This window comes from Prunus persica, chromosome G5 (assembly GCF_000346465.2).
Source record: "Prunus persica cultivar Lovell chromosome G5, Prunus_persica_NCBIv2, whole genome shotgun sequence".
NCBI classification, from domain to species: domain Eukaryota; kingdom Viridiplantae; phylum Streptophyta; class Magnoliopsida; order Rosales; family Rosaceae; genus Prunus; species Prunus persica.
Window position 1 is genome coordinate 5,888,348 of NC_034013.1, and position 144,179 is coordinate 6,032,526.

At 36.3% G+C, this 144,179-nt stretch overlaps 7 protein-coding genes and 2 pseudogenes across 9 annotated transcripts in view; 5 read left to right on the forward strand and 4 right to left on the reverse strand.

Moving 5' to 3' along the window:
• Positions 1-5,948, reverse strand: part of LOC18777393 ((S)-ureidoglycine aminohydrolase) — a 5,964-nt gene extending 16 nt beyond the window's left edge. Inside the window, exons 1-13 of one of the 2 annotated variants that reach the window (XM_007209352.2) lie at positions 5,047-5,935; positions 4,674-4,802; positions 4,169-4,256; positions 3,984-4,060; positions 3,855-3,894; positions 3,677-3,743; positions 2,653-2,738; positions 2,299-2,380; positions 1,901-1,957; positions 1,768-1,806; positions 1,063-1,133; positions 418-471; positions 1-289 (exon numbers count right to left, since the gene is read on the reverse strand). The exon at positions 1-289 is cut by the window's left edge and continues 16 nt beyond it. In XM_007209352.2, coding sequence (XP_007209414.1) covers positions 220-289; positions 418-471; positions 1,063-1,133; positions 1,768-1,806; positions 1,901-1,957; positions 2,299-2,380; positions 2,653-2,738; positions 3,677-3,743; positions 3,855-3,894; positions 3,984-4,060; positions 4,169-4,256; positions 4,674-4,802; positions 5,047-5,083 — 897 coding nt within the window. In that variant the 5' untranslated portion in view covers positions 5,084-5,935 and the 3' untranslated portion in view covers positions 1-219. Of the gene's footprint in view, positions 290-417; positions 472-1,062; positions 1,134-1,767; positions 1,807-1,900; positions 1,958-2,298; positions 2,381-2,652; positions 2,739-3,676; positions 3,744-3,854; positions 3,895-3,983; positions 4,061-4,168; positions 4,257-4,673; positions 4,803-5,046 lie in introns of both variants that reach the window. The other variant, XM_020564826.1, reaches the window with a different exon arrangement.
• On the forward strand, positions 41,434-66,237 carry LOC18775749. Its single transcript, XM_007210112.2, has 35 exons — positions 41,434-41,769; positions 42,522-42,615; positions 43,444-43,538; positions 43,654-44,159; positions 44,358-44,568; positions 44,689-44,997; positions 45,245-45,398; positions 45,538-45,675; positions 45,971-46,052; positions 47,536-47,813; positions 47,935-48,048; positions 48,659-48,918; positions 49,109-49,357; positions 49,455-49,616; positions 50,250-50,387; positions 50,484-50,723; positions 51,047-51,174; positions 51,914-52,037; positions 53,437-53,598; positions 55,329-55,476; positions 55,612-55,712; positions 56,213-56,374; positions 57,064-57,111; positions 57,456-57,563; positions 57,758-57,832; positions 60,361-60,411; positions 61,067-61,210; positions 61,309-61,439; positions 62,718-62,805; positions 63,215-63,274; positions 63,343-63,595; positions 63,887-64,038; positions 64,143-64,213; positions 64,981-65,137; positions 65,567-66,237. The coding sequence occupies exons 1-35, from the start codon at positions 41,593-41,595 to the stop codon at positions 65,729-65,731; spliced, it is 5,535 nt and encodes a 1,844-aa protein (XP_007210174.2). The 5' UTR covers positions 41,434-41,592; the 3' UTR covers positions 65,732-66,237.
• LOC18777743 (probable ribosome biogenesis protein RLP24) lies at positions 71,584-73,954 on the forward strand. Of its 2 annotated transcripts, XM_020564864.1 has the most exons (6): positions 71,584-71,752; positions 71,870-71,926; positions 72,421-72,530; positions 73,101-73,214; positions 73,335-73,471; positions 73,570-73,954. In XM_020564864.1, the coding sequence occupies exons 3-6, from the start codon at positions 72,450-72,452 to the stop codon at positions 73,742-73,744; spliced, it is 507 nt and encodes a 168-aa protein (XP_020420453.1). In that variant the 5' UTR covers positions 71,584-71,752; positions 71,870-71,926; positions 72,421-72,449; the 3' UTR covers positions 73,745-73,954. The 2 variants fall into 2 exon arrangements, with proteins under 2 accessions (XP_020420453.1, XP_007209708.1); XM_007209646.2 differs by lacking the exon at positions 71,870-71,926.
• On the reverse strand, positions 74,201-76,070 carry LOC18776546 (homeobox protein MOX-2). Its single transcript, XM_020564638.1, has 4 exons — positions 76,036-76,070; positions 75,604-75,915; positions 74,461-74,646; positions 74,201-74,345 (listed from the first exon to the last, which is right to left on the reverse strand). Exons 1-4 carry the CDS (start codon positions 76,048-76,050, stop codon positions 74,289-74,291), a joined length of 570 nt encoding a protein of 189 aa, XP_020420227.1. The 5' UTR covers positions 76,051-76,070; the 3' UTR covers positions 74,201-74,288.
• LOC109949313 lies at positions 76,820-77,734 on the reverse strand. The gene has a single exon (XM_020564707.1). It carries the CDS (start codon positions 77,732-77,734, stop codon positions 76,820-76,822), a length of 915 nt encoding a protein of 304 aa, XP_020420296.1.
• Positions 77,878-79,167, reverse strand: LOC109949314 (zinc finger MYM-type protein 1-like). Its single transcript, XM_020564708.1, has 2 exons — positions 78,954-79,167; positions 77,878-78,803 (listed from the first exon to the last, which is right to left on the reverse strand). Exons 1-2 carry the CDS (start codon positions 79,165-79,167, stop codon positions 77,878-77,880), a joined length of 1,140 nt encoding a protein of 379 aa, XP_020420297.1.
• Positions 96,609-104,317, forward strand: LOC18776962 (annotated as a pseudogene).
• Positions 121,681-122,544, forward strand: LOC18777939 (olee1-like protein). Its single transcript, XM_007209999.2, has 2 exons — positions 121,681-121,888; positions 121,991-122,544. Exons 1-2 carry the CDS (start codon positions 121,720-121,722, stop codon positions 122,350-122,352), a joined length of 531 nt encoding a protein of 176 aa, XP_007210061.1. The 5' UTR covers positions 121,681-121,719; the 3' UTR covers positions 122,353-122,544.
• Positions 130,026-138,820, forward strand: LOC18775856 (annotated as a pseudogene).

Sequence of the window (144,179 nt, forward strand, 5' to 3'; positions counted from 1 at the left end):
CGTTTTCGTCACCCCGAAATTTTTAGTGTAAGACCACAGAAAGGGTCTTCTGTATCAGGTTATCTGTTACAACTAAATGCATCTATAGACAACATCAAAATTACTAGCTAATCCATAAATGTATAAAGTTCAGAGGCTATGGAAGATTGCCATTTGCGTTCCAGTACACAAATCTGTCCTGATGAACAGTATAAATTGACATCTTAACGATATATGCGACTACAGTGGATTTCTATTCACATCTTTGTACAGCAAATATCGTGACCGGCTTTTACCCAATGCAGCATACCTGTAGAAGTTGCAAATTGCATTACAAATCTATTTGCTTTGGTTACATTACAATGTGGAAATAGAAAGAAAATAGTTCCTTGTAAATTAAATGGAAATCAATAATTATGCATTTCTTTCCTCACTCACCATTGAGGCACAAACGGTGCCATCCAAATGGCATCACCTGCTTGAACAGGGTACCTATTTACAGAATAGTCATCAAATGATGCAATGAGAATAGACTTTATTAAAGTAGTGGTAAACGTAAAGCTTCGAACAGCAGGTAGAATGCTGTCATAAGTTGAAAACCGAAAAAAATAACCACTGCAACAAGCAATTCATTTGATTGCCACACTCTAGAAGAGGAAGACATGGCTCCTCGGAAATTTTATGATTGGTAAGGGGTACAAAACTTATATGCCGTCATCTTGTTTTCAGGGACTGATTTCATGCACAAGAAGTAGAATCTATGGTTGATATTATGGGCAACTATTTTTGATGGACTGTTTACAAAAAGTGATCCACCTGGAGGGTTGACAGGTATGATTTTTAGGGATGTGCCATTTGAGGAGTATATTCTTTCATTTATTCAGCAAAAAGTGCAATTTCTGTGATGATTTTCACTTTCTTAGTTTCGTTGGTGATTCCATTTGCATTTGCGACCATGGTAACAAACTCTAATGCACATCTAGCATATGAAATGATAAATATAATAACCATACCTTATAAAATTGCCGAGCAAGTAATGAAAGTAAAATCTCATGCAGTATCAACAGTGAATGGAACGCTTACCAGCTATCACCTAATCGATAAATACCCTGTCCCTCCAGAAGCAGCAAACCATGCTGATTGTAATGGACCTCCTACAGTGTTTGACAGGAAAGCCTTTTCAAGCTGGAGACCCAAATAAATATTACAAGTACAACAAATTTCAACAAGTTTTAAACAAAGCCTTCCACAAACTAAATAGTGATTCACAAGTCAATTGAATGTTTCTTTTCAAAAACTTCAGGGCTTCCTCACTAAGTGATTGTAGGTTCAATCGTTAGTGGACAATTGTTGATTCTAGTGCTGCTCTTGATTGGTTGAGGCAAGCAACAAAATAGATATCATGCTTATTAGCTAAACATTCCAATAGTAATGGGCGGTAGAAATATGTCATCGCAAAGAACTCTTTGGATATTGAGGATAGCCTTAACAGATAATTTCAAGTCAGTTACTCAACAATAGTTATTAAGAGAGAAGTATTACTTTTTGTAAAAGAAAAAAGAAAGAAAGCCAGCACCAGAAAAGGCAAAATGAGTATGGCGTTAAGCTTCAATAACTTTTATGTTTCTTTCCAGGAGTGACCAAACCAAAGTCAAGAGGATCAGCATACCCCAACTTAAACTAATTCCAATCCAAAAGAATCAAAATTTAAAGCCCAATATAAAGTTTCTGAATGTGAATCATGGAACACAAAACAATAAACTTAACCAGCAAGGAAGAGACTAATACCTTCACATTAAGATATTCCCCAGGCTGGAAATCCATAATCTGCAGGCAAGGTCCCAAAAATGCTGAAAACTATTAGAGAGGGTGACGAGCATGAATACAAAGATTGGACACAGATAAGTAAATGATGACTTACATGGATATTGAAGTCATAGGGTATAGATGTTGGAATAAGCTTCCTTAATTGAAAGACCTAATAATGGGTAAAAAAATAAGTGAAACACAAGGCTATGAAGTCTTAAATATATCATCATCACCAAACCCAACTAAAGTTAAACAATAACAATGCATATATTAAATGTCAGTGTATCAACAAGGTACAGTTATGCATTACTTAATTCTCAAACACATGAATAATCTAATTTGCAAGAAGAAGAAAATATATCTGGTGGAGAGATTTCCTCACTAATATGTTTCAAGGATTGAATTCTAGACATCCACAACATAATTCCATAGGTTGTTCTTTCTCAGTTTATTTTAAATTGCAATGATATACAAAACCAAAACAAACCTACAGAAAAATCCAGTACTTACTTCCCCTGGAGTTTCCAGGAGTGGCTGCTGGTCTGTTGAACCTACAATCTGCTCAGTAGGTTGGTTTTCCAGAGAAGCATGCCTATATGGAAGCATCAAAGAGCACTTTAGCCACTTGAAGAGTACTATAATGGTTAATTGGAAAGTGAGGAAATGGTAATGAGATGAGTAAAATTGTGACCTCCTAAGAAAAACATTATTGGTTTCAGTAGTGTTTCATTATCAAGAAAACTGTCTAGGACAGATGAAGTTTTTCACCCCATTGAATTTTTGAAATAGCATTAGTACCATATAAGGGTGATTTTGAGTGTACTATGTGTTCATCAAGCAATCATATTGCATGGGGAGACAAACCTTCTTTCAAATACCACAAGAGTGGCAGATCCATCACACTTGAGGGAATGTTCAACATTAGGAGGCAGATAAGCATATGAATCCACCTGTGTTTCATATATGAACGAAATCAGACTTCTTTTCACCTTTAATGAAAATTCGCCAGAGCACCACCACCTCACAGATAATTAGATATGTCATTATTCTACCACAAAGGAAAAATACTTGGAACATCATTACGAAAAGCACTAGAAGCGAAGCAGCATTCTATCAGATATCTAGAGTCCTTGGTTGGTGCAATAGATGCGTACTTGTGGCATTCATATTGTCTATAAAAACCAATGTAATACATTCCTACTACTAGTAATTGGTGTTGCAGAAATTGATAAATAATGACACACTTTTATGTTCTTTTTCACACAATTCAATAATATATCAGACTTCTAGCTGCCTTCATTGTACTTATAAATCCCAATGCCAAAAATCAATTAATCAAGTGTAGAAATTAAGTGGTGTTAAGATGTTCATATATCAAGTTGGGATCAATTTCTATAATCTCCTCCTTCCTCTTTTTTCTCCCCTCTCATTTTCCGTTCTGTTCATTCTCTCTTTCATGCCCTTTAACCTTTCTCTTCATGCCCTTTAACCTTTCTCTTCATGCTTGTTGCTACCAATCAGCGTCCAAAGTTTTCTTTTTCACATGGATCCTCACTTCTCTGATCTCTTAAAAAGAATGTTATCAGACAACCCCTAGTGGGTGAGTCAAACTGAATGTACACAGGATGGTTGAAACACAACATATTATAAAAGCACATTAAGAAATAGGATAGTTGCGAAATATATATTCATGTTATAAATGGATAATATGTGTAACTTAAAAACGTGACAATAAATACGATTATGTGCAAAAATGGGTGACCCAAACATGATTTATATTTGAAAAGAAAAATAAAGGACAAATGTACTAAACTAATAACGAGTCATTCAAATTTAATATCCACCAAAACCAGCAATCACATGATGAAAATATATCAAGCTTTCTTACCGTTAATTTGTGGCTAATACCAGAGACATTAGTGAGAGTGACAGCACCCTGAACCACAAATATGAACCTAGCTAGTAGGAAATAATAAGAGAGTAATAAAGTTATGAAGTAAATCCTGAAATCTTATACTAACTATCCTATAGCAAAAATAAAAATGAGAAAAAGAAGATGCCCACACCTTTCAGCATCATATGGAGGGAGTCCAGATAGTGAGTTTTCTGCACATTGGAGAAAATAAACGTCAATTAACAAATTCCAATTCCATGTAGTAATATGAATGACACAACCATCGCACAGTGCATCCAACCTTGCATCTTCGCAAGGTACATTACAAAGTGTGAGCCCATAGCCGGTGTTATCAAATAGGCTCCCAATGTCATGGTCCTGTAGCAGTAAAGAAGAACCATTCTAACAATATATCATAACTAAGAGCAATCTGTATTACTGCAGCAGTGAAGAGGAACTTTTATCATAATGCAGAGTAGAAAGTACCACTCAGGTAAAGGACTAAAGACGTGACTTTCCGGTGTTATTAAAGCATGGTCTTGTTTGTAAACACTACGAGTGAATCCTGGCAAGTCTGTGAAGAAAGAACCCAAATAAACCTCAGCTAATATTTAAATTTCCCTTAGCTGCGTTTTGGTTATAAATAATATTAAGAAACAAAATAGAAAACGTAACACAGAATGAAGTTTAACAAGTCTCATTTTTAGCTCCCTCTGATTGCTACTTAACCCAAACATGCAATTACACAGTATCAAAGCATCCCATGAACTAATTCTTACTTTCAACAGTTTTTTTTTTATAAGCAAAATTTTGGCCAAAATTGGACTATTTTTTCTTTTCCTTTCTCTCCGCAGCAACCAAACACATGTTATGGGATTAAAGATAAATCAACCCAGCTCCATGCTTCTGATTACTCTAGAAACTAATAATCACCAATAAAATCCACTTTCACATATATTTCAAAGCAAAATACAGACTTCTATGTACTGACCTTGAAGATGAGAAGGAGAAAGTGTGGGATTGGTGACCTTCCAATACAAATGCTTTGAGTTCGAACCCGAGTCAACGATTAAAGGAGCAGAGCAAAATTCCTCTTCAGCCACTGCCATTTTGAGCAAGCCTGAAAAAGGTTGAAGATTGAGAAGCTCCATCACTAGTTTGAGAACTTAATCATCCGTTTAATGGGTTATATGATCAAATAATGGAAACCCAAGTAAGAAAAATAGTTGTACTAGGCCTATGTTCATAAGCCAGACACTATGATCAAAACAACTTATTTCAATTCTCTTATCATTACTCTACATTTTCCCGGTAACCAAACAGAACGGAGCAGATAAAAAAGAGATGTTGGGTTGGGTGGGTACTTAGAGTGGTGAAAATGATGGCAAGAGCGTGATTCATTGTGAGTCTGCGACTAGGAGGAAGTGAGGGAGATCTGGAAAACCGAGTTATGCTTGTTTGTTCAGTGTTCCTCTGCGAGTATGAGAAGTTGGGACTTTGGGCTGTACCAAAATTTGGACTTTGGGAAGAGAACTACGGCTGACAAAGCATCCATTTGTGGACGTGTTGGATCGTTGGATCGTTGGTGACTAGGATATTGGGTAAGAACAAAGGGTCCCAGACGTTTTGCAACATTTGTATTGTGGATGTAGTTTTTTCAATTTTTTTTAAATTTATTTTTTATAGGATAATTTTACTTTACTACCTTTTTTTTTTTTTTTGTTGGTCATTTGTTAGGGAGGGGGAGGATGGAGTGTAAAATATTGGATTGTCTCAATATTGTCTCCTACGTGAATCAAACCCAAGTGCACTTGCAGGGAGGGGAGAGTTTGGCCTATTTTTCAACTGTGGTGCCCCCCATATACAATTTTACTTTATTATCTTGAAGTTTACAAACTTACTTTGCAACATGAACTTTTTTTTGTCTCACTTTCGTATGTGAAATTTAATTTCCTATCACTTTCATACTTCCCGTTAATTTTTTTGTTAACAAGTTTGTTAACTGCTGATGTGCATGTGGGTCCACAAATATTTTATAAAAAAATTATAAATCTTTTTTTCGAAATAACCAAAAAAAATATTTCAAAAATTAGGAAAAACAAACTCTCGTTCTTTACCCGCTCCTCTTCCTCCGCTCTGCAGCCCCCAACCCCACCCTAAGCTAACCCATCCCCACCCACACCCCCAATCGCCTCTCCTTGAGCTTTCGCTGGAATATCGACTTGCCCATCCTCACCATAACCACCCTAAATCTAATGAGAAGACCCCATCTTACTTGCAGCTATTTTTTTTTTTTTAAAAAAAGATTTGCCCAAGTTCTAAACCCCCTTTAAGAGATAGGGCAATCGTCACTCATCAGCTTCCTCCTCATCGCCTAGAGAAGGGGGATCCTGCTCCTGATCCAGTTGTGACAGTGATGCTTGGAGGGTTAGGGAATTTTTTTTATTTTTTTGTTTTGTTTTTGTTTTTGGTTGAGGAATGTGTACCACCATTACTTGGAAATTAAGTACAAGCCTTTTGTTTTGGCTGATGAAGTAAATGAAGCTGTTAGGAATTATTGTCTAGATTTATGGATTTTCTTCATGTTCGTGTGTCGTAGATTTAGGAAACGGCTCAACAAAATGAAGAAAAACCACATTCTTTCATATTTATTGCGTCATAGATTTGTGCTCGTCGTTTTTTTATCTTAAAAATGGAGTTGGTATGAAATAGGCCAAGAGATCAAATCGTGCGAGCGTGCCACAATTAGTGCGAGAAATAGCCTAATAGAAATATGAATATATTAATAATATGCGCCTCGGATAACAAATTTCTAATCAAACCACTGTGCTATGAGAGGGGAACTAATTCAGATTGGTTATTTTCTATGCCTCAAGCAAATGAGGACTTTATTATTTTCCTAGTATAAGAATGAAATCAATGGAAAGCAAAAGAAAGCAACAAAAGGTGCCAAAAAAACAGGATTTGGTCGGAATCACGACTATCACCATTTGAGATTGCCTCATATCGTGTGGAAACTAGTCAAAACGCCTGGAAAGTTCAACTTCTTGTCGAAGAGCTTGGTGATAGCCTGTTAGAACTCGAAAATTAAGCCAAAAGATGACAAGAACTTGAGCAAGAGATGAGAACAATCACAACTGAAATGTCACGTCAAGACTACTTGGAAAGCATATTGGCCATAAATGAGACTGATGTGGGAAGCATATTGTATATGTTGTGCTTTTGGGAGAATTGATGACTTTCTTCTTCTCTTGATCCTATTTATATAGTGAATGATCCATTGGCAAGATTACTTGATGGGCAAGACTACTTGGCGTGCAAGATTTCTGATTGCATAATAATTCCTTTTTCTAGCTCATGAATATCCTTGACAAATCATATCAAATCACAATTAGTTGGCAAGTAGATAATTGCCACTTAATATTTATTTGGTTTCAAATTAAACAAATATTAGCCATATCTTGGCCATATTAGGATTATCTCATAAAACTGAGATAATATCTTCAAGAATATCTTGAGTTTTCCTATATTTGGCCGGATCACGTATTTTGACCATAAATGAGAAAAAATTACAAAATTTGGGTGCAAACAAGAAGAAGCTACACGAACATGAGGAGCATGTTGTGTTTATCGCTTCGGAGGAGGACATTGTGTCTATTGCTTCAAAGGAGGATATTGTGTATATCTCTTCAGAGGAGGATGTTGCGTCTATCGCTTCGGGGGTGGATGTTGTGTTCATCATTTTGAAGGAGGATGTTGTGTTTGTCGCTCTGGGTGAGGATGTTGTGTTTGTCGCTCCGGAGAAGGATGTTGTGTTTGTCGTTTCGAGACAAAGTTAAAGAACCCTCTTTGATTATCCATTACCTGAAAATTTAAGTCAATTTCTTAAGTTAACACAAAACAATATCCAGAAAGACATAAAAATACATCATATTAAATAACATCACAACAAAATCTAAGAATACAAGTAATCTTAAAACAAAATAGAAACCTAAACCACGGACAACAAATTGAAATGAATCAAAGTGCCTCAATTGGTAGATATTATCAAAGTGCTACATTCGACTCTTCACATCCATCAATAATGGGTGTCCAACCGACTTCTCAAAAAATCTGTCATACCTGAATTAAAACACAAAACAAAAACAAAATGTCAATAAAAGGCATATAATAAATAAATAAATAAACAAACCTAAAAAACTTAAGAAACCTCACCCTATAGTGGCACATTCATCAAACCATTTGAAAAAATCATCTATTTATGGCCACGTTGATTTCATAAGCAAATCAAAAGTGGACTTCAACATAGTTCAAAAGCCCTTTAAGTCATGCTTCTTAAAAAAACCAGAACTTTGAGGTTACCAAGATTTCTTTCTATCTCGATTATGTTGAGATCATCGCTACAAAAAACATAACTGTTCTGCCTATGAAGACCACCATGGAAAATTCACACCATTTTGACAACGACATCTCATATCTATAATGACATAGAGCCCAAAATTTATCAAAGACTCGCATCATTCTCACGGAAGTCTTGCTTGAAAAAGCAAAACAAAATGGGTATAAGATGTCTCTAGCTTTTGCACGTATCAAATTAAACACGCGCTCTGTATACTCCTCTAATGCACTAACATAAATCACCTTAACATCTCTAGCTAAACCATTTTCTCTAAAGAGAAATTAACCATCATAACTAAATCTCTCAGTGGAATAATTTGTAGTTAAGGTAAACTTCCAAATCTTGCACCCAACTACAAGATCCTGTGAACTAATTGTTTTGTACTCCGTTGTAATACATTTTATCAATTACTCTTCCTTTTCTAAAGCTGGCCATAATATTGGATAATTCAAATGTAATCTCAAACACAGCAGAGTTGATATGTTCTATATCAGACTTCACAAATCTAAGGGTTGCATTCAAAACTCAAAAGAAACAAATAAAATTGAGTTATTCAAATTACTTGCATATTTTAATTTAGGAGTCAAATATGTAAGTACCAAAGAGTTTGATTTTGATTTGTGCATTCCTACAAATATTTTTTTTTTGTTGTTGCCAAAATCACAATGTACATACACATCAAAATAATCCCAAATTAGGAACTAATCATGCCCTTATGTTATTTTACATTCTTCTCATTTTTTTTTTCTCATTAAACTATTTAATAGATGCTAAAGCTTGCATCCGAAAATACCAACATTTGACCTAATTTGACTTGGATTATTTCCCATGCTACTTTATTTATTTATCTATTGCTATCACAAATAATCATACATTCCAACCAGCTTTTCTAGGTCCACATTTGTTATAAGGTCATCATCTGATGCTAGTATAACTTTATCACGGTCATTATCTTCATATTACACAATTTTCCACCATTTAAAAGAAAATTAGGATGAGAGAACTCCCAAGTCAAATTCAAAAACCTTTAAACATGTAATTTTTTATCTAAAAAATACCAAAATTGAACGAAGGTTGTTGTGGTCAATGTCATCAATCATTCACTGAATAATTGTGGTTATAAGGTTTGTTAAACTCTCAATATCTGAAAAGAAAGCTAGAACAGAGAAAATTCATTCAAGCGATAATGTTAGCTAGTCAAACTATTCTTGTTGAAGAAAAAAAAACAGTGTTATTTCAAAGCTACCATACACACCCAAAATAAAAAAATAAAAAAATAAAAAAAAATAAAAAATAAAAAAAATTATAATTTTGAGTTGATTAAAAAACATAAAAATGTTGGAAACGATTTCCTTCACATTGGTTTAGTTCAACTTGCAGTCAAGTCTCTTACCAGATTAGGATTAAAAGCTTCTATCCTTCTCTGTCTTAGAGATGCTAGATTCACTAATTTCAGCGACAGTATGATAGGATTAATTAAGTCAAGCCTGTTTAATGGTCCAGTTCATTTTGATTGCTACCCAGACTTTACAGTCAGTCTCAGTGATCCCCATATTTTGAAAACATTAACTTTAAATATTTAGACTTCCGGGTACCAAGTCCTCCCAGGAACACAGCCATTAGCCTTAGTCTACAGAATTTATTATAAAATCACTGGAACTAATATGAATTTTCAAGCCCTTAATAAAAGTCCAAAAGATCAAACTCTGTTAATTCAAAGTAGCAAACCCGAGGCCAATATAAGAGTACCTCAAACAATCAAATGGTCAGATGTCACCCTTCCATTAGATTGGACACTCACCAATGAGAATCAGCCAACCCCAATTCAGCATAATCTAAACAATTTAGATTATATTCAACAATATTTAGATGGCACAGTTAAAATTAATTTCGGTAACCAGCCTGTACCTAAATCTACAGTCCAGTTACACCAATTGCCTACCCCTAGTCAATCCCGGAGACATATTCCTACAAGGCATTCCTTCGCAGCTTCTTCCTCAACTCTAGAATGAGACCTAGAGTTAGAAAAAGCAATGATAGATTTCAAATTAGAAACTTTAAGAAAAACTTCCCAAGTAAATCAACCCTGTTATGGCAAAATACCAGTCCAGGAAGAAAAATCTGAGTCTACTGAGTCACCCACACAAACTGATTTTGAAGAAGCCGGTTTCCAAATCGATAACCAACTAAGAACTCTTAATAGAAAGTTCACAATTAATTGGAAAATTTTGGATATTCATCTTAGAGCTCCTGAAAACCAAGAACGAAAAGATAAATATCATGAAGCCTATCCTAATGAAGAACATCGTCAGCAAATCTTTAATGAATGGAAAGATTATTTGCGCATAGCTAAGTTAGAAATTTTTTATCTTGATTTTGTAGAAAGCCGCTACATGTCTAATCAGATAAAAACTTTAAACAAAGAAAAATGAAAATTATCTGATGATACAGAAGTCGTAGCAAGTCACCCTCCAGTAGAAACAATAATAATTGAACACAGGAAAACCTAGATACCTGCTAGTCCTTTCAAAGTCCCTGAGAAAAATAATCCAGACAAAAAACTAATTGAGCAGAATAATTATGCTAACCAAAGTCTAATAGTCATAGGAAAACAGTTGGATAAAATTGAAACAAAAGTTGATAAGTTGATACCCCAGGATAACAAAACCAAAGCTAAAGTTGAAAAACCCTTAGTTCAATTCCAGGATCTTAAAACAAGTCCTACCCTTAAGATAAAGCCGACAATGAAAAAAAATAGAAGAAATGCTTGAACAATTGATACCAGTTAAACATGAGAAATCTAGTCTTAAAGTCCTAGATTCTTTTGCAAACCCTTCTGATTCCGAATCTGAATCAATAGTCAGTATGGAAACAGAAACTAGTAATATTTCAAAAATTGAAAATGCTTTTAAAAATTTGGAATTAGATAACTAGTTGAAAGTCAAATGGTTAACTAACCAAGTCAATCCTACTAGTCTAACCAAAAATTGGTATCCTAGGCCAACCCAGACATCCAGTTTGAAGAACGAAATTTTCAGAGTCAATTTTCAGTTTCTTCATATAAATTGTATGAATGGAACATTGATGGTCTGTCTGAACAAGAAATCTTTAATAAACTTCAACACATGTCCATGGTTGCTAATAGTTATATCACCAACCACAGCTTTAAGCAGTCAGAAATAGTGCCTTTACTTGTGACAGGATTTACTGGAACTCTCCAGTATTGGTGGGATCAACACTTAACCACAGAGTTGAAAAATCTCATAATTCATGCAGTCAAACTTAATGAAGATGGTCTCCCTATATTTGAAGAACAAATAGGTCAAGGTATAGAAGATGGAGTCAATACTTTATTTTACACAATAATTGAACATTTTATTGGAACCCCCCAGTAATACTACTGCTAGAATCCATGATCAACTTAGTAATCTCCGTTGTCCTAAGTTGTCTGATTTTAGATGGTAGAAAGATGTTTTCATTTCTAGAGTCATGCTAAGAGATGATAGTAATCAGCCGTTTTGGAAAGAAAAATTCATTAATGGTCTTCCAAACCTATTTGCTCATAAAATACGCACAGACCTTAGTAATGATCACGGTTTCATAGATTAGGATAGTTTAACTTATGGAAACATAATTAGCACAATTAATCAAGTTGGTATGAAAATGTGTGTTGATATGAAAATTGGTAGACAAATACAGTCTGACAGAAAATCCGCTAAGTATGAGTTAGGAAATTTTTATGAACAATACGGTCTTACCAGTATTCCTCCCTCTAGAAAAGATAAGTCTAGATACCCTAGTCACATTAGAAAAAGTCGCCATTATTCACATAGGAAACAATCTTTCCAAAATAATAATGATAATAATGAGTTTTACAGGAAAAAGAAATTTCACCCTAAGAAAAGTTGGTCAAAAGCACCGAAAAATAAAAAGAATAGTCGCTTTAAGAAAAGCTCCGACAAAAAAAAGAGTTAAATGTTATAAATGTCAAAAGTTCAGTCACTATGCTAATGAATGCAAAGTAAAAGACACAATTAAACAGTTGAAAATCACGGACAAAGACAAAGATAAGTTAATAAAAGTATTATAACTAAGGAATTCTGAGTCTAGTGAAGTTGAAACTATAGCTGTTAGCACTGTGTCAGATAGTTATCATTCTTCAGATTCCCAGCCTAGTTCGCCTAAAGTCCAGTTCGGTTGTACAGATAAATGCTGTAATAGACTAAAATCTGTTTATGTCCCCACTAAACAGGAAGAACAAGAAGAGTTGTTAATTGATTTAATCAGTAAAGTTGAAAATCCCGAATTAAAGTCTGAATATTTGAAGAAGTTAAGAAAAGTCATAAGCCAAGAAAGTTCGAGTCCAAGCCAGTATGTTCCCCAAAAAATCAGTCTAAATACAACTTTAGAAAGGTTCAATAAGAAAAAGGAAGTTACCTTACAGGATTTACAATCAGAAGTTAAAATAGTCAAAAGAGAAATAGTTGAATTAAAACAGATGAGTCATAAGTTGCAAGCCGAGAATTATGAAATTAAACAAAATTTGATAAGCTTAATGGAAAAAGAAAGGTCTGAGTCTAGAAGCCAACCCGAGAGTCCAAACAACTCAGATGAAGAACCTTCAAATAATGATCAAGCAATTAACCTAATCAAACACGTCACTTTCAGAAAATGGTATGCTAAAGTCACAATATTTATCAAAAAATTTGAGTTCAACATAGTTGCCCTATTTGACATAGGAGCCGACCTTAATTATATTCAGGAAGGTTTAATCCCACTAAATATTATCAGAAGTCTAAAGAATCGCTTAGAACTGCTTCAGGAAAATCCCTGCAATTGAATTATGAAATTCCCAAAGCCCATGTTTGTCAAAACAAAATTTGCTTCAAAACTTCATTTGTCTTAGTAAAAAATATCACTGATGAAGTCATTTTAGGATTACCTTTTATTGCCATGTTATATCCTTTCCAGGTAGAATATGATGGTGTTATCTCTACCCATTTAGGAGAAAAGGTCAAATTTGAATTCTTAACTAAGGCCGAGTTGCATAATTTGAGAGCTCTCCAAAAGAGTTCAGTTTAAAAAATAATTCAATAAATTCATAGAAAAAAATAATCAGTTGAATTTTCTTAAGGAACAAGTCAAATTCAAAAGAGTCGAACAACAACTTATTGATGAATCCTTACAGTTGCAAATCCAACAATTTGAGAATAAATTAAGGAATGAAGTATGTTCTGATTTGCCTAACGCCTTTTGGCATTGGAAACAAGTTGTTAGTCTTCCTTACGTCAAAACCTTTAGTGAGAAAAATAGCCCCACTAAAGCCAGGCCAATCCAAATGAGTCAAGAAATAATGGAGTTCTGTAAAGTTGAAATAACTGAGTTGCTCCAAAAAGGAATAATCCGAAAGAGTAAATCGCCTTGGTCTTGTCCCGCTTTCTATGTCCAGAAAAATGCTGAGTTAGAAAGAGGAGCCCCAAGATTAGTTATCAATTATAAACCCCTTAATTCAGTCTTAGAATGGATTAGGTATCCCATACCTAATAAGAGAGACTTAATCCACAGATTAGAAAAAGCAATCGTCTTTTTCAAATTTGATATGAAGAGTGGTTTCTGGCAAATCCAAATAGATGAGTCAGATAGGTATAAAACTGCATTTGTCACTCCTTTTGGTCATTATGAATGGAATGTAATGCCTTTTGATTTGAAAAATGCGCCGAGTGAGTTTCAAAATATAATGAATGAAATATTCAATCCCTTATGTCATTTTTCTATTGTTTATATCGATGATGTTCTAATCTTTTCCCAGTCGATAGAACAACATTGGAAAGATTTGTATACGTTTCTCCAAATAGTCAAGCACAATGGTCTAGTTGTCTCTGCTAAGAAAATCAAGTTGTTTCAAACTAATGTTCGATTTCTTGGATTTAATATTTGCCAGTCACAGATTAGTCCAATCGACCGAGCCATTCAATTTGCTGATAAATTCCCTGATCAAATTCTTGATAAGAGTCAGCTTCAGAGGTTTTTAGGATCTCTCCATTATGTGTCTGATTTTTATCATAATCTGAGAAAACAATGTAAGCCTTTGTTTGATAGGTTGCAGGATAACCCTCCTCCTTGGTCTTCTGTCTATACAGAAATCGTCAAATAAATGAAAATTAATGTCAGGACACTTCCTTGTCTTGGTATTCCTTCAGTTGATTCCTTCAAAATAGTTGAAATTGATGCCTCTGATATTGGTTATGGAGGTATTCTCAAACAAAGAGTCAATCCAAATCTCCCAAAACAAATCATTTGTTTTCATTCTGGCATTTGTACACAGTTGCAATTTAATTATAGTATTATCAAAAAAGAAATATTATCTATAGTACTATGCATCTCCAAATTTCAAGATGATTTGCTTAATCAAAATTTTTTAGTTATAGTTGATTGTAAGTCTGCCAAGCATGTTTTGAAAAAAGATGTTCAAAATATTGCATTCAAACAAATCTTTGCACCTTGGCAAGCTATTTTAAGTATTTTTGATTTTGATATTGAATATTTGAGAGTTAGTGAGAATTCAATTCCTGATTTTCTTACTCGAGAATTTTTGCAGAAAAAACAATGGCACCCAAAAAAGAAAAGCAAAAAGAGTCAGCCAGTCAGCCTAAGCCACCTCAGTCGCTCCGAGTCATTCCTTCTTCCATGAATCCAGTCAAACCAGAGTCGCCCTCTCAGATTGTCCCTTTCCCGGGATGCTCTCCTATTGAAGTCAGTAATCGGTTCTCCAGTCTTGGAACCACAGTTGGCCAAATTCGCCCCAATTACTAGTATGCCTTGGTCTCCAGTTATGATCCTTTCCAGATCATTCCTTCAGTTTCTCAGTCTTCCCAGTCGCCTACTCCTTCTAGAAAGTCATCTCCTTACCTCCCCAAAGATAAGTCTCACCTCTTCATAATTGAACCAGTTTATGATGGTATTCCTGACCCAATTACAATTGTCAGATCTTATTTTCCGCCCAATTGTCATTTTCTTCCTGCCTGCCCTTATAAAAATTTGCAGTACTATAGGGACATTCTTCATGAGACAGGATCAGTTGAAATTAAGCCCATTAAAGATCGTGAAAAGCCCCACATCATTCTCTACCATTCGCTCTACGTTCACAAAATTATAAGTCAAGAAGAGTTCAGTCGCCATCCTTATGAGTTGAAACACCTCCAATCCACTCATCCCTACAACTATGCTGATTACATTGAGGCATGGTACACCATATTTCTCCATCAAACTATTGACTTCAGCCACTCTTGGTTCATCAATTTTGATAGTAAATTCAAAAGTCCATTTCCTTATTGGTTCCTTCATTGGTGGGAAAAACATGGCCCAATCGCCGAAACCCTCCCCACTGAAATCCATAATTTGACCAATTATTTTTTCAGCAAATACAAATTTAATAAGCAAGAGTTGTTTTTCCCCAAATTACTCATTTTCATCACCAGGTATAAAGTTCCTTGGATTTTGAAATGGTCTTATCATGTAAATTGGGAATCCAAAATTATGTCTCGCCAATTTTCAGTCAAATGATGGGATAAATTCAAAGTTGATAGAATAGCAAAAAATGTTTATAGGGATTTTCCACAAATCACAAATCACAAATCACAAATCACCCTAAACCCCAACCACTTTCTCCAGTTGGTTCCACTCACTCTTCTCTCTCACTCGAGGGAAAATCAAAATCTGAGTTACAGGAACTAGCCAGGCAATTGATTCTCCAAGCTTCTCAAATGGATGATGATGAGGACAGTGATGCTACTCCCAAATCCCTGTCATCTGCCAGTCAACCCATTTTGCCTAGCAGCCATCAGGGCCCTTCTTGGTCAAAGCGGTGGGCCGATTATCAAGATAGTCAGGATCCGTATGACCTTGGATCTGATTAGCCACAAGCACCATTATTTGTTTCCCCGGCAAGCCTGAGTTAAAGCATTCAGTAAAAGCAATCAAAAGCTTTCGCATGCTTCTACAATCATTATTCCTCGACAAGTAAAAGTTAAAGTTAAAGTTGGCAGAGTTAAAGTATCCCGCTGAAATCTCGTGCTTCTACAGAAAGATTCTCAGCATCCTATGTTCCAAATAGTTCAGTTGTTTTCTTATTTAAGAAGGCTTAGGCCTCAGTTGTAAGCAGACTACTTTTGAAGTTATTTTTTTCAAAGTTTTTCAGTTGCAAAGTTTTCTCTGAGACTCCCTCAAAGAAAACTATCAATGTAAATAATGAGTGCTATCTATCAATAAAAGCAAGACTTTTGTAAGTATCAAAATGTCTTCTATTATGTCTTCTATTATATTTATTTTTCAGTATTTTCATTTATATTTATTTTCAGTATTTTCATTTATGCATTAATTACATTCATGCATAAGCTCCGCATATTTTATTATCTAAGTGCTTATACTTATTTCTTTTTATTTTCTATCTCGTCCTGGTTCTAGTCCCCTTTTGGTAAAAAAATTTGACGACGTAAAAAAAAGCAACCTCATCGTCTTTGCTCCCTAGAAACAATACTAAGATGACAATGTAGTTGCGTAAATACATATAGATGTAAAAATGAAGAAGTCAAACATCATGTTAAAATAGAGAACATTATGTTAAAAATGGAGTTGGTATGATCCATCTTGGGTATCCAACTATTAAAAAATGACAAATACAACTTTAACTAGCAAAATGTTATGTCCTAGTACAAATCCGATTCACAAAATAGTACATCCTCATCTAATCAAAAAAACAATACTTAAACCTATCATTGAAGGATAAGTTGGCTTACGATTAAGGAATGTGAGAAGAAGGTAGATAGAACTTTTAATTTAACCTCACGTGTATCTCACCAAGGTGTTTTATGCCCATGGATGCTATTTTTATGCAAGCAAATTGCTTGTTTGAATTTGAGTAATAGTATTGATATTGAAGGTGGTACTTGGATAGTCTGATTATACTCTATCGACTTTTATGTAGGAACAAAAATTTGAATAAGAACAAGACTATAATCAAGAGTCAGAGAGGTTGTCTCATTCCTTATTTGAGGAATACTATTCGTTAAGTTTTTTTTAATTATTTGTTTTATTCTTTCGTTTTAACTAGGACTAACTTATGTTGTTTGTTATTTGTTAGGCAACTATTAGAGGCGATTTCTACAACTCATGGGGCATGAATTTTTCATAGCGGTTTTCATAAGAGAACAAGTTACATGAACATGAGGAGGATATTGTTTTCTATCGCTACAGAGGAGGATGTTGCTTCTATTGCTCTGGAGGTGGATGTTGTGTCTATCGTTCTAAAGGAGGATGTTGTATTTATCTCTCTGGAGAAGGATGTTGTGCTTACTGCTATGGAGAAGGTTGTGTTTGCCGTTCCGAAACAAAGTTAAAGAACCCTAAATATGAAGTCAATTTCTCATGTTAACATAAAACAAAATCCATAAACCACAAGGTGTGGTGCGGTTGATAAATTACCACCTCCCGATGGCGAGCTACCTGGTGCCTCAATAGCAGGGGTTCAAAACTCGTTGGAAGATCTCGAGCAGGGATTAATACACCACCCATACTCCTATCATCATTAACAATTTCATAATATCACAACATTCATTGATAGAAACTTATCAATAACAATTCTTACAAGCAAAATGTGACAAAAATAAATTCAAATACTTAAGGACAAATAACACATTCTCGCTTAATCTATCATAACATAGAGTCCAAAATTCAGCAAAGGCTTGCTAAAACAAAGACTTGCATCATTCTCACGGAAGTCTTGCTTGAAAAAGCAAAAACAAAATGGATATAAGATGTCTCCAACTTTCGCATGTATCAAGTTAAACATGTGCTCTATATACTCCTCTAATGCTCTAACATAAATCACCTTAACATCTCTAGTTAAACCATTTTTTCTAAAGGGAATTTGACCATCATAACCAAATCTCTCAGTGGAATAATTTGTAGTCAAGGTAAACTTTCAAATCTTGCACTGAACTACAAGATTCTGTGAACTAATTATTTTGTATTCTATTGTAATACATTTCATAAATTCCTCTTCCTTTTCTAAAGCTGACCATAATATTGGATAATTCAAATGTAATATCAAACACAACAGAGTTAATAAGGCTATTAACTGCTAATGTGCAGTTATTAGTTTGGCAACTGCTAGAGGGAATTTCTGCTATTCATGGAACAAGTCTTTTACATGGCGGTTTGCATAAGAGAAGAAACCACACATATGATAGTGTTAAAGACAATCTCACCAAATCGACAATTAATTGATGAGTATATATGCAATTTATTGAAGTGCAACCATAGTCTACAATATCAATAATATCGACGAAATATTGAGCGGGGATTAATCCCACCCTTAGGGTGTGGGGACACCTCGTGGTATTTACCAAAAAAAAAAAACAGCATAACAAAATCTAAGAATACATTCTTATAGATTTATTGCATATCGGATTTGTACTCATCCTATTTTGAATTTACAAATGGAGTTGGTTTGATCTAACAAATTTTTTTTATTACTGTAGGTTATCCAACTAGCAAATAGCGATGAGTACAAATTTGATACGCAAAATGATAAGTCCTAATACAAATACAATATGCAAAATAGTACATCCATATCTACTCAAAAAACCTAAAGTTAAACCAATCATAACACACCACCCATACCCCCATCATCATTAATAATTTCATAATATCACAACATTCGTTAATTGAAACTTGTCAATAGCAATTCTTACAAGCAAAATGTAACAAAAATAAATTCAAATACTTAAGGACAAATAACACATTCTCGCTTAATCTATCGTAACATAGAGCCCAAAATTCATCAAAGGCTTGCTGAAACAAAGACTTGCATTATTCTCAAGGAAGTCTTGCTTGAAAAAGCAAAAACAAAATGGGTATAAGATGTCTCCAGCTTTCGCACGTATCAAGTTAAACACTACTCTATATACTCCTCAAATGAACTAACATAAATCAACTTAACATCTCTAGCTAAACCATTTTCTCTAAAGGGAACTTGACCATCATAACCAAATCTCTCAGTGGAATAATTTGCAGTCAAGGTAAACTTCCAAATCTTGCACTCAACTACAAGATTCTGTGAACTAATTGTTTTGTATTCTGTTGTAATACATTTCATAAATTCCTCTTCATTTTCTAAAGCTTGCCATAATATTGGAAAATTCAAATATACTCTCAAACACAACATAGTTAATTGGGCTATTAATTGCTGATGTGCAGTTATTTGTTTGGCAACTGTTAGAGGCAATTTCTACTATTCACAGAACATGTCTTTTTCATTACGGTTTGTATAAGAGAAGAAACCACACGTATGATACTGTTAAAGGCAATCTCACCAAATCTACAATTGATTGATGAGTATATGCAATTGATTGAGGTGCAACCATAGTCTACAATATCAATAATATCGACGAAATATCGAGTAGAGATTAATCCCACCCTTAGGGTGTGGCGACACCTTGTGGTATTTTCAAAAAAAATAACAGCATAACAAAATCTAAGAATACATTGTTATAGACTTATTGCATATCAGATTTATACTCATCGTATTTTGAATTTACAAATGGAGTTGGTTTGATCCAGTAGTTTTTTTATTTTTTATTTTTACTGTAGGTTATCCAACTAGCAAATAGCGATGAGTACAAATTTGATACGCAAAATGATAAGTCCTAGTACAAATACAATATACAAAATGGTACATCCACATCTAATCAAAAAACCTAAAGTTAAACCTGTCATAACACACCATCCATACCCCCATCATCATTAACAATTTCATAATATCACAACATTCGTTGATAGAAACTTGTCAATAACAATTTTTACAAGCAAAATGTAACAAAAATAAATTCAAATAGTTAAGGACAAATAACACATTCTCACTAAATCTATCATAACATAGAGCCCAAAATTCATCAAAAGCTCGTAGAAACAAAGGCTTGCATCATTTTCAAGGAAGTCTTGTTTGAAAAGCAAAAACAAAATGGGTATAAGATGTCTCCAGCTTTCGCACGTATCAAGTTAAACACGTGCTCTGTAAACTCCTCTAATGCTTTAACATAAATCACCTTAACATCTCTAGCTAAACCATTTTCTCTAAAGGAAACTTGACCATCAGAACCAGTGGCGGATCCAGGATTATGTAGCCAAGGGGGCTTAGTGTAAAAGTTCTGAAACTTTTCTACAAAGAAAATAATGCTAAAAAGATAGAAAGATAGTACTTACATTCATAATTCATAACAAAACCAATAATACAAGTTACAATTGTCCACGACGAGTTTTCATATTTTGAAAACGTTGTATTATAATTTCATTATCAATACAAGCAAAACCATATCTCTCAATGTAAACAATCAAGCTATCATTCAACCATTGATCTCCCATTCTGTTGCGAAGTGGATTTTTACTAATATTCATGGCGGAAAATGCCCTCTCCACTGATGCATTTGCAACCGGTAAAACCAAAGTCAATGTAAGAAGCAAATACACAAAAGGAAATATTTCATGCATTCCTTTCTCCACCATTTTTTCCGCAAGACTACTAATCCCTTCCAATTGAGAAAAATCACCACTCGAACGCATATGATGAACATAAACACCAAGTTGATCTTTAAGTATCAATAAGTCTCTATCCGAAAAATCATAAGGATAAACTTGAGCAAGACGAACTAGCTTTCTTTTGTCAAAAGCTACAAAGTTATTTTCGGACTCAAGCATGCCAAACAAGTAAGTAACTCAGTACTTACCTCGTTGAAGCGATCGTTTAATTCCGCAAGTTGCCCATCAATTACATGAATAAAGATCTCCACACGATAACGATGATAATTTGTCTTCATTGGAGCATTACGCCGTGATCACCCTGGAATTACATATTCCTCATCCATGGTAGGAACTGTAATATCATGTTTGTAACAAGACGAGGATGCTTGCTCAACCAATTCTTCAAACTCATTATCCCTCATCAACTGTAGGTTTTCCTTGCATGTTTTCACTAAACTCATTGCACTCACAATGTCTTTATCTTTCTTTTGCAATGCTAGAGACAGTGTTTGTTATTCCCAATATAGCTTTCATTACAAATAAGTGAAACACAAACTCAAAAGATTGTATTTCTCTCCATTACTTATAGGCTTCACCCGAACTATCATTAGGATTATCATCAACAATCATTTGAAGCACATTCACCACAGATGGGAACATAGAAATGATACTAATCAACGTACCGTAATGTGAGTTCCATCGTGTATCGCCGGCACGTTTGAGAGTAGTTTCTTGATTTAAGCTCCGCCCCGTTATAAGACAATCATCTTCAAAAGCTCTCACAAGCTCTTCTTGGTATGGTGCTCTAAGTGCATCGCGACGCTTGCAAGATGCTCCAACAACATTAACCCCACTATTAGCTGTTGTGAAAAAAGAGTTGACATCAATGTTTTTCTTTGTTACCGCAACAAGAGCTAGTTGAAATTGATGAGCAAAGCAATGAACATAAAATGCACAAATTTATTCTCTCAAAATCTTTGTCTTAAGGCCATTGAACTCACCTATCATATTACTAGCTCCATCATAACCTTGTCCTTGTAGCTTGGAAAAGCTCAAATTCGTGGAAGAAAAGAATTCATCAATGGCTTCCTTTAGTGCACTTGAAGTAGTGTCGGTTACATGTTGAACCCCCACAAACCTTTCAATTATTTGTCCTTTGTCATTCACATAACGCAACATCATCGCCATTTGCTCCTTTATTGAAACATCACGTGCTTTATCCACCATTATTGAAAAATATCTATCTTTTACATCACTCAAGATAAGATCAATGGTTTCTTTAGCACAAGAATTGACAAGATCTTTTTGAATTGAAGGAGCTATTAACTTTAAATTTTTCGGAGCATTTTCCAACACAACGGCCTTAACTTTTTTATCATGATCCGTAAGATATTGCAAGAGCTCTAAATAATTCCCTTTATTACTTGATTGTGCACTTTCATCATGACCACAAAAAGAAAGCCTTGCCGCAACAAATACCTAGTGCACTTAAGTGATGCATTCAAGCAAGTGCGATAAGCCGTGCGAGCTTGGCTTGTTTGCTTGATCACAATTGTTTCAATGTGTGTAGTTTGATGCATCAAATTGTAAGCAACTTCTCTAGCTTGGTTGTGAACACTACCAACCGGTCCAACATGAAGGTTAAATCTTTCTTTCGCCTTCTTCCAATTATTGAAGCCTACCCCAGTGAATGCATCACCACCTACTTGATCAAAATTAGATTTGAAGAGATAACAATGAAGACAAAACGCAGCATCTTTAGCAATACTATATTCCAACCAATCATGATCATCAAACCAAGGAGCAATGAAGCGTCTATTAATTCCTGATTGATTAGTTTGTGGGAATTTATAACTTCTAGGTTGACAAGGTCCCTATTGTAGATATGCTCTTCGGATCTCATCCCGAATATTAGGACTATGATCCGCCATTCAAGTTCTTAGTCCAGGGTCTGCTTGAAGATTAGCTAAGATCTCATCTACTTCAATTGGTCTTGCATTTGAACTACCCGGATTAGACGGAGAAGAACTATCCGTAGATAATTTTCTTTTAAAGAATTGTTCCATAAATCTACAAATCAATTAATTCAATCAATAATTAATTTTTATCCAAATTATCATATGAATATGAAAATTTCAATAACCCACTCTCAATATTCAATATACTCCCTAAACCATATCAATCAATATTCAAATATACCAAATTATCATATCAAATAGCAATCAATATTCAATATACTCAATCAATTCATATTATCAATCAAGCATAAACTCAATCAATCTACATTAATATGATTATCATTATGATTCATATCCATAAAATTCAAGCATAAACTCAATCAAGCATAAACTCAATCAATCAATATGATTCATATCCATAAATTTCATTACATAAAAAAAATATCAATATCAACAATATATATTATCACTATAATTATTAATATAAAATTTTCCATGCTTACTTGTAGTTGAAAAAATGGGCGGCAGAAGGCGGTAAAAGGTGGTGGTGATTGGCACTGGGCCACCAGCGAAGAGTTGATGGAGGTTGTCTAAGGTTGGGAGAGGTTAGGGTTTGAGAGGGTGGGAAGATGAGCTGTGGAATTGAGAATGAAGGGTTTGGAGGCAGAGTCGAATGAATCTGTGCTGTGCTATGTTATGTATTTTTTTTCTATAAAAAAAAAATTTTAAAACCTGGCCCAAAATGACGTCTTTTTGAGGCCAGGTCAATTAAAAAAAATTTGACTGAGCCTTGGACCAAACGACGTCGTTTGGCAAGGCTTGTTTAAAAAAAAAAAGGATGCGCAAGGCGCAGCAGACTTCACAAATGGTTTGGGACTTTCGTCGAGCACTTGGTGTGCATACAAGGGGGCTATCATGGAGTCCCTTGCCAAATTTCCAGCCTTCCAAGGGGTCGTCCGACCCCTCTTGTCTCAACGTGCGTCCGCCTCTGATCAGAACCAAATCTTTCAGTGGAAGAATTTGAAGTCAAGGTAAACTTTCAAATCTTGCACTCAACTACAAGATCCTGTGAACTAATTGTTTTGTATTCTGTTGTAATACATTTCATAAATTCCTTTTCCTTTTCTAAAGCTGGCCATAATATTGGATAATTCAAATGTAATCTCAAATACAACAGAGTTCATAGGGCTATTAACTGCTGTGTGCAGTTATTTGTTTGTTAGAGGCAATTTCTACTATTCACAGAACATGTCTTTTTCTTGGCGGTTTGTATAAGAGAAGAAACCACACGTATGATACTGTTAAAGGAAATCTCAATAAATCTACAATTGATTGATGAGTATATGCAATTGATTGAGGTGCAACCATAGTCTAAAATATCGATAATATCGACGAAATATCGAGCGGGGATCAATCCTACCCTTTGGATGTGGGGACACCTCGTGGTATTTACCAAAAAAATAATAGCATAACAAAATTTAAGAATACATTCTTATAGATTTATTGCATATTGGATTTGTACTCATCGTATTTTGAATTTACAAATGGAGTTGGTTTGATCCAACAGTTTTTTTTTACCGTAGATTGGTTATCCAACTAGCAAATAGTGATGAGTACAAATTTGATACGCAAAATGATAAATCCTAGTACAAATAAAATATGCAAAATGGTACATCCACATCTAATGAAAAAACCTAAAGTTAAACCAATTATAACACACCACCCATACCCCCATCATCATTAACAATTTCATAGTATCACAACATTCGTTGATAGAAACTTGTCAATAGCAATTCTTACAAGCAAAATGTAACAAAAATAAATTTAAATACTTAAGGACAAATAACACATTCTCGCTTAATCTATCATAACATAGACCCCAAAATTCATCATCATTCTCACGGAAGTCTTACTTGAAAAATGAAAAACAAAATGGGTATAAGATGTCTCCAGCTTTTGCATGTATCATGTTAAACGCGTGCTCTATATACTCCTCTAGTGCTCTAACATAAATCACCTTAACATCTCTAGCTAAACCATTTTCTCTAAAGGGAACTTGACCATCATAACTAAATCTCTCAGTGGAATAATTTGTAGTCAAGGTAAACTTCCAAATCTTGCACTCAACTACAAGATCTTGTGAACAATTGCACCGCAATGTCTCATTATAAGCTTCTTTACATCTTTGCTGCCATTTATTTTCATTTTTTAATTCATGACTTGGTGGTGCAGGTCAGATGGATTACGTAGTTTGGTAAACAATTGGTAAAAGAGTTGAAGTTGCAACAAGATGGATAATATGCTTGTTGTTGAAGGTTCCACCAGAAGAGCAGAAGCTTACAGTCAGTCAACTGTGATGAATCATATTTTTATATTTTTGGATCTATTGACATATCTAGGTTGGGTTGCAGAGTCATCTAGGTTTGTTTTTGCGAGATATGTATGTCTAGACTTGGATTTGAATTTGTTCGAACTTGGATATCTTGTGAGTTTGGTGGAAGAATGTTGATATTTTTTTAATGCAATGACTTATTTTATACTATTTCTTTATTATCAAAATTGTTTCCACAACACCATGTATGAAAAAGAATTAGATGTTATTTCATATATTGGTACACAACAAAGAACAGGGAAAATAAATCAATTAGTTACGAATTTTTCAAATACATTAGTGACCAACTAAGTAGGTTAGTAATTTAGTCACGTGACCCATTTTTAGTGACCAAAATACATGTTTTAGTGACCAAATTGTAAGCCTTTTAGTGACCAAATTGTAAGCCTTTTAGTGATCAAAGTTGTAGTCACTAATGGCTTTTTCGTTAGTGACCAAATAGAGGAAATCACTAATTCTTTGGGTTATAGTGACCAATACTTGTAGTTGGCTACTAAATAGAATTTGTGACGAGCTTCTAGTGACCACCAATATTTAGACACTAGTTGTATTCAGTGACCAAAATCGATACTTTTTCTGACCAATTTGCTGGCCACTAATAAACATTTTTCTTGTAGTGACATTTTCATCACTGAGCTCTCTTTTAGCATTAAGGAATTTGGCATTTTCATGCTCCATTTTGTAAAGTGACTAAAAGCATCACAAAAATGCATTAATTACAATCAAAACCAGTATTCCACTATTGAAATAAAGATACATATATCATTAGGAAGAAAATAAATTAGAGGCTCTGTCCAACATAGATAAAGCATACGTATAAGATGCAAAATCAACATCTAACCCTTTAGACCCAGAAAGAAATATAGAAAAGTAAAACTACCTTAAGCTAGGCCACATAACTTTTACATGATGCTCGGATTGAAGCAGTTATGCTGCTGAACCACAATATGTTTGAAACGCTTGTTGTGAATAATTTTTAATGCCTTGTTGTGATATTAAGGCCCTTAAAAACTGTGGCAAAATGTTAGGATAGATACCATAGAATAGAAGGTAACAAGATCTTGACGTAGATCAAACCAAAATAGTGAAATGTGAAATAACGAAACAATCCAAAGAGATTCATACCTCTTCATGAATTTCTGGCCCAGAGAGTGGAAGGTCAATAAACATTCTTCCCTCCCGAGCAAAACTAGGAAGAGGAGTTAAATTTGTCTGAGTAGAATCCCGATCCTTTAAGTGTTGTCCACTGGTAGATCATTTAAATTAATACTCATCACTGCTTAAAATGAACATATATAAGACAAGATTTTAAGTTTATTCAGTAGAGAAACCAATGTTGTTACAACTAAAATAGTAATGTACAAAGTCAGCATATATTATTGCATTTTGAATAAATATGAGACAATTTTTTAACAATTTCTATAAAAGGAAAGAGTGTCTAATTACCTTTGGATCAGACTTACCTGCAACTACTGAACCTGCAGCTAAAACTATGAATCATAAAAAAGAAAAAGGGCATCCACCACAAAACAATCTGAACATTGTGCATTGGTCGATCCAATTGAAGAAAAATGGCATCCAACAAAAAATAATCAGATCAGAACATGTCTTTGGAGTTCCTCTTCATTGATGAATATACATCATCCAGTTTCTTACAAATATATTAAGATTGTGCAAAATACACTCCCCATAAACAAAATCAGATTCAAGGCATGCATGCCATTTACATTGACCTAAAACCTAATCAAAAGAAAATATCCCATAAAACAATGCAATAACATCATAACTTAGAAAACCACTGAACGACATTAGTTGCATGTAATTTTCTGCAAATGCATGCCTCAAAATTAAGAATGTACATACTCCCTTTGGTCATAATGATGAGAACATTGTCAAACATGCAGAGTGTCCCTTTTACCTTGTCAAGGACAGTCCTATGAAAAGTCCTGGTTGATGAGCATGAAGCATGCTCTTTTCTGTAAGACTTCAATCAAATTGCTCAAACCCTGTACAACAAGCAACATCAAACACATATCAATCCTTAAACCCCAAGAATCAGATTCTAACTAATAAATTGATATTTGAAAAACCGGTACAACTCCTTCATTTAAATTATTAGAATTTAAGTAACTTGATGATGGTTGTTATGATGCCAGGCCACACTAAAATTTGTCTACTAAGTAATGAACCCCTCGAAAAAAATTCAAGAAGACAGGAGAAGGAACATCTGGAAAGCAAGTATACAATATGCCAAATAAAGCAGTGGTTTTTCTAATTAGGAGCAATATCATTCATCCCTCTGAAAGTAAATTAAAAGAAGCATAAGCAACTTTTATGCATACCATTTTAATTGCTGAAGATCTGACTTCTCGAGATTTTGCTGCTAGGTCAAATTGTATGAAAAACTGAAGTAATAACAAAGAGAAATGTTTAAGAAACTATATCCTAGGAGACACATAATACATACATCCAAGAAACAAAGGCATATAAGGCATATCATATACTTGGATGAGAGAAGTACCATATTTGTCTTAAAGATCCTTTCCAAAACAGTAACCAATGTGCTTTCTAGACCAGATAATATCATAAGAAACAAATTGACATCACATTTACCAATGACAAGCATATGCAAAATCCCGCATGTCATGAACACCAGGCCAGTTTCCTCCAATTTTTATGCAAATCTGAATCCAAATGTCAACTAGAAAATTTCACTTAAATTCAATGTAAAAAATCTACAATCCAGCAAGACTTCTACTACAGATAAACGAATTAACCATAGTTGCTTCTTTTCTCTCCAATTTTCCCAAATTTTCCATATCTCTGTTTTTAAAACCCTAAATCATTGCTCCGTTGCTCAGTTTAAGAAAGATGTGTTCAAACATGAAATCAAAATTAGATTCTAATACAAATCATAAATAAAAGCAAAATAATAAGAGAATACAACAAATCTGAACCCCATAGTAACAATCCTTTTCATGCGGTAAAACTAATCGAACACCAAAATCGAAATTGAACCTATAATCAAGCTCTACCTGAGTAACAAACGAAAACCTAGCTCGCTCTGGTCTTGTGTTCCGGTTTGAAGCTCTGATCTCGCTCGCTCTGATTTTGCTCTAGTCTTGCTCCGTCTTTTTTTTCTTCCCCCATATTTGATGCAGTATCCTCCGTGTTTTGAAAAAAAAAATCAAGTTTAAAAAAGGGGACGTCACTGATGTATCAAATAAAGAGAAGGAAGGCTACCTTAGTATATGCATTCGTCACTAATAACATAATTTAAGTTGTTTTCAATGACTAATTTACATACTGGTCAGAAAATTTAGTCATTAAAATTAAAAATTAGATGCCAATCATTTTAGTGACCATATAGTATTATTAGTCATTAAATTTATTGTATTTGTAACCAGTATTAATTTGATCACAAGGAAATTGGTCACTACAGACCTTTTTTCTTGTAATGTGTTTTGTATTCTATTGTAATACATTTCATAAATTCCTCTTCCTTTTCTAAAGCTGGCCATAATACTAGATAATTCAAATGTAATCTCAAGCACAACAGAGTTAGTAGGGCTATTAACTTCTGATGTGCAGTTATTTATTTGGCAACTATTAGAGGCAATGTTGAACAAGTTTTAACAAATGTATTAGTTGACTCTTATATCAGAGTAGAAAATGTATTAGCAAAATTTTATCTAGTTGGATTTAATTCTTTGCGAATGAAGTTATCATAACTAATTAAAATTGAATCTAGTTTTAGCAAATGTATTAGCTGACTTTAAAATTAGAGTAGAAAAATTTCAACATTAATATCTGCCTCTTAGCACAGGTATTTTTCCTCCACTTTTTCTATTAATTTTACAATCTAACACCTGCCATTTTCAAAAATTTCTTCCTTTATATATGCGTATGTATGTCTTGATTACCTAATTTGTTATCATGGTAAAAACATATTCAATAAAGAATCGCAATTTTGTTTTTTCGTTTTACGCTTTGTGGTGAAAGTTTGAAGCTTATTAATTTTTTCTTGATGCTCAACGAGTGCATGAAACACATTACACAACTTGAAACAATACTACATAAGTCGAGTTCTACACCTTGTACATTATATTTAAAACAAATATGCCAATGCATTAAGTCTATGCTGTTGCGCTGTTTTATATTGCTTTCTTTCTTTTTCACCAAATTTCTTTTTCTGTTATCTGATGATGATACTTTATACACATGCTCATGCTTCTCTTATATTTGTATTTTGTTGCTTTCAAGTATAATTTGTTTCTTATTAACTTTTTTCTTCTTCTTTTTTCAAACATGTAGATAGATGCGATACAAGTCAGTGTCGAAGAGATTGACTATGATTTGGTTGGTGGAAAGATAAAACATGGCTATATTTTTGAGATAACACACTTTTATTCCGGCTGCAGTAAAACATCACATAGAGTTGTTCCACATGCTGCACATTTGTTTTTCATTGCAAGAACAATTTTCACTAGGCGTTCACCCACAGATTCCATGACATCGGTTTTATTTTCTTGATTATGCTCAATTGTTCTCTCGCATAGACAGAAATGACATCCTCACAGGTGATACTCTACATATTCTTCAAAAATATGCATTTATGTATAATATGTATTTATCAACAATTTTTATGCATTTCAATAAACTTATAATGCTACTTTGTCAAATTGCAAGATGTTTTCAGACACATTACTGCTATACAGCCTTTAGAAGAAAAAATGGTTGGCAACGGAAGACTTGAAAGCAAATATGAAGTTTACATTCAAAATATCAGGTATAAGTGTTAACAAAATGTTTATAAATTTTCAAACTATTATACTTCTTACTAAAATATTTTTTTCTTTCACATCTGATCATCTAGAAAAGAGGATGTTACAATAACACTATGGGGAGACACTGCAAGAACGTTTGATTTCCAAGCTTTAAACCAGTTGGCACCACCAATAATTTCGATTTTTACAAGCCTCAAAGTCAAACAATTCCAAGGTATCCAACTTATTTTTCCTTCTTTCCATTATTCACGCTTCATCTCAAATAAAATAAAATCTAATTTGTCATTTATAAACGCGCAGAAAAAACTGTTCTAAAAGTAGCGTGTCGACATTTATTTTTATCAATCCGAATATACAAGAATTGGACACATACAAAGTGATGTATAATTTTTAATCCTTTTTATGCTAACATACATATTTGTTTCTCCTTTAACCGAAACTAACAACCTCTTTTTATAAAAATAAAATAAAAAATAAACACAGCTTTGGTGATTCTACACACGCTATTAAAATAGTGCCTCCTTCTGCAATTCAACCGATTAGACTTCAAGAATTAGAAACTGCTAAAAAGCTATCTATACAAGAGTTGAATGTTCTTGATATTAATGCACTAATTTCCATCTCCACTTCAGCATGTTTCTTTGAATGTGAGTAATAGGATTGATATTGGGGTTGGTACGTGGATATTATGTTTTCGGAAGTTTGATTATACTCTCCCAACTTTCATGAAGAAGAAAAATTTATATAAGGACAAGACAATAATCAAGAAAAACCACATTCGTTCAGACTTGTTGCATATCGGATTTGTCCTCATCGTTTTTTTATTTTCAAATGAAGTTACAATCCACTGTTGGTATCCAATTATCAAAAAGCGATGAGCACAAATTCAACTCGCAAAATAGTATGTCCCCATACAAATCTGATACACGAAATGGTACATCCTCATCCAATCAAAAAGAGTAGATTTAAACCTATAATTAAAGGATAGGTTGGCATACGTTTAAGCAATATGAGAAGAAGGCAAATACATCTTTTAATTTAACCTCACGTGTATGTCACCATGTTGTTTTACGCTCCAAAAGCCATTTTATTGCAAAGAGAAGGGTTCTTTGAATATGAGTAATAGTATTGATATTGGGGCTGATCCTTGGATAATGTATTTTCAAAAGTTTGATTATACTCTCCCAACTTTCATGAGGAACAAAAATTTGGATAAGAACAAGACTATAATCAAGAGTGAGAGAGGGTGTCTCGTGCCTTACTAGAGGAATACTGTTTGGGCCTAATTTGGCACACCCAGCACAAGGAAACAAAAGCCCATGTCAATTTTGGGCATCCACCAGCGTTCCTTTAAAAATTGGGCCAAGACACACACTCAGCCCGACAGATTGGAGGCCCAGAAAGGACGAGGCAAAATCAGACCCAGGCAGTATGGACTTAAATTATAATCGAGGGCCCAAATCCAAAGAAGCCTAGCCTGGGACCTACCAAACCACGAGGATAACTTGGACTTCGAAGAAACCCAAATTAGGCATGGCACGGTGAAGTGAAAAAAGATAAAACAAAAAATCAGAGGCAGACCCACGTGACTATCTAAAAAAAACTTTGAAAAGTCAATATTTTCAACTGGGTTGATAAAGAGTTGACAAGAGCAGGCGTAAAAGAAAAGGGACATCTCTGAATCTCTGCCATCAAAAAATCAAAACCTCTTTATATATTCAGAGATATTGCTTCTGCTGCAAAAAAGGCACCATCTTTCAATGGATACGTAAGCTATGCTCTCAAAAAAAGATAAGTAGGAAACAGGGAGTTGTTCAAACTAGAAAATCAAACTAACCATCACAGTTTGAGCTCTTGTAGAGGGCAATTAAATTGGAAAAAGGGTTAGGTTTTCTTTCAAGAAATACAGAGAAGTGATTGACCTTGGAGCTGACTATTGAGAGCTTATCTGCCAGAATCCCCTTTTCTTTGCATTTTTAATGAAAGATCTTATGAGAAATTCTTGCGCCCATTATTAAAAGAATTAGAAACCCTACTCCAGCATTTCCTATAAATATAAGAGAGGGTGAATAGAGCAAAAAAAACTCAACTCAACAATCAATCAAACAACCAAAAAATCAACCAAAGACAAAAACTCAAAATGATCACTTGATCTCTGAGAACCTTCAAACAAAACGGAGCAACCAAAAACTCATTTTAGCCACAAAAGAAGCCAGCTGTAGACCAAAACTTCCAAGTTCAGACTTAGAGAAATAAGTCATTCAAAACGAGACTTCTCTCATTACAAATTTGGTTCAGCAAAAGCTAAGACGAGCAGAGTTTGAGTTTTTTACAAACATGAAAACCTCAACAAATTTATGGAGAGCCCTGATCAAGCAGAACAAGTACTACAGTGCAGTTTCAGCTCATTAAATCCTCAAATCCAGCCACTTCTGCCCCTTTCAGACTGAAGAGGACGCAATTCTGTCCTTTCAAAAAGCCTTCCAGGGCTTGAAATAGATTAAGCTCTGCCAAACTTGAACTTTTGTATCGATTCACAGCAAAAGCCAAGCAGTTGAAGTTATTGACAATCCAGTCCAGCACAGACATACACAGTCCAATCCAGATCGGAAGCTTCTGTCCAGGCAGAAATGGAATTCCAGCTATCTTTTGTCTTTCTAGAGTTGATTTTTCCCTTTCTAGTTTTGTAGAAGGCAGTTCTGCCTAAAACAGTCCACTTTATTATCATTTATTTTGGCTAGAACTACCAATTTTGTACTGTGATAAATTGTGAAGTCCTCACCAGTCTGAGGCAGGAAAAGAACTTACGTAGGAAATATTCCTCAACCAAATTCACAATCGCTTGTTTAGAAATCAGTAACTTGGGGCGCAAGTTATCTGTTTTTAAGAAGTCTGCTAGAATTTTTATTGCTAGCAGTGGCACGCTCGCATACTAAAGAAAGTTGACTTGTTGACCAGTTAATGGTTCTCAAGGCAATGAGAAACTTTACCCTTCCATCACAGGAGCAAACACAAAACGGGTAAGCAAATACTCTTTGGTAAGTTTTTATAATTATTTGTTTTTTTGTTCTTTTTTTTTTGGCAAACAATAAGAGAGATTTTATTGATATCGAATAGTAAGGTTTACATCTTTAGCTAAAGTATCAAATAGCTGATCGGTGCGTACCTTATCTCACCGGTGAGTACCCCTTACTCAAGATACAAAGGATGCAACCAAGTGTGCTGCATCATTGCATTGTAGTGGCCCGAAAGTAAACTCTACTAAACCAAAAGAACTACATAAGTACCTAATATCATGAATTAACCCTTCTAAGGTAATATCAAGTGTGTCCTTGTCTTGTAACATTTTAATAAGCTGTTGACAATCAGTTTCTACCATAACTTTGTCGACCCCTACATCCATCACCGCCATCATTGCTTCGAGAACTGTTTCAACTTCCATCACGAGAGCAAATTCACATAGGATGTTACTAGATCCTCCTGTCATGAGTAGGAAGCCTAAGGAAGAATGAACCACCCGTCCAACTTCACTGCACATAGTCTGCTGCTGTCAGGCTCCGTCGCAATTAATTTTAATCAAGCTAGACTTGGGTTTTTGCAAGATAGAGATTGTGTTTGCACCTGGTTAGGTGGCCTGGGCTGTTTATTGGCTAGCGCCACATGTTTGTGCTGTGACTCATGATGGACTTGTGCTTGCTAAAGCTTTATAACTTCAATTGGACATACCTCATTTCCTTCAAAGATAGCCGCATTGTGATTAATTTCGTCCAGTAGTCATTAAAAGTAGCACTCCTAAGCTTTCTTGGCCCCTTCACTACCACAATAGCCACATACATCATCTTTATGAACATGCTTCTGCCCTAAGTTTTGTGGACGACCTCTTCTCCCTTACAAACGCGCCAAATGAAGGACTTGATTTTTGGGGACATATTCAGTTTCCAGATACTATTCCAAAGAGATGTGTGAGCCTCCGTGCTGCTCGATTCCCCGGCCGCTTTATTGCCCAACTTCGTAAGCCACCTTTTTTTACTGGATTAATAAACCCTTTAACCATTAATGGCAGCTCAGGGTTCTAAGATTGTGTCTTTAAGGAATACGGTGTCGGCAGCCAAAGATCTTCCCTAACTCTCACGTGCTAATTCTCTAACGTACTCCTACCTCTAATACTCTTCACCCCTGCAAAATTCATTTCCATCCCCACGATGAACCACATACAGCTTCTGCCACCATAAACACCTTTCCCTCAAAATATTTTTCCTGTAACAATTGCACTAAGAGTGAACCTGAGTTTTTTAGTATCAACCAAGCTTGCTTTGCAAGCATAGCTAGATTAAAATTTACCAGATCACGGAAACCCATGCTTCCATGTTTCTTTAACCTCTTCATTGTTTTCCAAGCAACCCAATGAATCCTTTTAATGTCTTCGTTTTCTTTCCACCAATAATTTGCAATCTGTCTTTTAAGCTCGTTGCACAAACCAAACGGTAGCTTCAAGCATGAAAAGGCATGATTTGGCAATGCCATGGCCATGGCCACGACTTTGAGCAGAATTTCCTTCCCTGCCATAGATAAATATTGTTATGCTTAACCTGTCAATTTTGTGGTAACCTTGTGTTCACCCATTTTCGTGTTTATTCCTGAGGTGGAAGGGCAAAGTTCCCCACTGGCTTGGAGACCATTTGTTGGTCGACAAGTCAGCTTTCTTTGGTGTGTGAGCGTGCCACTGCTAGCAATGTAAATTCTAGCAGACTTCTTTTAGAGTGGATAACTTGCGCCCCAAGTTACTGACTTCTAAAACAAATGATTGTGAATTTGGGTGAGGAATATCTCCCAAGTAAGTTCTTTTCTTGCCTCAGACTGGTGAGGACTTTCATAATTTATCTCAGTATAAAAGTGGTAGTTGTGGCCAGAATAGAAAATAATAAAGTGGACTGTTTTTAGGCAGAACTGTCTTTTACAAAAATAAGAAGGGAGAAATCAACTCTAAAAAGTCAAAAAGATGGCTGGGATCCCACTTCTGCCTGGGTAGAAACTTCTGATCCAGGCTGGACTGAGTGTGTCTGTGCTGGACTGAGCTGTCAACAACTTCAACTGCTTAGTTTCAGCTGCAAATCGATACCAAAGTTCAATTTTGGCAGAGCTTTAATCTACTTCAAGCCTTGGGAGACTTTTGAGCGGGCAGAACTGCGGCTTCTTCAGTCTGAAGGAGCAGGAGTGGCTAGACTTGAGGACTTGATAAGCTGGAATTGTACTGTAAAATTTGTTGAGGTTTTCATATTTGTGAAAACTCAAACTCTGCTGGCCTTGGTTTTTGCTGAACTAAATTTGTAACGAGAGAGATCTCGTCTTAGAAGACTTATTTTCTAAATCTGAACTTTGGATTTCTGATCTAAAGCTGGTTTTTCTTAGAATCCAAGTGAGCTTTTGGTTGTTTTTCTGGTTGTTGGTTTTTTTGATTGATTGATGAATTGAGTGTCCTTTGTCTCCTTGCCTACTTTCGTTTTTATAAGAGACCCTCTTGGGGAGGTGATTTTAATCCTAAAATATGGGCGGCAAAAAGATCTCTTGTAATGTAAAGTAAAGATTCTTGTCAATCATGGCAGATAGGCTCTGAGCAGTCACCTCCTAAAGCAGTCCCTTCCCTGGTTTCCTGGGTGGCAGCCCTCTAATTCAACCAACGCCACCGTCTGTGTGGGCTTTTTATGGCGGTTTGGCCCTTTTCTTTCGTATCTTCTGAACAGTTCCCTGTTTTCCGTTCTAATTAGAAAGCGTGATCCGTGAATTCTTTGGAAGATGGTGCATTGATTTGGAGCAAAATCTCGAATACATATGGGTTTTTGATCTTCTGTTGGCAGTGTTTCAGAGATGTCCCTCTCATATTTTAAACTTAGTTGGAATTGCTGACTTTTCAAAGTTGAGGCAATCACGTGGGTGTGTTTCAATCCCTTGGGTTTGAACCCAACAAAAATTACGGGCTGATCTTTTGAAGCCCAAATGAGAGTTTGGTCTTTCTTGGGCCGGGGGCTTCGTTTTTGACATCCTGGCGTGAAGCCCAATCTGTTTTGATTTAAATTTGTTATCCTCAAACTTTTTGGGCTGGGCAGGTAATGGGCTTGTCTTTTGATCTTGGCGTGTTGAATTTAGGCCCAAACACCTTGTTGCATACTTCTTCAAATACGTTCTTCTTGGATGCACCAAAATATGCAATTATCCTCAGATACTTCCCAAATTCTTCCTTTTGCCTTACTTGTAATATTTCTTCCCGCTTAATACCTATCAAACAGTTATTACTAAAAAATAAAGAACTCTTTGATGGATTAATAGTTTGTCCAGATCCCAATTCATATTGCTTTAGCAACTGACGGATTCGTACTGCCTCCTGCTCATTTGCCCTACAAAATAAAATAGAATCATCTACAAAGTTTATATGAGAGATACTCATACCATCGGGCGTGAGCTGGAATCCATGTCACGTCTGCATCTCCTCATGCTTTTTAATCAATGCTAAAAAACCTTCAACGCAAAGTAAAAACAAAAAGGGTGATAATGGGTCTCCTTGTCAAATCCCCACTGGTAGGCTGAATATATCCAAAGGGTTCCCCATTTATAAAGACACTATAGGATATTGATGAAACACAAGCCATCATCCATTGACAAAAGATATTAGCAAAGCCCAAGCTCTTCATCATTGCTTCTAAAAAAGACCATTCCACTCGATCGTATGCCTTCACCATATCTAACTTGAGAGCCATCTCAATATTTCCTTCCCCTTCCACCTCTTCATAGAATGTAAAATTTCATGCACTACAAAGATATTCTCAGTGATCTGTCGGTTAGCCACAAAAGCATATTGATTGATGCTAATAACCTTGTTTACCACCCTTTCCAACCGATATGTTAAAACTTTGGAAATGATCTTGTAAGCCACATTACACAGAGAGATAGGACGCCACTGAGTTATATTCTGTGGACTAGCAATTTTTGGGATAAGTACAAATTGAGTGTGATTAAGTTTCTGCATCAGCTTCCCTTAGTGAAAGAAACTCTTATTCGTACCAATAAGATCATATCCAAGCTCATGCTAGTGATGTTGATAAAAACTACCTATAAATCCGTTTAGTCTTGGGGACTTCGTGAGGTGAAACTGCTTCATTGCCCAAACCACCTCATTCGCATCCAAAGGCTGTGTCCAAAGAAGATTGTCTTGTGCAGATATCCTCTCTTGAACACACCTCATTATCTCTGCAATTCTTGTAGGGTGGCTAGTAGTAAAGAGCTCTTTAAAGTAAGATACTGCAATGTGTTTAATATAAGCAAGACCTTCATGCCATGATCCGCTTGGGTCTTCCAATCCCCTTAATTTATTCCATCGTCTCCATGCCACCATCTTGGCATGAAAGAACTTTTTATTCATATACTCTTCATTAAGTCATTGTACCATCGACTTAAGTTTCCAGTAAGCCTTTTCATCTTTTAATGCTCATTTAAGCTCTTTCTATTTCCGACAGACCTGTTCCACATTAAAGGATGGAGACTAGTAATCCTCGTGTAATTCTTTTGTAAGAGTTTCTATCTGAGTTCATGAATTAGCCCCATTTTTGCATCGCCATTAAAGAAGGCCTAGGTGCACCCATCGAATTTTCTCAAAAACTTGTGCTCCTCTAGAACCTGTGAATGATTTATGCAATCTTTTTTTTACCACTTCTCTACACTTAGCACCATTCCCTTATCTGGGATCATAAATAAATTTCTTTTTCTCGTATTGTACCACTGAGTTTGTTTGTAGAATAAGCATGCTTGATCGGACCCTACTACTAGTTGGTGAAGTAACTTCGCACTCGGGTAAAAATGAGACCATGTGTCGATACATAGGCCCATGTTCAGTCTTTCCTAAATAAACCTGCCTTCCTTGCGATTCTGCCAAGTAAAAAGATACCAACATAGCCCAAATCCAACAAATTACTAACAACCACGAATGATCAAAAACCATGCAGGCTACTAATTGTCAGTTCATTCCCTCCATCTTTTTCCTTAATAGCCAGGGTATCATTAAAATCTGTCATCAGTAAACATGGTTCACTATACTTACTAATACACTCCTACAAGATGCACCATTGATTCCTCCGGATACGAGTATCAGTACTAGCATAAATAGTTAAAAAAAACCTCCAAGTGCAATTAGATTCCATATTTTGAACCACCACTTCAATAAAGAAATTTGAATACTTGACCAATACTACATTGTGACTCTCCTTCTAGAGGAAGAAAATGTAACCACTTAACCCCCTTGGTTCCACCACATGCATAAATTCCATGCCAAGTTGTCTTTTGAGAAAAGTATAGTGATGCCCCCTATTTTTTGTCTCAAGAAGCACCGCCAACTTAGGAGTATGGAGCTAAACTTGCTCCTTAAGGCTTGAAACTGTCAGGTTACCTTCTATACCCTGACAGTTCTATACGATGACAGTCATGGCTCCCGTGAAGACCCGTTTAGGCCGGTCTCCACTACCTGAGTCAAAGAGTCACAAGTATATTGTCTCTGTTTGTCCACTGTTGCATCATCCTCACCACTCCCCATCCTTATTGTACCCCTACTCTGCTTGTCACCCTCACACGTGCCATCCATTCATCCCCGCTTAAGGCCTTGTTTCCTTGTGCCCCCAGGGCTCTAGTTTTATATGCCCAATGTAATTGACCCCAAGTTAAATGGGTCAGAGTCTTGAGTCAAGTTTCTCAGTCCCTCTTCTCCCATGGTTATAGTAAGCAACTCAAGTTGACCGTTGTCAATCTGAATATTCGTATCCCCATCCAACTTTATCACCATATTCATGTTGATAGCATTCCAATCCTCCTCAGAAATTTTTAAGGATCTACGTGCCACCCTTGTATCGTCAATAGTGTCTGGCTTAGCCGAAGAAGAGGCAGTACATGATGTGATAGTCTAGGAGCCATCAACCCCCTCACCTTTACCCTTCCGACCAAGTTCCCAAGCTTATTCTTGCATCAACCACTAGCGTTCCTCCTTTTCTCACTGCTTTTGTATCCACTTCACAAGGCCTGAAGAGTTGGGCACTGATTTACAAGGTGAAGTTGCAGTGTCCTCCAATTCCGCACCTTGCAATTTCTAACGTTATTTTCTAACAGAACCCTCCATTCCTCAAGGGCGCCATATTTCCTCTTCCTTTGCTTTACCTTTCCTCCTTTGACCACTGTTACTACACTCCCCATCGGTGTCGTCAGAGTTACAACTGTATTGTGGTCGTCTTCCTCCCGCTTTCAACGCCCAGCCTTAGAGGTTCGTCAAAGCCTCCAGACCTACAAACACTTTTTTTTCCTCCCTTAATGATTCCATATTTCTCCTGGTGTCGTCCCCAGCTGCGTATGCTCGACATTGGATGCCCCAAACACCCACAATGAGAACAATACTCCAAAAGATATTCGTATCGAAAATCCACCCATTTGGCCCCTTCCTCCAGAAATCCCATGAATATCCCTCGCATGAGCGGTAGCGATACATCCATCCTTATCTTGACCCATAAGAATCTTCCAATACAATCCCTCCCCCCAGATTGATCAACCTTTAGAACTTGCCCTGTCAGAGATTTGATTTTTCTAGCCACCATCACCTTCATATTAAAGGGCGGGATGCCATGTATTTGCACTCAGAAAACCCTCATGGTCATGGGGACAATACGGGCATCAACATCATGGCGCACTTCAGCTAGCAAGACTAGAGTCACGATAGGTCCATGGCTCCATGTCCAACACGCGATATTTATCCTTCTAATTCACAAAATGGACAAAAAAAAAGAAGTCATTTCACTATCTCCTTGATGGAGACTCCATCAGTTCCACTCCACAGCCGAGTAAAAACCCCTAAAAAGCCTTCTCGATTCACAATCCTCGTGTTGAGGATGCTTGCAACCATCGTATAAGGAGATCCCAACAACAAATCATCAATTTCATCCTCCTTGAGGGTAACCTCAATTCAATCCTTTTCAAACAGATTGAGATGAGCCCCAAATCGTTTTTCTAGTTCCTCTATGCGTCGTTGAAAAGTCTGTTGTATCAGGCTTGGCTCAATACTCTCTGCATGCCCTCAGAAGATCTTGCGCCATTGCCGTCACAGTCAAGAAAACCTAGAAAAAAAGCTCTAGAAAACCCTAGAAGACATCCTTTTTCTCCTCGCGAGAAACCCTAGAAGACACATTAACTAGGACTAACTTATGTTGTTTGTTATTTGTTAGTCAACTATTAGAGACAATTTCTAAAATACCCTTTAATTATTAACTCAAGCAAATTCTCTTTACTAATCGTACATGATAGAACCAACCTAGTACGCAAATTACTAAGATTATGAATATGATCATGTTTACGAACCTCAAAATTATACATAAAACTATGTAAACCATATATTCTAAGATTAACTATTGCATTCGGAACACCAGAGAAGCTATGTGAATTGCCATTAATTGACCATAAGGACCCCACAATCATGTTAACTAAGAATGCATAAATGACAGTGGTCTCATGTCAAAGGTTCAGAAAAATGCCCAAATGGGAAATGGAAGTGCTTGGAAGCGTGCATCAAAATGCAAATCAAACTAAGTGCCCGTTTGGTATTGCTTATTTGGGGTCATAAGTGATTTTTTTTAAAATTTTGGGAAGCCTAGCCCGTTTGGTAAACTATGAGAAAATCACTTATTGTTAAAAATTCTTGTGAGAGAAAGCTTTAAGGGAAAGCAGCTAATGAGGTACTTTCATTTTCTGATTATACAAGAATCAGTTTCGAAGAAGCGCTAGGTTTAATGATTATGCGGGAATCATTTTCTGATTATGCAGGAATTAGTACCAACAACACTTTTAACAGAAAGTTTACCAAACGCCAAACTACTTTCTTTCACAGCTGATTTCTCTTACAACAAATTTGATAGTGATTATTTTCACAGCACTGTAATGCCATACTGAATCTAACTCAGTATGCCTAGCATATAATCTGATTTGACGAAGAAAAAAAAAAAGAATTCCATCTTTGGGACAGAGCATGCACACAAATCGATTTATTTACTCGGTTTGAATCAAAAGTCAATCCTCCAAAATCTCAAGTCAACGGCTTCATTTGTGATCAAATATGAAAAATCCCAATCACCAATCATCAATGCTAAAAAATTCAAGCACTCAGCAGTCACTCAGAGTACTAGAAAAACCAAGAAATAAAAAAAAAACTTAAAAAAAAAAGGGGAAATTACTCTGGGGATGAGGAGTCCTTAAGCCCTTTTATTTATTTATTTTGTCAAATGGTAAAATAGGTGGGTTAAGTTGAGGTTTTTTCTTGTCTTAGAAATCATTTTACAAAAGGTAAATTTGTTAAAAATTTTGAAAATAAAATGGGTGTGAAAATTGAAGGGAGACTTTGGAAAAGCCCAAAGGAGAGAGAAACTTTTTAAAAGAAGCCAAAATAGACAAAATTGCCCTTATTTATTTTTTGATTTCCTAAAGAATCCTTTACATTTGCATGTCTTTGGTTTGAAAGTTGAGAAGTTTTTCTGTCTTTTTTGAAAAAGCTTTGGCTTTTTTCAAAAGTGAAAAAATTTTTATGGGTAAAACTTAAATTTACTAAAATTGAATAAGGGCGTGGGAATACCCGCACTTGTTCTAATGTCTCTCCACCAACAAGGCTCATAAAAATTGAACCCAAAAAAAAAAAACAAGAAGTTCTGTGTAGAAATTTCCCGGTTTAATTATTCTAAACCCTAGGGTTTATCAGAACCACTTCAATTGAACTCTTTCTGAAAGAAATGTCTACAAGAGAAACAGGCTCTATGGCCGCTCTTATCGATTCACTGTCCACTAGCTTCAATCAAGTACCTCAAGCCGCTGTTCCAGCCGTCTTGGATTGCATTTTGTCTTCTTCTGGCTTATCTCCCTCCTCACTTTTTGACTCACTTCTTGATACTTTTCCCAAGCTCTCTGAGGTATGATTAATTTACTTAATCAAATACTCAGTTTCTGAAATGCTGCATTGCTATGTTGGCTTGTGGAGGAAATGCCAATTGAGTTAGATAAAGTCACTCTTTTGGGTTATAACGGAATGCTGTTCGTTTGAATTGGGAAAAATACCAGTTTCTAGAATGATTATTTGGGTTAGTTGAGGTGGGTTTTTGGTTATTTGTAAGTTAAGTGACATAATGCTTGAGTTTTTCGTAGTAAAATGCTGCATTACTATGTTTGTGGTACAGACAGAGCACTCTTTGTTTTCCTATCTTGAATAGTCAAGAAAATAATGTCGAATAACCAAGAAAGCACGTAAGAAATTTAGACAAGTTGGGTGACTTCATGGAATTTGGCACACATTTTTGTAAATGATAATCTGATGATAGCCTTTCCACTTCATAAATACACTCACAGTAAATGCCACAAAAAGTTGGAAGACTCCAATAAAATATATAACCTACCTAGCTTTCTTGTTGAAAATTGCCAAGTTAAATATGTAAGGGGCTTCTTTTGTATTTAATGGGCTGATATGTCTGCAATTTGAGTAATACCGAGTTGCTAGAATGATTAATTTGGATTAGTTGAGGTGGGCTTTTGGTTTAAATACATGAGATGAAAATCATGAATGATTTCTTGAACTTCGTTGTTTATTTATTGTCCAGCTTGCTATTTTACTGAACTAGCGTGGTTGAATTTGAGCTAATGGTTAGTCAGGTTTGTTTATTTTGTATAGGATCTTAAGATACATGATGGGATGTTGGATTCCAATCACTGTAACTATCTGGCATCATTGGTTAGTGCACTTTGCCATCTATTAAAGAAATTCGGTAAGTCATGTCCCTAATTCCATCTCAGAAATGTTTTTATTTTCTTATACAATGGTTGGAGTTTTATATCAAATGGTTGTGAAAGGTGGCTTTAATGTCAGTTGGATTTTCACTATTGTTTATCTTTGGACCTATCCTAATCCTAACCCATTTCCCTACCCTTCCTCACCACTTAGGCTAATCCCAAGGGATTTTATTGTTTTTTGATGCAATTAAATTTGAGTTTGGTACAGTGATGTTCTGATTGGTTTCCAACGTGTTGTGTGATAATGGAAATATATATAATCTTCTGATAAATTGTAGTACGGATCTTTGAAGTGCTTATTTGCTTGACCAAGTTTGATATTTGAAATACAAAACTTCATCCTGTGTGTTTCTTCTAGATAGGTTTTAAAAAAAAAAAAATTATACTCTTAAAATTTCTGACTACACGTAAACCTATTTTAATTGATACTGGTTAAGTATATTAACAAGCAAAGAGTAAACTACTTTCAATCCAGTAGTACGTTCAATTTCAACTAACCCACAAGTGGCCCCTTATTCTTGAACTGCATGCAACTAAACCTAAAGTGTGCACTTTTTCATTGGAGATTAGGCAAGCGGGTGCCAGAATATTGTCTTAATGCTCTGATCTTTCTGTTTCCCGATGTAATTTCTATTTGATGGTTTCATTGCCAGTCCTTAATCATAATTTAATTTCTACTCAGTCGTCATTCTTGTTGCTAAGATATAGTGGGAGAGGCTCTTTACTGTTTATTTCAAAGTGTATAAGTATTGTGTTGTGGCTAAATATTCTATTCAATACTGTTGAATATATTTTCTCTGTAGGTTCTAATCATGATGCTTTGCAATCATTTATTTGGAGAAGTTTTCTTCCATTGATGAAGATAGCGCATATATTTGACCGCAAAATGCTTAACCAGGTATACTTTTTAAAGCTTCTTGTTGTCAATTTGCTGTCCTTACGAAATTTCATCTTGTAACAAGCTGTTGCTTGCTGTGCATGCTGGTGTTGGTTTTGTGCAATTCTGGTACTAGGTTACAGAATCATTTATATGTGTTGTGATCGAGACAAACACCTGGGTAGTTGTGGAGGCAACCCTGGTGCCTTATTTTCTAAGAGTAGTTGCTAGTTCTATGGGTATGCTTCAAAATGAGGTACCAGATATCTTTCAGTGGGTGGTGGGATCTATTGACCTTGTAACTCATTTGGAGATGAGCGAAAAACACAGCCCGTCGCAATCTGGGTCACTTTCGCTGCAAATTTCATGCCACATTCTAACCTTAATCCTTGATGCTGCCCTTCATAGCATGAAAACAGCCGCATCCTCAGAATCAATGATTCCAAATGGGTGTTTTGATGCTCAAAATGTTGCTGGTAAATTGACTTGGGGTCTTTGTAGCTTGACTGAACGATTGCTTTTACAAAGTTTGGAACACCGGTCCTGTGCTACTGGCTTTCTCCTCCCAATAATTTTCAAAGCATTTTCTTCTTATTGCTCTTTTGAAATCTCAATACATGGGCAGACCCTTATACTTTCAAGGTAGTTACAAAAATTTCTTCCAACTGCATTAGTCTTTATTTGTCTTCCTAATTTCACCTGCATTCTAGATATATTGTTTTGTATATGCATATATGTTTTTTTTTTATACGTATACATATTTTCTTTTATATATACATGTGCATACTCTTTTATGTATGTATATATCGTTTCAGCTGAATGTATGTGATTGTCTTCCAGGAACAGTTTCTTTAACAAAATTTGGAAGTGCTGTGGGCTGCTGTTTTCTCTTGGAACTGTGGAGAGAAGAGATGCTTATAGTGTACTGTCCCTGTATTTGTCTTTTTGCTCTTGTACAGAAGAATGCGGAGATGCTGACACAAGTGATAAAGTGGAAGAATTTGATATAAGAGCTCAAAAAGAATTTTGGGACGAAATTAAAAAAGGCTTGGTATTTGCATTATCACTTTTTTCGATTATTATTTAGAATTCATTGATAAGCTCATTAATCTAGCAGTTCAAAATCATAATAATCTTTAATTATTTTTATTTTCTGTGTTTCACTGTTCAGGTTGATAAGGAGAGTTTAGTGAGGAAGCAGTCATTGCATATGTTCAAGACAGCACTACGGATAAATGAAGCAGGTCAATCGTCCCCTGTTTCAGAGGAGATGATATTACCTGAAATTCATTCAATGCCTCACGGCATGACAAAGAGGGAACAGTGGGCTGATAAGGAAGCAAAGTCACTAGGTGTGGGGAAAATATGCAGCCAAGTTGGGTCTTGTCTGAACAGCCAGAAGTGGGAGGCATTTGTACTGCTATATGAAATGCTTGAAGAGTTTGGCACTCACTTGGTTGAAGCAGTGTGGAATTCCCAGGTGTGTTTAGATGGTTATCATGCTCTTCATGTCACCATGTACCTATCATGCTCTTCATGTCACCATGTACCTATTCTAACTTTCTCCAGATGAGATATGGTTATAACAGACTATATCAAATGTCTGTATGAGTATAACTTACTACTTATTTGGAAAAGTAAAATAATGGTTTGGCATTGATGAGGTCAGGTTACAATCTTATCAACATTTTGGATTACCCCATCTTATAACTAATTTTGTTTTTCAGGTATCTCTGTTGCTTCAATACTCCACCACACATCGTAATATTACAACCTCTGTCACTGGAGCAGTTCATCAAAGCCATATTGAAACCCCAGGCGAAATCTTTAACTGGTTAGCTATTTTGTGGGAACGGGGTTTTCGTCATGACAATCCTCAAGGTAATAGTGACTGGAATGCTCAACCATATAATCATTTTTAGTTTAATAGGAATGTTAGTTTACTCTAAATAACTTTTTCTGGTTTATTTGTAGAAACAAATTAATCTAGATATAATTCCCTTTTTTGTGTATGACGCAGTTAGGTGCTTGATCATGCAGTCATTTTTGGGCATTGATTGGAAGAATTATGGAACTCATACAAAATCAGTGCCTGTATCTTTTGTTCTGGGTCCATTGATGGAAGGGATAAATGACCCTGTGCACCACAAAGAATTTGGTTTGTTATCTTTTTGAGTTTGCATTTACAACTTAACTCAGCATATTTGACTTTTGTATCATATTATAGGTCACTTCTTAGTCTTATAAGGTAATGGTTCATTATTTTATAGGTCATGCTTCTATGTTCAAATATCATACTTTTTGCAACGATTACTAATCTTTTATATCATGGTGGTGGATACATTATTATCTCATTTTGCATTCTTCCTGATATAATCCTTTAAGCAATGATATTGATTAAGAGTGTTATAATCCCACTAGGTTGACTTACAACTCTGTTGTTTCACTTATAGGTGTAAAAGGAATATACTCCTCAATGACAATTGAAGGTGCAGCTAGGTTTCTACACCAATATACAAGTTGCTTGAATGCGGGGTATGCTACAATCTGCTTAATGATTTTTCATCAATGAATATAGTGATAATAGAGAGCTACAGAAGAAGAGGTTTCTCATATGAAATCTAATTAGATTTTAGTTTGAGTTTTCTGGAATGTGTTCACTTGAACATCTGAAGTAGGTTTCTTTGGGTAATTGCATTGTAATGTCAACCTTATTCTCTGGTTTAATTGGCAGTGTTACATAGACAATTGAGTTTTTATATGCTAATATTTCCTCAACTGTGGTGCAAGTAAATAACATGATATGCAGGTTGTTTGTACTCACTTTAGGATGTAATATATGCATGCATACCTACATAGTCACAGAGTCGTATATATGTGTATATATATATATATATATATATATATATATATAATAGCGATTTATTTTCTCGTGAAAAATTGAAGGCCCCTTTGGGGGGAAGGAAGGCAAAAGTGATGTGGAACTGTGTTGTGGTAGCCATATTTTGCGTCATTTGGATGGAGTCTGGGTCATATGGGGGATGACGTGAAGGTGGTGTGGGAGGAAGTTCGATTCTGGTTGTCATCACAGGCTGCGGGACACCTGCTTTTAGGGATTTATCTTTCCTTTTCATAGGGTTAGATTGGAGAGCTGCTGCAAGATAGGATTGGGGTCTGTGACAATGGCTCTTTTCATTTCTTTAGAGCTGTGCTATGTTCTGTTCGGTTGGAGTGGTGGGATTTTGTTGTATTGCAGTGAAGTGGACATCTGGTCCACTGTTTTATTTAGTTGGGGTGGTGGAATTCTGTTCATCAGATTTGAACAAAAAGTTTCTTTAGAAATCAAAAAGTTTCATGCTGCAAATTTAGTGCCTTTTCTGTGGAAGTCTCTGTTGCTTTTTAATTGATTTCTGCTAATCTTGTTTGGGCTTACTACTTTTAAACATGTGTATGGTATTCCTGATTGAACGTGTTTTTATATGTTTTGGTTTGTTACGTTTGATTCATATGTTGTAATAGTTCCTGCTTTTGTTAGGTGTTGCACTCTTATCATTTGTTTGTTTTTTTTCTTTTAAATTTTAGGCAAGTGGATTACGAGATCTTCCTTGGCACTGTCAGAATGTGATAATTAGTGTCCTTAATCCGTTGGAACAAAAATGTTTCGGAATATTTACATTTTCCTTATTGTTGTGTCTACCTTGTGCCGCCTTTCTTTTTTCTTGTTTGGATGACTTATTTATTCTGCAGCTGCTAGGTTGTACACTTCAGTTCTTCTGGTTTTTCTCTTGTACACTTTCCATGTACTGGGGTTTCACCTTTTAAAAGATTTTATTTTATTTTTATCAAAAGTTACTTTGCACATCATTGTTGGGGCTGGAAATTAATCGCATCATTCATTTATTACTTTTACAACTTGCATGACAGTGTTTTGCTCAGTTCAATTGCTGTCCTCTGAGAAATTTCTGTTGGGCTTGATGAGGTTGATATATGCTTTACTCTTTGTTACTTATGGTTGCAGGATGTGCGTTGCATTTTTGATCAATTTAGCATCTACTGCTAAGGTGCAATCATTTGGTAGAGCTGGATTGGTGTGCCTTGCTGAATGCATTTCTTCAACTGCTTGTCAAGTTCGAGCAGATGATAATGAAAGTGAAGCACAGTGGTCTGAAGATGCAATTCCTGGCATGATCCAAGTGGGAAATTCCCCTCGCAATGACAAAGTTGTTTTGCTTGATGCTTTGAGATTTGTTATTGAGAGCAGCAAACAACATTTCAATCCTAATTATCGTCTTCGAGGTCTCTAATCACTAATCTGGTTAGATTATAATATATTGTCTTTTATATTGAATATCTGCATTGCAATGGTTATTTGTTAAAAGGCCAGAGCATAACTGATCGGACATCTTCATGGCTCCAGTTTGTGAAAAAGTCCTGGATTCTGCTGCTTCAGTGGTGTGTGCATGTGATGTGCCTCTTGATATACTTATGCACTTCATTTCAACATTTCCATGGGAATTCACTGGCTTTGGTGGTATGCTTTATTGTGCTCACTTTTTATTCCAGCTTATTTTCTATTTATCTGTGAAATAGTGAAATTACATATGCATTTTATGCATGTGTGTCAGACACATACACAATTACATGTATGTGCGAGTAAATGCCATATTCTTACTTATTATACATATGTATATACATGGCAATGTTCTCGTTCCAGACTGTGTGGCAACATCTGTGTTCTGGACCATTGATCAATTTGATTCTTGTCCAGATTCAGTCTGATAACGTAAGCATTTTTCCAGCAAGACAAGTCTAGTAAGAGAACATTACCCTGTACATATATTATATTCATACATCATAGATGAGTACATGAAGATACATATACTGGCATGCATTCAAGATCCGTGTGGTCCTTAATATATATTTTGTTGGTACTGAATATGTGATACTGATCCATAAACTTTGCTACATTAATTAATAAGAAAGAAAGAAAGTGTGAGTAGTCATAAAGTTACCATCAATGGATATTGAGACTTGATGTATGCAATCTTGTGAGACGTTTACTCTCTCTCTCTCTCTCTCTCTCTCTCTCTCTCTCTCTCCCCCCCCCCCCCCTTCTCCCCCCCTCCCCCCAAAATTTCTAGGTTCCTTAAGAGTGAAACTACAAGAATGGCTTATGGGGTGTGGGAAGAAGCATTGTAGTGCCAACTGCTTCAGTACTGAAATGAAGCTTCTTAAGAGTATTCATGACTTCCCCAATAGGTTTACAAGTCGTCACATGGTTGATGATTCAATCACTTTTGATGATGAAGACTTGGATGCATGGGAATTTGAAGCGAAACGGTGGGCAAGAGTGCTTTTTCTTGCATGCAAGGAGGAATATCAATTGATACCTATACTGATGGTAAGACTTTTTCTGTGTTCAAATTGTGATTTGCTGTATGTTCATCCTTTGTCTTCCAGTTTTGGTCAGTATATTTTGACAAACCAAATTTGGTACATTTATCCTACTGTCAGGTATTGCTGTGGAAGTACTCTTTTATGATTTTTCCCAGGATGAGGTTTTGACTTTATGTTTTTTCTGATGCATTCAGTTTATTCAAAATCATGGTCATGAGCTCTGCCAAGAAAACAATAAGTTGGACCAAATAACTGTGAAGTTTCTCATCCTCACCTTGAGCTTGGTTCTGGAGCTCCAGATGATGCAAGAAAGAGTTGCTGAGTATAGTTCTAAAGTTAGAGGCAAATCAGAATTTCATGTGCTTGAATCAATCGATCAGTTTGGTCATGCAGATGCTCTTAATTTATGTCAAAAGTTTACCAACGTTTTTATTTTTATAATGGTATGGAGACCAAATTGCACCAAGCTTATAATTTTTTTTCCTTTATAATGTGCTTCCCCTTTAACTTGTCACTGTTTTCTGTTTGTCTTTGTTGCAGGAAGAGTTGGTCTCTTTTGCAAACTTGTCTTGTTCCATATTCTCATATACTGATACCACTAAGATGGCAGATGCGATCCTTCCTGGTTCTGTGAGAGGAAAACTTGGAGGTCCTAGTCAACGCCGGTTATCATCTTCTACCACCACTCCGGTGTTGCAAGCAGTATGATTCTGTGTCCTACTACTTACCTTTGGTTTACTTAAAAATTTGAAATGCAGTGGATCATCTGCAAACAAAGGCACATTGTGTGCATTCTATTTTCATTTAAAATGCCTAATTGTTGTGTACTTCTTCATCTGAAAAGGTGGGTACAGTTCTGTGTTAGTACGACTAGACTAGTTAATATTTTTATAGGTTCCTGCATGGTGGAGTTAAAGAATGATCCTCTTTTCCCCCTCGCTTATCATCTTTATCTCAATACTGGTGACTTCAAGTGTTTACAGTTTATCTTAGTCAACAATGTTTTGTTGTTCATGCACCTTCTGATGCATCTTTTTGTAGTAATTATTCTTGTGTATTCCATTTTTCATGCTTTTGTTTCTGCTCTTGCATCTTTTTTGGTGATTAATTTACCCTTCATGGGAGTTTCACATTTTAGATTATAATATCAAAGAAATATTTATTACTTTGTTTTTCCTGTTCACCAAAGCATTCACGCATTGTTTTGAATATGTGCATTTTTATCTTGTGATCTTTCACTAACCATTAAGTTGCCTTCTCATTAATGATAGTGGTTTTACCGAAGCACATCTTATTGTTGCTGATTTTTCTTTTCCTGTCTTCCTTCTGTTATAGATAATGTCCATCAAGGCTCTTGCAACTATCTCATCATGGTGTGCACAATTTAAAAGCCACGGATCACTTGACCTTGCCTATAATTTTTTGTGGGAATTCTATTGGAAAACTGTTTCCTCTCCAGCCTGTAATTCAGAGGTATGTTGTAGATTGTGTTATATGAAGAATCAGTTTTAAAGACTTTCAGTTTTTCATGAGCTAATTTTAGTGGCTTATCTGTATGCTCCAAAGCAGACTGGAGCTGAAATATGTCTTGCAGCATATGAAGCATTAGCTCCTGCCCTCACAGCACTAGCGTCTGTTTTTTCTCCTCAAGCTTTGGGTCTGGTCAAGAAATATGACAGCTTGTTGTTATCATCAATTGGAAAACCTCTGTTAGATTCCTTGGTTCTTTCTTTTCTTCAGAACATAAATAATCTCCTTGCAGTTGGAGTATTTGTACGGACTCGACGTGCAGTTTTAATGAACTGGAAGGTGAGGAATCTAGCAACACATTGTCAAAGATTTTGATAAGATTTTTGTCTTATTAGTGCATTTCATACCATATGGAACATTGAAATTTTGTAAATAATACAGCCAAATGTGGCCTTGTTATTTTCTAATAAGTCGCTGAGTCTTTTATTATTTCTGTTTCTCTGCTCTAAACTTCTAATACATCAAATATCATTTTCCATCATTCCTAATTTTCTCTTGCATTTCAGTGCTGGTACTTGTCATTTGTGTAAAGGTGAATTTATTCTGTCTATGGATATTTAACTCAATACAAGATTTTAACTGGTTCGCTGTGACTGATGCAGTGGATGTGCCTAGAATCCCTACTTTCAATTCCTAGCTATGCTTTTAAAAATGGGCTTCATCTGGAGGACAATAGCTTTTTCTTCTCGGGTGCTGCTCTCAGATGGATTTTTACTGATCTTCTTGAGAGGTACGAAATGAGAAGAGTTCAATGGTACCGATTTCGTTATGGTTTCTTCCCATTAGAGATCTAATTTTTGTTGGGTTTTCTTTTGGTGGTTGGGAAGAGGGCTGTTATCTAGCATCTGTCTTGTACAAACAAAGTCAGCAGTTTGTGCATAAATCGTTTGATTTATTTTATTAATAATTAGTGTTTATATTAATGCAATGAGGCAATATATTATTCTAGAACAGGTGGATAGCTCAAGATCTCTTTGAATCACTTTTCTCATTTATATATATATATATATATATATATTTATAAGAAACAAATTTCACTAAACAGCTAAAATCCGCAATACAAAACTGAGTGAACCAGAGTGAGCTCCACCAACGAAATAATACAGCCATCATAACAAAGCAAACACATTCTCCTACAATGTAATACACCTCTATCCAACCACTGCTCCCCAATCTAATAAATTTACAAAAAAAAGAAAGATCCCTAAAGGCTGGAGAAAGAGTAGCCCATAAGCATGCCCAAACATTTGCTGTTGCCTGGTGTCTAAATGTTGTTTTGTAGTAGTAAAATTAAAGGAACAGAAAGATCTCTCTTTGCATCGCTTCTCTGAATACTGGAGAAATATACTTTAGATACTCTCTTGTGTGCTGTCCGAATATGGTTTTGTTGTAACAATAATGGCTATTGCTGATGGAGATTTTATGTATTCCTTTTTGACCCACCACCTTTCTTCTGTATAAATTTGCAGCCTTGAGAATGCTGGGGAAGGTTCTGTTTTACCAATGCTCAGATCAGTCCGATTAGTTTTGGGCCTATTTGCCGAGGGAAAGTCTGGTTTACTTGTCTCCTTATGTGATGGGGTGGATGCCCAGGTTTGTTTCCAAACTCTTAGAATTGTGCTTGTGGATGCTCTGTGTCATGGTAGGGTAGCATGTGGTTGTGATGCCAGCTGAATGACAGCCTGGATATATTTCTGTGGAATTTCACTCGTCAATTACCATTTAACTATTAATACTTTCCAGTCCCATTGTGAACCACTTTCCCTTTTTGGCATCCTAATTTAGGTGCTGATCCTTTTACATATTGTGTATAAAACTTTTGTAGGCCATATTGTGGCTTATGAGATAGCTCATTAATTTGGAAGGGATTTTCTGAGGGGGAAGAAATGTTTAGAGTGTTTCTGTTTAGACATATGTCTAAGAACACCCAGCTAACTTCTTTTATCATGGAACGTCAAATTTACCCTTTAATTTTTATTTTTATTTTAAAACTTACAAGAAAACAAAAAAGAACATAGAATCCCAGCAGCTCCTTCCTCCTCCTCCCCCCACCGCCGGAAACTCCACCACCACTGCGAACCTCTCTCTCTTTCTCTCTCTCTCCTCTCTTCTCCACTTTCTCATTCTCTTTCTCGTTTCCGAGAGAGAGAGAGAGAGAGAGAGAGAGAGAGAGAGAGAGAGAGAGAGAGAGAGAGAGAGCAGTTAGGCAGTGGTGGTGGGAGAGGAAGGAGGATTTGGGCTAGGTTTGTCTAAACTTTTTATATATAAAGTTTTTGCTGGGACTGTGTACTAAGTTTCATTAAGGATAATACTGGGGTTTATGGTGTTAAAAATATTGCGGGGGGAGGTTCAAATACAAACCTCAATGTTTAAATTTGTTTTTGTATGTTGCTTTTTAGTTTTCAACTGATTTTGGAAAACTACTTGGGCTTTGAAAGTTACACCTTTATGAGAAAAGAATTGCATAAAAATTACTTCATGCCTGCTGTATCTCTTGGAGTGGTATAATTGCATATATATTCCAGTCATTTAATGTCCTTGTAACTTTGTTGGTACTTAATTCAGTGTAAATGTCACTGTGAAGGGAATTCTTGATGGGGGTACTGGGGGAATCTTAGATTGAGATTTGACCCGTTAATTTAGTTCTATTAACCTGGGGACAAAGATAAGCTTTCAAGCCTAGGGCATAAGCTAATCATGTGTGAAGCGGATATTTTTGTTCCATTGGTGTCAAATGGTAGAACGAGTCCCTGGAGGACTGAGGGTGGTTAAATTGTTTGTCTGTGTTCTTGCTTTCTTTGTGTTGAAATGCCCTTTATCTCTCTCTCTCTCTCTCTCTCTCTCTCTCTCTCCAAGGCAAAGATGATCCTCTTAAGAGATTATGAAGTAATTGAATGTTTATGTCACCAGTACCATTTTATAGCATTTTCTTTAGATTATGTTTTGTTGAAGTGAAATAGCTAAACTTTCATTTGACTCTTGGTTAATTCAGATGATGTGGCAGTTGGTTCAGTCTTCTTGGATATTGCACGTCAGTTGCAACAAGCGGAAGGTTGCACCTATTGCAGCCCTTTTGTCTTCTGTTCTGCATTCCTCCCTATTTAGTGATGAGAGCATGCATATAACTGACGGTGCACCTGGGCCTCTGAAGTGGGTGTGTGCTCTCTCTCTCTCTCTCTCTCTCTCTCTCTCTCTCTCTCTTTCTCTCTCTGTGTCTATCTATCTATCTATCTATCTGTCTGTCTATCTATCTATGTATATATCTATCTATATATCTATCTATCTATCTATCTATCCATCCAACTATGTACATATATTGTTAGATAGATATATATGTACGTGTTTACATATATGAACCATTCTCTAATGAGGTGTTTAAATAAGTGTGTTAAACTAAAACTTAATTTTTAATCCCAAATAATATATCGATAGGGTTGAAGATGAATCTGGCACAGCTTTTTCACACAGCTTTTTGGCCCTTAGATGTTTTATCATCTAAAGGTTGAAAGTGCATCTGACACAAAACAAAAATTTCTTTATTATTATTCTATTGGTAACATTAAACACACTGCCTGAAGCGTGTTTAATTTTCTTCAGGTAATTTGTGCAGTCACCTTCTCCTTTGTAGTTAATCCTTTCTCTCTCCCCGTCTCTCACCATGTTTTTCTTTCACCTTCCTCCCTGTTAAAAATCTGGCATCTTCTTTGTCTACTATAGATAAGAATCAATACCAGGAACCTATTCTGACTAGTAGGATGATCTGATTTTTTAAATGAAGAGTTGGAGAGTGCACTGGGGGAACTTTTAAATGAAAAGAAAATGTGCAGGTGGCAAGAAAAGACACCCACACACCGGCATCTCTCAGTGTGTCTGTCTCAGTCTTTCTCGCTTTGGTCTAAGCCCTTCCGGCCACCACCAAATTCAATTATGTGCTCGCTAACCATATGTCCCCTCTCTGACATTTCTTATCAAATAGAAATATCTTGTAATTTCCTTTAAATCTGACATCAAACTTAAGCTTTGCAGATATGGAAACTTTAAAATTTTAGAAACCCATTTTTTTTCCTTTCTAGAAACTGTATGACACTCCTTATCAAATTATGTTTAATTCTTTTAGAAACCCATTCTTTAATTTCCTTTCTTCTCTTTTCCAGAAACAAATGCTTCCTTTCTTTTACATCTTAGTCCAGAACAAGTATCCCTAAATTACACTTGTCCAAATGACTGTGACCGCAAATGAGAAAAACGAAGAAAAATCAATTAATTAAGAACCATGGGAAGACAGAGAAGATAGAGGGAGAATTGAAGTGAAATTTGAAATCTTTTGTTTTGATTGGCCTGTACATAATGTTGATCAATGAGATTTGATAGCCATATCTAATGAGTTTCGGTGAGGAAGAAAGTGAAGGAACTGAGAAGCTTATAGGTAGGAAGAAAATAGTATGAGAGAGAGAAGAGGGCTAAGTGAAGGAACTAAACACATCTTGTACAGTTTGTCTAGTGTTCCAAATATAATAATAAAGAAAATTTATGTTTTGTGTCAAATGCATTTTCAACTCTTAGATGATAAAACGTATATGGTTTAAGAATGTTTCTAAAACTGTGTCGAAAACTGTCCCTTGAACATGACCCTACACATGAAAATGTACTCTTGCCAAATTGTGAATCTGGTCCGGATTTACAGTTTGGCAAGGGAAAATTCCCCTATGATGGCTGTATATTTATGTATCGTGTGTGTGCATGTTGAGTCACACTTATGTTGTTTCTGTTGATTACGAGTGTACAAGGTTATTGATCCTGTCTTGATAAGTATAATGTTTTGAGCATCATCTTTTTTTTTTTGGTCATAAGAGCATCATCTTTTAACATCTTTTTTTCTGACAGTTTGTTGAGAAAATTCTTGAGGAAGGCACAAAAAGTCCCCGTACAATTCGTCTTTCTGCATTACACTTAACAGGGCTGTGTCTATCATATCCTAGGATTATAAAGTACTATGTGAAGGAGCTGAAGCTGCTGTCACTACATGGTTCTGGTGAGTTACACCTCATATAAACTTCTCTTTGTCAAAAAAAAAACGTTACACATCTCATATGATAAGGTGTGTTGATATTTATATTGTTTTCCATTGTCATAGAATATGATTTGTAAAATGATTTTTTTTCCCCAGTTGCATTTGATGAGGACTTTGAAGGTGAATTAGCTGACAATCATGACACAAGGACTGAAGTTTCTTTATTGGCAAAAGGCCCTGATACTGAGCTGACCAAAGTAGGCTACATAGTAATTGAATTTAATGTTGGTAATATATTGTGGCAATGAAGACGTATCATCTAACTTTGACAAGGGAATAACTTCATTGATATTCATATGTAGCTTTGGGGCATTTTCAATAGTAGAAGCTAGTTTTGGTTATCATAGAATTTTTAGCTTCTCATAACTAGGAAACTTCAATATAAGTCGGCTTTCCATTTAGAAGCAACTTGCTTGTCGTAGGTAGTTTGTTTTAATATTCTTTTTTAACTGGGTCCTGGGTCATGTTGTTGACCTGGACCTTTGAAGGAAATCATATACAAGTATGATAAGTCTGCATGAGATATTGTTCTATTTGCTTGGACCTTACTTGAACTTCATTTTTTTTTTTTTTAATCACAACATAAAGAGACCTTATTCTGGTTCAGATTGATTTCAGGCATTTTTAATCTCTCCAGGTAACCTTTTAGGGAGTTTTGAAGTTTGTAGTCTAAATATTTTCTGGAATCTATTCTCAGGAATTTATCAACACAGAATTGTATGCACGTGCCTCTGTTGCTGTTCTGTTTTCCAAGCTAGCAGACTTGTCCGATTTGGTGGGATCACCAAATGAAAATGAAGATTGCCATGCAGCTTTGGAATCTGGAAAAATATTTTTGCTTGAGCTTCTAGATTCTGCGGTATTCATTTTGTTAATATGTTTTCCATGTCTTCTAATAATATTTTCTTGCAGTTGCAGCCTTCAGTTTTTTTTTTTTACCTGTAAAGGCATCTGCTTTTTTTTTGTCTTAAATACCTTTTGGATGCATTCAGTGCTTATCATGTGTTTTCTGTTTCGCTTCTTATCCTTTCCTGTGTCCTAAAAGATACAGCAGGTTGACCTACTAGCATAGTTGGACTCTTATCTTCCCAAAAAATTTAATTGCTTGCTCAACTGAGTCTACTCTGTTACACTTTTGCTGTCACAGTTTGTTAATTTGATTATTTAAGCTTGCCTACTATTTGGTTTCGCTTGTAAGGGTTGCGGTTAGGTATGGTTTCCCGTGTACTTTAATTCCCAAATAACCCTCCCACATATTTATTAGGACCTTGAGTTGCTGGACCCACACAATTTCCACATAAAATGATTTGACACTGGAATCCTCTCTCTCTCTCTCTCTCTCTCTCTCAACTCCTATGATTAAATATATCATTCAGTCAATCATGTCGTTGTTGCTAGCTTGTATGATTTTTATTGTTACAGACTTCCAGTTACATTACATGCAGTGCATTCTCCAAAAAAAAAGTTTAGGTGCATATTACTTTTGTTTAACAGAATGGCTAAAGATTGTAAAAATGGTGTGCTGATGTTGATCATTTGCAAATGTAGGTAAACGACAAGGATCTTGCAAAGGAGCTGTATAAGAAGTACAGTGCAGTGAGTATCCTTTCCCTTTAAATTGTTGAGAATAGGGACCTCAGCTGAAACTACTAAGCCAGGGCAATTGTTTTAAGTTGAAGATAGATTTAGAATGGGATTTCTGTGAATGACTAGTGAAAGATGTCATTGAGAAAATAATAATGTGAACACAATCTGCAACTGTTTGTTTTGTGTAAAATCTTCTAAACCTACTGTAGAAGATGCTTGAATGAATAATTAGACATGTCAACATTGTGCTTATTCAATAAGAATATAGGTTATGGATGGTTGGATGGTGTATATAACCTCTCTGTTTGTTATGTTTCCTTATTCTTTTTCTTTATTTTTGTTTATCTTAACAGATCCACAGGCGTAAGGTACGTGCGTGGCAAATGATATGTATTTTGTCACGTTTCGTCTGTCAAGATATAGTTTCGGAAGTTGCACACTGTTTGCACTTATCCCTCTATGTAAGTAAACGTTGTCTCGTATCATTGCTCTGTGATAGGGATTACAAAATTATAATCGTTTTTGTAATGGTTGTCCCCTCAAGTGGAGAGGGTTTCCTCTGTGATAGTGTTCACTTTTATTGCTTCTATAATTGTACAGTTATGATGGTACACATCTGTTATTTTTAAATTAATTACTTGTAAATTTAATGCAGAGGAACAACTTACCTGCAGTTCGTCAATACTTGGAAACATTCGCAATTAATATGTACTTGAAGTTCCCACCATTGGTAAGGCTTTCTTTAGTGGTTTTACATTGCAAAAACAACCTCTTTCACTTTCATAATAATTGTGAAGGAGAGGGAGCGGAGTATGTGTGTTTAGTTTTGTTAATCAAGGGCTTTAAGGATGTTTATTTCCACATGCAATGTGACTTGTTGTTTCTCGGATAGCAAAATGGTTTTCTATAAATTGACGTGTAACTGAAAGTGGACTTTGCAAGCTACATGCACAAGGCTGTAAAGAAACTGAAAGCGGACTTTACAAGCTACATGCACAAGCCTGTAGAGGAAAAGGCTTCTGCATTAAGCAAATACTTACTTATTTGGTTCAGCTCAGGTCATAGTTATGTGTTGACTGTTAATAACAGTGCAAGAGAAAAAGGATTAACAATCGGCTTAGGATGGTTTATCTGATGCTCTTGCTGTCTCGATTTTACTTGGTATGGTGCTTAAGTTTATTGCTCTATTCTGAAGGGGACTTGTACACCTTTTTTTTCCTTGTCATTTAAGACACATCTTCTGTGCCACTTGGTTTTTATTACAGTATATTTTCCCTTGGGTTTTTAATAAAATATTAGCACTTGTGGACTCTATGCTCTTTTTATATTTTCTACTATATATATATATATATATATATATATATATATATATATACAGTCCGGCTCACATAAGGAAAAATGAGGCCCTGTAAGGTCCCCTTTAATAAAAGCCCTTAGATTAATCTAACTGCATATATAGTTAATAATCTTAACCCTCACTAATGCTCCTCTTTTTACTCAAACAAACCCTTCCCAGCAATCTTCTCCTCCTCATCCTCTTTTCAGCCTCATTGAACATAGGTAGGCATAACCAACCTTTTCAAAGGCAACTTCTTGCTGTTGCTTAACTTGATTTCAAATTGGTTCTTTGAAAAAAAAAATTTCAGAAAATTTTGTCTCTTGAATATCCAATGGGTTGATTTCGATTGAATCCATCTTTGAGTTTCGCATCCGAAAGGTTCATATAGCCGTGGTTCTTAATGAATATGGTGGAACCACAAGGGTATGCCCTTCATTCATCTTGAATTTAATTCCTGATTCTTAAACACTAAGGGGGGCACACCCTTATGCATCCAAATTTTTTGCATTAGAAAGCTACACAATCAAAGAAAGAACATCCAAATTGTTTTCTGATGACTAATACCAATTTTCTGAAGAAGAAAAAAATTCAAAGAACAAATTTGAAATCAAATTAATCAACAGACTCAGGAAGAAGTTGCCTGTGAAAAGCTTGGTTCAACGAGACTGAAAAAGAGGGTCAAACCCTAAAAAGAGCGAGAGAGAAGAGGATGAGGAGGAGAAGATTGGTGGGGAGGAAGGAGACAAAAGCATTGAACATGTATTCCTTTTTCATTTTCTTTTTCTTTTTGCAAATTAAAAGAGATTGTTTAAATAAAAAGAGGAGCATGAGTGAGGGTTAAGATTATTAAGTATATGTACCCTTAGATTAATTTTAGGGCTTTTATTAAAGAGGACCTCACATGACCTCATTTTTATGTCCTTAGGTGAGCGGGACTGTATATACATATGTATCTTATCAGTTGCCATCATGATAATACCATAACATGTTTTTCCTAGCTATCTTGGAGCTCACATATTGGAGGTCTGATGTTTAGAGTAAAAAACAATATGGTTAATGGGAATCTTGGTGGTCTATGCACCTATTTTAGGTGTAGGAGCAAAACAATAATTAGGCTAATTATTTGCTACAGCAGGGTTTAATTATTTTCATTAGTTACTTGTACTTGTGGGATTTTTGTTTACCTTATAACCAAAAAAAAAAAAAAATGATTGCTGAGATATGGAGGCTACCCATTGTAATTGAACCTTAGTTGTGCCTGTTGATATTGGAATATGAGAATGAACTTAAAAGTTGTCTTGACCTTTTTTCTTTGTTTGTGGTCGTCAAGTTGTCTTGAGTTTTTGCTTTCAGTTTCCTACTTTTTTCTCCATGTCCAGTATTAATGCTTGGTTAAAGATTGCTTTTCTGATGATAATATGAAATGAAAACCTAGGTCAACATATGCCAAGGTTTTGACAATGATTTATTTTGGCATATGTTGGGCAGTTCAGATTTCACACCCACACTATACATGGGTGGTGTACAGCTGGAACGAGAAAAATGGAATGTGTACGTTTGTACCTAATTTGCTGAAAAAGTCACAGTTTACTGAAAAGTAAACAGTCCAAAGTAACCAGGCTTGGGTTTGCGATAAGCAGGTAGTTAATTAACTGGTTAATCATGTGGTTAGACTTGGATTGGCTTTTTCTTTTGAATGGTGTTGTCCAAAATGCAGCCTGGAAGTCATGAATTGATAATGTTAAGCGTGAGTACTATGTTTGTGGAGTTAGGATCCAGAACCTTAACTCAAGGATGAGGTCTTTCAAGGCTGTTGGGATTCTTGATTTTTGTCTTCCATAAGTTTTTGAACAAGCTTTTGGGATTTAAAAAATCAAAGATCCACACTTATTAATTCCTACATTATTGCTGGATTGCAGGTTGGGGAGCAACTAGTTCCTGTGTTAAGAAATTATGAGATGCGGCCTCAGGTATATATTCTTTTGGAGTCGTTATGAGTTTATGACCTTTCTTCTCAATCTCTTTTTCTTGCGGTTTTCTGATATTCTTAATGGTTGAAAAGTGCTACCTTTAGTTCCTCTTGGAATCTTAATATTTAGGAGCAGGAGATATATTATAAGGGAACACTATTTCTTAAGAACTACATTTTTCATGATACCTACTGAAGAGCTTCTCGGGATTGCAGTTGCCTGTCGACCACATACACATAATGTTTCTTGTAGACATAATTTAGAATCTCCCTTTTATGCAAATTCAAGTTGTTGAAAATTATAGAATATTTGCTCTAAGCTAGGACAAAAGACATCTAGACTGAAAATAAAGAAAAGAAATATCATAAACTCATAAATTGAGCAGAAATTCATAGCTCATGGGCTCTCATTCCACTTGATCGTTGTTAGTGCACGTATCCAATTCTTACTAAGAAGAGTTAACTTTTCTTTAATTCCTTGTATTTGGGTACATATAGATAGAACATTACATTTCCATTGACATGACATTGGTTCTATTAGCAGTTTATAGCTTTATTTTGAGAATTTTACTTTTTACATATACTCTCCCCTTAGGGTAATATCCTTTGATGTATGGTAGATCTCTATTCTACTAATTATTAGACATTAAATGCAGGCGCTCTCTTCTTATGTATTTATAGCAGCCAATGTCATACTCCATGCATCTCAAGCTGTTCAATTCAAGCATTTGAATGAATTACTTCCTCCCATAGTTCCACTTTTAACCTCACATCACCACAGCTTGCGTGGTTTTGCCCAGGTTGGCTGATTCAAAGTTGATGAATACTGAATCCTTTCTATTCTTTCTATTCTGTGTGTAATGCCTTTTCATTTATTGTGAGTTGATTCACTTTGCAGTTACTGGTTTACCAAGTTCTTTGCAAATTTTTTCCTCCATTAGACTCTAAAGCCTCTGAAACTATGACTTTAGAGAAGAGGTGCTTTGAAGATTTGAAATCCTACCTGGAAAAGAACTCTGATTGTATGCGGTACGACATCTCAACATGATTTTCCGCACTAAAGTGTACTTCACCTTCTTTCTTATTATTTCATTGGGATAAAACAGGCAGTACAAATAATCTATTCCAAACATTTTATCTAGTAAAAAAGTTGAAACATCTATCTCCTAAGCTAGCTTTTCTCAATAATTGATGCTAGTCTGTAGTTATGTCTGATGTGCAATTTCATCAATTAACCTGGCAGTGGTGGCAGTGACGGCAGTGGCTGCTGTTATGTGCCTACGTTATATGTTAGGGGCAATGTTTGGAATGATTAAACGTGTTGAAAATAGGGTATCAAATAAACCTTGTCAAGTTTTGTTTCCTTGTCATTACAAAAACTTCAAATAAACTATTGGTCCAAGTGTGCTTACTCAAAACATAACTTGTTAATTGATTATAAATCTGGGATACTCATGGGGAGTTTGTGGGTCCAATACTTGTTTTCGGGGTATAATGACATTGAATTTGCTGCGAGATTGTTTTTTGTTGATAATAGTAATTTGTTAAAAAGAGAACAGAAAATTCCAGTTATACAAAAAATATACAATGCTAATCATGAAGAGAAATAATCTATAAAATCCAGAAAATAGGTGAAAGAAAAACTGAAGAACTATGCATCCATGCAAGCAAAAACCTAAAAAATGATGCCTTGATCTCCATAACGGAATTGTCCATACCTTCAAAAGTACGTGTCTTTCCCTCCGAATATACCACAGGAAGCCTAAAGGGGCAGCCTTCCAAAGAGCACCTTCACTTTTTTTCACCAATTTACCATTACAAGAATTCAAAACGTCAATTATTCCAAATATGATATTTAGATCTTTTCATATTACTTCATTAAATTGGAAGAATAATCCTGTTTAAAATTTTTATCTGTTTTCTCTTTTGTTGTTTTGGTCAGTAAAAGCCAGCAATGCTGTTTGAGTGTAACTTTGATCGGTCATTAAAAGACAAACTGTTTTTTAAGAAATAATTTTTTCAAATGCAAATGTAATGAAATATGTAAATTCAATACACAATCCTAGTCCCATTCCTCTATGAACTTAAATCATATTCAACAGCTATTTTTATTTGAACGCCACGTACACACTTAGCAACTAAAAATAGTAGACAAGGTAGTCAATCAACTTCAATGCAAAACATATGTACAAATGTATGTGTTTTGCTTGCAATCAAGCATAACTTAAATAAACAGACTTTTGTTTGTGCCTCTTATACATATGATTATGGTGAGATCTGACATTAATTTGATCTGTTTCATTTCAGCTTACGAGCATCAATGGGAGGATATCTTGATGCCTACAGTCCGAATAGCTCTGCCACTCCTGCGGGGATTTTTGTTAACCGGGTTGAGGTGGGTCTTTGGTTGGTGATAGTTAAGTTATAGTATGTATGGCATTAAGTAATCCTTTTAGCATAGCAGTTCTTATCAACTTCCCTTTACTTTTGCATTTCTATCTTTTCCTCTTTTAAAAGTATTTTTCAATTGAAATAAGTAACAGTGAAACCTTCTGGGAAGAGAAACACGAATCTAAAGCATAATCAAATATGAGATATCGACTCAAAATATGAAGCAAGAAGAGAACACATATCTTCTTTCCATATAGAATAAGATGCTTTCATTTTCATGTAGAAAACAACACAAGCTGTCTCCTCACAGTTATTGTCAGTTCAAGCTGTGTGTATAATCGTTATGTTTACTAGTCAGTATTTGTTTCTGCTTGAGGGGTATCTGAATCAAATCTTCTTTTGTTGTATTAAAGGAACTCGAGTTTGAATGTGTACCAATGTCCTTTATGGAGCAAGTGCTCAACTTTTTAAATGTAAGTATATTTTCATTATCTCGTGAAGTTTTCTTCTATGTTCGGTAACTCAGATTCCAGTATTGCAGGATGCTAGAGAAGAACTTCGGAGTTCAATGGCAAAAGATGCCGTGACTATTAAGAATGAAAGCCTAAGATCTGATGAAGATGAAAACTGTACAAAAATACTGTCTAATGCCAATGAAGGAAAATTGCATACCCAGCTGCCTAAAGATATTTCACTGGATTTTCAAAAAAAGATTACCCTCTCTAAACATGAGAAGCAAGACAAGGCTGTTAATTCCTTCTTGGGCGACCAGGAAACTTACAAACAACTCGTGGGTATGTACAAACTTGGACGGATAGCTTATAAGGTGCTAATTGTTTTGTGAAAAGTCAAAATTTTAATGGAAAATGCCTACTTATCTCAACTTTTTCTCCCGATCCACATGGCACATGTTATAACCACATCACATAATTATACTAAGAAAGGGACAATGCTAGAGAACCCAATGTGAAGATGGCATATAGGTTGGGAAACTGTACAGATATTGTGTTCCATAGCACTGTCCATCTTAAAAGGCTTTGCTAGAAAAAATTTAAATTAATGTAATCTCATGTGCAATACAACAGAAATCGAGAAGGACGATAAGCTTCTTGCTCAGGTGCTGCAGTCTAGAAGTCTGGCAGCGGAGGGAGAGAGAGCAAGCAGACAGCATCTTATCCTTGTAGCATCTCTGCTTGATCGCATACCTAACCTTGCTGGCCTGGCACGAACTTGTGAGGTGTGTGATGGGGACTAAAAAGGCCATTTTCCCACTCTTCTGCTTGTTGTATTATGTGTAGAGTTTTTCAGATCAGTTTCTCATACATCAATGTTCCTTGCCAGGTATTCAAGGCATCAAGTTTGGTCGTTGCAGATTCTAACATAGTACATGACAAACAGTTCCAACTCATCAGGTTTGTTGATAATTCAGTACCATCCATTTGTAACTTACATTATATATATATATATATATATATATATATATATATATACCTATACACATACGGAGTCTTCGTGTTTTTATTTTTTGGTTTTTTGGTGTTTTGGTGATCTCTGGAGTTTAAAATGTCTTGAAATCTAGTCTGGTACTGTAAACTGGAAAATGGTATGTTTGGTAAACTCAGGGTTTAGTAACACCTGAGATGTGGAGCATGATCCTTCATCAGTAACCCCCCAAAAAATTCCAAAATAATGTTAATTGTTCGCTAAAGTTCTCCTTCTAACCTGGAGGTTCCCAATGGTGGTACATCTGTACTGTCCCCCACATTACTTTGCAAAACAAAATTTTCCACTCTGGTGGTCCACTTGGTGGCACAATATATGGATTTCTGGTGGGCAATAAACTAGATGTTTCTTGAAACTTTGGTTTATTTTTAAGTAAGATTACGGTCGCTGACCAATCTTGAGATATGGGGCTCATATAGAGATGTTGTCCAATAATTGGAACCTTCTAGATCCTCATTTAAGAATTATCCACTATCTAATATATATATTATATAAATGTATATCTTGCCAATTAGGTTCTGTTTGTCTACTATTTTTGTTATGAGACACAAACTGATCTCCCTCTCATCTGATACAGTATGGTATATTTTGGTTATTTGTTTACCCAATAAAACTTTTGTGTTCTATTTTTCAAATGAATGTCTTCGTAAATTAATTCCTCAATTTTTTTCCCCAGTGTGACCGCAGAAAAGTGGGTTCCTATGATCGAAGTCCCAGTGGATAGTTTGAAGGTTTTCCTTGAGAGAAAGAAACGAGAAGGCTTCTCAATTTTGGGACTAGAGCAAACTGCAAATAGCATACCTCTGGACCAGCATATCTTTCCTAAAAAGACGGTGTGTTACTCTGTGAACCCAGTCCTTCATTTTAATTTGCTGACTATCATTGCATTGCATTTGGGAAAGTCCAGTTCACCATATTGCAATGCATGATATATATAATCTTTTTCTTTTTTTTCTTCTGTGTATATACAATATCATTGTGGTGCTTGTATACCTTTAACCTGAAAAAAAATTTGTAGAGAACATAGTTGCCGCATTCTGGATGTTACAAGTAACCATAGTGTCTATAATTGGATATTACAAGTAACCATAGTGTATATAATTTCCCAAAAGCTATTTGTTCTTTCTATTGTTATTCTTTTCTTCTCAGTTGCATTGTAATATCGAGGGTCGTGGCAGCTATTTATTCAATGGAATTTGTAAAAGGTGTTTCGTTTCCATTATGAGACATTGTTGCATTACTCATTTGCATCCATTGGACAGGTACTGGTCCTTGGGCGTGAAAAGGAAGGTATACCGGTGGATATCATACATGTTCTGGATGCTTGCCTTGAGATTCCACAGTTGGGAGTTGTTAGATCTCTTAACGTTCATGTCAGCGGCGCCATTGCTCTGTGGGAGTATACTAGACAGCAGAGATCCCAATAGGTTTTTGTTTCTAAAAGCCATACGTGTTCTGTTTGGTTATACACAAGGAAAACCTGTTCAACCCAAGACGTGAGCAGCTTTTAACAGTCAATTTTGCAACACAGAATTCAGAGGCAGTTGTCTCATTGTCAACAAAAAAATGTTGTTCATGGGAAGAAAAAAGGAATTCAAAGACCGGATGTAAAGGGGGGACAAATTAGCATGGAAAATGGTCAAGACCTGCTTATATTTTGAGTGGTTAAGAATGGGAGGAATGTGGTGTGTTAAAACGCATGAATCTGTAGCTCTTCGGCTGCTCACTCATTGTACCAAATTTTTCTGCCATGGAGGATTCCATGAGGTTCTTTACACCCATAAGTAAACCCTGAAAAATCATTACTTAGTTTATTGTGAATTCTTATATCCTCTAAATTGTTGTATGATATTCGGAACTTGGGATTCCGTCACAGCTTCTCGTCCTAATTTTACTTTGTCATAATGAAAAAAAAGGATAATATTCTTGTTAAGGAAAGAGCGATGAGCCAAAAAGCCGATTCACTGGCTTGTTTACAAGAAAAAATGGTCTTTGTAAAAATAAATAAATTACATGGGTTGTTAACTTAAAGTTTCACTTTCGTTTTGTAGATGAGTACATCTTGGAAAAAACTCCTCGTTGCTTTTGCACCTGAAAGGATTTGAGTTTAGATTGAATTTTCAAACTAATTAGCAAATGTGACTCTTATAACAACATAAATAATGATCTAAAAACCAAATAAATATAATTAAAGTTTTCAATTACCTTCAAGCTTTTTCTAACAGCTTTTATTTTGTTACTGGTAGTAGAGCCAGTACGCTTCTTTCTTGTCTTCCTGTCTTTCTTAGCTTGTGAACTTGTTAAAAATCCAAACATGTCTGGGATTTTCCAGTTGCCAAAGCAGATTGGAGCTTTTGAAATCTTATTTGGCTTTCTTCTGACAGCAACAATCTAACTACAACAACTTTACCAGTCAATCTGTAAAGACTATAACATAAAGTAACCTTTTCTTAATAAACTTCTTAATAGTCATTGCTGATCATGGCCTCTCTCTAATTCACATCTAAGCCCAAGTTCTTTTGATAAGCTAAGTGCATGTTTGGTAACTCTATTTTAGGGTAATTTGTTGAATTGCCTTTGAATTTGTACATAACTCTCAATTTATCTCATAACCTTTTTTTAGCTAATTAAGGGCCCGAATTAAATTTTATTATCAATGTTCCTCCCACCATCAAAATTCGAACATTTCATCAATTAATCTGTCATTTGACTCACGTTGACTCTCTTTTGAAGGTTATTTTGGTCATTCAACGCGGGTTCTTCATTGTCAACCGCACCAGGCTTTTCGACCATTGGGTCTTCATCGATTTGGCAGCCTCAGCCTTGCAGAGACCACCACCATAGCAACTTGCCAGTAACAACAGATTCTGTCAAAACTCACCAAGATGAGTTTGCTAATGAGAATATCAATTCAAACATAAACATATTCACAAACCAGATGGGGCTTCCTCAGCATAAAAGTATAAAGCAAGTTACGGTGGAGATGGTGGGTCCTACTTTGCTTGGTCTCCGTCTGAGCTTCCCATGCTTCGTGAAGGTAACATTGGCGCTGCCATGCTTGCTCTTGAGAAGAATGGGTTTGCTTTTTTTTTTTTTTTCTTTCTGTTTTGTTTTGTTATTGCGATTTTTATTGGTCGGCGAGGCTGCTTTCCTGCTTCATCTATCCTTTAGCAATAACCACAACTTGTGCAGTAGGTACTATATTCCAGCAACAAAAGCTAGCTCAGGCAGGAAGTGGCGTCAGCCGTTGCGGTTTGAATTTTTTTTACCAACGTTTAAAAAAATTGAATGCTAGCTCTATAGTAGCCACTAACGCAAAGCTCGAGAATTTCCAGGAATGATTGGTAGCATCGACTGCATGCACTGGCAATGGAAGAATTGCCCAACTGCTTGGCAATGAGATTATGGAAATAGGAAAGGGCAGAAAAATATCATCCTTGAAGCCGTTGCTGGATTTGATACAAGAGTTTGGCACACCTTCTTCGGAGTTGCCGGATCTCAAAACGACTTGAACGTCCTGGGTCAATCCCCAGTATTCAATGATGTTTTGAGAGGTGAAGCCCCGAATATCACCTATGAAATCAACAATACCGTCTACCATAATGGGTATTATCTAGCTGACAGCATCTACCCGAGGTGGACCACATTTGTGAAATTAATTCCACATCCCCGATCCCAAAAGCAAAAATTATTTGCTACCTATCAAGAGGGTTACAGAAAAGATGTGTAGAGGTGCTTTGGTATCCTCCAAGCCCAGTGGGCTATTATTAGGGGCGCGGCGCGTCTGTTTGATGAGGAGGTGCTGAGGAGCATAATGATGACATGCATTATCCTCCATAACATGATAGTGGAGGATGAGTATGATTACGATGCTGCAGACGTGTACGAACCGGATCCCATGAACACGGCCTTGACACGAATTTAGGAAAAACCCATACGACTAAATGGAGAACCAGTGCAGCAAGAAACGTTGGTTAGGGACGGTAGTTTCATGCCCCGTATGATTGATCGATACATGGAGATGCAATCGTAGTATATTCATGAATGACGTCAAGTTGACTTCATTGAGCATTTATGGGCGGTGAAAGGTAATGAAAGTGAATGAAGTGAAGTGAAGATGTTTTATTTATTTATTATGTTTATGTTGTATTTTTAGTTATACTTTGTTTTTTTTTAATGCTTTGGTTGTGTTTTGTTTATTTTTTATGCTTTGGTTGTGATTTGCTTTTTATGTATGGAATGTTTTGAATAAAAAGGTTTTTATTGAATGTTTTCTTTATTCACTAAAAGAAAATCAATACAGCTAATAAAATAAAAAACATGAATTACAAATAATTTTTTAGGTAGATAGAGATGATACGTGGCGCAATTTTAGAGGGCGAAAATCTTATCTGAAATTTGAAATTCATCTTAAATTTGAAATTTATTTGAAATTTGAAACCGAAAATCTTATCCAAATGACCAAAATAACACTCAAAAGGGTGTTGAATGACCAAAATAACCCTAAAAAGAGAGTCAACATGAGTCAAATGGACATATTATGGATGAAATGTTCGAATTTTGACAGTGGGGGAACATTGATAATAAAATTTCATTCGAGCCCTTAATTCCCTAAAAAAAAAAGGTCATGAGGTAAATTAAGAGTTATGTACAAGTTTAGGGGGCAATTCAACAGATTAACCTTTGTTTTATCTTTTATAATGTTTTTATAATATATTAAATTAAATGAGGTTAGAAGGAAAAGGGAGATAGAGAGCTATATGTAACATCCCGACCCAACTTTCAACAATTAATTTAATTTAATTAATTACAAAATTACAATTTTGCCTCTTGGGGGTAGGGTTATTTTGATCACTTTTAATCCGATAGGAATTTTGGGGAATGAATGACACCATTGCGTAGAGCACGTCGATACGAATTCTAAACACGTAGTGGGCTCAAATCGGAGTTTTAACGAAGAAGTTAAGATTAACAGAAGTGCATCATCCTCTCAATGAGCTCTAGCTATCTATTCAGGTGATTTGGATCAATTTTGGCTTTTTGAAGCTCGATCCACTAGTTGTCCTGATCATGTAGGTATAGGTATTGATAGGTGTTTTGAGAAATTTCATGTCTCCGGAATTTTCTCAAGACACTTCCGCGCTGCAGGAGCGTGCGCCATATTTGGGTCCAGATCAGAGAACCCCAGGCATGGAATGTTGGTCGAGGCACGACAGTATGCTCGGATTCTAATCTGGATATCGTTTGACGATCAGTCGGATTTACGCATATTAGGCGTTATCCGGGTTCGATATGTTCGGACCCTCAAATCGACTCCACTTACAAAGATATTGATCTATGTACCTCTAGGATTGTGTAGGAATTCAAGGATCGAGAATCAGGGTCCCGGATTCTCCGAATCACTGATTCAAGATTATGTAAAACCGTGACTGTCCTATCGTGCGATCGCGAGTGATCCGACAGTTTGTTATGGACTAAACTTGCAAGACGTGTTTAGTGAACTTTGTTGAACCCGTAGGAATTGTCGAGTAAGAAATCGGAGGTCGCAGGCGCAGTTGAAAAAAAAAGAAGAGAAGTTTGACCAACTGTTGACCACGGGTCTTTTGGGACCGTCTCATCCTTTGTGAAGGTACTAGAATGGTTGTAGGACCTTTCCAAGGTTGTGTGTACACGTTAAATTTTCAAGAATTATGGGTTTGGGTGTATGTTTTACTTGTGGCCTTACAGCACCGGATAGTATTACTGGAGTTGTTTGCCAATGATAAATATGTGGGATTTGAATGGTGTTTATGGCGTATTGTTGAAAACTTGGATTTGTTTTGATGCTGTGATATTGGGTGTAGTAGTGATATTGGTGGGAAATTGATTTGTTTGGTAATGGATAATTGGTTAATGAGGTTATAAAAGTGCCCGTATCAAGTCATGAACTCCGAGCCCGAGCTTGGTAGGGGAAACTTCTACTTATTTCTATTCCGTTGAACTTCCTTTTTGTTTGTAACTAAATTTCGTAGATATGCTATGTTATCGCCCATTGTTAGGGTTGATGGTAAGGCCGGATGCCTGTTATATAAATTGCATGATATTACCTTGTGCATGCTGCTGGTTGAGTTTATAAATGTGTTTCTTATAGGTTGATGTTTTTGAAAATGTTCATTTTTCATGGGAGACTTTGCCTTAATTTCGGCATAAAGTGTCGTCAATTTTAGTAAGTAGGTCCGTCATCAGTATGATGTTGGATAATCTACAAGATTCGTTGCAGCTTCCAAAGAATTTAGGGTAGGTCCTGTCACTATAAATTAAAAGAAAGAAAATATCTAGAATGATTTTTTGAAATAAAAACTAAAAGTTTTTTAATTATGCCAGACGAAGACCCCAAATTATGAGTTTCTTACTTTAAACTTGATACACTTTTGTAAAGGGCAGCAAACTCCTTTGAACCAAACAACTTTTTATTTTATTTTATATACAAGTGATATAGGAGGAAGAGGAACCGAACAATCTATTTGTCCTGAAAATAAAAGCTAGTGTAAAAATTGATAGCAAATTTTCCTACTTTCTTTTTAATTTTCTCTAGTTTTTTTTTTAAAAAAATTAAATGGGCTGACTTGCTTTTGCAAACCTATTGACTTTTACTCTTTATTAATGTTTTTACTTATTTTTAAGATTATAATAACTCGTTTATTTGGCACATCGGGGTAAATGAAATTTAAGCAAAAATGTCAAATTGCTAATCAAATACAATTTTGATGTTTTTATATCAGGAGACGCTGGTTGGATATTGCCAATATTTAAATAGAAAAGAATGATGTTTGTTAATCCAACGACTCAACCACCAATACAATACAAGATTATGCCACTTGTTTTTTTCTCTTTTATTATTAATTAAATGAAAATAATATGATAAATTTATACTGTTTTATATTAATAAAATTAAAATTAAAAGAAAAATCAGATAATGAAACTTTTTTTTTATGAAATACAATAACTCATTATCTTTTTTTAATTTTAAAATAAATTTAAATTAAAAAAAAAACCTCTTGCAAGCGAAGAAGCGCGTGTAGAGAAAAGCAAGTATTTTAAGAAAAAAAAAACACAGAAACCTCCTGAACCGAGTTGGACCAGTTTTAATTTTCCCCAAACCGGCAACCAATCTTAATATTTTAATAATATTGTTAAAAAATCATTAGTACACGTGTCAGCAGATGATTCGTTAATTTTATGCTATTTCTAGTCCTTGCCACACTCGATCCGGCGAAACCCTTTACATTTGAGGGGCTTCAATTTTTTTTGTCATTCCGCCTCTGCCTCTCTCGCTCGGTCTCTCTCACTCTCAACCTCCTCTCCCCAAATCCGCCGCCAACTTCTTCCAGATTTCTCTGTCGCTCTCTCTCAGCCGCTCTCTAGCTCTCCCATATTTGCAAAACCTGGTTGTATGACCTTCTGTTTAAGTATGCTCTTCATCAATTCATGGGTCTTTCTTGATTTTTAGATTTCTGCATATTTGTCTTTTGGTTTTGATGTGTTATGCTCTTTCTCAACCTGTTTCTTTTGCTCTGAGCTCTAAGCTCTAAGCTCTCTCTCCCTCTATCTCTCGTTGTTCTAGCTCTGAAATACAGCCCTAGGTAAGAAGGAAAAACCATCTCAGCAACCCTTGTTCTTTTATTCCTATTTTTGTTGTATTCTTTAGAACTAATAAGCTTATATAATCCCTTTTGTTCTTGGTATTCTCTATGGAGAACCAACAAGTCTCAAAGCTAGATTGTGTTCCAATTCTGTGCTCACTACACATTGGTTTATCTTTTGGGTTTTTTTCCCCACTTTTGTTCTGTTTAATTCAAGCCACTTAAGCTCATCTTGTATTCTTCTCGAGTGTTAGGGTAACTTGGTGTAGTTGTGGGACTGTAGGAGCATAATCGTAGAGCATTCTATATTTTTTTAATATTATTGTGTTGCTTCTAGGAGAATCCTTACAAATTTTTTTGTCATAACCTTTGAATTTAATTAATTGCAAGCAGGACCATTGTGGGCTGTGAATTCTTTCTGTTTGTAATTTCTTTTTGGGTAACAATTTCAATGACCGAGTGTAATTCCTTTCTGTTTCTAATTTGTTTCGTAGAAAATAGTGCTGTATAATCGAAGGGCCCTATGAGGTTGGAGAAATGCTGGTTCTGTTCCTCCACCGTGTATCCTGGACATGGGATTCAGTTCGTTCGTAATGATGCAAAGGTAGGAACTACTCTGTCCATGTAATTTCCATGCACTTGTGATTTATCATCTAAATGTTATTCTAAGTAACATATATTACCTGCAGATGTATGGTCCTGTTTATCAAATTTAAATGTTAATTTGACAACATAGTTTTCAGAGTCTGAAAATGTTAGTATTCATTGCATTCCCGACTGTTCGGGGGTTGGGTTGATATAGGGAAGTATTAGGGAGCTTAGAGTGGTTTGCATGGTTACATAGGGATGCAATTTTATATGAAGCTCCACAAATGAGATTGACACTGAGGATGAATCAATTTCTTTGGCAGTCAGGTTGTGTGGTCGTTTCTTTACTCCTTGTGGTTTGAATGTGTCCTGAATGATGTCTTCTAATTATGTTCATATGTATGGGATTTTCTAGTTCACCAATGTCAAAAGAAATTATCTAACACTTCATTTTGATACTGATTGTGAAATTGCATTGCTGTGTCGGAAGAAGAAGTGCCATTTAGGACTAAGCCTGCTTTACATTATGTCTGTTTAAGGAAACATCGTGTGCAGCTCAATTCCCTGACAACCATTTCTTTTCTAGATTTTTCGATTTTGTAGATCCAAATGCCACAAGAACTTTAAAATGAAGAGGAATCCTCGCAAGGTAAAATGGACTAAGGCCTATAGGCGGTTGCGTGGGAAGGATATGACACAGGTGAACAAACTTACTTTTTCTTAATCTAATCGTGCTCATATTACTATTTAATATTGGATCTTTGGAAGGCTTAGGGTTTATTCTGTTAGCCTTATATCACCCTTTGTGTTCTTTTTGTAGGACTCGACCTTTGAGTTTGAGAGAAAGCGAAATAGGCCTGAGAGATATGACAGGAATCTTACAGCAAACACTCTGAAGGCCATTAAGAAGATCGATAAAGTTAGAGTTGATAGGGAGGCCAGACACCATGAGAAGAGGTACTTTCCTCTGCTTCATTGTTATCTACAGGAGAGAACAGTAATAGGTGTTTTTGGTTTTCATATATTAAGACATTTTTGTTGAAAAACTTGGGCAGGATGAAGGGCAAGAAGGCCAAGGAGCACAGGGAGGCAGCAAAAGAGTTGGAACAGAGCATCAGCTTGGTCAAAGCTCCAAGTGTGCTACAACAAGATCCATCGTTCAACTTACCGATCAAGGTCAAGGTTTCTCAACAGCAGCCCGACAAAAGCCTCGCCATGATGGAGGAGTAATTTTATTGTTGGATGTTCGTTTTCTATGTTTCATTATTTTAGTGTGCTTCAGATTGTTGTATTCGAGCTTTTTTCCCAAAGTTTCATTAACTGTAATTTTGACTTATATTGGAGACATCATGAACTTTATAGATTTATGTTTAACAAGTGATTGTGGAAAAAAGAGATTGCGACGGCATCTTTTTGGAAATATAAAATTTATCATGGCAAGTATGATTCACATTCATATCCTAGTCATCTTCATTTTAAATTTTAAATTCGTGCGCTGGATCAATATCTTGCCATAAAAAATGCATTGACAAAATAAAAATCCATGTAGGGGTTAGTTTAAATAATGAAAGGAAATTACTAGGCTTATCACATTTTTATATCATGTTGTGTATCACATTTCTAATAGAAGTTTCTCGTTGTAATCTTACTTAATATAATGAAAAAAATTCTTGTTAAGGAAAGAGCGATGAGCCAAAAAGCCGATTCACTGGCTTGTTTACAAGAAAAAATGGTCTTTGTAAAAAAAAATTACATAGGTTGTTAACTTAAAGTTTCACTTTCGCTTTGTAGATGAGAACATCTTGGAAAAGACTCCCCGTTGCTTTTGCACCTGAAAAGGATTTGAGTTTAGATTGAATTTTCAAACTAATTAGCAAATTTGACTCTTATAACAACATAAATAATGATCTAAAAACCAAATAAATATAATTAAAGTTTTCAATTACCTTCAAGCTTTTTATAACAGCTTTTATTTTGTTGCTGGTGGTAGAGCCAGTACGCTTTGTTCTTGTCTTCCTGTCTTTCTTAGCTTGTGAACTTGTAAAAAATCCAAACATGCCCGGGATTTTCCAGTTGCCAAAGCAGATTGGTGCTTTCGAAATCTTATTTGGCTTTCTTCGGACAGCAACAATCTAACTACTACAACTTTATCAGTCAATCTCTAAAGACTATAACATAAAGTAACATTTCCTTAATAAACTTTTTAATAGTCATTGCTGATCATGGCCTTTCTCCAATTCGCATCTAAGCCCAAGTTCCTTTGATAAGCTAAGTGCATGTTTGGCAACCCTATTTTTGCTTTTGTTTGATCTTTTATAATGCTGTTTTATATAATAATAAAAAATTAAACGAGGTTAGAAGGGAAATGGAGATAGAGAGCTATAAATTAGAAGAAAGAAAATATCTAGAATGATTTTTTGAAATACAAACTAGAAGTTTTTAAATTATGCGCCGGACAAAGACCACAAATTATGAATTTCTTACTTTAAACTTGCTACACTTTTGGAAAGGGCAGCAAACTCCTTTGAACCAAACAACTTTTTGTTTTACAAGTGATATTAGGGAAAGAGGAACCGAAGAACCTATTTGTCCGAGAAAGTTAAAGTTGGTGTAAAAATGAATAGCAAATTTGCCTACTATCTTTTTAATTTTCTCTAGTTTTTTTATTAAATGGGCTCACTTGCTTTTGCAAATCTGTTGACTTTTACTCTTTATTAATGTTTTTACCTATTTTTAAGATTATAATAACTCATTTATTTAGCACATCGTGGGAAATGAAATTTAAGCGAAAATGTCAAATTGCTAATTAACTATAATAGCCACCAAATACAATTTTGATGTTTTTCAGTTGACATTTGAGGAGACGCTAGTTGGATATTGCCAATATTTAAATAGAAAAGAATGATGTTAGCAGACGAATCCTAAACTTCTGATCAATCATTCAGCTATAGATGAGATTATGAAGTCAATTTTCTCTGTTTCTAAACCCTAAATTACATCCAAGAAACTTGTCTACTGTAAAAAAGTACTAGTTGTGACACCAAAAAAAAAAAAAAAAAAAAAACAAAAGATAAAGATAAGGAAGGTACCTGGGCATGAGATTGTTGACTATTGGTATGGTTAGGCCTTGGATTTAAGGCTGTGGAAGCAGCTGGTGCTGATCTAGCAGATTGCCGAAGGTGTTGAGAGTACTGAAGGAGCTCAGCTCTCCTACTAATGTACCCTCTTCCATCAGCACCACGCCTGTAATGAACAACCTCTCTCTTGATGGTGTGATGAATATGATGATGGTTATTGTGATGGTGGTGATGGTGATGGTGACGGTGATTTGAGAACGTCCTCCTCTTCGGTTTCTCCACGTACACGCTCACCAACACCCCTTTCTCCTTGCAGCATGTTCCCTGAAATTCAAGTGATCACTTGAATATGTATTTCTCTTTTTCTTCGAAGAATATAAAATCTCATACCGTCGAGTTTACTTCCAAAAAAAAAAAAAAGTGCCAAAGCGTATAAACTCTTACCATTTTGGTCGGCATGGAGAGAGAGAGAGAAGGAGAGAAAGAGAGAGAGAGGTTTGTTGCTTGATGGTTAAGAGATTTACAGCATTGTTATGCGTGTGTAATATGTGGTATTGGTTCTGTTGGCATGGAACATGTGAGGCCAAATAGAGAGGGCCAAAATGATTTCTTATATTCCTTTGGTTGAAACGAAACCTGTTTCATTGTATATATTATCCAAAGGTCCAATACAAACCCGGCCATGATGAATTTTATAGAAATTAATTAAACCAAACCAATGTCGACAATAACAGTGAAATGCATATTTCGATAAATTATTGTGTGTAATGGAAAAGTCTCTTTTACATGCCACTGCCGTCCAAATTTACATGTACATATTGTCCGTACCTTAAACCGAGAGAGAGAGAGAGAGAGAGAGAGAGAGAGAGAGAGTTTTAGATCATTACCTTGTTAGGCTTGGTTACTCTGCAAATTTTACATGTGATTAACAATCAGGCCCTAGGGCATGTGAGATACAATCGAATGGAAGTGACAAGACAGAGAATTCTAGAACCCCATTGCCAAGGATCACTTTGGGTCCTTAAAATCTCAGAATCGGCCCTAATTATTAGTTGTACCTTCTATAATGGAGCCAACCAAGCTGTCTTCTTAAGCAGGGACGGACCCAGGAATTTTATGTCGTAGGGTCATAGTGTAAAAGTTCAATTTTTTTTAAAGATTAAAATAACATTGAAAATAAAACTACAGTACATTCATTCATAATTCATGTAAAAAATAACATTACAAATTACAATTGACCACGACGAGGTTTCATATTTTGAAAACGTAGATTTATAGCTTCATTTTCAATACAATCAAAAACATCCTTCTCAACATAAACAAGCAAGCTATCACTCAACCATTGATCTCCTATTTTGTTCCGAAGTGGACCTTTGATAATATTCATGACGGAGAATGCCCTTTCGACTGAAGCAGTAGCAACCGGTAAAACTAGAGCCAATGTAATAAGCAAATACACATAATTGAATGCTCGATGCATCCTTGTCTCCACTATTTTTTTTGCAAGATCACCAATCCCTTGCAAGTCAGAGAAATCACTACTCGAACTCACATAATGAATATAAAGCTCAAGTTGATCATCAGATGCCAAAAGATCCCCATCCGAAAAGTCTTGAGGATAAAATTGAGCAAGAAGAAGTAGCTTTTGTTTATCAAAAGCTACAAATGAATCATTCGGACTCAAACATGCCAAACAAATAAGCAACTCAGTATTTACCTCATTAAAATGATCATCTAATTCCGTGAGTTGCTCATCAATGACATAAATAAAGAGCTCCACACGATAATGATGACGATTTGTCTTTATTGGAGCATTGTGCCTTGACCTCCTTGGAAGTACGAAGGCCTCATCCATGTTAGGAACATCAATATGATGTTTGTCACAAAATGAAGACACCTCTTCAACCAATGCATCAAACCCATTATTCCTCATCCAATGTAGCTTTTTCTTGCATGATTTCACCAAAGCCATTGCATTCACAATTTCTTGATCTTTCTTTTGCAATGCTTGTGACACATCATTTGTGAGTCCCAATATAGCCTTCATTAAGAATAGGTGAAACACAAACTGAAAAGTAAGCATTTCCCTTTGAATCTTATTTGCTTCACCGGCACTATCATTGGGATTATCATCAATAATCATTTGAAGCACATGAATCACAGATGAAAACATAGAAATGATGCTAATAATGGTATCGTAATGTGAGCTCCATCGTGTGTCACGTTTGAGACTTGTTTCTTGATGCAAACCTCGCCCCGTTATAAGACAATCATTTTCAAAAGCTATCACAAGTTCTTCTTGGAGTTGTGCTCTAAGTGCATACGCCGCTTACACGATGCTCCAACATGGTTAACCACACTATTAGTGGTTGTGAAGAAAGAGGCAATATCAATATTGTTCTTTGCTACGGCAACAAGTGCTAGTTGAAGTTGATGAGCAAAGCAATGAACATAGTATGCACAAGGTTGTTCTCTCAAAATCTTTGTTTTAAGGCCATTCAACTCACCTCTCATATTGCTAGCTCCATCATAACCTTGTCCTCGTAACTTGGAAAAGCTCAAACCATTGGAAGAAAAGAATATGTCAATGGCATCCTTTAGTGAACTTGAAGTGGTGTCGGTAACATGTTGAACCCCTACAAACCTTTCAATTACATGCCCTTTGTCGTCCACATAACGCAACATCATAGCCATTTGCTCTTTCACAGAAATATCACGTGCTTCATCCACTAATATAGAAAAGAATCTATCTTTTAAACCACTCATGATAACATCAAGTGTTTCCCCGGCACATGCATTGACAATATCTTTTTGAATCTTTGGAGCTACTAACTTGAGATTCCCCGGAGCATTTTGCAACACAACTTCTTTAACTTTCTCATCATTGTCTGCAAGGAATTGCAATAGCTCCAAGTAATTTCCCCTATTGCTTGAAGTGGCACTTTCATCATTTTCACGAAAAGAAAGACCTTGTCTCAATAGAAACTTAGTGCACTTGATTGATGCAATTAAGCATCTTCGATATGCCATACGAGCTTGTTCAGAGTGTTTGCTCAGAGCCGTTTCAATATGTGTATTTTGATTCATCAAATTTGTAGCGGCTTCTCTAGCTTTATTATGAACACTACCAACCGGTCCAACATGCACCTTCATTCTTTCTCTCCATTTCTTCCAATTCTTAAACCCTGCTCTAGTGAAGGCTTCACTACCCACTTGTTCAAAATTGGATTTAAAGAGATAGCAATAAAGACAAAATGCAGCATCTTTAGATACACTATACTCCAACCAATCAAATTCATCAAATCATTGGGGAATGAAGTGTCGATTAATTCCTGAGATATTACTTTGTGGGAAAGAATGACCTTTAGGTTGACAAGGTCCTTTTTGTAGATATGCTCTTCGAACCTCATCTGTAATATTAGTATCATACTCAATCATACGAATTCTTAGTCCCGGGTCTGCCTGAAGATTAACCAAAACCTCATCTAACTCACTTTGTCTTGAACTTGAAGTTCTTGAACTACCCACACTATCCGAACTACCCAATGATGACTTTCTCTTAAAAAATCTTTCCATAATTCTACATAAATTAATCAAAATAATAACTAAAATCAATTAAAGAGAACACCAAATTTATACCAATTAACCACAAAAAATTCATAAATGAAACATCCAATAAATCAAAACAATATAATGCAATCATAAATTCAATTTCAATTCAAGTAATTTAGGTTTAGAGTTAGAATTTACCTTGAATTGTGAGGTGGTGGAAGCGGAGGCAAGCTTTTGGAAGTGGCGGAGCTGCTGGCAGTAGTGACAATGGAGGATTTGGGGCTTAAAGGCTTGGTGGGGGTTGGAGATTGGGGATTTAGGTTTGAGGGTTTAGAAAATAGGTATTTTGGAGATGAAAACTCGGGAGAAAGGTCTGTGCAGCAGATATAATCTGTTATGTTTTTTTTTTAAAAGACCTGGACCAAAACCACGTCGTTTTGGCCAGGTCTTTAAAAAAATTCGTTACTGCTGGTCCAAAACGACGACGTTTTGGCCAGCGAGTTTTTTTAAAAAAATTCGCTGCTGGTCCAAAACGACGCCGTTTTGGCCAGCGCATTTTTAAAAAAAATACGCTGGGCTGGTCCAAAACGATGCCGTTTTGGCCAGCGTGTTTTAAAAAAAAATACGCTGGGCTGGTCCAAAACGACGCCGTTTTGACCAGCTTCTTTAAAACAAAAAAACAGATTTCCTATTCAGCTTCTTCTTCCTCAGTGTCTGCAACTCCTCCCTTCAGCCATTAATGGGGTCACACCCCAATTCAAAGGGACCTTCTATCTTATTTTCATGGAGTCCATAGGGTCGTTTGACCCCATTGACCCCACTGTGAGTCCGTCCCTATTCTTAAGGATTGGCAAGAGTTTCGTAAATGTTTGAGTAGCATATTATACGTAGTATCATTATCATGGTGGCAGTTTATTAACTGCTGTTCGAAGCACTACAAAGAGCTTATTACAAGTAGAAAACCGGATCATTGTGAAAACATGAGGCACAAAGGTACACAAAACCAGGCTATGGATTATCTACTTGTACTAACAATTTTTTTTTAATGTTTATTTTGAGCAATATACAAATCCAAGAACATTTGAATTCTAGTAGTGGTAAAAAAATAAACCATACATATGGATATGGTACTTCCATTTTTAATGTACGGCTCAAAATCAAAAGTCAAGTAATGTTAAAATAAGCAAATCCATAAAACCCTTCCCGCAATGTCAGTTTTTTTTTCTTTTTTAATATCAGTAATATTGGGGAGGGGGGAATCAAACCTAGAACATCTGTGTTATGAGTAAATATTCTTAACCACTTGAGCTATAAGTCCCTTTGCTCCAACTATATGTTGGTATGAATAAAACAGCTGGGTCATTTTTTGGAGGGTTTTGCTATCATTGACATAAATATAATAGGTAACTTGTTATCGGAACAAAATACTAGTGAACAAAACAAAAGTACAACCAAGTTTGTTCGTATTTGTTACCTTGTAAAGTAGAGAAACCTATGTATTTAATCCCATAATTTTGTATAAATGGAAAGCATATTACACCGTTGACAATGAAATAAAAAGATGTCAAAGCTTTCAATAATACAATAGGCTTATAAACCCTAGAATCTATCAAAATCCTAGATTTAAAATACTAATAATAATAAAAATTCTATATGTATAGATATTTTGGGAGGATAGGAGAATGGAGGTGAACATTTTTCAAACTATATATAACTGAAGAAATGTCTCTTCAAGAAAGGAAAAAAGCGTCCCTTCCTATTTTGAAAGTTTATAATTAGACACAATTATTTCAATTATTTGTTTAAAATCTAATTGCATTTCATTTACTTCACAAGAATTCAATTATTTGGCTGGACCAAGAGTTGAATGTGTGAAATTATTGTATATTGTTGATTTAGACTTGAATTTATGAAAATTTTCGCAAATGTTGAGCATCCTCGAATGGACCTTCTTTGTCTACCTAGATGGTCTGCACAACTCCACGAACAAGTTATCAAAGAGGTACTAGTGTGGTACTAGCCAAACCCTCTCCAATGCCAAAGTCAGAAGTAGAACGAACTAGTCAGAAGTAGAACAAATTATGAAATAAATAAATAACAAACCACACAATCATGTTTTGATTCTAATATGCTGACAAGTATGTACGTTTTTGGGAAAATTTATGTTAGGGAGATGATATTATTGTACCACGTTATGAACCACTCCTCCAATAGATATGAGACCTACTTGTATTGGTGGTTCATATCTTTATTAAAGAGGTACGTAGTACATAGTACGATACAATAATGTAGTTTCTCTAACATTACTCTTATCTTTAATCAACATGTAGAACTGTTTCGAACTTGGAATTGCTTTCAACATTGGGCTACGTGGGCAGGAATTCTAGGCTTGGCTTACAATTCTCTCATTCTCCAACCTCACTACTACAAAAAAGCAAAAAGACGACGGTAAATCACCGTCGTGTATTCGGTTTTTCAATGGTCGTGGAATCCACCGTCATCTTTTCCCTCATAAACCACGACGCTAAATCATCGTCGTTGTTACAATATACAACGTCATCAACAAATACAAAACGACGTCTGTGTACTGCAAAAAGATCTAAAAAAGCAGTCGAGGATGAGAATAGACGACCAACTCTCTAAACAAACCGTCGTTAAAAAGGAAAAATATGACACATATTAACAGAACATGGCACATACAACGACGAAAATTAAAATATGACGCCGTTAAATATCATTTTCACGACAATAAAAAATATGTCGTCTTTAAATACATTAGAAGACGACGTTATTGATACCTACTACGTCGCCTATATAAAAATAACCGTCGTAAAATATATTTTTCACTTCAATTTTTCTATAAAAGATGACGTGGAAATAGTTGTCAGTGTCATTAGTTATGACGTATGTATTTATAGAGTAGACGTTGAACAACGAAACAACGTCGGTTACAAATATATGAGAGTCGTATTACAAAATTTATACGTCCTATTTTCTGAACAAACAACGACGATAAATATTAGACGTTGTTAAATAAAACAACGTCGAAAACAAATAAAAACAGACGTGTTTAGTCTGCTAAAGTTCTAAAAAATAGTCGAGGATGAGAATAGACGACCAACTCAAACAAATCACCGTCGTTAAAAAGGAAAAATATGACACATATTAAAAGAACAAGGCCGCAAGATAGACATACAACGACGACAACTAAAACACTACGCCGTCAAATATAATTTTCACGACAAGAAAAAATATGACGTCTTTAAATACATGAGAAGACAACGTTATTGAAATATACTACGTCTCTTATTTACAAACAACCGTCGTGAAATAAATTTTCCACTTCGATTTTTCTAAAAAAGATGACGTGGAAATAGTTGTCAGTGTCATTATTTACGACGTATGTATTTATATAGTTGACGTTGAAATGCGATGAGAGAGCCGTATTACAAATAACGTCGTTTAATTGATATTAGACGGCGGTTATAATGAATTACCGTCGGAATTCATTTCGTTCCTCTTCGTTTATAAAAGAACTTGCGACGTGGAAAATGTATGATGACGTCGTATTTTTTAACGTTCAGATTATATATCTCGTTTTTTAGACGTCGGTATTATGGGATTGGAGTCGTGTTATTTTGAATTACATGGCGGTTCTTAATCCTTCCCCGACGTGATATCCTGAAAAATTGCTTCACAATAGCGTCGTGGTTCTTCATTGTTACGTTGCTTTAAGACGTCGGTAAATATGCTGAATAACTGGTTCACAATAACGTCGTGTTTTATTTGAACGTAGAAAGTGAAGAAATCACATTACAATATATTACAAAATTAATGTCATACACTGCCAATTACATAAGCATCATTCAATCCATATATCTTCACACCCATCTCGAATATTTTGACCGCCTAACTCACCCACCAGTTCATCAAATGTGTCAACATTTGGCATCCCTCTAGTAAATGGCTCACACTCAATTATCACATCACCTAAGACTTCATCACCAATAACATCATTATATTCTCTATTAGGCATTGATAACACTACCGACCAACCACGATGCATCGGGTCGTCAACAAAAAATATTTGTTTGACTTGAGAAGCCAAAACAAATTGGTCATTCCTATGTCCAATTTTACTCAAATCTACAAGGGTAAATCCAAGTTCGTCGACTACAAGACCAAAACTATCTATCCAATCACACCTAAAGACTGGGATTGTAAACTTTTGGTAGTCAAGGTCCCAAATTTCTTGAATGACACCATAGAAACCCATATTTGAGAGAATTGGGTTTTTATCCTTGGCACTAGCAACTTGCATGGTATGTGCAAGTAAATAAACTCCACTATTTTGAGTTGTCCGCACATCATCTTGTGCCTTGATATTAAATTTAATACCTTTAATAAGATAGCTCCTATATAATGGCACTGACATGTTTGGACCAGCTGCTAGCCACCTTAAATTTTCTGATACGCCATGATTGTCTTCCTCAAGTTCACTTTGAACCTGCAAATTAATCATATCTTAATTCAATCTAACATATAAATAAGAAGAAAATTAAAAGAGAAATATGTTATTCAACAATATATACCTTGAAGCGTAGCCATTGAATGAAAGTGCTATTGTGCTTATCCTGCAGCCACTTTGTTCTCTTTCTGAATTTTGGATAAGCAGTCTTGATGTGAATCATATGTTGCCTACATGACACGAAAAATTCAAGCATTACGGTCCTAAATATAGAAGATAAACATAAGAAATAATTTAAAATGGAAACTTAAAGAATAAAGCTCATACGTACTCGATATAAGGTAGGACTTCCTCCGTATTCTCCAAGACATATAGATGTGCTTGATTCAACAGGTCCTGATCAACTACGCTCACTGTGCAACCTGATAATGGCTTTGAAAGTCCCATCTTTTGGCTTGAAGGCACTCCAACTGTACTAACATCAGATAAATGCTGAGTACAAAACTCTACCGCTTCTTCAGCTATATACCGCTCAGCAATGCAACCTTCGGGACGAGTACGATTCTGAACATACCCCTTCAGCACTTTCATATATCTTTCAAACGGATACATCCACCTAAAATATACTGGCCCACATAGACGAACTTCTCTAACAAGATGTACTACTAGATGAACCATGATATGAAAGAATGAAGGGGGAAAGTACTTCTCAAGCAAACACAGAGTAACTACTACATCTTCTTCCAACTTATCTAGCTTGGAAACATCAACAGTCTTTGCACATATAGCATTGAAGAAGAAGCACAAACGAGTTATTGCATACCTTGCAGGCTTCTCCAAAACAGAACGAATTGCCACAGGGAGCAATTGTTGCATTAAGATATGACAATCATGTGATTTAAGGCCAAGAAGTCTTGAATCTTGTAAAGATACAAGATTTTTAATATTTGAAGAATAACCTTCAGGGACCTTCATACCATAGAAAGAATTACAAACCTCTCTCTTCTCTGCTCTTGACAAATTCCAAGGCCCAGGAGGCAAACGAGTACGTCTTTCTCCATACTCGGGTTGCAAATCAGTTTTGACCCCCATGTTCAATAAATCTAATCGAGCAGCAATCCCATCTTTATTTTTTCCAGGGATCTCCAGCAATGTACCAATAATACTATCGCAAACATTCTTCTCAATGTGCATAACATCTAGGGCATGCCTCACAGGAAGGTATTTCCAATACTCGAGATCAAAGAATATTGATTTCTTCTTCCAACAATCTCTGTCACCATTTTCAACCATATGCAGCACTTCTTCTCCGGTTAATGGCTCGGGAGGTATGCCATATTCAGGTTTCCCATTAAAAGCTGCACGTTGCCTTCTATATGGATGATTGATTGGTAACCATTTCTATGCCCAATGTAACAAATTTTGTGGCCATTTTTCAACCTGTGACTAGGTGTATCATCGCCGCATATTGGACAAGCTTTATATCCTTTAACAACACAACCAGATAAGTTTCCATAGGCGGGGAAATCATTAATTGTCCACATTAATGCAGCTCTGAGTGTAAAGTATTCTCCATTATGTGCATCATACACTCCTCTAATCCCATCCCACAAAGATTTTAAATCATCAATCAAAGGCTCCAAGTAGACGTCTATATCATTTCCGGGTTGTTTAGGACCGGAAATCAATAAGGTTAACATCATGAACTTTCGTTTCATGCACAGCCATGGAGGGAGATTATATGTAACTAAGATAACCGGCCAACAACTATATCTGCTACTTAGAGAACTGTGGGGATTGAATCCATCAGATGAAAGAGCCAATCTCAAGTTTCTCGGCTCATTACCAAACTCAGGCCATTTATCATCAAGAAGTTTCCAAGACGGGGAATCCGCCGGATGAGACATCTGACCGTCAATTGATTTTCTGGCAGCATGCCAAGTCAAACTCTTAGCTGTCTCATGTGATTGAAACATCCTTTTAAACCTTGGAATTGGAGGAAAATACCACACCACCTTCGCTGGCACACCCTCTTTCAAGATTGAATCTTCGCCTTCCTTCCACCTTGAGATACCACAAGTAGGACAATTAGTTGAATCCTCATACTCCTTCCTATACAAGATGCAATCATTGGGGCATGCGTGCAGTTTCTCATAACTCAGCCCCAATGCACACAAAGTCTTTTTAGCCTCATACATAGAGGTTGGTATTGTATTTCCTTCTGGAAGCAAATCGCCTTGAAGTATCAATAATTCTGTAAAACAGACATCACTCATCCCATGTTTTGCCTTCAAATTATACAACTTCACTAATGCCGATAACTTCGTGTACTTTCTACAACCAGGGTACAGTGGTTGATCTCCATCCCCAATCACATTGGCAAACTCATACGGATCAGAACCAAAATCATTATCATCCATATCAATTTCTTCAGACACAAAACTGTACCTACTATGGCCATCATCTTCTTCAACATTTCTACTAGCATTAGTAGTTGCTTCCCAAGGTTCTCCGTGAAATATCCAATTCTTATAGCTTTGGTCAATTCCATTAAAGTATAAGTGATCCCTTATAATTCCAACCCCAAACAACTTCAAATTAACACATTTAACACATGGACAACGGATATGTGTTGTAGTTAGAAGATTTTCTACAGCAAAGTTCAAAAATGCTTCCACCCCAAACTCATATGCCTTCGATCTTCTATCCGAGTGCATCCATGACTTATCCATCTCCGACACTATAACCTATTATCTATAATAAAGTGAAAATACAGGCAATGACCATCACTATAGCAGATTATACAAAGATCTAATAGCAAGTAATATACAACAGAGACGACGGGTTTTAAACAAAAACAGACGTATTTGGCATATATAGACGATGGATTTTCAACAGACGTCGTCTAATATAAGTAATACAAACGAAGGTTTATGAAACCAAGTATGAAAACAATAAATCCATTCCCAATTCAACATAACATAGGGTGATTAAAAGATCCGACAAAATTAAATCCATTCCCAATTCAACATAACAGATAATGTAATCCATGAACCCATTAAACAGAAAATCCATGAACCCATACTTATAAGCACATTATTAACAGATCGCAAAGCATATACCTAAAACCCTTTAACAAAACAACCTAATATCATTCAATGAATTTACAAGGGGAAGATAGGGTTTGTACTTACAGGTTGGACGAGCTCACAGATTCGACGGAGCAGAAGTGACAGAGCCACTTTTAATTAGAGCAACTTTTAATTAGAGCAGAAGTGAGAGAGCGAAATGTTATGTTGCACGAAATCTGAAAATTTTAGGGTTCAGGGTTAGAAGAATAAGAATAAGAGCCAAATATAAAAAAATTTAGGACGCGCGAAAATTGTTAGAGCGCGCGCTCTTTAAAACGTCGAAAGAAAAACCATGGCGAAAGTTCTACAAGAACCGACGTAAATGTAATATTCCACGACGGAAACACTGAACGTAACGCCGTTTATTTTGACGCTTCATTTTTCGGATTAATTTTAAATTTATTTTCAATATTTTGATATAAAGACGACTGAAAAACCACGTCGGGGTTAAGAAATTGAAAACGTTGTAAATAATAATACACGACTTACATATTAAAATGACGTCGTTTAATGCAGAAACCATGTCGGATAATTTACTGGACGACGTAACATATGTATTCCACGACTCAACCACCGTCGTTAACAATTAATACCCTAAACCCTTAAAACTAAATTATATAATTTTAAAAATTAAGTTTATAAAAGGATTTTTGGTTTTATAGCCTAATATATACCCTAGACTACCCAAAAATTATACTTTAAAAATAAACCCCAATAAATAACAACCCTAATCTCTAAACCCTAGACTCTAAACCCTAAACCATAAAACTAGAAGTGATTTTATGACTCATCAAAATAATTTTGTTTTGGATGTTCATTTTAAATTTTTGTTATTCAAAATGAATTTTTTCAAGCTTTAGGGGGAAGAAAATATATCAATGACTTCATAGGAGTTGACTTTGCATTTTTCTGATTTATTTTAAATTTATTTTGAATATTTTGATATAAAAATAATAAAATATTCTTATCACAACAACAAACCACGTCGGTGTTAATAAATTGTAGACGTTGTAAATTGTAAGAGACGACTAAGTTGTTAAAATGACGTCGTTTAAATGAGAAACGATGGCGGATATTTAACTATCCGACGTAAAATATATATTCCTCGACTTAACCGCTGTCGTTACAAAGTACTACCCTGAACCCTTAAGAAATTGAAGACGTTGTAAACCATAAATGACTCCATTGTTCAAAGAACGTCGTCTAAATATCCTTTTACGTCGGATTTGTTTAAAACGAAACCACAAAAAATGACGGCTTTTGACTTTATTTCGTCGTTGGAAAATTATTACACGTCGGTAACGCATTTTGTATGTTTGTTTTTGTTTTTACTTTAAGAAAACCTCAACAAATTTTTACATTATATATTATAGACAAAATTTGTACATTATACATAAATATCAAGTGTTCAATAATTCCCCTATTTAAGTTGAAGGCAAACAAACTCTGCCCATTCATTCCGGACTTCATCAATTGCTTCTTGGGGTTATGGCTCTTCCTGTTTTCCCTTCGCATACTGCATAAAAACAATGACTATTAGGGTTTATAAATAAAAGGAAATTCAATCACAGACGACCATAACCGACGTAGTATATCTATTCAACGACGGTAATTTTACATGACCGTCGTTGATAATACCAAAAACGACGTAAAATGTTTGAAGGTTATTTCTTCTTACCTTCTTCTCAAACCCCAAGGAAGGATCCATGATGATGTCTTTCATGAAGCGCATCACGTAATACCCGCATTCGACATTGCTGGGTTGCTTTGGTGTGCCTGACAGAGTTTTCCAAATGACTGCCTTACGGCCTGATCTGGCTATGTGGGAATTATAAATTTTTATGGAACTGTTCACGATGTTTTTGGCCTCTTCATCGACCACACGATATCCTGGCAGAGGATCCAGAAAATAGACTGTTTCCCTCTTTGCTCTTACAATCAGCAAGATCCAATGACGGCTGCACAAAATTAATATAAAAACGACGGTTATTTACAAAAACGACGTATTATAATATTTCACACGACGAAATAAAGTAGCAATCGACGACATTATATATTTATCACGACGATAAATAACTACCGACGTGGTTAGTCGTTTCAAACGACTCAATAAAATAAAACACCGACGTGGTTAGTTTATACGCTGTCATTTATTGAAAATCATAAAAACAAAATCCTGTTAAGGAGACTAACCCTGGATTGTAAGGCATCAGGAAAATCTGTTCACCGTCAGTCTTCTGAAGTCGTGATGCTACCATTCGTGATCTGTCAGCTATTGTGCCAGAGCTGGCACTAACTGTAGCAGGGTCGATAAAGCCAACCATTGTGCACATATTTGCTTGTTTTAAAACATCGTATAAGTACCTAAATATATAAAATAATATAAACAAGTCAGCGCAAAAAAAACACACGACGGTTATGTATAACAAAACGACGTATTATAAGGTTCACACGACGTACTGAAATAGACAACGACGTTATAATAAATTTATCACGACGGTACATACTAACGACGTGGTTAGATAGTTAAGACGACGCAATAAATAAACCAACGACGTATTATTTTAGAATGACAAACCTCATATATACAGCAATGACTGTAGCTCCTATTTCCTCCATGCCTGCAAATTGTGTAATATCTTCAGGCAGGAGGAAGGTATCGCGCTCTAGACCAAAGACCTCCTTATCAATTGTAAAGTGCAGGGTCTTATCCTGAGGTACGAGTGTCGTTTCCACATAACGACAAAGGGTTTGTAAAGAAGATGGCGCCTCCATATTTGAATAATCAACAACTTTAGTAACCTGTTTAAAGAAATAAAAAAAATGACGTGGTAATTCAATAAAAACGACGGTTTAAGGAATAAAACGTCGTCTGAAAACAATTTAAACGACGGTGAAACAACCGTCGTGGTGAATTATTTATTACGTCTTAGAAAACAATTCCGCCGTCTAAGTTGTAAACAAACGACGGTTTAAAGAAAAATATCGACGTCTGGAATTTTGAAAAACAAATAAAAAAGGCAAAGTTATGTGAACATACCTGGTCGTCATCTTCTTTCTGCTTTTCATCTTGTTTTTCTTCTTTATTCTCTTCATCTATGACGTCGGGAATGATTAACTCCGTCGTCTAAAAACCACAAAGTTTTAAAAATAACGACGTTTAATGGCGTGTAAAACAAGTAAACTAAATACGACGTGGTATTGAAATACAAACGACGGTTTATGTTTAAAATCGTCGTGGTATGTATTTCAAACGACGGTTTTATTAATAATAACGACGTCTAATGGTTTTTAAAAAAACAGACAATTCAAAGTTCAGATATGTTACCTTTTCTTCCTGATGTTTCCCATTTTTGGCAGTATCATCCTCAAAATGCTGGGATCTCACATCACCTCCAGAGCAGCTTGCTTTGTCAGACATTGGATTTTTGGGACTTTGGCTAATTCTGGGTTTAAGCATGCTTGGATCAAAATTGGGAATTAATTGGGAAAGCTGACTCAGGAAATGCTCCCTCTCAGCCTCTACCAATTGTTTCGTTCTAGCCTCCATCCTTAAAGCCTCTTCCCTTGCCTTAGCCTCCATCTTTCTAGTCTCTTCTTGAAGGAGAACTCTTAAACTGTCCTTCAAACGGTCGTCAAAGCTCACTCTCTGTGGTTTGGGTAAATTGAAATATTGCTTTGGTGAGATCCCAGCACCTACTCCTCTGACTCTGCCTGGATGCTCGGGGCCCAAAGCCATGGTCAGCACATCATTGCTGCCAGAGACGGTGACTTTGCCTTCCGAGACTTGTTTTTGCAAATCATCCTGAAACAAAGATATATAAAAAAGTAAGAACAAAAACACACGACGGTTATTTATATACAAACGACGTATTATATAATTTCACACGACGCAATAACATATAAATCGACGTTATTATAATTTATCACGACGGTAGTTATACCGACGTGGTTAGATTTTTAAAACGACGAAATTAATAAACCACCGACGTCTTATGTAACAGAGGGATGATTCAATACTCACACCTTTAACGACGTTGTTTAAAACATTTCGACGTAGTAATTTAATACAGACGACGCGAAATTGAACCACCGACATCTTATGCTATAATTACAGAAAACAGAGTTGTGATTCCTATTTAGACCTTTAACGACGTGTTTTAAAAAATGTCGACGTGGTAATATCATTCACACGACGCAAAATATAACATAAGACGTAATAAGAATTATTCACAGTTTAATAAAAATTTAAAACAGAGTGAGTAGGCTTACAATTAATTTTGCTTTCTCTGCCACCTTTGGATCAGGGATGTTACCATGTTTGTCCTGTCTAGCTCTCTTCCATAAGGTAGATCGATCAATTTCTACCCCAGGCATGGTTTCCTCTAATTGATCCTCCAAACCAGCATATCCTTTTCGAGACAATCGATGATTGTACTCGAGTTTCTCCCTAATCTGTGCATGTTGAGAATGCACAGACTCAAAATCTTTGGATAGCCTTGAAGCTACAAAGGCATCCCATTGTGCTTTCTCTATGAATTTATATGTTTCAGGGGGTTGGCTTAATCTCTCCCTGTCATTGGTGTATGGAAGGATATAATGCCTCGTTAGTGTAGACTTGAAATCCTTCCATTTCTTGGCAGCAGAAGCTAAGACAGAGTTCTTGCCCCCTTGACCTACTACAAAAGCAATGTCAACTGCTTCCCAAATCTACTCCTTTATATCCTTGGGGATTTGAGCCCATTTCAAGTCCACAAGTGGGACTCTGGAGCGTGCCAACACACCAATATAGGACTGCATCTCACTGTGTGCTTGGCCAATTCCTTTCCCCCTTTTATTGTACTCAACAATTGGCCTCAGTTTCTGAAGTTTTCTCTTCACAACACGAGGCATTGTGCTCATACCTCGACCAGCCTTTGAATCATCAGAGATTGTTGTCGCGCTGGTTGGTTCTGTATCAGCAGATGATGAAGCAAACTTCATCTTCTTCGAAGACTTCATTATCTTCGAAGACTTCTCTTGAGGAGGTACTTGCTCCTTACCTCCATTTTTGTTGGAGCCAGAATCCTTACTTTGGTCTTGGTGAGAAACCATTTTTACAGACAAAACTGCAAGTGAAAATATTTCAAGAAAAGATTAAGAACACAAACGACGGTTATTAATAAAAGACGACGTATGATATGATTTTAAACGACGCAATGAAATAATATCAGACGTAATAAATGTTTAAAACCAAGGTAATTAAACAACGACGAAATAATTGACAACAAACGACGTAATAATTAACTATAAACGACGGAATATTTATATAACGTCGTGGTATTGATGTTCACACGACGTCAGTAGTAATATACCGTCGTCTATATAAGGATCCAAAACCCTTCTTTCTTTCTCTGTGAATGTTTGATTGCAGATTTGATTTTTCTGAACCATGGTTTTTGTTTTCTAATTTGATAAAATACAAGGCCAAGAAAGAAAGTTTTGGAATCTTATATAGACGACGGTATTTTAATATGACGTCGTGGTATTAACATTCACACGACGTAAAACAATAAGATACTGTCGTCTATATTAGATACCAACCCTAATTTCTTTTTCTTTATATTTTATCAAATTAGGGAAAAACAAAAACCATTGTTCAGAGAAATCAAACCTGCAATTAAACAAGCAAATAAAAAAAAGACTATAATTTTAAAAACAACTTTGTCAATTTTCAGACGACGCTAGAACGACTGACGAACCGTCGTGGTCTACATATTTAACCACGTAAATAAGAAGCTACCGTCGTCTTATTTAGTTGAGGTAGTTGTCTTCAAAGTTGGAAACTTTCCCTCTTTGTCTGTATATTTTTTCGAACTTGGAAAGAAGTAAAATGATTTTGGCCAGAAAAAAGGTAAAAAGATTTTTCAAACAAAAAACGTATGAGCATGCAAAACAGCAACCAAAATAGTGAAAATGAAAGCTTACCTTTTACGTGCAATGAAAGCAAGAGGAAGACGATCGATGTTTAAGTTCAGAGACGACGAAGAAGACGAGAGGAAGACGATGAGATACTCTGAAAGTGTTCTGACAAGGAAAAAAGTCTAAAAGTTTTCTCTGGGAGATTGAAATTTTTAATCGGGTTTGGAAACAGTGCATGTGTAAGACAGGTACACGAAAAGTTGCTTACATATAAAACCATTTCAAAAAATAATACGGCGGTTACATATAACTACGACGTATAAATTACAAAATACGACAGTACGTTTAACTTCGGACGTGGTAAATAAGTACGACAGTAGTGTTGTAGGTACCGTCGTAGTAAACTCAAAAATTAAAGTACATAAGTAATAACTCGCGTCATGGTAGATCATTTAACACGTCGGTTTTATTAATGTACCGACGTGGATTTATGTAATATACGTCGGTCATAACGACGTTGATTTTAAAATTTAAACGGCGGTTTTTTTGTAAGGACCGCCGTTGGTTTTAAAAATTTATTCTATAAATTTGCCGCTTTCATTCATTTTCGGTTTACATTTAGGGTTCCAAGTTCTTCCTCTCTCAAAGACACTGTCTCTCACATCTCAAAGACAGTAATTTGGATGTCTTTCTCAAAGAGAAATTGAGCTTACTCGCATCAAATCTATGTGCACAAGAAGAAGCTTGTCAACTAGCCTTCTCACTTCCTTGATCAAGCCTGATAGGACATTTAGTGCTTCTGAATACTCCTTGCTTTCCATCAAAAGAGATGCAAGCCTGGCCTCCACTCGCTGTCGAAGGAAAGTTCGCTTCTCAGGGAAATCTAAAGATCAGATGTGCCTGATCCTCTGCTTGATTTTCTTGGCTAAGAAGATCCGTCAGATTTGTGATAGCCTCTTCCTTTATCCGTAGAGCTTCAGAAGAAGAAGATGGGTTTCAAGAATGCGATAAAGAATAGAAATGGCTTCATGAATGCGATAAAGCATGAGCAATCGAATCAGTGCTTTGAACTATACTCTGAACTATACAAGTCAATGCTTTGAACTATACAAGTCCTGCAGAAAGATAAATGACCAAACTGTTAAAGAAACTGAAACTATTAAAGAAATCATAAACTAACACGACGCAATATTTGTTTTGCGACGTGGAATCTTTTCATTTAACGTCGTTAGGTTTAATATAACCGACGTGGATTTGAATTGTTAAATTATGAATAGAAATTTTTTTCCCGTGACCTTTCAGTTTATTTTTCAATTACAGTGCGTTATAAATAGAGTTTTTTTTCCGGAGGAAATTTAAAATGAAGGAAATTAATGTTCTGGATTATGTTAAGTTTCTTTTTTGGATGACAGATTTCAATTCTTGTCATTAAGTAGATCTACCGACGTAGGATAAGAAAATAAAGGAAAAAATTGTTAACAAAAATTCTTATTAAGACGACGGTTTAAATTAAAGGTACGACGTATAAAATTAATAAATACGACGTTAAATTTTATAGTACGATTTAAAGATAACGTCGTAGAACTATACGAGAATAACGTCGATATATTTATATTTTTCGTCGTTGTAAATTAATTTAATACGGCGATATTTTGTATTTTTAAGCCGTCGATTTGTTTGTAATTATACGGCGTCTTATACGAAAATTTCGTCGTGTTATTTTATGAGTAAAAACGGCGGCTTTTATTGAAATCGTCGTCTTTACTTTCTACGTCGGTCGATTCATAACTTATGCCGTTCTTTGTTGGCTTTGATTTTACACTGCGGAAATCTGTTTCAAATAGACGTCGGTTTTTTAATTAGGTACGTCGTTGTTTTTGAACAGCCATTTGAATCTCCATTTTTAGTTGTCTAAGGTGGTATTACACGACGGTGTTTTTAGAACCGTCGTCTTTTTAAAAACCACGACTGTTTTCACTTTGACCGTCGTTGTTTTCTGGTTGTCTTTTTCACTTTTTGTAGTAGTGTCTTTTGGCCCTTTCAGGGCTAGGGCCCCATTCTTCCAAGAAAATGACATTTAGGATTTGGATTTTGGGGAATGCTATGGTGTTAGCATTTTCACCTCTATGACGATGATAATTGTAGTAGTGAGGGGGTGAGTAATTGTCTCAATTCCACATTTAAACAAACAAAGGCTCACAAAACTCTCCAAAATATACGCATTAATTCTTTGCTTCTTTTCCCTTTATAAGAAGCAGAAAGCCCTGTCTAATTCATCATCAGCAATACATAGAATAGAACCAACACTAGCAAACTCAACATCAACAATGTCGACACAGACTACCGTCCTTGTCTTTGCCTTTTGTTTCTTGTCCCTCCTCAGTTTCACTTACTCCAACACCACCGACGACAAAATCTACCTCACCGGCCTGGTCTACTGTGACAACTGCTAATTGAAGTCTATGACCGAGATGAGTAAGATGATTCCAGGTACGTAACGTTAATAAGTAGGTAACAAACTACCTAAATGTCGATTATAAGATTTGAATATAAGATTTATGCATGCATGCATGCACATTGCCCATTGATCAGGTGCAAGGGTGCGATTGGAGTGTAGGGAGGGGGGGAACATAAAATCCAGCTAAGAGGCCGAAACCAACCAGCTTGGACTGTACGTGTTTAAGTTGGACAAATCTAAGGAGCCTGTGGATGATTGTCAAGTGACACTGCTACACAGCCCTGACCCTGAATGCAAGATTTCCCACGAAGTCGACCCTAACAACAAATCAAAAACTGCACCGGTGGCCACCCGGAAGCTCAACCTATTGGAAGGAGACAGCGTCGATGTCATCGCACCAAGCCACCGCGTTGCCTACCCTTTTGGTTTGGTTGTTGAGAAAGCTCATCCCGAGTGCGAGCAGTTCGCCAAAGCACGCAAGCATTTTCAGAACTAATTTAAGGAATTGAAGACGAAAACCATCTGAAATTAAATCAATCTCCAATTTCAGTGAATTTTTCTTTTTGATTGCAAAGAGAGATGAATTTTTCTTTCTGATATTCACAGTTATGTTTCGTGAATTCACAACTAGTATAAACAAAGAAGTGTAATTAGAAGTGGACTCAAGTATTATATCCGTGAAGATATTGCCATGTCGATTAATCTACTCTTTTTATTTTTTACTTTATTAATTCTTAATTAAGATTCAATTTAGGACCTATTTAAAGAGAAGTAAAATACGATTTAAAATCTATCTTATAACCTAATAATCTCCTAATCAAAATACTAAACTTTTAACATGTCACCTATCAATTTAGCCCTTAATTATACTAAGCTTAAATTCCATGGTCCATACTAGTTTGATTTTTATTTTTTATTTTGGTGTGAAAATTTGGTATTTTCTTTAAAATAATGTGCTAGATAGCGTGAAAGTAGCAAATAAATAATGATGTGTGCAAATTGGATTTGACACACATCACAACCCATATCATCATTAATGCCCTAAAAATTGAATCATTCAGTGCCCGGTTAATACGTTAAGTAGTTTATGAAATGATTAAGATCGAAGAGAATCCATGACTTGTAATGGATCACTTGTTCATTTTCTTAAAATAATAAAAAAATAAAGTCGCAATACTGACTCCATTCGTAATTCCATCAATTACTCGTCTATCAAAAAAATGAGTTAGTTCAGCTAATCTTCTTATACCGTTAGTAAAGGATAATGTGAAATTAGGAAATAAATAATGATTAACGGCCCCAGAACATTGAATTATTGTGTGCCTAAGTCAGAAATTCTTCAAGGGCACGTAGACAGGTCCCCATCTAGTATACTATGAGGAAAAGGACAGCCCACAACAAGTTTATGTCTATAAAATCCCAGATGCTCATTGAATGTCTTGTGCCTATGAAAGATTAAATATATTTTCATAGAATACGTATCAATTGTGCTTATTTACTTTTTACCATGGCTCTCACAAATCAAGACCAGTACCTCTGCTTAGCTTTTCCTTTCATTTTGGCCATTTGCTCCTCTCAAGCATCGTCTCGCCAAATTTATTATGTGAAAAAACCATGTTGGCGAGACATGAAGACTGGATGGCTCAATTTGGGCCAGTTTTTTTTTATAAGGATGCTGAGGAGAAAGAGAGGCTATTCGTGATATTCAAGGCCAACTTGGAGTTCATTAAGGCTTTTAACAAACACATGAGCCAGAACTACTTCACTCTAAGCTTAAATGAATTTGCAGACCTAACCAATGAGGAGTTTCAGGAAATTCGTAATGGTTACACGAAACGATCCTCCAAATCGATCATGTCCAATTCCACGAAAGCTACATGTTTTAGATATTGAAATGTCACTGATGTGCCTCCTTCAGTGGAATGGAGAGAAAAGGGTGCAGTGACGCCTATCAAGGACCAAGGCAAATGTTGTAAGTATTAAACAAGTTGTTAAATGATGACGCATTCACTGTTTCACAACATAACATGTTATTGAATGATGAGGCATGTTATTTCAATTTTATAGGGTGTTGTTGGGCATTCTCAGCAGTGGCAGCTACAAAAGGGGATAACAAGCTCAAAACCAGAAACTTAATCTCACTATCAGAGCAAGAGCTTGTGGATTATGACACGACAGGTCAAGATCATGGCTGTGAAGGTGGTCTAATGGATGACGCTTTTCAATTCATCCAACGGAACAAAGGTTGACAACTGAAGCTAATCACTCCTACCAGGGTTACAACACTCAGAAGGCTGCATCCCAAACAGTGTCCATAAACGGGTACGAGGATGTGCCTAAAAACAACCAAAATGCTATGTTGCAAGCCGTCGCTAACCAACCAATTTCTTTTGGAATTCAGACTATGATCTGAATTATAACTTGCATTCTACAAATGCTACTAAATGAGTAAAGGTTTCGGAGAGATTTTCAGAATGAGAGAGAGCTTGAGGAAAGAGCAAAAAGATGAATTCTATTCTTCTTCTCACACACACACTGTGCACTAATAACAGTTGGAACAGGAAATTCGCAAATTACATCATTCAAATCTAGCCATCCATTCTTCTATTCTAAGATTACATCTTAGCTGTCCACTTGGACTGTAATCCAAGGGCTCACATTTAAATCTGTAAATTTAAACTAAATACAACATCATATCAGCTAAAACAGTTATATTTCAACACTCCCTTCTAAGTGTTTAGCTGAGATTACTCCAAGCTTTCTTCTCAGGTATTCAAACCAATCTCTTGCGAGAGCCTTAATAAAGATGTCTGCAGTTTACTCTTCAATTTTGCAATATAGTAAATCAATCTCTCCATTTTGCAAAGCATCTCGAATGAAGTGAAACCTCCTGTTTATATGCCTTGTCTTATGATGATGCACATGATTCTTGGTTATGGCAATAGCAGAGGTATTATCACATAGAATTGTAGTAGCACCCACATGTTCTTCACCAATGTCTAAGAGAACGAAGCGCAACCAGATTGCTTGTGCAGTAGCTTCTGCTGCACTAACATACTCTGCTTCTACTGTAGACAGAGCTACACTACTTTGCTTGACTGAAGCCTAGGAAAACACACCTGATCCAAGATTAAATGCATATCCAGAGGTGCTTCTCATGTCATCCTCGCTCCCTGACCAATCACTGTCACAGTAGCCAATGAGCCTTGCTTCTTTTCCTTTCTCATATGCTATGGCATAATCAAATGTGCCTTGAATGTACCTCAGTACCCTTTTGGCAGTTCCCATATGTTTTCTAGTAGGCCCATGCATAAATCTAGCGAAAAGACTTGCTGCAACCATGATGTCCGGCCTTGTTGCAATCAAGTACAACAGACTTCCAACTATCTGCCTATAAACCACTTCATCAACTTGTTCACTCCCATCTTCCTTGGATAGCTTCTCATTCATTGCAAGAGGAGTAGCCACTGCTTTACAGTCCTTGAAGCCAAATTTGTCTAGCAATATCTTAGCATATTTCTTCTGGTGCAAGAAAATGTAAGACTCAGTTTGTATCACTCCTAACCCCAAGAAATGGTGAAGCAAACCAAGATCAGTCATTTCATATTGCATCATCATTTCGGTTTTGAACTCCATCATGAAGGCTTTTGAGCTTCCAGTGTAGATAATATCATCTACATATAAAGAAACAATAATAATACTACTTTCTGCAGCCTTTACATATAGTGTTGCCTCACTAGGACTTCTCTGGAAACTTGCCTTGATGAAGTAAGAATTGATTCTTCATACCAAGCTCTTGGAGCTTGTTTAAGTCCATATAATGCCTTCTTGAGCCTATACACTCTGTCCTCTTTGTTCTTAATCATAAAACCAGGAGGTTGATCCACATACACCTCTTCACGCAACACTCCATTCAAGAATGCAGACTTCACATCTAACTGAAACAGTTTCCACCCCTTTTGTGCAGGCAATGCCACTAATTTTCTAATGGTATCCAGCCTAGCAACAGGTGCAAAAGTTTCATTGAAATCTATCCCTGGCTTTTGAGAATAGCCCTTTGCCACTAGTCGAGCCTTGTCTTTTTGAACTGTACCATCTAAATTCAGCTTGGTTTTATAAATCCATTTGACACCAATTACTGGTTTATCAGTTAGTCTATCAACCAACTCCCAAGTTTTGTTCTTCTCTATAATTTCTACCTCATTCTCCATTGCTTTCTACCATGCTTCATCCTTAACAGCCTCTTCAAAGGTCTCAGGCTCGATAATACACAAGTTACATCTTGCATACACTTCTACAATACTCTTGTATTTCAGAGGTGTGTGATCAACATCCAGTGATATTGAGTCAGGATCAACATGCCCCTATTCTGAAATCTCTTCTTGACTCAGGCTAGAATCATTAGATTCCTCTTCTCTCTCAGTGAGTGTCTCATTAAGAGGTGTTGAGATATCACATTCCTTTTGTGCATTCCAATCCCAAACAGATGCCGCATTGAATATCACATCCCTGGAAATAATCATTTTTTTTCAGATGCAATGTTATATAGTCTGTAGCCTTTTTCATAGTTGCCATACCCAAGAAATATACATCTTGTGCATAGCACAAAGAACCAAACACTCTTAAATGCTTAACTCCTAGCTTTCTACCACTATAAGCTTCAAATGGAGTTTTCTTGTCTAAGGCCTTAGTTGGACATCTATTCTGAACATACACTGTAGTGTTTACTGCCTCAGCCCAAAATTCTAGAGGCATCTTCTTCTCAATCATCATGCATTTAGCCATCTCCATAATTGTTCTGTTCTTTTGTTCTGCTATTCCGTTTTGCTATGGTGAATATGCCACAGTTAGCTGCCTTTCCATTCCCATGTCTTCACAAAATTTGTTGAATTCATTGGAAGTATATTCTCCCCCCTGTCACTTCTTATTTTTTTCAATTTATATCCACTTTGTAGCTCAACAGTGGCTTTAAATTTTTTTAAAGACATTAAGGACTTCTGATTTGTATCTCAAGAAATAGATCCAACACATATGAGTACAATCGTCTATGAAGGTAAGAAAATACCTATTTCCAGCTTTTGTAACAGTCTGCATTGGTCCACAAACATTTTTGTGTACCAACTCGAGTAGGATTGTGGCTCTGCTTGTTGCTTCTTTTGGAAAGGAATCTCTGCAATGTTTTTCAAAAGTACACCCCTCAACAACTTCAGTGACAAGCTTAATTTCTGGCAATCCAAGTACCATTCCCTGATCTTACAGCAACTTCAAACTGGTGAAGTTTAAATGCCCCATTCTTCTATGCCAAACTAAAGTTGATGACTCTACATTTGCTCTTAATGCAACCTGTAAAGTTGTGTGAAGCTTCAAAGGAAAACTTCTGTTGCCTTTCATTTGCACCTTAGCAACTAGATTTGATAAAGAACAATCATCATAAATTTCAACCTTATTGGCTCCAAAAATCAGAACATATCCATGCTTCATCATTTTCCCTACACTGAGCAAATTCTCCTTGAGACCAGTGACTAACAGTGCTCCTTTGACATACCTTCTTCCCATCTTAGTGTCAACAACAAGATTTCCTTTTCCAACAACATCAACCAATTGTCCTGTCCCCATTGCAACTTTTGCAGTTATATTCCTATCAACATCAACTAATACATCTTCCCCACCAGTCATATGGTTGCTGCATCTGCTATCCAAATACCATACTGTTCACCCGTTTTGTGTTTGTTCCTGTGATGGTAGGGCAAAGTTCCCTATTGCCTTGAAAACCATTTACTGGTCAACAAGTCAACTTTCTTTACTGTGCGAGCGTGCCACTGCTAGCAATGAGAAATCCTAGAAGACTTTAAAAATAGATAACTTGCACCCCAAGTTACTGATTTCTAACCAAACGGTTGTGAATTTGGGTGAGGAATATCTCCCAAGTAAGTTCTTTTCTTGCCTCAGACTGGTAAGTACTTCATAATTTTTCATAGTATAAAACTGGTAGTTCTAGCCAGAATAAATGATGAGAAAATGAACTATTTTTAGGTAGAATTGCCTTTTACAAAACTCAAAAGGGAAAAGCCAACTCTAGAAAGACAAAAAGAAGGCTGGACTTCCATTTCTGCCTGGATAGATGCTTCTGATCCGGGCTGGACTGGGTATGCCTGTGCTGGACTGGACTGTCAGCAACTTCAATTTCAAGTTTCAGCTCTAAATCGATACAAACGTTTGAGTTTGGCAGAGCTTTAATTTATTTCAAGCCCTGGAAGGCTTTTTGAACGGACATAATTACGGCCTCTTTAGTCTGAAGGGGGCAGAAGTGGCTGGACTCAAGGATTACTGAGTTGGAACTGCACTGTGATACTTGTTTTGCTTGATCAGGGCTCTCCATAAATTTGTTGAGGTTTTCATATTTGTGAAAACCTAGTCTCTGCTTGTTTTGGCTTTTGCTGAACCAAATTTGTAACAAGAGAAATCTCGTTTTAAATTGCTTTTGGATGCTTCAGTTTGTTTGAAGGTTCTTTGAGATCAAGTGATCATTTTGAGTTTTTGTCTTTTGACTGATTTTTTGGTTGTTTGATTGATTGTCTGATCTTTTGCTCTGTTCACCCTCTCCTATATTTATAAGAGATGCTTTGGAGTGGTGCTTCTAATTCTTTTAATAATGGGCGGCAAAATTTCTCAAAAGATCTTTCATTTTTAAATGCAAAGAAAAAGAGTTTTTATCAATTTTGGTAGATAAGCTTTCTATAGTCAGTTCCTAAGGCAGTTACTTCCCTGTATTTCTTGAAAAAGAAACCTAACCCTTCTTCCAATTTAACTGCTCTTTGTGAGAGTTCAAACTGTGATGGTTTAGTTTTGATCTTCCAGATGAACAACTCCCTGCTTCCCACTTATCTTTTTAGAAAATATGGCCTGCTTATCCCGTGGAAATGATGTCTAACGAATTTTTTTGGATATAGAAAAGGATTCTGATCTTTTAGCCCCAAAGTTTCAGGGAAGTCTCTCTGCTAATGACCTGCTTTCATTAATTACCAATCAACTCTCTTGTGATAGTTGAAATTGTTGACTTTTCAAAGTCATGTATTCACTTGGGCTCTGAGAATAGACTTTCCAAAAATCTGCTGATCTTATACTCCGTGTTTTGAGATAAATGGTGAGTATTTAGATGCTGGGCCCAATCCAATTCTTTTTTATGTACTCTAGTGATCAATTGCCACTTAATTTGGCATTTTTTTTTACAACTTTGCCATTTCGTAAAAGACGTGGGCCTTTCTTCTTTTTTAATTATGCCAAGCCCAGTTTGAGTTGAGCTATGGGCTGATTTCTTTCTTTTCTTCTTTTTCGAAGCCCAAGTTTATTGTCGTGGTTTCGACAGATCACTGGCTGGGCTTTTTTGAATTTTGGGCCCTCGATTCCTGTTTATTTTGCAAAGCCCAGACTGCTTGGGCCCTTTGGCGTTATTCTGGGCTCTTTAGTGTTGGGCTAGGTGCACAGGATTTTGGCCCCAACACATACATCATCACATCCTTTTACACTAGCAGAACCTTTATTACTAGCATAAAACATGGTTGGTGTGGATTCGGTCTGAGTAGCATAGTTGAGCTGTTGTGCTGGTTTCTTGCTATAGCAATCTTTTGCAATATGACCAAATTTGTCACAGTTGTAACATTTTGGTTTTCCCTTAAACCGAAAATCACCAAAATGTAGTTCGCCACAATGTTTGCAGGGGTTTCTGGCTCCATCAGTTGATATATTATCCCACTTTTTGCCTTTTGTCCTCCAATTCCTTTGATCCCTAAAACCACTTTGACTTCCACTGTAATTTTTTGATTGGGATTCACACAAAGACTAGCAAATGCTTTCTCAGTCTTATCTCCAAAGTGCCTATCTAGCCATAATTCAAAACTCTTCAAAGAGGTTACCACTTCTTGTACCTCAATTTCATCCAAATCCTTAGAATGCTCAATAACAGAACAGATTGAATCATAAGCTGATGGCAAACTGATTAGTAATTTTTGTAACAATCCTTGCTCTAGCTAAATCCTCTCCATAGCTCCTCATTTGGTTTATCAGATCAAACAGTTTGGTAAGATAAGCAGAAAGGGACTCATCATCTCTCATTCTCGTATATTCAAATTCTCTAAGTAGACCTTGCAATTTAACACTTCTAACCTGTTTATCACCATGGAATTCCTTCATCAAGATATCCCAGGCTCCCTCAGAGGTTTCTTCATGAGAGAATCGAGGGAAGATCTCATCAGACACTGCTCCTTGAATAAGACCCAGCGCTATAGCATCCTTCATGAGTAGCTCGGTGAGAGTCATCTTCCCAGCACCACTCGATTCTTCCTTTTCTTTCTTCTTTGCATCAGATTCGTCAGCTCCCTTCGAATTTGAGCACTCTATTCCCTTCTCAACTAATTCCCAAAGCCCATGAGATTTGAAAATGGTTTTCATTCCTATGCTCCAGTTTTCATAGTTATCACCGCCAAAGATCGGCACTCTCAGCTCACCACCTCCATACCCTGCCATGTTAGACACAGATCGCGAAACCACTTTTCCAAATTTCAGTTCGTTTTCTTCACAGATTTAATCGACCAAAGTTAACAATCGAACCTGGCTCTAAGGCCATGTTAGAATTCAAACTATGGTCTGAATTATAACTTGCATTCTACAAATGCTACTGAATGAGTAAAGGTTTCAGAGAGATTTTCAGAATGAGAGAGAGCTTGAGGAAGGAGCAAAAAGATGAATTCTGTTCTTCTTCTCACGCACACAGTGTGCACTAATAACCTGGAACAGAAAATTCCCAAATTACATCATCCAAATCTAGCCATCCATTCTTCTATTCTAAGATTACATCTTAGTTGTCCACTTGGATTGTAATCCAAGCGCTCACATTTAAATCTGTAAATTTAAACTAAATACAACATCATATCAGCTAAAACACTTATATTTCAACATTTCGGTTGCCATTGACGCAAGTGGCTGTACATTCCAGTTTTATTCAAGTGGTGTGTTCACTGTGGTATAAACTTAGATCATGGTGTTACCGCAGTTGGATACGGGACTAGGACTAGTAGTGATGGGACTAAATACTGGCTGGTGAAGAATTTTTAGGGCACATGGTTGGGGGAGGATGGATATGTGACGATGCAAAGGGGCATTCCTGCCAAGGAAGGACTCTGTGGCATTGCTATGGAAGCTTCTTATCCAACCGCATGATTAATTAAAATGCATATATGTCATAATATAGTGTGGTGTATAAAATATGTATAATTGAATAATATAGAAAGACGCTAGCTATGAGCTGCTATCCTTCCACTTTGAAATCCATGCCTCAAAACATAGAAACAATTAACCCATGACGTGGATTTGCTCTTAAAATCTCACTCAATGAATTAGCAGCTATAGCTATGAGGTTGACATGTTTTCATTACCATTGCAAGGTTAAATCAAGTTAGATTAAGGGTGCATATTTTTGCTCACCATCATTCTTAATATTTGACATGTGTCTATGGGTATAACCATATAGTTCTATAAATATATAACTATGATTATGTCAATGAACACGTGTCAAGTGTTAAAATGGGTAGTGAGAGTACACATTTGGTTAAAGTGGTGAGTAAATATATTCCCTTAGAGTAATCACATGATCATGTCACTGATCCTACAAGGTAAAACTGTGAAACGACGTCATTACACTTGTTCGGAGGTGGCATGGATTGGAAACACGTAATTAACCATATATATAACATCAATTTACAACTTAATTATACTTATTCTTAAAGCCATTTCTGATCGGACATTTTTGGAGAAATTAATTTCTCAGGCAAGTAAATGGCAGCAGAAGAGGACCGGAAAATTTAGGTGCCAGTAGAAGAGAAAAACTCTCTCGCACGTACCTGGTTTATGGAAGTTTGCTGTAACAGGAGAGCTAGATAAAACTTAATTTGAAAAATTCTAGGATACGTAACTAGAGCTTACAAGGTGGTGTTGTTGACTGGCTACAACTTCAAATACAAACCGTTGAGCTAGCTTGCTGTGCGCAGTATATAAAGATTATTTAGGACTAGCTAGGCTCATAATTAATATATACATATATATATAATTACTTTATATTTTTAAAGAGGGGGAAGTACAATATTATGATGAAGAGATGAGTCTTTTTGCCAATTAAAATGCACCATTTATATATTCTGTATCCAGATTACCTTTTGCATGATCTTGCCATGAACATCCAAAAATGCACCAATCTAGTTAAAATTCAAAACAAATTTAAAGATTTTTACATCGTAGTTAAAGGAAATTCATTGTTCCTATAACTTGTGCTTCCTATACACACACAAATTCCATGAATCAATTGACAATGTGATATTAATATTACCATATAACATTTTCAACATTTTCATCTCGTCCTAGCATTCAAGTAAAGAAAAGAATACACGTATACTTGGATTGTTGATGTCTAACTTTGACTCAACGGATTAAGATCGTAAAAACGACACATTCACATCATGACACACACTCAAGTCAGGCTACGTCCATAATATACAATTAGTGAACTGAATTACATGAATCTACAAGTACGGGATATAAAAGCTACAAGCCCTACATGCTACAATATCTGTCCTATTTTTGGGTCAACTGTTCCTTATTCTCTTTGATAGTACAATCGAGTTTACATGTTAGGATCCTAACGGGGATATTAAATGCTGAAAAGGAAATAATCAATTCCCAATAAGCCCTTAAGATCGTCTAACCAAGATACAAGCCTCATATATATCTTAACAAATCTTTCTAGTTCTTAAAGGTTATAGCATCCATATATATATATATATATATATTTCTCTCTCTCTTTCTCTCTCTCTCTCTCTCTCTCTCTCTCTCTCTATATATATATATATATATATATCCTCTCATATAAGTCCAAATTATCATGATATTTACCCATCGCATTATGATATTTGTCTTTAAAGAATTAATTAACATACATATCACCGCGCAGAAAATTGATTTATGTCTTCAAGACGTCTATAGAGCATTATTAAACTAACCCTAAAATAAATATATTTTTATTCTTAGTGTAATGTGGAAATATCTATAGAATATTTCACCAATATAGAAGAGCGGCTATACTCAACAAATAGAATTTTCAATAGTCTAGCCGAGTGGCTGTACTTTATAAATAGAAATTTTTTAACAGTACAACCGCATGCCTATAATCTTTAAATAGAAATTTCAAAATTATAGCCGCCCGGCGATACTAGTTAAATAGAATTTTTCCAACAGTATAGTCGCACGGATATACAAAATTGCTTTTCTCATTCAACGAAGTAGTTTTTCATTTTTATTTTTTCTATAACGAGGCGGATCAGGGAACCAGTTCCTCAATGAAGGCTGGTATGGGCCAATGGCGGATTGAAGACCGACATATTCTGAATATGGGCACCAATATACCGGTCGACTAGTTCTCCTAGCCAGTGGCAGTGGTTGCGGTTGATTTCCCCCATGATCACCTATTGTACAACCTTTGCCTTTTCTGTGTCTTGGTGTTTCACCATTTTGGCCAACCATAGTCTCCAGTTCCTCGGCCATACTTAATTCCAGTCACCTTAAATGTAACCCAAAATACTTGGTCGAACTCATTCATTTTGGCCCGCTTTAGGTGGCGTTTGGCAGTGCTTAATTTTTTTTTAAAGCAACTTTAATAAAAATTTGGCATGAGTTGGGTGTTTGGTAAACCCAAAAAAACACGCTTATTTTAAAAACACCCATCATAAAAAGCAAGTCAGGTATATGGAGCTTTCAAAAGTTGCTTAAAAAAAGAGCCGGTTTTCTTGTTAATGAAAGTTTCATTATCCCTATAATACCCCTCAGTATTTCACAAAATGACAACATTTGACCCTATCACAAAATAGATCTCGCGACCTTCACACTCTCTGACCTTTACTCTCAGACTGCTCTTCTCACTATTCTTCTTCTTCCTCCCCCTGCATCTCAAAACTCCATCTCAATCAAGGACGTTAATTGCCAACAACAATCAGCTACTTATCAGTGAGTTCATCTTCCCATTACATTTATGATTTTTGGGTTTATATATGTTATGAAATTAGGTTTTTCATTTGGTTCTATGCAATTGGGGGCTTTGTGTTCTTGAGGCTTTAAGGGGAAAATACGGGAGAGACAGAGAGAGAGTTTTGCTGCAAGTTTTGTACTGGGTTTGTCTCTCCTTGCTCTTTGGCAAGGAGAGATTTCTCCCTTGCTTGGTTCAATTGGCCTTTGGGTCAGATACTTCTCTCTCTGCTTCTGTTTCTCTGAAACATGTCTGTCCTTGATGCTTTGTTTCTCTAGATTACACAACCATCATTGTTCATAGATTTACTCATTGTATAGTTTGGTACAGTTCCAAAATATCAAGAACAAAACCCGCTAGGCAAATCTGGTTCTTTATAGACATAAATCTATATATATATATATATATATGATTGCAACCCAAGTCCCCATGTAATGACCCAAACCTAAAATTCATTTATAATTAGTAATTTATTATGAGGAAAGACAATTTTGTTCTTGGAATAAATTATGAACGCAAAGTTGACTTTTTGACCGAAAAGGAATTTGACAATTTCACTTACACCGTTGCATAGAGCACGACAAAATGAGTTCGTAGACACGAAGTGGGCTCGAATTGGAACTTTAACGAAGAAAATACTATTAAAATATCACGAAGGGCAAAACGGTAATTAGAAAAAATCAGATTTTTTTATATAACCTCAGTTTCTCTCTCTCTCTCTCTCTCTCTCTCTCTCTCTCTCTCTCTCTCTCTCTCTCTCTCTCTCTCTCTCTCTCTCTCCCTCCCTCCCGTCGCAAACCCCCCCCAACAGTTGGTTTTGTTCGATCACCGTCGCCGCCACAGAGCACCGCCGGCGACGAGACCGGTCCCGTTTGAACCGTCGCCACCTCCTCTTCCCTTTCCGACCACTCTCCGCCCGTGGAACTGCCGATGCTGGCCGAAAACTGAAGAAAACCGATCAGTTTTGACAGAAATTTCAACCCATTCTTTCTCCTTCAATTCTCCTCCAAATTTGTCGAGTAAGGTATGGATTTCTACCTATTTTCCATGCTCTAGCTGATGGTTGGGTAGGTTTGCATCGATTTTGACCGTAGCTAGCTCAGTTTGTAATTTGGAATTCGGTCGATTTTCGGCCTCCGTGTTTGGCCACTTCCGGTCAGTTTTTGGGGTTGGTCCAAGAACAAAAGTGGTTCCAAAAATGGTGTTATACGTAGGATAGGAGTTTGGAACCTTGGTTTTGAGATTTTCCGGCGATGCGTAATCGCTTTGGACACCCATCGCTGCCGGCGCGTGCGGCGGTGCGTGAGAAAGTGTAGTGCAGTGGTACAGTGTTCTGATGTGATCCTTAGGTTGTCACGAGCGCATAGGAATTCACGGATCTCAATTTGGATACCGTTTGAGCGTCGAACGGATTTTCCATATTGTGCGATTATCGGGTTCAATACTGTTGACCGTTGGATCGTAACCAGGTTCAGATATGTTATTCTAGATAATTTTAGAAACGTGTAGGATTCGACGGATAGTGAATCAGAGTCCCGGATACTTCGAAAACGCGAACCCTAGGGCTAGGGTTTAAAAATTATGCGATTACACGATCGTGATTAATCCAACCGTCCGATTGACATCAATACCCTCGGGACATGTGTCCTAAATATATTGGACCTTCGAGCGGCTTCCGGATCATATTGTGAGGTCATGGACCCGTGGGGTTCCGGATTGATTTTTTGGGCTTTAGCGCTTTTTGAGTCCCAAGATACCGCTAAACTATCCCACGTGGAAGGAAAGCTTTTATGGGCATAGGGATAACTTTAAATTGACGCACGTATCTTTAGGAGTTGGGGGTAGGGTTTTTAATTTAATACTATATTGTATTAATAGAATATTATGGTCATTGAATCAGGCACCCGGGCACCAGTTGACCCGCAGGAGGGACCTTCAAGAGGTCCAGCGAGCTCGGACTATCAGTGAGTGGACTCTTTGTTTTAATAAATGAATTTAAGCAGTTCAGTTTCAGTTATAAGCTGTTTATTCTGTTAAATATTTTATGTTGCATGCTGTCGAGTGAAATCTCCTTTAAAGAATATAGAAAAAGATATTATCGTTAATTATCAGATAAATGGCAGCAGAATTTTAAAAGTTACAGAAAGTTAATTATTCAACAGTTTTGTTTCAAAAACTTTATATTTTCTTCAACCACCTTGTACCCAGATATTAAGTGTTGCCTTCGGATTATATTTGTTGCCTTCGGTTTAGTCGGCATGCTTGACAGTTGCCCCACGAGTTCCTTGGTACTCGAACTCGTGTGGAGCGAGTAATGCGGATCAGGTGAACTACGGTCCCCTGAATCCTGCGAGTTGCGGCTTGGATTGACTTCGTGTGATTGAGACCTGCGAGTATGTGTCACCCATGGTGATGCAAGGAATTGACAGAAATAAGGGTACACCTAGGTGATAGTTTTAAACTGTTTTCAAATGTATATAATTATATACATTCATTGATTTCATAAATAAAGAAAATAAGCTAGTTTATATAACTATGTTTACAGTGGGGTTAGTATGTTCTTATACTATTTTCGAAACTTTGTTTTTGGGTCCACTCACCTTTATTGTTGTTTTGCGCCCCTAGGGAGTAGACGTGTACAGGAATCCACTACCGGGCCACTTCCCATCTTCTGCGCCTTTCTTTGATGTAGGATTTTTGTTTTGTAAAAAGATTCACTCCTTTCTAAATTCTTAGTAGTCGCTCTGATATTTTGCCCTAGACTATGAATTGAACTGTTGGAATGTATATATACGTATGCTGGCAGTTGGGTGTATATATGTATACTTGTTTGGCAGGTGAAAATACTTTGTATTGAGCCAGTTACAAGGGAAACTCTGCCGGTTTTTCGGTAGATGTTAACTTTATTATTTTATCGGGTTTTGTATAGAAGGGCAAATAGGTCATTCGACATTTGCCAGGTGTCGGATACGCACAGGGTCTGGTTCAGATTCCAAAGCGGAATTTAGATCGAGTCCTGTCAACTTGGTATCAGAGCGTTAGGTTTAATTTCCTGTAGACTTTGCACCTTGTGCATCCTCGTTTTCCTGAAAATCTGTTTCTTGTGACAGTAAGATGGGCCCTAAACTTGGTGGTGTCCGTAGAGGGACTAGACAGTCGTCCCGACAAAGGGGACAGGATCCCCTGCTCGGGCATGAGGAAGTTCATGTTCCTGTACCGGTACCTGAACTGGTAGAGCCGTCTGTAGTTGGAGGCCCGTCAGGAGCCGTACTTGCTATGCAGGGAGATCCCAACTTCCAGCAGACTTTGGAGTTGCTGACTCAGGCTTTAGCCAGGACTGGGCAGCCCAGAGATCTCTCCCTGGGATATGCTGATCAAGCAAAGAGGATTGGGGCCACTGATTTTGATGGTGATGGTACCCCAGCAGTAGCTGAGGAATGGATTGAACAGATGGAGCGGATTATGGAGGTCATGGCTGTTCCACAGAACAGTAGGGTTACTCTGGCCACCTTCTTCTTGATCAGAAATGCCAGACATTGGTAGGATTCAGTCAAGAGGAGATATAGGGATCCTTTAGCCATTACGTGGCAAGTTTTCAGAGCTGCCTTTGACAGTAGTATTACCCACAAGCATACCAGAATGTGAAGATGCAAGAGTTTTTACAGCTGGAACAGGGGATGATGACTGTATTAGAGTACGAGAAGAAGTTTCATGATCTGTCTAAGTATTGTCTCCCACTGGTGGAGGATGAAAGTAAGAAGTGTTAACTATTCACTATGGGGTTAAAGGCCTCCATCTGAGATATTGTGATCAGTCAGCGGTTGACCCTTCATCCTAGATATTGTGATCAGTCAGCGGTTGACCAATTTTAGTGATGTGGTGATGTCTGCCTTGCTAATTGAAAGTAGCCAGATGATAGCCAGACCACGGGGTGAACTCCGTAGGCAGCAGTTTGAAATAGGAGGTCCTAGTCAGGGATCATCTAAGAGAGGCAGTTACAGTTCGGGATCATCTAGTGGTTGCAGCTATGGAGGTTACCGACCTGGATTCAGCTCCAGCGGAGGTTCCAACCAAAGTAGCAGTTCTGGAAACCGCTCTGGGGGTAGTGCAGGTAAAGGTGCTGGAAGACAGTTGCTGTCAGGATCTGGCGGGTGGAGTCACTCCCAATATGCCAGATGTGGTAGGTACCATTCTGGGCCTTGCCAGCAGGGCACTACTGGATGTTATTACTGTGGACAACTTGGACATTTTCAGAAGGATTGCCCACTGTTCCTTCAGACTAGAGAGACCACAGATGCGTCAACTCCAGGGACAGTTATGCAGGGTAGAGCACAGGAGAGACCACCGTTTGTAGAGGCTTCGTCTAGTGGGGGTGCCCAGACCAATGTTGCCAGTTGAGGCAGTAGTCAGCAGAGGGGACGTGGTGGACGTTCCAGAGCCACAGGCAGGGTGTATAACATGTCCCAGCAAGAAGCACATGCATCATCTGACCTAATTACAGGTATTTTACCGGTCTTTGGCATTCCTGCTAGAGTTTTGATTGACCCTAGGGCTACGCACTCGTTTGTCACACCTAGTTTTGCTCATAATGCCAATGTTAGACTTTCGGCTCTGCAGACTGAACTGGCGATCTCAGTACCTACAAGAGAGATTTTTAGGGTAGGTACAATGTATCGCGATAGTACAGTGATGGTGGGAAATGTATTTTTAGAGGTAGATTTAATTCCCTTGGGCATGGTTGACTTGGATGTCATCTTAGGGATGGATTGGTTAGCCAGACGTCGTGCCTCAGTAGATTGCTTCAGGAAAGAAGTTGTATTCCTAGTCCCGGACAACCTGAAGTAACTTTTTATGGCGAACGTAGAGTGCTTCCATCTTGCCTCATTTCAGCTATGACGGCAAAACGATTGCTGAGAATAGGGTGCTCAGGATATATAGCACATGTCATTGATACCAGAGATAATAGGCTGTGATTGGAAGATATTCCAGTCGTACAGGAATTTCCAGATGTCTTTCCTGAGGATCTTCCTGGATTACCTCCTCATCGGGAGATCGAGTTCATTATTGAGCTTGCTCTAGGAACAAATCCTATTTCTCAAGCACCATACAGAATGGCACCAGCAGAGTTGAGGGAATTAAAAATGCAGTTACAGGAGCTGATAGATAAGGGTTTCATTGTACCCAGTTTTTCTCCTTGGGGTGCTCCAGTATTGTTTGTTAAGAAAAAGGATGGCACCATGAGGTTATGCGTTGACTACAGACAGCTGAACAAGATCAAAGTGCAGAATAGATATCCATTGCCCCGCATTGATGATTTGTTTGATTAGCTAAAGAGTGCCAAGGTATTTTCCAAAATTGACCCGAGGTCTGGATATCATCAGTTACGGGTTAGAGAAGAGGATGTGCCTAAAACCGCATTTTGAACGAGGTATGGGCACTATGAGTTCCTAGTTGCCAATTGACGAATGCACCAGCTGCATTTATGGGCCTCATGAACAGAGTGTTTCGACGTTACTTAGATCGCTTCGTGATTGTGTTCATAGATGACATTCTGGTGTATTCTAAGAGTCAGAAGGCACATATGAAGCATTTAAACATCGTGTTGAGGACCCTGAGAAGGAGGCACCTTTATGCCAAATTCAACAAGTGTCAATTTTGGTTGGATAGAGTGAGTTTCTTGGGACACGTGATCTCTGCTGAGGGCATTTTGTTGATCCTCAAAAGATTGAAGCAGTAGTAAATTGGCTACGACCAACTAGTGTTACTGAGATACGAAGTTTTCTGGGGTTAGCCGAGTATTACCGTCGCTTCGTGGAAGGGTTCTCTACCATAGCGGCACCTCTCACCTATTTGACAAGAAAAGGAGTTAAATTTGTGTGGTCAGATAAGTGTGAGGAAAGTTTCATCGAACTCAAGACCAGGCTAACCACTGCTCCGGTTTTAGCACTTCCGAATGATAGTGGAAACTTCGTAATCTACAGTGATGCGTCTCAACAAGGACTTGAGTGTGTGCTGATGCATCATGGTAGGGTGATCGCTTATGCTTCTAGACAACTGAAGAAGCATGAGCTGAATTATCCTGTTCATGATTTGAAACTTGCTGCAGTAGTTTTTGCCTTAAAGATTTGGCGGCATTACCTTTATGGGGAAACATGCCAGATCTTTACAGACCACAAAAGTTTAAAGTATTTATTCACCCAGAAGGAATTAAATTTGAGGCAAAGAAGATGGTTAGAGCTGATAAAAGATTAAGACTGTACCATCGAGCATCACCCAGAAAAAGCTAATGTTGTGGCAGATGCACTCAGTAGGAAATCTTCAGGATCTGTAGCTTATCTTCGAGGAAGATATTTGCCATTAATGGTAGAAATGAGGAAGCTCAGAGTTGGGCTAGATGTGGATAATCGAGGAGCACTGTTAGCTACCCTCCATGTGAGACCAGTGCTAGTAGAACGAATACTCGCAGCTCAATCTCAGGATCCTTTAATTTGTACGTTGCGAGTGGAGGTTGCAAATGGCGACAGAACTGATTGTTCTGTAAGAAATGATGGAGCATTAATGGTAGGTAACAGGTTATATGTCCCTGATGATGAAAGTCTAAAAAGGGAGATTCTTGAGGAAGCCCATGAATCAGCGTTTGCAATGCACCCTGGAAGCACAAAAAATGTATCATACTCTGAGAGAGCACTATTGGTGGCCTTTTATGACGAAAGAAATAGCAGAGTATGTCAGAAGGTGCTTAATTTGTCAGCAAGTGAAAGCTGAGCGACAGAAACCATCAGGGCTATTGCAACCACTTCCAATTCCTGAGTGGAAGTGGGAGCGGATTACGATGGATTTTGTGTTCAAGCTTCCCCGAACACAGAGTAAGCATGATGGAGTATGGGTAATTGTGGATCGACTCACCAAGTCCGCTCATTTTCTGCCGGTGAGAGCAAATTATAGTTTGAACAAACTGGCTAAGATTTTCATAGATGAGATCGTGAGACTTCATGGAGTACCACTATCCATTGTTTCAGATCGAGACCCACGGTTTACATCCCGTTTTTAGACAAAGTTAAATGAAGCTTTTGGAACCCAATTGCAGTTTAGTACTACATTTCACTCCCAGACAGATGGTCAATCTGAGAGGAAAATTTAGACACTAGAAGATATGTTGAGAGCCTGTGCACTTCAATTTCAGGGTGATTGGGATGAGAAGTTACCACATATGGAGTTTGCATATAATAACAGTTATCCAGTGAGTATCGGAATGTCTCCATTTGATGCCTTGTATGGGAGACAATGTAGAACTCCATTCTATTGGGATAAAGTGGGTGAACACAGATTGGTCGTATCTGAGGATGTTGAATTGACCAAGAAACAAGTGCAAATCATTAGAGAACGACTCAAAACAGCCCAAGACCGACAAAAGAGCTATGCGGACAATAGAAGAAAAGATCTTTAGTTTGAAGTTGGAGACTGGGTATTTTTGAAATTATCACCTTGGAAAGGTGTAGTGCGATTTGGGAAGCGGGGGAAACTAAGTCCTTGCTATATCAGACCCTATGAGATTATAGAGCGTGTGGGTCCAGTAGCTTACAGGCTTGTTTTGCCTTCAGATCTAGCTTGATTGCATGATGTTTTCCACGTCTTCATACTCCGAAAGTATATTTCGAACCCTTCCCATGTGTTAGAGGAGCAACCAGTGGAGTTGAAGGCTGATTTCACTTATGTGGAGCAACCAGTTCAGATTTTGGATTGGAAGACGCAAGTGTTACGATCGAGAGAGATTCCACTTGTGAAGGTTTTATGGAGAAGTCATACTGTAAAAGAGGCTACATGGGAACCCGAAGACCAAATGCGGGGAGCAGTACCTTCACCTCTTCGAGTGTCAGGTGCGTAAATTTCGAGGACGAAATTTGTATAAGAGGAGGTAGGTTGTAATGACCCAAACCTAAAATTCATTTATAATTAGTAATTTATTATGAGGAAAGACAATTTTGCCCTTGGAATAAATTATGAATGTAAAGTTGACTTTTTGACCGAAAAGGAATTTGACAATTTTACTAACACCGTTGCGTAGAGCATGGCAAAATGAGTTCGTTGACACGAAGTGGGCTCGAATTGGAGCTTTAACGAAGAAAATACGATTAAAATATCACGTAGGGCAAAACGGTAATTAGGAAAAATCAGATTTTTTTTTATATAACCTCAGTTTCTCTCTCTCTCTCTCTCTCTCTCTTTTTCTCTCTCCCTCCCGTCGCAAACCCCCCCCCCCCCCCCCGACAGTTGGTTTTGTTCGATCACCGTTGCCGCCACAGAGCACCGCCGGCGACGAGACCGGTCTCGTTTGAACCGTCGCCACCTCCTCTTCCCTTTTCAACCACTCTCCGCCCGTGGAACCGCCGGCCCTGGCCGGAAATTGAAGAAAACCGATCGATTTTGACAGAAATTTCAACCCGTTCGTTCTCCTTCAATTCTCCTCCAAATTTATCGAGTAAGGTATGGATTTCTACCTATTTTCCATGCTCTAGCTGATGGTTGGGTAGGTTTGCATCGATTTTGACCGTAGCTAGCTCAGTTTGTAATTTGGAATTCGGTCGGTTTTCAGCCTCCGTGTTCGGCCACTTCCGGTCAGTTTTTGGGGTTGGTCCAAGAACAAAAGTGGTTCCAAATATGGTGTTATACCTAGGATAGGAGTTTGGAACCTTGGTTTTGAGATTTTCCGGCGATGCGTAATCGCTTTGGACACCCATCGCTGCCGGCGCGTGCGGCGGTGCGTGGACGAGTGTAGTGCAGTGGCACAGTGTTCTGATGCGATCCTTAGGTTGTCACGAGCGCATATGAATTCGCGGATCTCTATTTGGATACCGTTTGAGCCTCGAACGGATTTTCCATATCGTACGATTATCGGGTTCAATACTGTTGAGCCGTTGGATTGTAACCAGGTTCAGATATGTTACTCTAGATAATTTTAGAAACGTGTAGGATTCGACGGATCGTGAATCGGAGTCCCGGATACTCTGAAAACACGAACCCTAGGGCTAGGGTTTAAAAATTATGCGATTACAAGATCGTGATTAATCCGACCGTCCGATTGACACCAATACCCTCGGGAATGTGTCCTAAATATATTGGACCTTCTGGCGGCTTCCGAATCATATTGTGAGGTCATGGACCCATGGGGTTCCGGATTGACTTTTTGGACTTTAGCGCTTTTTGAGTCCCAAGATACCGCTAAACTATTCCACGTGGAAGGAAAGCTTTTATGGGCATAGGGATAACTTTAAATTGACGCACGTACCTTTAGGAGCCGGCGGTAGTGTTTTTAATTTAATACTATATTGTATTAATAGAATATTATGCTCATTGAATCAGGCACCTGGGCACCAGTTGACCCGCAGGAGGGACCTTCAAGAGGTCCAGCGAGCTCGGACTATCAGTGAGTGGACTCCTTGTTTTAATAAATGAATTTAAGTAGTTCAGTTTCAGTTATAAGCTGTTTATTCTGTTAAATATTTTATGTTGCATGCTGCCGAGTGAAATCTCCTTTAAAGAATATAGAAAAAGATATTCTCGTTAATTATCAGATAAATGGCAGCAGAATTTTAAAAGTTACAGAAAGTTAATTATTCAACAGTTTTGCTTCAAAAACTTTATATTTTCTTCAACCACCTTGTACCTAGATATTAAATGTTGCCTTCGGATTATATTTGTTGCCTTCGGTTTAGTCAGCATGCTTGGTGGTTGCCCCACGAGGTCCTTGGTACTCGAACTCGTGTGGAGCGAGTAATGCGGATCAGGTGAACTACGGTCCCCTGAATCCTGCGAGTTGCAGCTCGGATTGACTTCGTGTCACTGAGATCTGTGAGTATGTGTCACCCATGGTGATGCAAGGAATTGACAGATATAAGGAATTGAAGGAAATAAGGGTACACCTAGGTGATAGTTTTAAACTGTTTTCAAATGTATATAATTATATACATGCATTGATTTCAGAAATAAAGAAAATAAGCTAGTTTATATAACTGTTTTTACAGTGGGGTTACTATGTTCTTATACTATTTTCTAAACTTTGTTTTTGGGTCCACTCACCTTTATTGTTGTTTTGCGGCCCCAGGCAGTAGACGTGCACAGGAATTCACCACCGGGCCACTTCCCACCTTCCGCGCCTTTCTTTGATGTAGGATTTTTGTTTTGTAAAAAGATTCACTCCTTTGTAAATTCTTAGTAGTCGCTCTGATATTTTGCCATAGACTGTGAATTGAACTGTTAGAATGTATATATACATATGCTGGCAGTTGGGTGTATATATGTATACTTGTTTGGCAGGTGAAAATATTTTGGTATTGAGCCAGTTAAAAGGGAAACTCTGCCGGTTTTTCGGTAGATGTTAACCTTATTATTTTATCAGATTTTGTATAGAAGGGCAAATAGGTCATTTGTGCCCGACATTTGCCAGGTGTCGGACATGCACAGGGTCTGGTTCGGATTCCAAAGCGGAATTTGGATCTGGTCCTGTCACCCCAAGTCAGGTCCGTGTTGATTTTTTCATTGTCCTAACCTTGTTGTCTTCAAGCTCAAACATAATTCCTTTGGACTTTAGTTTTAGTTCTCTTTTAGTTAGAAGACAAGAAAAGAGTGAAGAAGCCATTAGCTCCAGATCTGGGGGCTTCTCTTTTCTCAAGAATGAAAAAAAAAAGAAAAAAAGATCCTATTCTGTGAAACTGCTGTTCCATCTAAGTTGTCGTCCATTATTGTGTTAGAAGATTTTTGGTGAACAAAGCTTTTATTTTTTAGTGGTCATAGTTTCAAGTTCTTCCTTATTATTATTTTTTTAGTGTCGGTGGACTTTATTATTGTGTTAGAAGATTTTTGATTGGGTAATGGTTTGAAGTTCTTCCTTCTATTTATATTTTTTTTGTGTTTGTGGGCTTTATCAAAAGTGATTGTAGCATGCTGGTCACTGTGGTGGGGAACTCAAAAACTGACATATGGTTGAAATATAAAATTTTTGTAAATTGGTATGAAATTGCATTCTCAGTAAATTATGGGAATGCAATATCATCTTGCCTTAGAACATATGATAGAAACAAAACATTTTAACCACAACACAGACTTAAGAGATTCAATAAACTGTTCCCTAGTAGGCTGGAAATATTGGCTAAGACTTTATGTTATCTTTGTCTCCTCTTGGCAGAATAGGCTTGCTAGTTCCTCAAGTAATATATGTTAAAGATTAGGAAAATTATATAGTTCTTGTTCTTAGGTCAATTGTGAAGGTGATCAGTTTATTTTCATGTGTGGATTCTTTTTGTTCATGGTTTTCTTTCATGAATCATTAGGAATACTCTATGCTTGGACTCCTTGTCCCTTGTTGAGATTGAGAAGTGGGTTTAAGGAAGTTTTGTTGGGAGCCGTCATCATTTTTAAACATATAGCATATAGTGGATAATATAGATGAATATTCATACCTGTGGGAAAATGAAAGTTTGCTATTTTTATGCTTTTAGTATAATGTATATTGGGACAATTGTTTGCTATTATCTATTTCTCATACTCAACACATATTGCTTTAGTAAGGATGGGAAAGAATGTGAAAAGTTCATCAAAAGCCCCAGCGACATGGAATAACCATAATATATCCATATTCTGTGATTTGTGCATCAAGGAGATATGCCTAATTATCTATTCAACAAGCAAGTGAAGATAGTCATTGCTACAATGACACTTCATAATTATATAAGGAGGCATGCCCAACGTGATAGACATTTTGATGCTTCAAATGATATCTTAAGTGAAGAGATAGGTGAGGATGTTGATGTACAACAAGAAGTTCATAGTCTTAATGACAATGGAACACAAGAGATGGAAGCATTGAGAAATAGCATCGCTACAAGTTTCATGAATGCATCTAATTAGCTTCTTTTATATTGTAGTGATCTATTTTGGCATGTTAAAATTGAACAATTTTTGTATATTTGTTATGCTAACCCTCTCCAAAGCCCTCAAAACACATTGTTATTATTAATATAACAATATTTAGAACTACTTTTGTTACAGTATTAATTTATAATTTATGGTAATATATGTGTGCTAATTGTAGATTACAAATTTTGAAAAATTAAAAAATGTGCAAATTAAAAAAGAAAACAAATTTATGTAGTGAAGTTTGTTTTTTTTTTAAGTAGAAAAAGAATGAAGAAAAAAACAAACCGTTTCATCATCATGTCCTTTTCGGTCATTATACATACTTAAAGCACTTCTGATAAAAAATTACCAAACACTTTGACTATTCACAGCAGTTTTTCATATACAGGTTACCAAACGCCTAGCTGCTTTTTTTCACAGCTGATTATTTTCGCAGCACAGCAAAAACAGTTTTTTTTTAAAAGCACAACAATGCCAAACTAGCCCTTAGTAACAAACTACCTAAATGTCGATTATAAGATTTGAATATGAGATTTATGCATGCATGCATGCACATTGCCCATTGATCAGGTGCAACGGTGCGATTGGAGTGTAGGGAGGGGGGGAACATAAAATCTAGCCAAGAGGCCAAAAGCAACCAGCTTGGACCGTACGTGTTTAAGTTGGACAAATCTAAGGAGCCTGTGGCTGATTGTCAAGTGACACTGCTACACAGGCCTGACCCTGAATGCAAGATTTCCCACGAAGTCGACCCTAACAACAAATCGAAAACTGCACCGGTGGCCACCCGGAAGCTCAACCTATTGGAAGGAGACAACGTCGATGTCATCGCACCAAGCCACCGCGTTGCCTACCCTCTTGGTTTGGTTGTTGAGAAAGCTCATCCCGAGTGTGAGCAGTTCGCCAAAGCGCGCAAGCATTTTTCAGAACTAATTTATGGAATTGAAGATGAAATGTAGACGAAAATCGTCTGATATTAAATCAATTTCCAATTTCAGTGAATTTTTCTTTTTGATTGCAAAGATAGATAAATTGTGGTTTAAGAAATCAACAGTTACGATTATGATATATGCGCGGTTATGATTCGTGAATTCACAACTAGTATAAACAAGGAAGTGTAATTAGAAGTGCACTCAAGTATTATATCCGTGAAGATATTGCCATGTCGATTAATCTAGTCTTTTTAATTTTTTACTTTACTAATTCTTAATTAAGATTCAATTTAGGACCTATTTAAAGAGAAGAAAAATACGATTTAAAATCTATCGTATAACCTAATAATCTCCTAATCAAAATACTGAACTTTTAACATGTCACCTATCAATTTAGCCCTTAATTATTCTAAGCATAAATTCCATGGTCCATACTAGTTTGATTTTTATTTTTTATTTTGGTGTGAAAATTTGATATTTTCTTTAAAATAATGTGCTAGATAGCGTGAAAGAAGCAAATAAATAATGAGGTGTTCAACTTGGATTTGACACATATCACAACCCATATCATCATTAAGGCCCCAAAAATTGAATCATTATGTGCCTGGTTAATACGTTAAGTAGTTTATGAAGTGATTAAGATCGAAGAGGATCCATGACTTGTAATGGATCACTTGTTCATTTCTTTAAAATAAAAATAAAAATAAACTCACAACACCAACTCCATTCGTAATTCCAACAATTACTCGTCTATAAAAAAAAAAAAAAAAAGTTAGTTCAGCTAGTCTTCTTATATCGTTATAAATAATGATTAACGGCCCCAAAACATTGAATTATTGTGTGCCTAAGTCAGAAATTCTTCGAAGGCACGTAGACAAGTCCCCATCTAGTATACTATGAGGAAAAGCAGCTCACAACAAGTTTATGTCTATAAAATCCCAGATGCTCATTGAATGTCTTGTGCCCATCAAAGATTAAATATATTTCCATAGAATACGTACCATTTGTGCTTATTTACTATTTACCATGGCTCTCACAAATCGAGGCCAATACCTCTATGCTTAGCTTTTCTTTTCATTTTGGCCAGGTTTTTATAAGGACGCAGAGGAGAAAGAGAGGCGATTCGTGATATTTAAGGCCAACTTGGAGTTCATTGAGGCTTTTAACAAAACACATGGGTCAGAACTACTTCACTCTAGACTAAGCTTAAATGAATTTGCAGACCTAACCAATGAGGAGTTTCGGGAAATTCGTAATGGTTACATGAAATGATCCTCCAAATTGATCATGTCCAATTCCACGAAAGATACAAGTTTTAGATATTGAAATGTCACTGATGTGCCACCTTCAGTGGATTGGAGAGAAAAGGGTGCAGTGACGCCTATCAAGGACCAAGGCAAATGTGGTAAGTATTAAACAAGATCATAGGGTGCACCCAGTTAATTCTAGATTCGTTTAACCACACTCTATTGTTGATCAACTGTTGCAGTCAAGTTATTCTCCTGAACTCAAGTCCCATCAAGAATGGGTCAAGGAGGTGAGTAATTGTCTCAATTCCACATGTAAACAAACAAAGGCCTCACAAAATTCTCCAAAGAATACGCATTCTTTGCTTCTTTTCCCTTTATAAGAAGAAGAAAGCCCTGTCTAATTCATCATCAGCAATACATAGAATAGAACCAACACAAGCAAACTCAAAATCAACAATGTCGACAAAGTCTAGCACTACTGTCCTTGCCTTTGCCTTTTGTTTCTTGTCCCTCCTCAGTTTCGCTTACTCCAACACCACCGACGACAAAATCTACCTCACCGGCCTGGTCTACTGTGACAACTGCCAATTGAAGTCTATGACCGAGATCAGTAAGATGATTCCAGGTACATTACGTTAATAAGTAGGTAACAAACTACATAAATGTGGATTATAAGATTTGAATATGAGATTTATGCATGCATGCATGCACATTGCCCATTGATCAGGTGCAAGGGTGCGATTGGAGTGTAGGGAGGGGGAGAACATAAAATCCAGACGAGAGGGCGAAACCAACCCGCTTGGAATGTATGTGTTTGTGTTGGAAAAATCTAAGGAGCCTTTGGATGATTGTCAAGTGACAGTGCTACACAGCCCTGACCCTGAATGCAAGATTTCCCACGAGGTCGACCCTAACAACAAATCGAAAACTGCGCCGGTGGCCACTCGGAAGCTCAACCTTTTGGAAGGAGACAGTGTCGTTTTCATCGGACCAAGCCACCGCGTTTCCTACCCTCTTGGTTTGGTCGTTGAGAAAGCTCGTCCTGAGTGCGAGCAGTTCGACAAAGCACGCAAGCATTTTCAGAACTAATTTAAGGAATTGAAGACGAAATGAAGGCGAAAACCATCTGGTATTAAATCAATTTCCAATTTCAGTGAATTTTTCTTTTTGATTGCAAAGCTAGATAAATTGTGGTTTAAGAAATCAACAGTTACGATTATGACATATGCTCGGTTATGATTCGTGAATTCACAACTAGTATAAACAAGGAAGTGTAATTAGAAGTGCACGCAAGTATTATATCCGTGAAGATATTGCCATGTCGATTAATCTAGTGTTTTTATTTTTTACTTTATTAATTCTTAATTAAGATTCAATTTAGGACCTGTTTAAAGAGAAGAAAAATATGATTTAAAATCTATCTTATGACTTGTAATGGATCACTTGTTCATTTCCTTAAAAAAATAATTAAATAAATAAACTCGCAATACCGACTCCATTCGTAATTCCATCAATTACTCGTCTATCAAAAAAATGAGTTAGTTCAGCTAATCTTCTTATACTGTTAGTAAAGGATAATGTGAAATTAGCAAAAGAATAATGATTAACGGCCCAAAACATTGAATTATTGTGTGCCTAAGTCAGAAAATCTTCCCCATCTAGTATACTATGAGGAAAAGGACGGCTCACAACAAGTTTATGTCTATAAAATCCCAGATGCTCATTGAATGTCTTGTGCCCATCAAAGATTAAATATATTTCCATAGAATACGTACCAAATCAAGGCCAATACCTCTGCTTAGCTTTTCTTTTCATTTTCACCATTTGCTCCTCTCAAGCATCATCTCGCCAAATTCATGATGAGAAAACCATGCACTACTACAAAAAGTAAAAAAGACGACCAGAAAACAACGACGGTCTAAGTGAAAACCGTCGTGATTTTTAAAAAGACGACGGTTCTAAAAACACCGTCGTGTAATACAACCTTAGACAACTAAAAAATGGAGATTCAAATGCCTGTTCAAAAACAACGACGTACATAATTAAACAACCGACGTCTATTTGAAACAGATTTTCGCAGTGTAAAATCAATGCCAACAAAGAACGGCAGAAGTTATGAATCGACCGACGTAGAAAGTAAAGACGACGATTTCAATAAAAACCGCCGTTTTTACTCATAAAATAACACAACGAGGTTTTCGTATAAGACGCCGTATAATTACAAACAAATCCACGGCTTTAAAATACAAAATATCGCCGTATTAAATTAATGTACAACGACGGAAAATATAAATATATGGACGTCATTCTCGTATAGTTCTACGACGTTATCTTTAAATCGTACAATAAAATTTAACGTCGTATTTATTCATTTTATACGTCGTACCTTTAATTTTAACCGTCGTCTTAATAAGAATTTTTGTTAACAATTTTTTTCTTTGATTTTCTTATCTACGTCGGTAGATCTACTTAATGACAAGAATTGAAATAACCACGACGGTTTATATATAGAAAACCGCCGACATAATCAGATTTGTCTGAGATCCCAAGGGTTACGAAATCTTACCAGATGGAACTCTGTTCCACATCATAATCTTAACAGATGACACAGATTTGCAATCAGAGAGACAATTTTTTGGAAGTTGATGATGTGTGTGCGTTTGTGTATCTACAAATATTATACCTAACGTCGTTGCAAATTTGCAATCAGAGAGACAATTTTCAACGACGGTTATATTATACCTAACGACGTTTAAAAAACAAATCAACGTCACTAAACAAATATATTACGTCGTCTTAGTCTTACTTAAGACGACGAAAAACGACGACAGTAATAAAAAAACAATCGTTGTTTTTATATTCTTATTTTATTTAAATCTGTCCTCCAAAAAAGAAACTTTACATATTCCAGAACATTAATTTCCTTCATTTTAAATTTCCTCCGGAAAAAAAAAACTCTATTTATAACGCACTGTAATTGAAAAATAAACTGAAAGGTCACGGGAAAAAAAATTCTATTCATAATTTAAAAATTCAAATCCACGTCGGTTATATTAAACATAACGACGTTAAATGAAAAGATTCCACGTCGCAAAACAAATATTGCGTCGTGTTAGTTTAGGGTTTCTTTAACAGTTTCAGTTTCTTTAACAGTTTGGTCCTTTATCTTTCTGCAGGACTTGTATAGTTCAAAGCATTGACTTGTATAGTTCAAAGTATAGTTCAAAGCACTGATTCGATTGCTCATGCTTTAGAGGCCATCTGAAGCCATTTCTATTCTTTATCGCATTCTTGAAACCCATCTTCTTAATTGAAAACTAAAACTGAAAGAATTCGGGAAAAAAAACTCTATTTATAATTTAAAAATAAAATCCACGTCGGTTGTAGTACACTTAACGACGTTTAACAAAATAATCTACGTCGGTAATTATAAATCTACCGCCATCTTACCTTAATATAGACGACGAGAAAAGACGACGGTAGAACAGAAAACCGCCGTTGTTTCAGTTTCTTTAACAGTTTGGTCCTTTATCTTTCTGCAGGACTTTTATAGTTCAAAGCATTGACAATGTCTTCATCATATCTCCCAGCAACTACTGATTCGATTGCTCATGCTTTAGAGGCCATCTGAAGCCATTTCTATTCTTTATCGCATTCTTGAAACCCATCTTCTTCTTCTGAAGCTCTACGGATAAAGGAAGAGGCTATCACAAATCTGACGGATCTTCTTAGCCAAGAAAATCAAGCAGATTTCCCTGAGAAGCGAACTTTCCTTCGACAGCGAGTGGAGGCCAGGCTTGCATCTCTTTTGATGGAAAGCAAGGAGTATTCAGAAGCACTAAGTGTCCTATCAGGCTTGATCAAGGAAGTGAGAAGGCTAGTTGACAAGCTTCTTCTTGTGGACATATATTTGATGCGAGTAAGCTCAATTTCTCTTTGAGAAAGACATCCAAATTATTGTCTTTGAGACGTGAGAGACTGAGAGAGGAAGAACTTGGAACCCTAAATGTAAACCGAAAATGAATGAAAGCGACAAATTTATAGAATAAATTTTTAAAACCAACGGCGGTCCTTACAAAAAAACCGCCGTTTAAATTGTAAAATCAACGTCGATATGACCGACGTATATTACAGAAATCCACGTCGGTACATTAATAAAAACGACGTGTTAAATAATCTACCATGACGCGAGTTATTACTTATGTACTTTAATTTTTGAGTTTACTACGACGGTACCTACAACACTACTGTCGTATTTATTTACCACGTCCGAAGTTAAATGTACCGTCGTATTTTGTAATTTATACGTCGTAGTTATATGTAACCGCCGTATTATTTTTTTGAAATGGTTTTATATGTAAGCAACTTTTCGTCTACTTGACTTACACATTCGTTGTTTTTATATTCTTATTTTATTTAAATCTGTCATCCAAAAAAGAAACTTTACATATTGCAGAATATTAATTTCCTTCGTTTTAAATTTCCTCCGGAAAAAAAACTCTATTTATAACGCACTGTAATTGAAAAATAAACTGAAAGGTCACGGGAAAAAAAATTCTATTCATAATTTAAAAATTAAAATCCACGTCGGTTATATTAAACCTAACGACGTTAAATGAAATGATTCCACGTCGAACGAAAAATATTGCGTCGTGTTAGTTAAAAACGACGTAGTTAAATGTAACCGCCGTATTATTTTTTTGAAATGGTTTTATATGTAAGCAACTTTTCGTCTACCTGACATACACATGCGCTGTTTCCAAACCCGATTAAAAATTTCAATCTCCCAGAGAAAACTTTTAGACTTTTTTCCTTGTCAGAGCACTGTCAGAGTATCTCATCGTCTTCCTCTCGTCTTCTTCGTCGTCTCTGAACTTAAACATAATCTTCCTCTTGCTTTCATTGCACGCAAAAGGTAAGCTTTCATTTTCACTATTTTGGTTGCTGTTTTGCATGCTCATACGTTTTTTGTTTGAAAAATCGTTTTACCTTTTTTCTGGCCAAAATCATTTTACTTCTTTCCAAGTTCGATAAAATATACAGACAAAGAGGGAAAGTTTCCAACTTTGAAGACAACTACCTCAACTAAATAAGACGACGGTAGCTTTTTATTTACGTGGTTAAATATGTAGACCACGACGGTTCGTCAGTCGTTCTAGCGTCGTCTGAAAATTGACAAAGTTGTTTTTAAAATTATAGTCTTTTTCTTATTTGCTTGTTTAATTGCAGGTTTGATTTCTCTGAACAATGCTTTTTGTTTTTCCCTAATTTGATAAAATATAAAGAAAAAGAAAATAGGGTTGGTATCTAATATAGACGACAGTATCTTATTGTTTTACGTCGTGTGAATGTTAATACCACGACGTCATATTAAAATACCGTCGTCTATATAAGATTCCAAAACTTTCTTTCTTGGCCTTGTATTTTATCAAATTAGAAAACAAAAACCATGGTTCAGAAAAATCAAATCTGCAATCAAACATTCACAGAGAAAGAAAGAAGGGTTTTGGATCCTTATATAGACGACGGTATATTACTACTGACGTCGTGTGAACATCAATACCACGACGTTATATAAATATTTTTAGTTAATTATCACATCGTTTATAGTTAATTATTTCGTCGTTGTTTAATTACCTTGGTTTTAAACATTTATTACGTCTGAGATTATTTCATTGCGTCGTTTAAAATCATATCATACGTCGTATTTTATTAATAACCGTCGTTTGTGTTCTTAATCTTTTCCTGAAATATTTTCACTTGCAGTTTTGTCTGTAAAAATGGTTTCTCACCAAGACCAAAGTAAGGATTCTGGCTCCAAGAAAAATGGAGGTAAGGAGCTTGGAATGGTACCTCCTCAAGTGAAGCCTTCGAAGAAGATGAAGTTTGCTTCATCATCTGTCTCACGACAACAATCTCTGATGATTCAAAGTCTGGTCGAGGTATGAGCACAATGCCTCGTGTTGTGAAGAGAAAACTTCAGAAACTGAGGCCAATTGTTGAGTACAATAAAAGGGGGAAAGGAATTGGCCAAGCACATAGTGAGATGCAGTCCTACATTGGTGTGTTGGCACGCTCCAGAGTTCCACTTGTGGACATGAAATGGGCTCAAATCTCCAAGGATATAAAGGAGCAGATTTGGGAAGCAGTTGACATTGCTTTTGTGGTAGGTCAAGGGGGCAAGAGCTCTGTGTTAGCTTCTGCTGCCAAGAAATGAAAGGATTTCAAGTCTACACTAACGAGGCATTATATCCTTCCATACACCAATGACAGGGAGAGATTAAGCCAACCCCCTGAAACATATAAATTCATAGAGAAAGCACAATGGGATGCCTTTGTAGCTTCAAGGTTATCCAAAGATTTTGAGTCTGTGCATTCTCAACATGCACAGATTAGGGAGAAACTCAAGTACAATCATCGATTGTCTCGAAAAGGATATGCTGGTTTGGAGGATCAATTGGAGGAAACCATGCCTGGGGTAGAAATTGATCGATCTACCTTATGGAAGAGAGCTAGACAGGACAAACATGGTAACATGGCAGAGAAAGCAAAATTAATTGTAAGCCTACTCACTCTGTTTTAAATTTTTATTAAACTGCGAATAATTCTTATTACGTCTTATGTTATATTTTGCGTCGTGTGAATGATATTACCACGTCGAAATTTTTTAAAAAACGTCGTTAAAGGTCTAAATAGGAATCACTACTCTGTTTTCTGTAATTATAGCATAAGATGTCGGTGGTTCATTTTCGCGTCGTTTGTATTGAATTACTACGTCGAAATGTTTTAAACAAGGTCATTAAAGGTGTGAATATTGAATCATCCCTCTGTTATCTGTAAATAAAGCATAAGACGTCGGTGGTTTATTCATTCCGTCGTGATAAATTATAATAACGTCGATTTATATGTTATTGCGTCGTGTGAAATTATATAATACGTCGTTTGTATATAAATAACCGTCGTGTGTTTTTGTTCTTACTTTTTTTATATATCTTTGTTTTAGGATGAATTGCAAAAACAAGTCTCGGAAGGCAAAGTCACTGTTTCTGGCAGCAATGATGTGCTGACCATGGCTTTGGGCCCCGAGCATCCAGGCAGAGTGAGAGGAGTAGGTGCTGGGATCTCACCAAGGCAATATTTCAATTTACCCAAACCACAGAGAGTGAGCTTTGACGACCGTTTGAAGGACAGTTTAAGAGTTCTCCCTCAAGAAGAGACTAAAAAGATGGAAGCTAAGGCAAGGGAAGAGGCTTTAAGGATGGAGGCTAGAACGAAACAATTGGTAGAGGCTGAGAGGGAGCATTTCCTGAGTCAGCTTTCCCAATTAATTCCCAATTTTGATCCAAGCATGCTTAAACCCAGAATTAGCCAAAGTCCCAAAAATCCAATGTCTGACAAAGCAAGCTGCTCTTGAGGTGATGTGAGATCCCAGTATTTTGAGGATGATACTGCCAAAAATGGGAAACATCAGGAAGAAAAGGTAACATATCTGAACTTTGAATTCTCTGTTTTTTTAAAAACCATTAGACGTCGTTATTATTAATAAAACCGTCGTTTGAAATACATACCACGACGATTTTAAAAATAAACCGTCGTTTGTATTTCAATACCACGTCGTATTTAGTTTACTTGTTTTACACGCCATTAAACGTCGTTATTTTTAAAACTTTGTGGTTTTTAGACGACGGAGTTAGTCATTCCCGACGTAATAGATGAAGAGAAGAAAGAAGAAAAACAAGATGAAAAGGAGAAAGAAGATGACGACCAGGTATGTTCACATAACTTTGCCTTTTTTATTTGTTTTTCAAAATTCCAGACGTCGATATTTTTCTTTAAACCGTCGTTTGTTTACAACTTAGACGGCGGAATTTTTTTCTAAGACGTAATAAATTATTCACCACGACGGTTTCTTCACCGTCGTTTAAATTCTTTTCAGACGACGTTTTATTCCTTAAACCGTCGTTTTTATTGAATTACCACGTCATTTTTTTTATTTCTTTAAACAGGTTATTAAAGTTATTGATTATTCAAATATGGAGGCGCCATCTTCTTTAAAATCCCTTTGTCGTTATGTGGAAACGACACTCGTGCCTCAGGATAAGACCCTGCACTTTACAATTGATAAGGAGGTGTTTGGTCTAGAGCGCGATACCTTCCTCCTGCCTGAAGATATTACACAATTTGCAGGCATGGAAGAAATAGGAGCCACTATCATTGCTGTATATATGAGGTTTGTCATTCTAAAATAATACGTCGTTGGTTTATTTATTGCGTCGTCTTAACCAACTAACCACGTCGTTAGAATGTACCGTCGTGATAAATATATTATAACGTCGTTGTCTATTTCAGTACGTCGTGTGAAATTTTATAATAGGTCGTTTTGTTATACATAACCGTCGTGTGTTTTTTTATAAATATGAGGTTTGTCATTCTAAAATAATACGTCGTTGGTTTATTTATTGCGTCGTCTTAACTAACTAACCACGTCGTTAGTATGTACCATCGTGATAAATATATTATAACGTCGTTGTCTATTTCAGTACGTCGTGTGAAATTTTATAATACGTCGTTTTGTTATACATAACCATCGTGTGTTTTTTTGTGCTGACTTGTTTATATTATTTTATATATTTAGGTACTTACACGATGTTTTGAAACGAGCAAATATGTGCAGCATGGTTGGCTTTATCGACCCTGCTACAGTTAGTGTCAGCTCTGGCACAATAGCTGACAGATCACGCCTACTAGCAGCTCGACTTCAGATGACTGACGGTGAACAGATTTTCTTGATGCCTTATAATCCAGGGTTAGTCTCCTTAACAGGATTTTGTTTTTATGATTTTCAATAAATGACAGCGTATAAACTAACCACGTCGGTGTTTTATTTTATTGAGTCGTTTGAAACTACTAACCACGTCGGTAGTTATTTATCGTCGTGATAAATGTATAATGTCGTCGATTGCTACTTTATTTCGTCGTGTGAAATATTATAATACGTCGTTTTTGTAAATAACCGTCGTTTTTATATTAATTTTGTGCAGCCGTCATTGGATCTTGCTGATTGTAAGAGCAAAGAGAGAAACCGTCTATTTTCTGGATCCTCTGCCAGGAAATCGTGTGGTCGATGAAGAGGCCAAAAACATTGTGAACAGTGCTATAAAAATTTATAATTCTCACATAGCCAGACCAGGCCGTAAGGCAGTCATTTGGAAAACTCTGTCAGGCACACCAAAGCAACCCAGCAGTGTCGAATAAGGGTATTATGTGATGCGCTTCATGAGGGACATCATCATGGATCCTTCCTTGGGGTTTGAGAAGAAGGTAAGAAGAAATTACCTTCATACATTTTACGTCGTTTTTTGTATTATCAACGACGGTCATGTAAAATTACCGTCGTTGAATAGATATAGTACGTCGGTTATGAAAAATATCGTCGTCTGTGATTGAATTTTTTTTTATTTATAAACCCTAATAGTCATTGTTTATGCAGTATGCCAAGGGAAAACAGGAAGCGCCATACCCCCAAGAAGCAATTGATGAAGTCCGGAATGAATGGGCAAAGTTTGTTTGCCTTCACCTGGAATAGGGGAATTATTGAACACTTGATATTTATGTATAATGTACAAATTTTGTCTATAATATATAATGTAAAAATTTGTTGAGGTTTTCTTAAATTAAAAAAAATACAAACATACAAATTGCGTAACCGACGTGTAATACTTTTCCAACGACGTAATAAAGTCAAAAGCCGTCGTTTTTTGTTGTTTCATTTTAAACAAATCCGACGTAAAAGGATATTTAGACGACGTTCTTTGAACAATTGAGTCGTTTATGGTTTACAACGTCTTCAATTTCTTAAGGGTTCAGGGTAGTACTTTGTAACGACAGCGGTTAAGTCGTGGAATATATATTTTACGTCGGATAGTTAAATATCCGCCATGGTTTCTCATTTAAACGACGTCATTTTAACAACTTAGTCGTCTATTACAATTTACAACATCTACAATTTATTAACACCGACGTGGTTTGTTGTTGTGATAAGAATATTTTATTATTTTTATATCAAAATATTCAAAATAAATTCAAAATAAATCAGAAAAATGCAAAGTCAACTCCTATGAAGTCATTGATATATTTTCTTCCCCCTAAACCTTGAAAAAATTCATTTTGAATAACAAAAATTTAAAATGACCATCCAAAACAAAATTGTTTTGATGAGTCATAAAAGCACTTCTAGTTTTATGGTTTAGGGTTTAGAGTCTAGGGTTTAGAGATTATGGTTGTTATTTATTGGGGTTTATTTTTAAAGTATAATTTTTGGGTAGTCTTGGGTATATATTAGGCTGTAAAACCATAAACCCTTTTATAAACTTAATTTTTAAAATTATATAATTTAGTTTTAAGGGTTTAGGGTATTAATTGTTAACGACGGTGGTTGAGTCGTGGAATACATATGTTACGTCGTGCAGTAAAATATCCGACATGGTTTCCACTTTAAACGACGTCATTTTAATATGTAAGTCGTCTATTATAATTTACAACGTTTTCAATTTCTTAACTTCGACGTGGTTTTTCAGTCGTCTTTATATCAAAATATTCAAAATAAATTTAAAATTAATCCGAAAAATGAAGCGTCAAAATAAACGGCGTTACGTTCAGTGTTTCCGTTGTGGAATATTACATTTACGTCGGTTCTTGTAGAACTTTCGCCATGGTTTTTCTTTCGACGTTTTAAAGATTGCGCGCTCTAAAAATTTTCGCGCGCCCTAAATTTTTTTATATTTGGCTCTTATTCTTATACTTCTAACCCTGAACCCTAAAATTTTCAGATTTCGCGCAACATAACATTCGCTCTCTCACTTCTGCTCTAATTAAAAGTTGCACTCTCCAGGCTCCGTCGAATCTGTGAGCTCGTCCAACCTGTAAGTACAAACCCTATCTTCCCCTTGTAAATTCATTGAATGATATTAGGTTGTTTTGTTAAAGGGTTTTAGATATATGTTTTGCGATCTGTTAATAATGTGCTTATAGGTATGGGTTCATGGATTTTCTGTTTAATGGGTTCATGGATTTTCTGTTTAATGGGTTCATGGATTACATTATCTGTTATGTTGAATTGGGAATGGATTTAATTTTGTCGGATCTTTTAATCACCCTATGTTATGTTGAATTGGGAATGGATTTATTGTTTTCATGCTTGGTTTCATGTATATGTTGGTTTCTTGCTTGATTTCATATATATGTTGTGTTCTTAATGGGTTTTGGGTTCTTGAAAATAAACTGAGACACGACGCCTTTTTAGGCATACGACGACGATTACACGACGGTTTATGAAAAAACAGTCGTTGTATTACGTATACACGACGGTTTTTTCATAAACCGTCGTTTGTATTACTTATATTAGACGACGTCTGTTGAAAATCCGTCGTCTATATATGCCAAATACGTCTGTTTTTGTTTAAAACCCGTCGTCTCTGTTGTGTATTACTTGCTATTAGATCTTTGTATAATCTGCTATAGTGATGGTCATTGCCTGTATTTTCACTTTATTATAGATAATAGGTTATAGTGTCGGAGATGGATAAGTCATGGATGCACTCGGATAGAAGATCGAAGGCATATGAGTTTGGGGTGGAAGCATTTTTGAACTTTGCTGTAGAAAATCTTCTAACTACCACACATATCCGTTGTCCATGTGTTAAATGTGTTAATTTGAAGTTGTTTGGGGTTGGAATTATAAGGGATCACTTATACTTTAATGGAATTGACCAAAGCTATAAGAATTGGACATTTCACGGAAAACCTTGGGAAGCAACTACTAATGCTAGTAGAAATGTTGAAGAAGATGATGGCCATAGTAGGTACAGTTTTGTGTCTGAAGAAATTGATATGGATGATAATGATTTTGGTGATTTTGGTTCCGATCCGTATGAGTTTGCCAATGTGATTGGGGATGGAGATCAACCAGTGTACCTTGGTTGTAGAAAGTACACGAAGTTATCGGCATTAGTGAAGTTGTATAATTTGAAGGCAAAACATGGGATGAGTGATGTCTGTTTTACAGAATTATTGATACTTCAAGGCGATTTGCTTCCAGAAGGAAATACAATACCAACCTCTATGTATGAGGCTAAAAAGACTTTGTGTGCATTGGGGCTGAGTTATGAGAAAATGCACGCATGCCCCAATGATTGCATCTTGTATAGGAAGGAATATGAGGATTCAACTAATTGTCCTACTTGTGGTATCTCAAGGTGGAAGGAAGGCAAAGATTCAATCTTGAAAGAGGGTGTGCCAGCGAAGGTGGTGTGGTATTTTCCTCCAATTCCAAGGTTTAAAAGGATGTTTCAATCACATGAGACAGCTAAGAGTTTGACTTGGCATGCTGCTAGAAAATCAATTGACGGTCAGATGTCTCATCCGGCGGATTTCCCGTCTTGGAAACTTCTTGATGATAAATGGCCTGAGTTTGGTAATGAGCCGAGAAACTTGAGATTGGCTCTTTCATCTGATGGATTCAATCCCCACAGTTCTCTAAGTAGCAGATATAGTTGTTGGCCGGTTATCTTAGTTACATATAATCTCCCTCCATGGCTGTGCATGAAACGAAAGTTCATGATGTTAACCTTATTGATTTCCGGTCCTAAACAACCCGGAAATGATATAGACGTCTACTTGGAGCCTTTGATTGATGATTTAAAATCTTTGTGGGATGGGATTAGAGGAGTGTATGATGCACATAATGGAGAATACTTTATACTCAGAGCTGCATTAATGTGGACAATTAATGATTTTCCCGCCTATGGAAACTTATCTGGTTGTGTTGTTAAAGGATATAAAGCTTGTCCAATATGCGGCGATGATACACCTAGTCACAGGTTGAAAAATGGCCACAAAATTTGTTACATTGGGCATAGAAAATGGTTACCAATCAATCATCTATATAGGAGGCAACGTGCAGCTTTTAATGGGAAACCTGAATATGGCATACCTCCCGAGCCATTAACCAGAGAAGAAGTGCTGCATATGGTTGAAAATGGTGACAGAGTTTGTTGGAAGAAGAAATCAATATTCTTTGATCTCGAGTATTGGAAATACCTTCCTGTGAGGCATGCCCTAGATGTTATGCACATTGAGAAGAATGTTTGCGATAGTATTATTGGTACATTGCTGGAGATCCCTGGAAAAAATAAAGATGGGATTGCAGCTCGATTAGATTTATTGAACATGGGGGTCAAAACTGATTTGCAACCCGAGTATGGAGAAAGACGTACTCGTTTGCCTCCTGGGCCTTGGAATTTGTCAAGAGCAGAGAAGAGAGAGGTTTGCAATTCTTTCTATGGTATGAAGGTCCCTGAAGGTTATTCTTCAAATATTAAAAATTTGTATCTTTACAAGATTCAAGACTTCTTGGCCTTAAATCACATGATTGTCATACCTTAATGCAACAATTGCTCCCTGTGGCAATTCGTTCTGTTTTGGAGAAGCCGGCAAGGTATGCAATAACTCGTTTGTGCTTCTTCTTCAATGCTATATGTGCAAAGACTGTTGATGTTTCCAAGCTAGATAAGTTGGAAGAAGATGTAGTAGTTACTCTGTGTTTGCTTGAGAAGTACTTTCCCCCTTCATTCTTTGATATCATGGTTCATCTAGTAGTACATCTTGTCAGAGAAGTTCGTCTATGTGGGCCAGTATATTTTAGGTGGATGTATCCGTTTGAAAGATATATGAAAGTGCTGAAGGGGTATGTTCAGAATCGTACTCATCCCGAAGGTTGCATTGCTGAGCGGTATATAGCTGAAGAAGCGGTAGAGTTTTGTACTCAGCATTTATCTGATGTTAGTACAGTTGGAGTGCCTTCAAGCCAAAAGATGGGACTTTCAAAGCCATTATCAGGTTGCACAGTGAGCGTAGTTGATCAGGACCTGTTGAATCAAGCACATCTATATGTCTTGGAGAATACGGAGGAAGTCCTACCTTATATCGAGTACGTATGAGTTTTATTCTTTAACTTATTGATTTTAAATTATTTCTTATGTTTATCTTCTATATTTGGGACCGTAATGCTTGAATTTTTCGTGTCATGTAGGCAACATATGATCCACATCAAGACTGCTTATCCAAAATTTAGAAAGAGAACAAAGTGGCTGCAGGATAAGCATAATAGCACTTTCATTCAATGGCTACGCTTCAAGGTATATGTTGTTGAATAACATATTTCTCTTTTAATTTTCTTCTTATTTCTATGTTAGATTGAATTAAGATATATGATTAATTTGCAGGTTCAAAGTGAACTTGAGGAAGACAATCATGGCGTATCAGAAAATTTAAGGTGGCTAGCAGCTGGTCCAAACATGTCAGTGCCATTATATAGGAGCTATCTTATTAAAGGTATTAAATTCAATATCAAGGCACAAGATGATGTGCGGACAACTCAAAATAGTGGAGTTTATTTACTTGCACATACCATGCAAGTTGCTAGTGCCAAGGATAAAAACCCAATTCTCTCAAATATGGGTTTCTATGGTGTCATTCAAGAAATTTGGGACCTTGACTACCAAAAGTTTACAATCCCAGTTTTTAGGTGTGATTGGATAGATAGTTCTGGTCTTGTAGTCGACGAACTTGGATTTACCCTTGTAGATTTGAGTAAAATTGGACATAGGAATGACCAATTTGTTTTGGCTTCTCAAGTCAAACAAATATTTTTTGTTGACGACCCGATGCATCGTGGTTGGTCGGTAGTGTTATCAATGCCTAATAGAGAATATAATGATGTTATTGGTGATGAAGTCTTAGGTGATGTGATAATTGAGTGTGAGCCATTTACTAGAGGGATGCCAAATGTTGACACATTTGATGAACTGGTGGGTGAGTTAGGTGGTCAAAATATTCGAGATGGGTGTGAAGATATATGGATTGAATGATGCTTATGTAATTGGCAGTGTATGACATTAATTTTGTAATATATTGTAATGTGATTTCTTCACTTTCTACGTTCAAATAAAACACGACGTTATTGTGAACCAGTTATTCAGCATATTTACCGACGTCTTAAAGCAACGTAACAATGAAGAACCACGACGCTATTGTGAAGCAATTATTCAGGATATCACGTCGGGGAAGGATTAAGAACCGCCATGTAATTCAAAATAACACGACTCCAATCCCATAATACCGACGTCTAAAAAACGAGATATATAATCTGAACGTTAAAAAATACGACGTCATCATACATTTTCCACGTCGCAAGTTCTTTTATAAACGAAGAGGAACGAAATGAATTCCGACGGTAATTCATTATAACCGCCGTCTAATATCAATTAAACGACGTTATTTGTAATACGGCTCTCTCATCGCATTTCAACGCCGTCTATATGTTCTGTAATACGGCTCTCATTTATTTAGAACCGACGTTGTTTAGAAGTTCAACGTCGTCTATATTAATAAGTGCGTCGTGAGTAATGAATACATATAAATACAACGTCGACTACATAAATGCCACCGACGTTGTTTCGCATTCAACGTCAACTATATAAATACATACGTCGTAAATAATGACACTAACAACTATTTCCACGTCATCTTTTTTAGAAAAATCGAAGTGGAAAATTTATTTCACGACGGTTGTTTGTAAATAAGAGACGTAGTAGATTTCAATAACGTCGTCTTCTCATGTATTTAAAGACGTCATATTTTTTCTTGTCGTGAAAATTATATTTGACGGCGTAGTGTTTTAGTTGTCGTCGTTGTATGTCTATCTTGCGGCCTTGTCCTTTTAATATGTGTCATATTTTTCCTTTTTAACGACGGTGATTTGTTTGAGTTGGTCGTCTATTCTCATCCTCGACTATTTTTTAGAACTTTAGCAGACTAAACACGTCTGTTTTTATTTGTTTTCGACGTTGTTTTATTTAACAACGTCTAATATTTATCGTCGTTGTTTGTTTCTGAAAATAGGACGTATAAATTTTGTAATACGACTCTCATATATTTGTAACCGACGTTGTTTTGTTGTTCAACGTCTACTCTATAAATACATACGTCGTAAATAATGACACTGACAACTATTTCCACGTCATCTTTTATAGAAAAATCGAAGTGGAAAATTTATTTTACGACGGCTCTTTTTATATAGGCGACGTAGTAGGTATCAATAACGTCGTCTTCTAATGTATTTAAAGACGTCATATTTTTTATTGTCGTGAAAATGATATTTAATGGCGTCTTATTTTAATTTTCGTCGTTGTATGTCTATCTTGCGGCCTTGTTCTGTTAATATGTGTCATATTTTTCCTTTTTAACGATGGTTTTTTTAGAGAGTTGGTCGTCTATTCTCATCCTCGACTGCTTTTTTAGATCTTTTTGCAGTACAAAGACGTCGTTTTGTATTTGTTGATGACGTTGTATATTGTAACAACGACGGTGATTTAGCGTCGTAGTTTATGAGGGAAAAGATGACGGTGGATTCCACGACCATTGAAAAACCGAATACACGACGGTGATTTACCGTCGTCTTTTTGCTTTTTTGTAGTAGTGATGTTGGCGAGACATGAAGACTAGACGGCTCAATTTGGGCCTGTTTTTTTATAAGGACGCAGAGGAGAAAGAGAGGCGATTCGTGATATTATCAAGGCCAACTTGGAGTTCATTGAGGCTTTTAACAAACACAAGGGTCAGAACTACTTCACTCTAGACTAAGCTTAAATGAATTTGCAGACCTAACCAATGAGGAGTTTCGGGAAATTCATAATGGTTACATGAAACGATCCTCCAAATTGATCATGTCCAATTCCACGAAAGCTACAAGTTTTAGATATTGAAATGTCACTGATGTGCCACCTTCAGTGGATTGGAGAGAAAAGGGTGCAGTGACGCCTATGTGGTAAGTATTAAACAAGTTGTTAAACGATGACGCATTCACTGTTTCACAACATAACATGTTATTGAATGATGAGGCATGTTATTTCAATTTTATAAGGTGTTGGTGGGTGTTCTCAGCAGTGGCAGCGACAGAAGGGGTTAACCGGCTCAAAACCAGAAACTTAATCTCACTATCAGAGCAAGAGCTTGTGGATTGTGACACTACAGGTCAAGATCATGGCTGTGAAGGTGGTCTAATGGATGACGCTTTCCAATTCATCCAACGCAAGAAAGGCTGACAACTGAAGCTAATTACCCCTACCAGGGTGTAAATGGAACTAGTTGCAACACTCAGAAGGCTGCATCCCAAACAGTGTCAATAAACGGGTACGAGGATGTGCCTAAAAACAACAAAAATGCTATGTTGCAAGCCGTCGCTAACCAACCAATTTCGGTTGCCATTGACGCAAGTGGCTGTACATTCCAGTTTTATTCAAGTGGTGTGTTCATTGGAACATGTGGTATAAACTTAGATCATGGTGCGGGACTAGTAGTGATGGGACTAAATACTGGCTAGGGAGGAATTCTGGGGGCACGGTGGGGGGAGAGTGGATATGTGACGATGCAAAGGGGCATTCCTGCCAAGGAAGGACTCTGTGGCATTGCTGTTGAAGCTTCTTATCCAACCGCATGATTAATTAAAATACATATATGTCTGTAAACACGAATTTCCTGCGACAAATGAGACAAAAACACATATACAAAATAATATTTGTATTAATGAAATTTAGGATTACAATCTCTGTATTGAATCCTCTGATTCGATCTCCAAAGTGTTTAAAGAAAATTTGCGTTTGATACAAGGGTCGTAGAGACTTGATCTTGATCAAACGGGTAGCACAAGGCTTGTTTGGTGTTCGAATTTTTCTAGGGTGGAGGAACCGGCACATATTTGTTGTGCTTGATGGCTCTTCCAAAGTGAGGTGAAGAATGCAGAGAGTTTTTTGTTTCTTCTGAATGCTTCATCTGTCTAGGCCCCCTTCTTTTCCCTTGAGGCCTCCTATTTATAGGCCCCTACAGGATGCTTGACCTAAATAGCTTTCCTTTTTTAGAACCCTACTTTGTGGAATTCTGATTTGATTTAAAATCAATTCCAATAATTTGGCAATTTAACCAAATTATCTTTGATTGATTGACTTGATTAATATTTGATTTAAATCAAAGTCAATCACAGAAGATTCTTTCCTTTAATTTTGTCTTCACTTCGAACTGTTTGATGCACTTCGTCGGATGTCAACACGTCTCACTTTTGACAACTAATCCAAATTTGATGAGTTGTACACCACATGAGCTGCTATCCTTCACTTTGAAATCCATGCCTAAGAACATAGAGACAATTAACCCATGACGTGGATTTGCTCTTAAAATCTCACGCAATTAATTAGCAGCTCTAGCTATGAGGTTGACATGTTTTCAATACCATTGCAAGGTTAAATCAAGTTAGATTAAGGGAGCATATTTTTGCTCACCATCATTCTCAATATTTGATATGTGTCTATTAGTATAACCATGATTCTATAAATTTATAAAGCAAAGAATTAACTATGGTTATGCCAATGAACACGTGCCAAGTGTTAAGATGGATGGTGAGAGTACACATTTGGGTCGGATCTAATGTCTGCAACTGTATTCAATTTAATTAAGGATTCATTTACAAGGCGAGTGGAAGGAGTCATCAATTTTGAATTAACAAGTTTCTACTTTAACGTATAACAACTATGTTCATATTTATTGGCTATATAACTTGTTATATTCAGCCAATTACTAGGATAATGTATGCACTTAAGATCCAAGTGCTTTGACTTTTGTGCCACATAGAATTACATTCTTTTTTTGATATTTTATGATGTAAATTTTTTAATTTTTTAATTTTGAAATCATTTTTTGGTCCAATATTACCCCTTATGACTTGAATCGGATAATAGTCATTTATGTCATATTGCATAGATATATATATATATATATATGTTTTTTCATATTTTCGACAATGTGTCATAGTATTTTATGTACCTTTTTTTAATAGGTAACATACAATTTTATTTTGTCTATTTTTGTATCTGACTTATAGGTAGTTTTCTAATTTATGTTCCTAACTTATAGAAAACACGATTTATCACTAAGTATTTTTCGTTAATAATAACACTATTTACCTGTATGTCAAGCACATAATTTAATATCGGTGCTTGTCTGATCGATTAGTATAATATGTGGGTCTTTATTTTTTATTAATTAAATTGTATTTTATCCATATATTAGGAATATTATCAAAGAAAGAATTTAAATTTTAAATTATGAAATTCAATTACAAGGAAAAAATGCATTAAATTTAGATTTTCAATGTGGTTTCCTTATTTACCTCAAAGGGTAAAATTGACACAACAAAAAAAGTAATAAATGTCAAAGGACCTACATCTAAAACAAAAAACGCGATGACTAAACTCAATGACAGCTAATCGTTTTGGACCTAGATTTAAGAAGCACTTTTGTTTATTATCTAACATCGTTGCATGCCATTGACAATGTGCCTATGGATGAGGAAGAGAAAGTTGTGCTTGACTGATGATTGACAGAAACTTTCGCAAGTAAATCTTCGATGCTACCAGTTGAAGGCCCTTCGATGCTAAAGTTAGCTTAAGGTGATGAGAGCAAGCTATCGACAATGCAAGGTCATAAGTGTCAAGTGGCAAGTCTTACCCTGTATCTGGGGTGATGAGCTATATTTATAGGGAGTTCTGGATTTTTTTGGGTACTTAGTTTCAATGTGGGACTCGTGGGAGTGCCTTCCGAGGTTGACATGCGTCCCAGCAAATATCCTAGCGATGAACCCGAGAACATCCTACAAGATGCCTTCTAAGACGTAGAATTGGCAAGGCATGCCAAATACACTTACCAGCAGTGGGCCGGTTAGTGAACAATCGGCGGATGGAGCTGGAAGCGTCTGCTATTTGTTGGATTAGACTTGCCAGCATGGGTTACACGGCCATGTTGTGCGTAGAATTGGTCGTGGGAGCCGAAAAGACCTACCGATTCATACTATTGGGCTTGCCAGCGCGGGCCATGGAGCCTTCCTTAGTGTCATACCCCTTCCACGTGTCATGACATGAGATGCGGGTCAGGTATGATACAAACAAACTTAAATTAATTAAATTCATCATGCAATGCATTTCCTTTCAATTTTTTTGTGATAAACTAATAGATAATTGACTAAATAAACATCCTCCAAAGTTTCAATAAAAATTACTAAGTTTTTCTTACAATTTCTGTAGTTTTTATTCAATTTGTATCGATATCGATAATATCCCGATATTTCCATCAAAATTTCCGTATTTTTAAACTATCGATATTTTCGATACCATCAATATTTTTTACCTTGGCTGTAGGCACTGGTTATCACACTAATTATCAAGGGACCAGTTGTTGGATGACACCTGGGGCAGATTAGAAGTGCATTAAATGTTTCCTTTAGTAATTCTTGGAAACCTGCCGGTACAGCCACTTACATAGGGGTATTTTTAAAACAAAAGAAAACGGTTGTGTTGGTTAACAGGTAAAAGTAAGGGGAAAAACTGACGCGCCTCCTTCACAACACTCATTCCCCTTCTTCTTCTTCCTAATACCTCACCTACCCTTGTCTCTAGTTCATTTTCTTTCTGTTTGGGTCAATTCTAACATAGTATCATGACTGATTTCTCTTATTCACATGCTTAAATCTTGAGAACCTCTTCTTAGAAATCCCAAATTTATTTGATTTCTTCTATTTCCCCAAATCTGATTCACCTTTGATTCATTAAACATCAACTATTATTTATTATGGCTTGTACTAAATCTCTAGTTGCTGCCCTTCTACTAAATCCAAATGGAGTAGATGCACACAAAGTTGCAGTCATGAACTGATGAAAAGTTCCTTCTCCTGCGAAATATGTGAAAAATGGAGAAGCTGGGATGGGTTTGATTGATTTTTGGGTTTAATTGATTTTTCATGTTCGGGTTTGATGGAGCTGTGTTTGATTCTTGATGTCTTGGTTTGATTGATTTTTGATGTTTGTGTTTCTTTTAGACGGGAAGAGAGAGAGAGAGAGAGAGAGAGAGAGAGAGAGAGAGAGCTGAGGGAATGGGGGAGGGGGAGAGGTGTTGGGAAGGGAAGGAGGGGATGGGTTAGCTATTTTTGCATTTTTGCGTGCAATTGCATGGTCTTTTTACAATTATCCAATTATTATGAGTAATTACATGTAAGTTCATAGTTTGTTTTGAAATTTTATATGCAATTATCTACAATGGATGTGCAATTGCACAACAATTCTAAGACATGCATTAACAACTGAAACATCGACAAAGGCGTAGTCTCTTTGAAATTCCTTCCACTATTTGGAAATTGCATGGTTGTCAATACAAATGCTAACGACACAAATTACGTTCAATTACACATTACTCATATCGCAATTGAATTTGTAACTTACATCCTAAAGTCGAATAAGTATAAGAAATCGCTATTACTTTTCATAACTGAGACCCTAAAGCCTAATAAGCATATAATTTAAATTAATTAAAAAAAACCCCTTAAATATCAACATACCATCTATAAGTATCACTAATAATCTTATCGCTCAAAATAAGTGACCGATTAATTGGTTCTCCGTTTTTCTTGGCAAAAAAAATTGATTCTCTTTTTTAATTGTTACATATACTATATAGTCATTAAAATATTATATTTGACTAAAATAAATTAAAATATTATACAATAATGTATAGATACCCATAGAAAAGAATAATTAGACTATCTATATTATATTTAGACCAAAAAAATAAAATGGATATAACTAATGTAGGGTTTAACATTGCAATTGAGAGCCATACTGTAAATCTAAGCTATTTACTCGAGACCTGAATCCAATTTCTTCACCTCACAGAGGTAAGGCCAAGGATTAAAATATCAACCATGCAAATAATATCGGGCCTCCAATTTACGGATATTTTTTGGGATATATTGTTATCGTCTTAGGTATCGAAAAAAGAAGAAGACAGATATAGGCATTGAAACACATAATTTTGGTATAAAACTTTCATAAATGTTATGTACATTATCAATGAATGTATTGAACAAATAAAACTCAAAATTTACTAATAATAAGATATACATATGATGAAATATAAGTGGTATGTAATGCGTGTTAATGAAAAGTTTGAAAATAAAATGTTGATTAGAATGAATAAACTATGCATAAATCCATAGTTTGTTTTAACATTGGATTACAATTTAGATAAGTTTCCATCTACATAAATGAAGAGCTCCAATGAGGTTCAAACAATGAGGAACAACCATCTAGATTCATATAATAGTCATGTCAAGTCACGTAACCTGAGCAGTTTGTAAGCCATTTTATAACATAGTGCACATAGGTCTCTCTTGAGCTCCCTACTATCTTCCCATATATGAGATAGTTAAGATTAACCCAACTAGTAAGAAAGGGCGGCCCTGAAATAGTGCAAGTGGCCCCAATGCACAGGGCTCCTGATTTTTGAGGACCCCTAAATTTATTTATTTTACATAATTTATATTAATATTATAACAACTGTATATATACTCCAACGTGCAACAAATTGACACAAAAAATTATTTACTGGAGTTGGTTTCTAGTGCATATCCCTCGGTACAAGGCTTATGTGAAAAATTTTAAGAACAAAATTTTAAATAGTTTTAAAAAAGAAGCACGTGAAAAATATAAGGGGAAAGATCCAATTAAATTAACAATAGTATATATCACACCCATACGCTTTTTCTTTAAAAAATAATAGATAATTTCTTCGACTCAAAACAAAACAAAACAACATAAAAAATAAAAAATCATGTCTTCTTCTTTCTCAAGAACTCTTATTTTTTCCTACCGAACATACCAACATTTAACTTTATCAAATGAACGCAACATACTCAACGAACGCAACCCTTGCGTTCACGTGAAAAAATAGTACGTTTGTTTGAAAAAGAAAGTTAGTTG

Excerpts from the sequence above, each read along its gene's own strand:
- LOC18777743 (XM_020564864.1), top strand. The coding sequence starts at position 72,450 with ATGAGGTTGGAGAAATGCTGGTTCTGTTCCTCCACCGTGTATCCTGGA. Across the intron at positions 73,215-73,334 it reads GTGGGAAGGATATGACACAG|GACTCGACCTTTGAGTTTGA; the intron begins GTGAACAAACTT and ends TTCTTTTTGTAG. Across the intron at positions 73,472-73,569 it reads GCCAGACACCATGAGAAGAG|GATGAAGGGCAAGAAGGCCA; the intron begins GTACTTTCCTCT and ends AAACTTGGGCAG.
- LOC109949313 (XM_020564707.1), bottom strand. The coding sequence starts at position 77,734 with ATGATTATTGATGATAATCCCAATGATAGTGCCGGTGAAGCAAATAAG.
- LOC109949314 (XM_020564708.1), bottom strand. The coding sequence starts at position 79,167 with ATGGAAAGATTTTTTAAGAGAAAGTCATCATTGGGTAGTTCGGATAGT. Across the intron at positions 78,804-78,953 it reads AGGACCTTGTCAACCTAAAG|TGGGTAGTGAAGCCTTCACT; the intron begins GTCATTCTTTCC and ends ATTTTGAACAAG.
- LOC18775749 (XM_007210112.2), top strand. The coding sequence starts at position 41,593 with ATGTCTACAAGAGAAACAGGCTCTATGGCCGCTCTTATCGATTCACTG. Across the intron at positions 55,713-56,212 it reads CTGATACTGAGCTGACCAAA|GAATTTATCAACACAGAATT; the intron begins GTAGGCTACATA and ends ATCTATTCTCAG. Across the intron at positions 57,564-57,757 it reads GTTTGCACTTATCCCTCTAT|AGGAACAACTTACCTGCAGT; the intron begins GTAAGTAAACGT and ends AATTTAATGCAG.
- LOC18777939 (XM_007209999.2), top strand. The coding sequence starts at position 121,720 with ATGTCGACAAAGTCTAGCACTACTGTCCTTGCCTTTGCCTTTTGTTTC. Across the intron at positions 121,889-121,990 it reads GATCAGTAAGATGATTCCAG|GTGCAAGGGTGCGATTGGAG; the intron begins GTACATTACGTT and ends CCCATTGATCAG.
- LOC18776546 (XM_020564638.1), bottom strand. Across the intron at positions 74,647-75,603 it reads GTCAACAATCTCATGCCCAG|ATTGTTGCTGTCCGAAGAAA; the intron begins GTACCTTCCTTA and ends TGTAGTAGTTAG. Across the intron at positions 74,346-74,460 it reads CTGTTATAAAAAGCTTGAAG|GTGCAAAAGCAACGGGGAGT; the intron begins GTAATTGAAAAC and ends AATCCTTTTCAG.